The 144,179-nt window shown below is 35.3% G+C and overlaps 5 protein-coding genes across 16 annotated transcripts in view; 3 read left to right on the top strand and 2 right to left on the bottom strand.

The window, feature by feature from the left end:
* The window catches only part of LOC146138146 (filamin-C-like), a 28,013-nt gene extending 25,758 nt beyond the window's left edge, over positions 1–2,255 (top strand). For 8 of the 10 annotated variants that reach the window (XM_083394785.1, XM_083394784.1, XM_083394789.1 and 5 more), the window contains 7 exons: positions 1–166; positions 288–400; positions 469–622; positions 700–837; positions 947–1,044; positions 1,291–1,390; positions 1,613–2,255. The exon at positions 1–166 is cut by the window's left edge and continues 101 nt beyond it. In XM_083394785.1, coding sequence (XP_083250911.1) covers positions 1–166; positions 288–400; positions 469–622; positions 700–837; positions 947–1,044; positions 1,291–1,390; positions 1,613–1,800 — 957 coding nt within the window. In that variant the 3' untranslated portion in view covers positions 1,801–2,255. The remainder of the gene's footprint in view (positions 167–287; positions 401–468; positions 623–699; positions 838–946; positions 1,045–1,290; positions 1,391–1,612) is intronic. The other 2 variants (XM_083394791.1, XM_083394793.1) reach the window with 2 other exon arrangements.
* Positions 2,256–9,115: 6,860 nt separating this feature from the next.
* On the top strand, positions 9,116–27,156 carry LOC146138145 (uncharacterized). 3 transcript variants are annotated; one of them, XM_083393665.1, is made up of 15 exons: positions 9,116–9,530; positions 10,075–10,182; positions 17,890–18,071; positions 19,565–19,774; positions 19,849–20,054; positions 20,570–20,709; positions 20,814–20,979; positions 21,045–21,111; positions 21,321–21,366; positions 21,791–22,056; positions 22,243–22,348; positions 23,183–23,542; positions 23,893–24,048; positions 24,125–24,383; positions 25,679–27,156. In XM_083393665.1, exons 1-15 carry the CDS (start codon positions 9,208–9,210, stop codon positions 25,925–25,927), a joined length of 2,844 nt encoding a protein of 947 aa, XP_083249791.1. In that variant the 5' UTR covers positions 9,116–9,207; the 3' UTR covers positions 25,928–27,156. The 3 variants fall into 3 exon arrangements, with proteins under 3 accessions (XP_083249791.1, XP_083249792.1, XP_083249790.1); XM_083393666.1 differs by having other exon boundaries at positions 10,075–10,185; positions 23,935–24,048; XM_083393664.1 differs by having other exon boundaries at positions 10,075–10,185.
* A 4,116-nt stretch (positions 27,157–31,272) lies between these two features.
* On the top strand, positions 31,273–40,569 carry LOC146138144 (protein Wnt-2b-A-like). The gene is made up of 7 exons (XM_083394158.1): positions 31,273–31,450; positions 31,887–31,979; positions 33,315–33,448; positions 34,146–34,277; positions 34,354–34,499; positions 38,191–38,461; positions 39,696–40,569. Exons 1-7 carry the CDS (start codon positions 31,362–31,364, stop codon positions 40,031–40,033), a joined length of 1,203 nt encoding a protein of 400 aa, XP_083250284.1. The 5' UTR covers positions 31,273–31,361; the 3' UTR covers positions 40,034–40,569.
* Positions 40,570–49,753: 9,184 nt separating this feature from the next.
* LOC146138143 (endosome/lysosome-associated apoptosis and autophagy regulator family member 2-like) lies at positions 49,754–71,312 on the bottom strand. Its single transcript, XM_083393172.1, has 20 exons — positions 71,207–71,312; positions 70,934–71,060; positions 63,115–63,310; positions 62,892–63,039; positions 60,310–60,505; positions 58,632–58,873; positions 57,729–57,906; positions 57,509–57,633; positions 57,270–57,443; positions 57,081–57,206; positions 56,917–57,016; positions 56,581–56,768; positions 56,396–56,518; positions 56,162–56,288; positions 55,963–56,098; positions 52,919–53,023; positions 52,227–52,353; positions 51,942–52,123; positions 50,525–50,693; positions 49,754–50,391 (listed from the first exon to the last, which is right to left on the bottom strand). The coding sequence occupies exons 1-20, from the start codon at positions 71,285–71,287 to the stop codon at positions 50,338–50,340; spliced, it is 2,904 nt and encodes a 967-aa protein (XP_083249298.1). The 5' UTR covers positions 71,288–71,312; the 3' UTR covers positions 49,754–50,337.
* Positions 71,313–75,521: 4,209 nt separating this feature from the next.
* Positions 75,522–129,106, bottom strand: LOC146138142 (uncharacterized). Its single transcript, XM_083394269.1, has 42 exons — positions 128,745–129,106; positions 126,420–126,564; positions 125,687–125,744; positions 125,332–125,458; positions 122,976–123,108; positions 122,770–122,872; positions 119,201–119,234; positions 119,015–119,129; positions 113,603–113,879; positions 110,333–110,444; positions 110,095–110,260; positions 109,776–109,977; positions 107,868–108,098; positions 107,765–107,797; positions 106,207–106,324; positions 106,085–106,133; positions 105,402–105,529; positions 103,311–103,340; positions 102,532–102,662; positions 101,983–102,117; positions 99,741–99,911; positions 96,499–96,571; positions 96,237–96,359; positions 96,045–96,171; positions 95,954–95,984; positions 95,685–95,871; positions 95,422–95,628; positions 95,226–95,348; positions 93,605–93,724; positions 93,225–93,348; positions 89,892–90,160; positions 89,224–89,353; positions 89,031–89,143; positions 88,517–88,621; positions 86,075–86,203; positions 85,675–85,766; positions 83,063–83,217; positions 80,085–80,543; positions 78,861–78,937; positions 77,053–77,142; positions 76,083–76,625; positions 75,522–76,014 (listed from the first exon to the last, which is right to left on the bottom strand). The coding sequence occupies exons 1-41, from the start codon at positions 128,880–128,882 to the stop codon at positions 76,089–76,091; spliced, it is 5,907 nt and encodes a 1,968-aa protein (XP_083250395.1). The 5' UTR covers positions 128,883–129,106; the 3' UTR covers positions 75,522–76,014; positions 76,083–76,088.
* Between the last annotated feature and the right edge of the window lie 15,073 nt (positions 129,107–144,179).

The following is a 144,179-nucleotide window of genomic DNA, read 5'->3' as shown; positions in this document are numbered from 1 at the left end:
CACGGGGGCGCTCATTCACAAACCTACGTGCAGGAAAATTTTGGTACACCCTTGGTGACTTCTTCTTCTGCCATGTCTCATACTTCCTCTTCTTTCTCATTTGTTCCTAAGTTCACTAAAAACGCTCCACAGTTCGGAACGTTCGAGCACCCTTTTTATAGCAAAGGCAAGCGCTGGTATAATCGTACGTGCTACAGTTCAGTTTATGGGTGCCTCATAAACTGATGAGATTCTTAACATTTTCTTATTATTATTTGTGAACTTATTTATAAGGTACTTATAATTAGGTGCCGGGGTTAGTGACCTCACTGCCGACGTTGAGAGTCCAAGTGGTGAGAAGGAAAGAGCCGATATAATTGAAACAGATGAAAACACCTACAGCATTAGATTTGTTCCAAAGGTAATTAGTAGTATAAGTTAAAATAGTATTTTCCAGTAAGATTTACTGTTGTATTCCATTGTTTGTAGGAGATGGGAGTTCATACAGTAAACGTTCGCTACATGAACCAACATGTTCCGGGCAGTCCTTTCCAATTTACTGTTGGCCCGTTAAGTGATGGTGGAGCCCACAAAGTCACAGCTGGCGGTCCAGGTTTGGAAGCGGCAACTGTTAAAGTACCAGGTATATATTTATACAGCTATATGCCCGAACGGAGATGTTTTTTTTAGTTTAACATGCATACATCGCGCATTTTTTAGCTGATTTTAGCATTTGGACAAGAGAGGCTGGCGCCGGTGGTTTATCAATTGCTGTTGAAGGGCCTTCAAAGGCTGAAATTACCTTTGAAGATAGAAAAGATGGATCTTGTGGAGTCTCTTACATTGTCACCGAACCAGGTTAATAAGTTTTGTTGTGAAAAGCGACATTGCCTACGTTAGGCTATAACAATTTTCATACTAAACGCATACTGTTCGAGAAACTAACTTTGGATTATTTATTCTGAAGGCGACTACGAAGTGTCGGTTCGATTTAACGATGAACATATACCAAACAGTCCCTTCCCTGTGCATGTGAGTGGATCGAGATCAAGCAGGACTGATTCGGTAGGCCTTGCTCTGTCTAGCCTTTTTTTGGTGGGATAGAATATAAAAGTCCCTTTAAAAGTTAATTACAACTTTTCGTAAAGCAATGCCTATGTATTGAAGTTGGCAACAGTGTGTCATCAGCGACTATAACATTTCTATAAAGATAATTATTCTAAACAAATAAACATAAAATTAGTCCAAGTCTGGTGTAATTTGATTATGGTCGAAATTATTATTGCTGTTTTTATTTTATTTCAATTTTAGTTTAAATCCGATTCATCAAAAGTGAAATCGTTTGGAAGTGGTCTAAGACGAGCTAAAATTGGAGAAAATAATGCATTCACTGTGGACTGCTGTGACGCAGGTAAGATTTACAATAGGATGATATCTCAATATGTAGAACACTTTATAAAGTCACGATTATTAGCAAACTGGCATCACTCTGTCTTTCGTATTGCGAATAGACGCTTTTTGTAGCAACCCTAATTTTAAGTTAAGCGACAAACATAGTTGCAATATACGCCGAGGCCGACAGGCTTTGTTGAATCTTATCTTATCATTTTCGCAAACTTCTCTATACATGTAGGAAGCAACATGTTACTTGTTGGAGTCCACGGACCTAACACTCCATGCGAAGAGGTACATGTGAAGCATATGGGCCACAAGAGGTACACTGTCACTTATACAGCCAAGGAATCTGGCCAATACTTGCTCATTGTCAAGTGGGGTGACGATCATATCAGTGGAAGTCCTTTCCACGTAACCGTTCCCTGAGAACAGTGCAAAAGAGTCGGACTAAAGACAAAGAAAAGTTATTATATTCTTTGTCGCTTGTACGCTTGTAACTGCCGCTGGCCTGTAACGCTTTCGCCACCGAAACAGAAAATTTACCAATATATATATTGTAAGCTAGATTGTATATATTGCATTACAATTAGACAAACTTGACCGTAAAACTTGCACCTGCCATTTTAGAATACAACAGATACAATTATAATATTTTTCGTCTGCATGTATGTTTGTTTTTGTAGGTGAGGTAATCATGTAGCCTATATAGTGCTTTTATATATCGTATATATAAACAAAACTTTTTATTTTCTTTCGATCCTTGTCTTACCCTTAAGTTTCAACCGCCAACTATTATCGTGGTTGGAAATTTGTGTATAACCGCACACTATTGGCTTTGGCGCAAGCTATTTGCAAAATATCTATAAATTGTGTTAACTGTGTTTTGAAACATCGTGCCTGTAAATGGTTGTTAAAAGTGAAATTGGCTTGTAAATATCGACATTAGGCTTTCGTGTAAACCATCAGTGTCAATTAGTGTAGTAGTGTTATCGAATCATTTCAGTTTGCTTTCACCAGTCTCCGTTGAAGGCATTTAAACCTTGTAGAGAATATATATTAAGTGATTTTTTGCTGATTCCTAAATTTTCGAAAAATAAATGTTTTCGGTGGCGTGAAATCAAAGTTGCAAATGTAGAGAACCAGAAACAAGCAGAAATCCAAAGTTGCCAACATTCAAGTAGCAAAGCAAGCCAAATGCAAGTAGCGATCGAATATTACACGGTACCTTGTTGGATCATAGGTAGTCGTCCAGACAGATAAGGACACTTTATTATTTGACAGTGGATTGGTTTGTTGCAAAACTAAGTTTTGGTGAACGTTGTCTCCCAATGTTTTAGCCCGATTGACTGGTTGGAACTGGCACTAACGTAAGACAATTTAAACCTAAGTTTAATTACAGTTGTGGTTCTCAAACTTATTTTCACTGTTACTCCCATACGGCAATCTTACATCTTCATCACCAACCCCTGGATCAAAATTAATGATTGATATAAAACATTTATTGGTGTGATTGGAAAACCTTAATGCTTGCTGTTCGTAGGTCAGTTATTTTCTTTGACCCTCTCATCGTAAGCTCTACAATGCTGAACAAGCCAGATTCTTTAATTTCCTTCACACCAGTCTCCTTAACATTTTCTGCCATTTCAAAAATTCGTCTCTGCACTGTGTTGTTGGATAATGAAACTTTATCAAGTTTTAGCAGAATTCTCTTCCAATAATTAATTTATTAACTTTGTACAGGGTATGATTAACTCTTCACCATGGGCGCCCGCACGGGGGAGCAAGGGGGGGCCCCCTGGAATTTCAAAATGCGATTATTAGTATTATTTATAAGTGTAATATGTATTACTTATAAAGGTTAAAAATATTGTACATTATCTATTGCCCCCAGTGGCGTATCCAGGGGGGCGGGACTTCTTACCCCCTTTTAGTAAGTGATATTATCGATTTTGTTCGTTTTTGTCATGGTTTAACAAACTGTTCGAAGCGGCGTGCTTTTGAAGTAATTGGGTCACACGTCTTAATCTTATGCGAAACCAAAATCGAGCGCAAAACGCCGTTTTTCGTCTTTTGTTTGGTCGACCGTAAACGCTGGAAGTTTTTCTCTTTCGTTATTTGTTTAGGTTGACTGATTAGCAAGTGTGTATTCGACAATTGACAACACTAAGTCAAATCTTCTTTATTTTTTTCTCGCTAAAAAACATCGCGTTATACGCAGTATCAGTATGTTCCTCGCTGTTCGGTCTCTGCGCTAATATCCGATGTTGGTGTAACATCGACATTTGTTTAACTGAAGCAGATTCCTAAAAGGAGGTATAATGGTGACTGTCGTGCGCGTTTCAAATTCTAGCAAAATTATGCTCTTTAAGCATGCTCTAAGATCACGTGCTAAGTGTTGAATGGACACAACTTATTTCCCCTCAACGGAAGCAGCTTGTAATTTAGCTGACTTGGCACACAGCTCGGCGCAGATGTTGCGATAATCGTGGCGTAACAACACCCGAAAAACACAATCTTCGTTTAGTATTGCAGGTGGTGAAAGACATGCTTGTAATTTAGCGCTCGTTCCGTTCATGGAACTTGAAAACTGCGCTGCTGATAGTCGAATTAGGTGTGATTCTACCACGATTAATCACACATATTTCACGGTCTTGGTTTGTTTTTTTGCCTGAAGTTAACGATTGCACACCGTGATTTCGCAGCTGGCGCCTGACGGATTTTCGACGACGCACGTGGTCGCTTTTGCTGGACGTATTTGGCTGTTTCTGATTAGTTTATTTATCACGTCTTGCAATCACCATTCTATGACGTTATACTGTCACTGTTTTATGACGTCATTATTCATTAACGTCACGAAAAATAGGGGAATTCCCTAATTTGAAAATTCAGGACCCCCCCCTTTTTGATTTTCTGGTTATGCCCCTGATTTCCCCCCCTGGAAAATTTTCTGCGGGCACCCCTGCTCTTCACCTATGTTCAGGGCCGGATTAAGACCATGAGAGGCCCTAGGCTATTCCATTTGTGAGGCCCCTCCCTATTTTTGAGCTCAGAATTTTTCTCTAAACAACATCACATGTCATTGCTTAATGTTAAAAATATGACCTGATTAAACTCTTCGTTCTTTTAATTTTCCACATTTCATGGGTGCAAATTTAAATAAAATAATAAAAAAATTAGTTAAGGCAGGTTTGCTTTTAATTTTAATTTCTTTGATCAAACAACCGTTACAATATTTGTAAAGTTTATTTATGAGGATCAATGAGAAAAAGTTATAGGCTTACAGCCATCAAATAGAGTAAGACTAGGCTACAATTTTTTTTCTAGCTTCCGTCAAAGCAAAATCATACAAAAGTTCATCAAAATTTATCTGTTTAAGTTTGTCACTCTCAATGCACAGAATGCTCAGTGTGGACAACCTTTCTTGAGACATTGTCGATCTCAGTTTATGTTTGATGCTTTTGAGCCTTGAGAAAAATCTCTCTCCTGAAAAGTTAGTGACTATTAATCTTAGAAACAGTCTTAATATTGCTTCCACATTAGGAAAGGCAGTGTTTATTTTTTTTCCTTGTTTCCATGAGACAAAGAAATAGATTGCTCTTCTGTACCGGTAAGCTCTTGGTTTTGTGTTTGTCTCACGTACAAATGAAATTGTAGAAGCTCATCAGTAAGTTTCGGGTCAACATCTTACGGATACGCTTCCTTTAAAAGTTCTGCGCCTCGTACAATTTCTACCATAGTTGCTTTCAGGTAGCAAGAAAGGGGAACATTTGTGCAATGTCACTGTACACATTAGCTCTTCTTCTTAAATTGGCTTCAAGTGCGTCGAGCATAGGGACAAAGGAATTTATTTTAAACATTTCCTTTGCAGAAAGTTCACTTAAAGCGTCAGGCGCATTTCTTTGTCTCCTAGTGACAGCTCTGTAGTTAATATTCGGCAAGGTTGCTTTTGCTTCCTGATCAAACCCATCTCTAATTTCGCTTAGAAAGCCCTACAAGTGAACTGTACAATTCGGCACAAGTACTTAATAACGATTCAGATTTCTGAAGAACTTTGCTAACCCTATGAAAACGACCTAGCACTGCGCCCCCTTATTAATGCAAACGACGTAATAATGACTGTTTACAACAGGGGTCGGCAACCTTTTTCTAGTCGCGGGCTAAAACCAAACTCAGAAAGGTCTCTGTGGGCCCCACAAAATGTTAACTAAGAATTGTGTTTTTGAAATGTTAGAACAACTGTGAATCAGGCGGGCCTTGGATATTTTTTGCACTTAAAGACGTGTTTAATTACATTAACAGAGGCAGTAACGTGTTGCGCAAAGCGCGACAAAAAGCGTTTGTTTAGTTTAAAATTCGAGTTCACACGTCGTCATCCATACTACTAATAAAAAGTGTAATAAAACTACTTTGAGGGAACGCGATAACATTTAAAGTTAATCTAGCTGTGTGTCTGTTAACGAGCGCGTTTTTTTTTGGTATAACATGATATACCAGGGCCAATTTTTATCTTATAACTTCTTCCCGTGCCAATGTTTAGTAACTATTTTTTTTCTAACATTAAAAGCGCTTTTATTGTGGGGGCACTATTTGCACTGGCATGCAAACGATAGGTAGACGTGAGATTTTTTGCACAGATGTTCATTTTGGCGTTTTATTTTGATTTTTCCCCGGACCCGACTTGATTTCGGTGTACTTCCTCCCCGTATGACCCCCTAAATCCCTAAATTTTGGATTAAGCAAAATTGGCTGTGATTGGTATCAAACGAACCAGAATGAAAAATTACTTTTAAAAATATTTTTTTTTTAATTTTATTACGTATAATTTGTTATTGCTATTTAACGTTTTAATGACGTCATCGTTAAAGTCGTAAATACGTCAAATTTGTTTCTTAACCTCCATTTTAGCTTATATAATCACTTTTTAATTGATTTAAATAGCATTTTTGTTTTTCAGAATTAGAAAGATATTCCACACAAGCTATGACGTCATAATGACGTTACAATTTTTTCGTATTTTGCGTATTTAGGAAAAAATGAAATTCATTACAGTGTAGAAATTATAATATAGAATGTCAAAAGCAATAAAATGCAGTATAATTACTTTTATGACGTAACAAATCAATCAATTACGAAACAATTAAAAATGAATTTGACATTCAAGCTTAAGAATTGTTGCGACAGTCCATAACGGGTTACGGGCACCTTTTTTGCAAAAGTTATACCAACAAATATTTTATTTAGCACTATCCAAACCAGTGGCCAATCTAAATAAACTTTTTCCATTTGTATAGTTATCTCTTTCCTTTATTTAATTTAATTTAATTTTGTAAAGGGGTCCTTGTATCGCTAAATAAGTGCCACTTGGTGCACCATGCAAATCATGTAAAAATGTTTCGAACTATAAAGTAGTAGAAAGTCTCAAGGTTAGGGCAACGGTTATAAGGTATACCAGATATTAACTGCCCATAGCCAGAATATGTAACAATGGTGCTATGTGTAGAATTGAACAAAACAAGTAATATTGTTTAAATATGCAGTTGTTCCCAACCGGGGGAACGTGGTACCTCAGGGGCCATCAGGGGTATTTTCGGGTGTCCGGGAGATTTGCATAAATTACCCACATCCACATGAGCAGCGGCTTAGTTTGCAAAATATGACAAGTAAGGCAACTTATTTCGGTAATGGGCATTTCGAAAGTTTCCTCTATCCGGTTTATCTTAATTGTCGTATGTAATTTACTGCTTTTATCGAGTTGAGTCTCTTAAAAGGGCATTTTTTGCCTAAGGGTTCTTGATTAATAACATGTTATGGCTTAGCTTTGTGACGTTATCTTTGAAAATTTTTATGGCTAATCTAGAAAAACCCTATAGGCTTATCCGCCCTTAAAGCTTAACGGATTTTGTGAGGGGGTTCACAGGTTTCAGAGGTCAATCACATTAAAAAGGTTGAAAATCACTGTCCAAGAGGATCACAATTTACTTAAAACATCACCTTTTATTCATAGCTTTATAATTTCCGAGTGAACTCCTATGACCTTAAAGCTCAACCAATTTGGAAGGAATTGCCTTGTCAATACTTCAAAACAATACAAAATATGAAGAATAGACACATATCATGTGTTTTTTGAGCATTATGGCATGTGAAAAAAAATAACATGTATTACTGTTTGGGAATGTAATTTCTGAAAGTAAAAGCTATTTTACTGTGGTGTGGTGCCTACTGCTTAGCATACCGTCCCGTTGCTATGTGTCCATTGTAATCCACAGCCGGGTTTCTCACGAATTTGAAAAAAACGCACGCCTATAGGCCAAAGGTATGTCACATTGTCACAGTGCGTTTTTTTATTTTTGAATTGTTTTCCAGTGTGGCATAGACAATTTTGATGATTATATTTTGGCGTTAACTAAAAAAAAAACTCTTAACATGAAACCTACAAAGCATAAGGCTCCCACAAACGAAAGTCGTAGATTGGCAAGCTCAGCATAGCGTAGTGAGAATTAAGACCTGAAAACGACTTAAAAATATTTCTATAAATTGGTAATTTGGACTAACCAGCTACAAGACACTAACCTGCGCTTAATAATAAAACTAGGATAATGATTGGCGACACGTCCAGCTGCTTAAAATGAGGTGTTGCCTGTTAGCATCTAGCGTTGCTCGATTGTTTCCTGGCATCCTCCGCTCGTATTCAGCCGAAGTCGCATTGCTTTTTCTTTTTCTTCTCCCCATTCGGCTTTCTCGCATTTGGCAAATAGAATGGGTTTGTGCTTAAGGCGGCGACATTTCCGGCGCTCTCGCGCATTGTCGCCGTTCGCCGAAACCACTGCACCTTGCTTCACGAAAGGACGTTTTTAATATACAACTCAGCACTTCAGCAATTTTGTTTCGCTTTTGGTAAATAATCCTGCCCAATTTATCCATCAGGAATGAAATACTTTGTTGACGGAATCTCTGTTATACCTACAGCACACACCTAAATGGTATTGCTCACCACCGAATGATCTGACGCAGTCGGCAAGACTCTAGTAGTACAATTAAATTATCCAATGTACGAAAAAAAATCTGCTTCGAGCGGTTCTGAAACTGATTAAGAGTCCCTCTATATTGTAACTAAATTCGTGGGACGATCCCCGACGGCACAGCACATACACTCGGGCAATCTGTATCGAGGAGGCGCGCCACACACACGCTAAATTCCGCGTTCCGGTCGCGAAGGCGCTTACGAAGGAGGAACAGCAGCGCACACTCATTCGGCCAGTTCGTGAGTCGCAGGGCGACGAGAAGCGCATACAATTTCTACTAGCCTTGCCAGCAGGTTTTAGGTTTTGCGAACACCGACTGTCGTCAGCTCACACTGTCTCAGACGAGACGCGTAGAGGCGCAAAACGTATCCGGAAATGACGTCAGTAATCAGATCTGACGAGATACTCACGACGAAAGCAGTACTGTCAGCTGCAACGTAGAGCGTGAGCTGCGATATGCCCTTTATGAGGAAATGACCAAGCCATGCACAGGCGACGAGATCTGGCCATTGTCGACACAGGCTTTTAGAAGTTTGTGCGTATTTTCCGACTTTAAAATGCATTTGTTAACCATTACTATTGTATAAATTTACGAAAGTGAATGTCATTAAGAATTAGTGCATCCATACAAAATGGTATTACGATATTTGTTGTGCCTAGGCGTATAGAGTAGGGAGCATTGGTTTGCCCAGAAATGAAACGAGAGAATAAGAAAAGAACGTCAAAATCTAAACAGTCACCATTTCTACGGAACTTGCCAGAATTGAATAAAGATGACGTAATAAAACAAAAGGAAGATGGAAACAAACAAATGGTTGAAGAAAGCGACAAAGCAGCAGACGCGGATTGTGGTGAAATGTCAGCGCCCAAGCAAGATTGCGACGCCGTAAACGATGCCAATGGCCCTTCGCACAAACAAGTGTCTTGCGATCTTTCTCTTGATTGCCCGTCGACCACCGGCACAGAAAAGCATGATAATGACGGTTCGTCAAGCAAGCCTTGCGATAACGATGTCGCTATGGCCAGTGAAAACACGGCGGTAGAAAAAAATCGCACGAAAGCAGTGGAATACAATCATTCAAATAACGATGACAGTTCTATTGCACAGAACATGGCCTCAAAATTTTATTCAAGGTAAGAATAATATGGAACTTTACGTTAATGCGATCAAAAATTGCAGCGATCGCAAAAGCCTAGTGTTATGAGTTGCGCCCTGGTCCATTGTTTGTGTATAAGTTGTTGCGTAGAGCTCCGACTGGTTGCACCGGATATGGCGTCAGTCTTTCGCCTTCGCGTTTTCGCTGTGATCCTATGAAGCAAGACACATACATTGGCTTGCTGCCATTGTTTGGCATGTACTAACGCTTAGCATTCTCGCTTTACATTTTCTACCTGGGCCAACGCAAGCTTTAGTCGCCATGTCAGTATTGTTTGGCATAAATGGCAACTTTGTTACATTGACCTTTATGACGATAAACGACCGATATGTCGACGAATTATAAAATCTGTCGATTTTTGCATTAATTCTAACAGAAAAATGCCTTTAGGGCCAGGGCCATGTTTGTCACTTTTTTATCCTACAAATATCCATTATGCAAAATCATGACGCAAAATCTGCAGTTTACATCATACAATTAATTTTAAGCTACAGAGAATAAGGATTTATGTTTTGAAACAGCTTAAACCTTCTGGCAAGTCGGGCGTTTTTCAACGTTAAACTTGAACCAACAGATGTGTCAATTGCTGAACGATACGCACAAAGCTACATGACGTCCTTGGACGCAAGGTGGTTAGTCTGATTGTTTGTCTTATATCGTTAAGTCTTGTTATTTGGGATTGAGTATAAACTTGTTTTTATTGTGATTTTTCTTACGTTTTAAATGTTGGTCATCACTGGCGTGTCTGTTGTAGTAACTTAAGTCAATGACTTGTCTTAAATCCATTTAAGTCACTGTTTTCAAATGGCTTGACTTGACTTGACTTAAGTATTTTGGGCAAATGATTTGACTTGGACTTGAGTCATTGAGTGTTTTCATTTAACATTTTTTTATAAAATTGACGAGTTATTATACCCAAAAATTATCACTGACTTGACTTGCAGTTGCCTTGCACAAAGAATGACTTAACTGAAACTTAGGCAACTAATGACTTGACTTGTTATTTTTTTTAAACTTGACTCTGACTAAGTTTTTTCACAAATGACTGGACGGGGACTTAATTCATTTTTAAACGACTTGTTTACCACACTTGTATCGTGTGCACGTGTGATTGTGTGTGAAGTGTAGGGAAGTCGGTATGGCCCTTGTACGTTTTATCGGGCATCAAAAACGAATATTATTACATACAGCGTCTGTTTTTGACCTGGCGTCCCGATCTCCGTAGGTAGTGATGTTTGGTACGTGACAGATTTTATACCGCTACCCGATATTTTGGACAAAAAAACGCGATCCCATTCGATACCAAATGAGGCAATTTGCAATGCCCGCTGCATATATAAAGTTGCAACATTTAAATGTGATTTTTGCCGAATTATTGGACTCGTTTATTTACTTCCAGTTGTTTTATTAAATATATTTTTTGATAAATTTAAATTCATTTTTTTTAAATTCACCTTTTTAGGTTGAAATTGGTGCATTGGATGATAAATCATGGTTACAATTTTTATATCAATTTTATGTCGAAACGACACCGTTATCACCTTAGTGTGTAATCAGTAATCTACCGATACATCACTTGGAATCGGGCATCAGCCCTGGTGCCGATATTATCGGACATTCCCGGGCCTTTGGTAGTACAAAATAAAAAGTAAACAACGTGTAAATTTTGATATAACAAAGCAAAATATAGTTGCCAACAAGCAAAAACATTGTACATTTGCCATAAATTGCACTAACATTCTTATAATTTAGCTTGCAATCAGTGGTGTAGCCAGACAAAAATGTTTTTTGGGGGCCGAAAAGTTTAAACTTTTTTGTTTAGCTTTTGTCATTGTATTAACTGCCGGAACGAACGTAAATAACAATGCTAGCAAACCGTTGTGAGCAGCAACTGACGGAGTGTTAACGCAATACTCAAAAACCATTCACAAAGATCAAAAACTGTCTAAAAGTAGTAAAACTACATCAGTGTATAGCAGTGTTGTAAACAAGAAGTCCCAGTCAAGTCATCTGCAAAATAACTTAAGTCCAAGTCAAGTATTTTTGAATAAATAACAAGTCAAGTCCCAGTCTAAGTCATCAGTTGCGCAAGTCAAGCCCCAGTTAAGTCATAATTAAAGCAAGTCATCTTCAAGTCACGTCTTTGTTATAAAATAAAACGTTAAATCATTAGAATTTTTAACTAGTAAGATTATGAACAATTACTGAACTAAAAATAAGAAAAACGCAACGTTTAGCAAGCAATTTGTTTTATATGCAAACAATTGAATAAATAGCTCAATCTTATAAAAAAAATACTTAAAAAAACACTTCATTTCGACCCAAGTCATTTGACCAAACGACTTGAGTCAAGTCAAGTCATTTGTCCGAAAGACTTGAGTCAAGTCAAGTCATTTGTCCGAAAGACTTAAGTCAAGTCAAGTCATTTGTCCGAAAGACTTAAGTCAAGTCAAGTCATTTGTCCGAAAGACTTAAGTCAAGTCATTTGAAAACAGTAACTTAAGTGCACTTAAGTCAAGTCATTGACTTAAGTCGTTACAACACTGGTGTATAGCAAACATAACATTACTATAGGCCTACATCGTTTATGACGTAACAGTGCATGACAATTGAAAGTGTGGAATGCCTTTGATCGACAGTTGTGATACTGCTCATAAATGCTAAAAAACAAATTATTACGAGTAAAATATTTATAAATTTTTGGGGGGCCATGGCCCCTGAGGCCGTCCCTTGCTACGCCTATGCCCAACGGTGCCTGAACCACGGGCGGTTATTTGCATGATTTTATGCGGCTCTTTAGTTCATGTTATATTTCTATTTTATATGCAATGAACAGTTTACGTTGCAACTTAGTTAAAGTCACTCCTGTTTTCAGTACACAACTTTTTTCAGTACACAATAAGTAATCGTATTACTTTCTGCAGCATTTACCAACCTAAAAAATAATTTTTTAAGTTTGTGTTGGTTCAACATGTTTAAGTTTGTGTTAGTTTAACACTCGGGTAGGCCTAATATGTCGAAGGCAATATGGTTTGGCATTTTTACACTTCTAATTGGGAACGGTTTCAAAAACCTTACATCCAACGTATTAAAAAAACTACGTTTTATACTACTCATCAATTTTGATTTTAGTTGCCAAATTTAAACAACCAATTCAAAAAAAGAGGTTCAAAAAGATCAAACAGTTTATTAAAAATAAATTGTAATTAATAACAACAAATCATATCAAAGAAGGCAAACTGTTTCTCTTCCCATTTACTCTAAAACGTCCTACTGACCCAGTATTTTTATTAGGGGGCATGACAATTTTTAGGGATGACGTCAAAAAAGTTCCGTCATTAAACAATTAATTCCAAAATACCTGCTGATATCGAGCGAACTCGTGCGCAAATTTGCTTCTGATAAATCATTTTATTTTTTAAACCTAATTCGGAGCCCCTAAAAAGTTGGTTAGGAGCCGCATGCGGCTCTCGGAGCCGCGATTGAGAACCACTGATCTAGATGACAATACTGGAATTAAGATTATTTTATGGAAAAATATTTCACTCTTTTGACTTTTGAGAATGTTAATGTGCATCTTCATATCTCATACGACACTAACAGTAATCGGACATCATATTAACGCTGACCTTGGTGTAGTGAGCCTACTTCTATATGGGATTTGATATTCCTACTACGTCTAACTAAATCCTTCAACCATTATGCCGAAAAGAATTGCTATTGTATTGTATTAATTCCTTTCTTGTTGTGACCGCGTGAGAATTTCGTGTCATTACTTTCCCCGCCGGGGGAGACAGACCTCCTTGGTCAACTTGCCAGAGCAAAAAAGCCAACTTTGATCTTTATCGCTACTCTGTGACCTTTTATTCTGGAATAAACTAAATAACATAAGACACAGCAACCGACTACATGCTCCCTGCATTAGTATTTCTCTATACAGTTTTTTAATCTTGAATCTAAATGTTTACCTTGCTTTTTATTTATTGCTCCTAAATTTTCATCAAAGTAATCGAAATGGCTTGTGCGCAGTTTTACACTCAAATTACAACCTAGTTTTTAAATGCGCAAAGCAAGCACTTAATAAGTTCTTTTGTCTAGTGACTTAAAATGCCCAAAAACTTTGCTCACAACCTTGCTACAAGCCAAACCACATTCTTTCTCATCTTGATTCATGATTTTGACAAATTTCTCGTCTTTTATTATCTTACTTACTTTTTGCCTATCAAATATCCTGAAAAACATCCCACTCGCCCATGCTTATCCAGTATTTTACATACTAATTCATTAGCCCAAGCGAAACATAATTACCTTAAACATCATTTATGGCAGGGGTCGGCAACCTTTTTTGCACTGCGGACAGGTTTTGCAACTTAAATTTGTCGCGGACCGGCCTTAAAAAAAACCCAAATGTTTAGTAAAGGAAATTTATTACAGTTTTTTCAATGAACTAATACAAAAAGAGCGGAGATGTGGGCCAGTTGGTCAGTTTAGACGTTTTTGGATGTGCAGGTTTTATTTGCCTCGTAAAATGGGATTTAAAAGTCTTAACATGAAATGTAATCTATAATCATTCAACATACCACAACATTTAACTCAAAATATAAGCAAAAAAAAGTTGTTTATTTTGCATGCAAAAAATGCTACTCAAGTGAACAATTCGTTTATGGGTTGGCGACCATTGGTTTATATTTTACAACAAAAGAAAAACTCAAGCACCGTCCAATAAAATTGCAATTTTTATCTGCATTATTTGCTAATTATTTTTATTACTTATACATGGTCTTGCAGTTTAATATATATTTCTATCAACAAAAGTATATTGGGAAATTACTATGTCCCTTTATTACTATCGAGTTAATAATTACATGGTGGTCTGTTAATACGTTTAAGGCTACCAGCACTAACTTTAAAGTTTAGAGATCCGTGGAAAAGATGTTAAGAAATTTGCATGCCTCTGTGATTTGTTTACTCGGTAGACGAACAATACTGCTGAATCAGTTAACCACCGGTCCCCATCGGGTTGTGAACCACTGGTCCCCATGGCGGCCATTGGCACCTGGTCGAGTTACAAATTTAGACTAGCTTTTCAGGTGTACTATTTGCCATCACAACTAAAATGCAATAATATTTTTTCCCATTAAACAACGTTTCTAAAACATATGCTTTAGTACAAAATACAATTCTTTAGGAATTAAAAAATTTACTTTTTTGCCTCAAAAATCGTTTTCTGTCTCAAATCTTACACAATTTTCCGTCTTGTTTGAAATCTCGTAGACAAAGATGGCGTTGCATCTAGATACCACCGCCAAAATGCATTTATGGATGTTGTGAACGTGCTATGTAGACCTAACTCTTGAATCTCACGATTCTTATAACTAAATGTGATTTTCTATCATACCAATCGACCATGCATGAGGTATATCTAAATTCTAAACGAAAGTTATTGTGATTTGAATATAAAAATACATTTAATTGTTGTTGACTTTTTGTTGTTTTTTACGAACTGTTTGGGTTTAAATTAAAGTTTTAATTTGGCAACCCTGCTACGGACCGGTAACGAACTCCTCGCGGACCGGCACCGGTCCGCGGACCGGCGGTTGCCGACCACTGATTTATTTAGTCGTAGTACAGTTTAAATCGAAATAAGTCCCAAATCCGTCGGAATGAGATCTAAAAGGACAAAATCCCCTGAGTACATCACTAATTCCCCTAATAATTTAAGATTCTTAAAGGACAAAATCCCCTAAGTACATCGCTAACTCCCCTAATAATTTCAACCGTAACAATATTTTCTAACTCAACCCATTACCCACCAATAACCCCAAACAGGACCAAAAATCCGGTGCGAAATCAGCGGCGCCCTGACGGCTAATTCCGATGAAATACGGACTAATTCCGATGAATATAGATAGACCTTAGAAATTCCGATGAATTTAGAATTTACTGTATATACCTTATTCTGATGAACTTAGGTCTTTTTGCGATGAATTTAGGCCTTATTTCGACAGATTTACGTCTTATTCGGACGATTTTGATCTTATTCTGTACTGAATATTATTGCGTTTTTGGCTGTATTATGTCGTTGGTCTTAAAACTACGTTTTTGGAGACTTTTTTGCTTTAGGTATTGTTGTTGTTTAGGTCTTGTCTACTGCACTTTAGCAAAATTAACATAGACTGGCCTAAAGTTCTATGATATATGGCGGGGGTCGGCAACCTTGGCACGCGAGATGATTTGTCAGGGCACGCGAAATGATTCGGTAGTGTTCGTGTCACAAATTAGTGTCTTAACTGTTGTATTTAACTTTATTTTTTGCGGACGTTAAACTTGTTTTTTACGACTAACCGTTCGTATTATGTCACAATGCCCCAAAATTTGCGATTAAAAGTAAGCACGCGTGTTTTTGTGTGACTGAGAAAACAAGCTAATAGCGAAACGGATAGCTAACACTTCTCGATATCGGCTGAAAAGCGTCGAAAGCGTCGTATATTCCAAGATACCGGGCACAGTATTGCGTTCGTGACAATTCGTTTTTTCAGGTTAGGGTATATATTTACAGAATTAATAGTGTCTCCAAAGATGCGTAAATTAGATGTCAGATCACTTGTAAAATAGATTCAGATCACAGCAGGGCTGCGAAGTTGGAACTCAGGACTCGAGTAAGACTAGGTATAACTATCCTAATAAAAAGTCCGACGTGTGCGCATGGCGCATGTCCAGTACCAAATTTCAAAACTGATAAGGCAGCAAACTGTAAATTGTTAATAGGGTGGAATAGCATATGGTGGTATATTTTTTTTATGGCCCCTATGAGTGGATTGATAAAATTCCAGCTTATTTAATTTACGTAAACTGGTAAAATAGAGGCCTTAGAGTCTGAGCCCGGACTCTATAAAATTTCTCATTTGGCCGCAGTCGGACTCGGGTTGTTTTTAACCGACTCCGCAAGACCTGGTTGTGCGAAACCAAACATAGAAAAAATGTTAGGCATGCGAGTTGTTGATATTTAAAAAGTATTCATAAACTGACACACTGTATACGAAAGGTTGCCGACCAACTCTTTCCTCTTATCGCCAAAATAATGAATCGAGGTTTTAAAAAAAAAATTAATAGAAATAAATCTTAGGCAGTTAAAAACGAATCAGGATAAGTCCTCCTTTTGTAACAGAATAGTGTTTACGTCATGTCAACTGTTTTTGATACGTCTCAATGCTTTATCAAACAACTGAAAATTTTGCAATTTTTTTCAAAAAAAAATTTGGGGTATTTATATTCATTTTGCGCATAAAATAGTTTGCTTGCTATATTTTTTTGTTTTTTTAATTGAGTTTTTGCACATAATTATTTGGACGATTTTACCAATTATAATGGCGTAAAGTTCTACTTGTATGACAAGGACTGCACTTCGACTTGCTCTAATTGTGACTTGTCTGGGACTTGGCCTGTGCAACTGAGGACTTGGGCTGACTTGTTTTTTATTTAAAAACTTCGACAAAAAATATTTTACAAATGACTGGACAAGGACTTAAGTCACTTCAGAACGATTTGTTTACAGCGTTGTAGTATGCTGTTAATGTCCCCTCAATTACAATTGAGTATTCTGTGTCACAATGATATCTTGTTGCTGGGGATAGATTAAAAGATAATTGTACAGTGATCGATAAAAGGGAAAGAACCTTTATTGAAAAGAACAAGAACCTATACAAGTTACGTTCGATCGCAATTAAAAAAACTATTTTTTAACAAACTCAAGTTAATTGCTATTAAAGTAAACTGCGCGTCAATCTTATATACACTAACGGTTTGAAACCTAGAAATGATAGCGGGACCCCGAGGACACAGCATACCTTTTGAAATTAAGTTCAAACAAAATTACCGAGTTTGTTTTCCTAAATGTGTTTTAGGTTTTAATTTTATACTTAAATGTCCTCTGATCTGTCATGGTTAAGGGGTTAGCAGGACTTTGGTGGCTTAGGGGAGTACAAAGAGATACAAGTGTAGAAGACAGAAGTAACAACAATGGAAATTGATTGACTTAGATTTTCTTTAAAGTTAAATTTCTAAGTTACAAATCTCGGTTTTGATCACAAACAAGGCTTAAATTACGTATCAGATTGGTATCGGATCGGCAAATATCGGATCTCGTGGTTCTGTAATGGATCTAAACCGCTATTTTCTCTAATATTGGATATTCTGTACCCTTCCTGATTTCTAAAAAAACTAAAAAAAAAAGTAAAATGAAGTGAAAGGGGCAAATCCAACTAATATTTTGGGTGGTCGAGGCTTTAAATGTTAAGGGATTCAGTCTTTTATAATAAACACGTTCATTCTTTTAGGTTTCCTTGTAGCAATACGGATCCCGCTTTGTACGACAGATCGTGTTCCAGTAGTCCAAGTTGCGATCCACAGCGCCCTCCAGCGGAATTGTCTCCGGATACATTTGCCGAGCATTTGCGACAGAACGATTCAGTGAGCATGGTTGTACGTCGCAATTTGCCAGGAAAAGCAACAAGTCAAGGTACCTATTGACTTGTCTTATCTAATCGACTTTCTTATAAGCAGGATTGCCATCTGCTGAGAAAAAGTAGTTATACCAAAATATAGGCACACTGCTGTGTGACCAGGAGTGATCCAGAATTTTTGTTTGGGCGTGGGCTAAAAAAAGACACCTATAACATCATAAGTTGCGTCATAAGGTGGCGCCATATTTCAAGTCATCTTGAGAATCGTGTCTCTCACGTACCGGTGTGCAATTATGCATAGTTGGTTTTAGTTTGCAAAATTTTCTCCATAGAAGGAAACACATGCGGCACATAAAACGATTAGCACTATTAACGTAGAAGCTCAATGACTGCACAACTCACGAAACAGTCCACATGAAGCGCATAAATACAGGATACGTTTTATTTACGATAGCAATATTGCAAAGACTTTGATTTCGAAGAAATCAGGAGTCCAGGAAGCGCGAGGCTGGTGATGATGTAGTGGTTTACCACTCGTTGTCTTTAATGCATTTCTTAACGTGTTTTCGTGAATCTTATTTTTCTTACTGTTATGTACGACGCGCGGGGGGGGGGGGGGGGGGGTCCACTTTTCAGACTTTCTAAAAGCGCGTCAAATTTTATTGTTTGTCCAGTTTGGCCAAAATTGTACTCTCGATTCTATGTTCATATTTACTTTATAAGAAGGTTCCCCCGAAAAGAACGATAGGGCTTGGCAAAATCTTTAATGGGCATGGATGTTTTTGTAGTGACTAAGCAAAAACCAATTATTTTAACATTATAGTAGTTCTGGTGAGGTGTACCATTAAAGAGAAACAAACAAAAACAAAAGTGTTGCCTGCATGGTTTACAAAGTTTTAGCATTTCGGAGATTGAGAATCCACACATTGTTGTTAGTTCTTACTCGAGCAATTATTTGTTGACTTGTCAAACAAAGTCAAAATTTTGTTAAAATTTACACGTTAGGTCAAATTTTGTCAAAATTAATCAAAGTCAAAATCGTTTACAAAATGCACAAAATTGCCATAAAACTGATTTGGGCTTTTCGAAATTATCATTCTTTATTGAAGTATTCTTTATTGAAGTATTAAAGGATAAGCGATTCGGCAGAATTTACCACACAAGGTTGTTTATCGCATTAGGTGCAGCTCCCAGTCCGAGTCAGATCCGAGTCATTTCACAACATTGACTTGAGTAGATACAACAACTAATAACTAAATACTGTTAATCAGACGTTTTATTTAGAAATTGTGTCTCGAGCCGAAAAATTATCATTAACTATCCTGTATCCAATCTTCATTTGTAAAAACTTAGTGACAGAGGCGCAAGTTTCTAACAATAAAAACAATTAAAACAATAAAAAATAAAACATTTTACAAACGAAAAATTATTCCTAACTTTAAATAGTGTAAAAAAATTTGCCAGGTTGGATTGACCAATTTATTCAGGTTCTCGTTGTGGTGGATTTATATTGCTCACCTTGAAAAACATTTTTGTATGATATGCCCAGAAGTGCTCAACAACGCCTCGTCGCGAACAAACGGTTCGTCCCTGCACCATTTCGTGACGCGTTACACCTTGGAACAACCGGACGACCCTTCTCGACTGGGAGTTGACATTTGCTTGGAAAGCAATCACCAAAGCGAACCGATTATAGAAGTGGAGTGTGGGGGAAACAAAGGTCTTCTTTATGTTTCCAAACTATGCCAAGGAAGTAAAGGTTAGGTTTAAAATATATTTCTTTGGAAAGATGATGCCACTCTGTCCAACAAATAAACACCTTTGAAATTGCAGGGCAATCAATATACTTTAAAGAGGAGTGGTTAACCCCAAACGAATTCCAGTTCATCAGCGGGCGAGAAACAGCGAAGGATTGGAAACGCAGTATTAGACATTGCGGAAAAAGTTTGAAAACGCTCATGACCAAAGGCATTCTACTAGTTCACCCCCCAGTCTGCGAATGTAACTATTGTAGACGACAGGGAGCAAATGATTCGACTGTAAGTTAAAATTTCTGCATGTGTTTTTCAAGCATTTTTTGTACAAATAGTAACAGTGAAAATCGCTCATATTGTTTATGTTTCGTGGTTTAGCCGAGTGCAGTAAACATCTTGGTAGGAATAAAATTTAATTCAGACGCCTGATGCGGCATCGCAGCGGCGAAATTAGGTTCATAGTAGCAGCGTAGCTGGAAACAACTCGTCAGTTGCATGGCAGGAAGGAAGGAACCGTGCCGTTTTGAACACAACCAAGCAGCAGGGGAAGGAAACGATGAAGCACAGTGCGCACTAGTGTGTGCTACTGCTACTGCCAGTCATGATATTTGTGATAGGTCTGGCAATATAGAGACGTAAAGATTATTTTAGACGTATGAATAGGAAGCCATTGAAGTGTGGCAGCGAGAGTATTAAGCTGAAATCAGTCGATTTTATTTTAGACATAACTATTGTTATACTGTAATATATATTTGTTTAACGATTAATCGAAATCAGTTAGTTATGTGCAGTATATTTAGGACAACATGGCAAGGAAACGTTCACAAGGGTCGGAGTTACCGGAAACTGAGAAGTCTGGTTCACCATCGTATGCTAGCAAATCAACAACTCCTTTGTCGTTAGTTGTTGCAGATGCCTCGGGTTCTACACATAGATTGGGGTAAGTAAAATCAGTAACGGACGAGTTCACACTGAACCTAATAAGTTATTTGGCAGATTTTAAAAATAATTTGTACTGAAAAATGCGCATGTTTTTTTTTCAAGGAGGGAAGGAGGCCTCAGTTCAATAATATCACAACTTCACAGTAAAAATGCTAATTGCAACTACGACTCAAGTCCAAACGCGGGAGGAGAATCGTTGGATTTAAGTGTCCATTCCACTTCATCTATTTTTCGCAAGCGCCAAGCTTTAGCTGGTGATGATTTCCAGGTGCGATCAATTTGTATTTTTGCGTAAAGTATACTTCTATTTAACGTGCAAATTTTGTTTTTTAGAGCGACGAGGAAGAACTGCGAAGTTCACAAAACCCAAAGAGGCCCCACTATGAAGAAGATACTGCCGGTATCTTTGCTTGCATGTTTACTTGTTGAAACGGCTGGTAGAGCTCTCTAACAAATTAATATAATACTAATATATTTCCCAGAATCTGAACAGATGTGCTAATATTTTTAGTATAGGCCTAAATATACGCTGATAAGTTATTTAATTGTAGTGATACATCTCAAAAAAATGTTTGGAATTTTTTTATAAAAAGTAACTATATTGTATAGATTGCACACCGAAGTACGATGGAAATATCGAAAAGGCTCACAAAGGGTACGTCACAGGTTTAAATAACCAGTTTAATTAAAATAACTTAGGGAACGCTGTGAACGCTGTGAATCCTGATATCACATCTAATAATAGTAATAATCTAATGATTTTTAATTCATCCAGTTTTTATTTACATTTTATAGACTTGTCCCATTTTACTTTTGTTCCTCTAATAGCTTATAAAAACATACTGCCAATGTTGTAATGACTTAAGTCAACGACCTGTCAATGACTTGACTTAAGTGTCACTGTTTTAACTTGAGTTGTTAAATCAAATAACTGGACTTGGAAAATGACTTGTTTATAATACTACTAAGGACATAATCTAGGTTTCAAGTCATTTTAGACAATTAATGTGCGACTCGAAATTGGGACAAGTACGTAGTCATTTTACTCATTTGTTTCTGGTAATTTCCACAAATAACAGGAATCATGCACCGGAAAGAGATGATACACATCGTGGCAAACAACGAACAGCTCTAAACAGAAGTTGGTTTACCGGCCAACAACTTTCTTCGCACCCCAATCCGCATTTTGACAACTTTGAAAGCAGCTTTCGACAGCATCAAGAAGTTGGGTATAACGAGTATGCTTTGTACGACGCGATGAAACGGGCTGTTCAAACAGTAGTAGCTCATCCGAATGGATATCCGCTACAAACTACATCGATTGCGTCACCATCACAACACGAAGGTTTTTAATATAATAGTTATTTTTTACAGCCACACAGTTGATATTTTAGAAGCATATTTTAAGAAATTATATCGCCTAGTTCTTCCATATAAACATTTATGCTTCTTTCAATTTCGCTAATGGAATTGGATTTCGTTTAAAAACTTATTTATTTAAAAAACTTATTTATTTAAAATTTCATTATAGGTAAAAAGCAGCACTTGGTTGAGTTAACGTCACCCCGTAGTAAACGATCGGAGACTCGAAATATAAGCACAACTTCTGATGAGTACAACCATTTTGCTACAAGCAAGTACGTTATGTCTATAATTGTCATTCTGGTTTTGATTATCGACATAAGTTGGTGTAAGTTATATATAAAGATTCGTATAGATTGTTTTGAAAATAGGCTTTTTTCATATATATCTATGGAGATTAGAATAAAACGTTTTAGTTGAATCTAACTCTCTGGACGGGTATTTGAACCATGACAGGCTCTTGTAACGTTATACCTACCCTACTTTGTTTGTTTTGGAAAATAATACGTTTCTGATTAGTGACTCTGTGCTTTTTACTGTTAACTCAAAAACAGAAAAAAACAGTGTTGTAATGACTTTGTCAGTGACTTGACTTAAGTGCAGTTAAGTCACTGATTTTAAATGACTTTGCTTATAACTTTACTTACAAAGTCTTTTGGGCTCAATTACTTGACTGGACTTAAATCTTTTAGACAAATGGCTTGACTTGGACTAAAGTCCTTCAGTCAAGCGACTTGGGTTGAAATTAAGTGTTTTCAGTTAACAATATTTTTACAAATTGAGTTATTTATCTAAACTTTTGTACTTAAAACGACAATATTGCTATAAGTTGTTTTTAGTTGACATATTGTTGATATAATTTGGAGTAGTTTACCAATTTTAAAAGTTTAACTTTTAATTTTTGTGACAAGGACTTGACTTGCTTTAATTATGACTTGACTGGGTCTTCACTTGTTATTTATCCAATAATAATTGACTTGGGCTTAAGTTCTTTTACAAATTACTTGCCTTTAACGTAAGTTATTTTACAAATGACTGTACTGGGACTCGAGTAATTTCAAATGACTTGTTTACAACATTGCTAAACAATTATTTATTTAATTTGCAAGGCACTATAAAGAACTGAGCTCAAAGCGTAATAAAAGTTCAATGCACTCGTCTACTCACGATGTAAACGACAACTGGATTGGCTTACCCACGATCCAACAAATGGATATTGCCCGTTCCAGTGAGGGATCATGTATGGACCAGAGAAGCAAATTAACAAATGGAGTTCAAGCAGCTAAGCCCAATGCGCCTTCCACTAGGTTCCACGTACCACCAATTTCCTACCAGCGAAACCGCCAGCGCCAAACTTACGGTGCTGGCCAGCAAAGAATGGTCAATCTTAACAACCACGCTATTCCTATGATGTCGCTGACTTACAGGAAACGGCGTGTCAACAAGGAAGGAACTAAAGAAGCTAGAAGGTTTGCACAAAGTTTCTTGCAGAATTCTGATTTTATGCGTTTAACAAAAAAAAACAATAGTTTACAACAAAATAACGGTGTTGTAAACAAATCCTATGTAACATAACTTAAGATAAAGTCATGTCATGTTCAATAAAAAATAAAGTCTCAGTTCAAGTCAATTGCATGACATTTCCAGTTAATGTCAATTTTTTAAAATGTTTTTAAGTAAAACACTTAACATTCATGAAAGTCATTAGAGTAAATGACTGAATTCTTTATAACACTACAAATACTTCAAAATGAGAAACAGATGTCAATATTTAATGTCCTGTTAAAGTGGTATTATTTATACCGCTTCCATTTTACAGCAAAATACAATTGGAAGCCAATTCACCAGTATTTTTTACTAGTGATGACTTAACAGAAGAAATGACAAAACAGGATATACCGAAACCAAACGATGTTTTACGCAGATTAAGTTCTAGCGCTCCTCCCCCACACCGATACACATCACTTCCAAATAGGTAAGACTTATTATGTGGTTTTCTACCTAAATATGTGGAACATTACGTAGGATTAAAGTTTTATACAAATTCCAAGGGCAAAATCAGCCTCGCCGCAAACGAAGAATAACGTCCAACTAAACCCTTTTTACAATGGCTTACACAACCTGGCCACCACAACCCCCATAGGCAGCGATGTCTTGTCTGTTGATAGTTGTACTGGTTCGCCCTGCGGAGAGGGTTTGAGCCACTTGCTTGCAAGGAAACTTTGTGTTGCCATTGAAGAAATGGGTACTTGGTCAGTTGACGACGTTTGTAAGTTTTTGTTGGAAGTCGGCTGCGAACAGTATGAAAAGGTTCGTTTATTTAGTGTTATTCATTATAAAATGTTATATATATATATATGTAATATATATAGAGAGAGAGAGTCTACAGTACATATATGAATCAGGTTTTGTATATCGTTTTGATCAAGTGCTTTCCAACATGGGAGATACCACCCCTCCCCCCACCTATGGGCGTGAAGGAGTTGCCATAGGGGGTGTAATTAGTTTTTTCTTCATTCGGCGGGGGAAGGACGTCAAACCCACATTAAGGGGGGTTCGACACAACCCCGTCGGCGGCAGTGATAAGTAGGACATGTGGTCACCAGTAAAATTTAATATTCTGTGCCAAAAATGAAAGATTCAACTGCCAAATTGATAAAACAAACCAGTGTGTAAATTATGATGATGAATTATAGATTTATGTGCAAAAACAAATCTATTTATTGATAGAATCTCACTGATCTGTGACTACAGAGTGGGTATAAATACTCTTAAAGCTCTTATTGTTTTGAATTCGTTAAAAAGGGGCAAAAAATAATCATTGAAATGCTTTGATAACTGCTTGTATTTAAGCAATTGGTAGGCCTACAATTATTGTAAAACGTCATTTGTTACAGACAACAACAATGCCAAAGGTTGCATACAATCTTTTGATGAACTGTTTCTTGATAAGCCTATAATTTTCCATGTCAAATAGCAAAAAATACATGAACCTTTAGTTAAATTATACTACATTGTTAAGTTAACATGTTTGTCTATTTAAGCTACTAGATAAACGCGCTAACTTAAATTAGCTAAATTTAGTTAAACTAGTTTTAAACTACTTGTTTTATAACGTGATTTTTTAACTGCATATTTTAAAGTTGTTATGCTACCCCCCTTTCAAGCATCCCAACCCCATACCCGGCTGTATTGTAGCAAGTGGCCGTGAGGGGGCGTTACAAGAATCTGCCGAGTCCCAAGAATTGGTTTAGATTATTATACGTATAACACGAAACAACACGTTTTTTTTAAATACATATTCTTGTTTCTTAATATAGTGTAAATTGGTCATTTTAATACTTAAAATTGATTTGCACTTATATATCTTAAAACTATAACGTAGAGACGTAGACCCTTAATAAAACCAAAATTTTTGCGCGTTCTTTCTGAAGGTTCCTGATATAGTCAACTTGTAATAAAAAAATAACGCCGAGATTTCTGTAGCATTGCCTTCAGAAAGGCTAACCGAAATAGGTCGGCCTAATCACAGTTATCGTGCAAGTTGTGTATATGACTATTTTAATGTGTTAATATACTTACGGTCAACTCAATGTTGTTTCAAGGTATTTCGAGAAAACGCAATAGATGGGGATGGTTTGCCTTTGCTGATGGAAAGACATTTGGTTGACATTATGGGAATGAAACTTGGCCATGCTCTCAAGCTGATAGCCAGAGTTCAACGTCGCCTTGGCAACCATAGCGCCCTTGTTCCACCTAAACACCACCCAGTGTTACATTCCGATACCGTGTGTTTAAACCCTATACATTCTCCTCTTAATAACGACGAAAAGCGGAATCCGACTACAACTTAAAATGCAATATGTCAGACGCATTTCTTTCTTTCGGTATTTTTCATATAAATATATTGTTATATCTAGACAGCTTTGTATACGAAAAAGCCGAACTCTAGCGGGTACGGCAAAACCTGATAAGCCTAAAAAATAATTTAGCGATTATTTCAAACAGTTTGTATGTTATATGCCTTTCTGTAGTTTTTTATGTTTTTATTAAGCGCACATCTTTTCTTTTGCTTTATTTGTTCATTTATATACACAAACTTTTTCGTTTTGAACTGCCAGTATAGTCACTCAGTTACGAGTACCTGATGCTCAGTTAAAAGTCGATTCAGCACAATAAGGATATTAAACCCATGTATAAAACGTTAAATATGTTATTGAGCCATAACTTACTTAACCTAAAAAAGTGAACAAAATACTGTTTCTAACTTGGTACGGTTATTGCTGTTCCACCCTAGTATAGGACAAGTTTGTGACTATGAGAACTAGTGTCATATATCTGCTCAAATTTAGATTCATCTGATTTTGAGTCATTGATGCTCATTTGGTTGAGATTTATTGCGGCATACGGATTGAAATAAATCTGGTAATTTAGTTAAATAGTAAGATTGTAACGGCGTTGTTCTATACCAGCGGTTCTCAACCAGTGGGCCATAAGAACATTTCAGGTGGGCCACAGACCAATTTGAAAAAACTTGATTAAGTTTCATTTGTGTCACTATATTTATTTTTTTAGGAATAATGGATTGTTCTGCTGTGTTTTGTTCTAAACCTGTTTTACAGTTTTTTTTCATGCAACTATTGTACCACAAATTTTTTTTTCAGCGTAAATGGGCCACGAAAGAAAAAAGGTTGAGAACCACTGTTCTATACGAATGTCGTAACAACATACAGGCATGTCATATATGTGATACGTGGTCCAAAGCATGATATAGTGGTCAGCTGCTGTTATTTTCTTCTTTTAATTCTGGTAATCAAACTTAAAAAATATTGTCTGCCGACACAAAATATTAATAATGACTTGTCATGATTTGTGTCACCTGATTTCTAGATTCAGAATTAGATAAAGATTCACAAAATATTTATCACTGATCTAATTAGCATGTTGATGCCACGTACAATGCTAAACTATCAAAAAAAAATTGCGCGGAATTAAGTGTTGATTTGTTACATTCTTGTCGCATAGTCACCTGTTTCGTGACAAATTCTTTTTTAACGTGCTGTGCTGTGGAATTTTAAATAAATCACCTACAAAATATCACTTTCTAAAGTATTGGATTGTATTTATTGTTACAAAGTTAGGGCAAATCATAAACAAAAATGCCGATGGAATTTATGTTTAGGACTATATGTACAAATATTTACTTATACGCTGTGAATTTAACTATGGGGTGCTAATTCCTATGGTAAAATATGAGGGTAGGGAGACTATAAAGTTTAGCCTAAAAAGAAAGAATAAATTGGAAATTGTTAACAAAACTAGTAAAAAATCATCGAGAGTCTGAAAGTACGCTTTGAGGCCATTTTCCATAATACGTTCCTATAACTGACGGTGCATAGCCCTGTATTTTTGTTTATTATTCAAAGGCTAGGATCTATTATATCTAAATATAGGCTTGCCATACGTCCCGGTTCAGCCGGGACAGTCCCGGTTTTAAGGCCTTGTCCCGGTGTCCCACCCGGTTAACCAATTTGTCCCGGATTTTTCGATTTGAGGTTTACCAAACAAAAATTAAAAAATGTAAAAACTCTTGAGTTAGACATTTAGCAATTCTTTTTCAAAACTAAGTAATACTTTTTACTTTTCATTTTTCAGTTTTTTTTTTTGTTCTATTTGAGGGCTCAGGTACCTTAGGTGTAGTGGGGTTAGCAATGTGCTAACCTCCCTTTTTTTCTAGATTTTTTTCACGTATGACACAGTTTGGTGCCTGTATTATTTGCTTGAATATTACGCAATTCTAAACAATTGCTGTTAAAGTCTAACGTTTGTTAGTAATTCTATATCGATAAATGTCGCGGGTTTTCAGCATTACAAATCAAATTAAAGTCATAACATACTGATTGCCTTAATAGAAATAAGTTTTAATGTTTCCAACGACTTTTATGTTTAAAAGCTTCCTGATGTCTGTTACCGCGCAAAATTTAGGGAGAGTTCGCAAAATTTCGCATTTAACTCGGCGGTTTTAATCGTAACCAATTTTCAGTTTTAAACGAGATTACGTTGGACGCAGTACGGTACCAGGATTACGTATTTGCTGAACATCACGCAATGCGAACCATGGCTGCTATACAACTTAAGGTTTTACGTTAGTGAGTGGTTTTCTATTGATGTATGTCACTGGTTTTCGTTACCGGTACGTAAAATATTTTCGTTACGTAAAAGATGTTTGATGTGCTTAGCCGTATTTAGTCGTTTCATTTCAAATAAGCACAAATTATTTGCAATTTTGTTTCAACACACTGTAAAATGTTAGTTTGCGAAGACGAACAATTAGATGTTTCACAGTCACGCAGATAAATGTGGTGATTTATAACACGCCATTCGATTAAATGCTGCTTCCACACAAGCTAAAGAATGTGACTCCATTTATGGGGAACCATTTAAAAAAAATTCAGACGATTTTGATCTTATGCTGTACTTCATTTTACTGCTTATTTGGCAGTAGGCCTATTATGTCGTTGCTGGTTTTATAGAATTTTCCTCTTTAGGTATTGTTGCTATTTTGGTCTTATTGTGTGTTCCCGTACCAACCGGGGTGCAACTAAAAACATTATGCAAGTAAAACAAGTTTATCGCGCGGAACGCAAAAAAATAATTGTGTCTATTTGGTTTTAGTTGGCGAATCGCTTAACGCTTAGACGACCAGACGTGTACTAAATGCATAAAAGTTTAACAATATATCATATCCGCAGTAAATTACATTAAATAGATTTATTTTGGTAGGAATTGACTTTAGCAGGGAGTGTAAGTTCACACAGCGTTAGGCTGTTCACATCAAAAACAGGTAAAATATTACACGGCGCCTTGATGCCGAAATACTGCCATGCCATAATGTAAAACATATTATAAATCGAAGAATATACGCGCGAAGAGCGCAAAATTTAGCGTGTACATATTGTTAAAGTTGGCAAAAAATATAGTTCGACAGGCAGTTTTAGGGCTACATCTGGCACACGGGCCTGAACCACGCTGAGCAAATATAAAAATTCCAACTTTTAAAATACAGTTCAATGAATGTACGTCTACCACGCGGCCCACAACTACATGATAACACTAAGCTATTCAAAAGTAACTCGCGGCCCACCAAAAATGGCTCTGCGGCCCACATTTGGGCCGCGGCCCACAGTTTGCCGACCACTGGCCTTAGCTTAGAAGGTGGTATTTCCGCAAAACACACTAAAAATTACTTTACCGAGATATTTTGGAAAAGCCCATAAAACTTTTAAAATGATTGGTAGGATTTAAAATTTTACTTTGTTGTTCTTAAGTTGCAATAGACAAATATATACTTTGTTTTTTTTTACGTAGAAAAAAACTTTTACGTAATGCTATTATGCTCACGGGTCTTACAATATAGTAGCATCTCAAGAGCCGTTGCCGTCCTCGGTCGCTCTTGCAGGCACAAACTATATCATACCGGTACTAAATGTTTATCACCTAATATTCTAATATCATTTTTCATAGTTATTTGTCTACAACTAACTCATCTTAATACAATACCAATACATATTTGTGACATAACAAACAACCTTAAGGAGGTATAGATTCTGATTTAATTAATTATATTTCCAAACTTACGTTTATCTAAAGCAGGGGTCGGCAACCTTGTTCTATTCGCGGGCCAAAACCAAACTCAAAAATGTTTTTGCGGGCCGCACAAAATAATAACTAAGAATTGTGTTATTGAAATGTTAGAACAACTGTGAATCAGTCGGTGCTTGGTTATTTTTTGCATTTAAAAACGTGTTTAGTTACATTTACAGAGGCAGTGAAGTGTTGACGCTAAGCGCGAAAAAAACGTTTGTTTGGTTTAAAATTCACACTCACGCGTTTCGCCATCCATCCATACTACTAATGAAAAGTGTAATAAAACTACTTCGATGGAATTTAAAGTTAATCTAGCTCAGTGTTTGTTAACCGTTTAAGGTGAAGGCGCACCTGGCGAGCGAAGCGAGCGCGATTTTTTGGGGGAGTATACCGGTATTTCTTTTAATTTCTAGCAAGTTTTTATTACATTGCCGAAAATAAAAATTAAAAAAATGTTAAAAATATATGTCCCATATTTTTATTGCGTTTTGTGTTTTTGCGCGACGCACTTGGCAGCCTTCAACGGCGCAAAGGTAAAGAATCGCTGATCTAGTTGAAAAGGCAGCATCGAAACGTAAACAAACCGTACGTGTAATAACGAACAATCATGCGAAGCGTGAAAATTTTTCGCAATTACATTAAATAGTTAAAAAGTTTGTGAAATAGACTAGTGTCTAATTTGTCGAAGAGGCGGCGGGCCGAATGGATTACATCCTGTTTTAGGCAGATCATTCTACATTAAAAAAAAAAACAGTAAAAGTACAGGGGCTTTATGGCTATGAAACATGTTATTTTGGAGAAAGGGGAGCGAGTTTTGATAAATTGTGCCACACTTAAAAATCTCTTGTCACTGCATTTAGCTGCAATAATGCATTATACATAAACTTGTTTTAACTTTACTAATTTACTGAAGATACACAAAAAATGTTTGGTCTTCTGTCAGCTGTGTTTACCGTTTTGCAAAACTACTTTAAAATGCGGATACGTCTTTAGAAGAATTACCGGTAAAGGATATTTGTTGTGCCTAGACAGATTTTGGATAACATTCAAATTATTTGTATCCTGCACTGGAACAACGCAGCCATCAAATAGGTGCAATTTTATATGGATCATGTTTCAATGATAGCCACTCTTCAAGGTGTTAAACGAAACATTTTCGTAGTTCTGTGACATAGGCCCGCTCACAGGTTACAGTTTCCAAAATGATCAGAAGTAGCATTATTAACTATTCCAACATGTGTTACTTCGTGGTATACCGTACTTGCCAAATGCCAGTGTAATTCCATTTGGTTTTTGCTGTGTTATCCCTAAACTACGTTTTCTAATGATCGAATGTCCAGTGCTGAGCCACTTCAAAAAGACGCGATGTAAAATAAAAAAATACTTTCCTTACTCGAAAGGTGTGCCCCTTATAAGATGTTGACAGTGGCCAACTGGTTCAGTTAGAGAAAACAGTCAGTGCGGCTGTCGGAGTTTAGTTTTATTGCGAACAATCTTCGTAAGAATCTGTATAGGCTACTATTTAACGTTTACACTTTTTATTCAGAAAAAACGGTCGAGTTAGAAATGACTTAGTATGGATGGTGGACAGCAAACTCGACTAAGTACGCAGACATGCTTAAATTTTGATATGTCATCATAATGCCACCAAATTTCTGTTTAGCGTTTATCATCGTTGGATTGACTGTAATATTATGTACAGTGGATGCAGGTGATCGAAGCAATAAGCTGTGAGTATTATGAAATGTGTGTGATGGCTTTAGTGTATATGCGTAGGTATGCTTTCGAAAAACAGATAAAATAAATACGGACGACAGTGAAAACATGTTTAACTTAGCCTTGTTTACAATCTAAAGATTGATCGTTGACACCACTTAAAAGTCAAGAATTAAAGCTTAAACTTTTATCCGATCTAATGAGTGTTAAAAACGTATGAGTGTATGCTTTTAAAAGGCATCTTTGGAGAGGATTCCTATATATTTGTTTGATGATACCACGCATCGAACATCAATGCTTAAAGCCTTTACAGTAAAACCTGAACAATTAAAATAAATCAAAATATTGTACATTTATAACCACATGCGCACCTGAATGTTATTTAAATGCTACTTTGGGACAATAAGAAAGTTGGTATTTTTAAAACTCATCAGATTTTAAACATTTCAGTTTAACAAATGAAATTGGAACTATGCCTTCTTCTGAAAGCGAACGGGGTTGTCGTCGATTACTTACAATCAATCAAAAACATTGTTTTTTGCCGTAAGTTAATTTGTGTATACTCAGTGCTTCTAACCTTTTAGTTTTGTTCTCCCCTAGCATCTATCTCCAGATTCCATTCACCCTTGTCTCATGATATGATAAAACTATCTCGTCTATATATAACAGCAGAAAATGAACACCCGGAATATCCGCCATGTTCGCAAGCTATCATCCATTTCTAACGGTTCACCCTTGTTCACCCTTTTTGATAGGTTCACCCCTGAAGAAGTTTTATTCACCCTGGGGTGAACCATTCACCTGATTAAGAAACACTGCTCTAATTACTTAGCTTTGGAACTACGACAATTAGGGCATATCTTATATTTCTATGTGCTTACAAGTCGTTTTGGCTTTGTACATACGCTGGTAGTCACAACTAATGTTTTAAGCCGAAATGACAGGCAAAGCTCATCCAAAAAATTACAAGACCAAACTAAGAAAGACTTTACCTGTCTGTTACTAGAATGCTAAACTCGTTTGTCACTAAGAATGATTTGACATATCCATCTAAATACAAGGTAATGTAATTGAAAAAAAGATCACGATAATATCATGAAAAGTTTTACACTACAATTTATTGCTAACTGGTTAACTTAAGGTTTAAGATTAAAAATATTAAGGTTAATAATTGAAAATTTTACGAAGTAGATTGATTACGAAGAAAACAGCTTTCAGTACGATTAATTGCTTTGGAATTCTGACCACTTTGAACCCAACCTCTCGGCCAAACTACAATCGTTTTGCCGACTCAAGGCGAAAAATGGCGTATTAAGAGCAATCTTTACCTTAATCGAAAATAATCAATGAATATGTAAACGTTTAACAATTAATAGGTTATAAAGTAGAGTTTTGTCGATTTTAATCACAAAATGGCAAACATATTTGTTGATGACGTTGCTCAGTGTTGAATAACTTCAAGTTAAAAATTAAAATGTAGTTCTAAAATCCGGTTGCGCGCTAAAATATTAACCTAAATATACATATATAATATTGTAGATTTTTTTAGACGGGTACATTTCACGTATAAAGTATCTCAGTCTCTGAAAGCTGAAAATCCAGTCATACCGGATAAATGAATTTGCATCATACAACGTATTGAAACATGTTTACTTGTTTGAAAAAAAGCGATTACGTACACATTAAAAACAAAGGATTCTGTTTAGTAATAACAGTAACAGTTTGGTTGCAATATCGGATTTAATCATACCAGTTAACATTACACGGTCTCCCCGTGAACTTTCGTTTCCTCGTAGTTCCTTTGTAACTTATGAAAGAGTGAAAACTAATATAGGCTGTAGCCTACCATTCGAATTAACAACGCTTTATTTTTTTCAGGAGCACTTTTACGGCTATTAAGGAGGGTATGTTGTTGGCGATAAAAGAATGTCAATACCAGTTTCGTTATGAGAGATGGAATTGTTCAACTGTAGGGAACGGTCGTGATCGTTTAACAAACATTTTTAAAAAAGGTGAGCTTAATAATTTGAACACCGCCTCGCACAAGATGTGGCTACATTAGTAAATTTATGCCGTATGTTATGTCCTATCGTTTGTCCCATATGTAAGACATTGTAAAATTCATCTTTTGTTGGCAAAACGACAAATTAACGCAGTCATCATTTTGATTGTACTGAGACAACAAAAAGAACAGACAGCAAACACAATTTCATTCAGGACATAACGCGTGCTAACAATTGAAAGCACGAAGCTTGTTAGCGCATTGTAACTCTAGATACGTATATGCGAAGCAAGCAAGTTTGAGGGAGAAAATCACATTCGAAAACGCAATTGTATATGATTTCTTTAAAATGATCTTATGCGAAGAGTACGTGAAATACCAGTAATGACAAGAAATATAAGTTAAAACATATAAAATAAAAAGCATTCGCAAACACGATAGCGGAAGATAATGACTCTTTCAAACTAAACTTCGATACCCCTTTACCATTCAAGAGTGCTTGTTAAGAACAGGATTGGATATTGGTTATTAATGGTAAGCTGCAAAGTTAAAAATAGATGAACCCTGACAAAACGATTTCATTGTCCTCAGAACTCTTAAAACGAAACAAAGGAACATGAAAGTACCCTCTCGAACCTCCGCGATAGTTTGAAACAAGATGCCAGTCTAATATGTATTTCACTATTAATCGTTTTTTATTAATTTAGCCACGAAAGAAGCTGCTTTCGTTCATGCGATAGACGCAGCGGCAATAAGTTACAAAGTAACACAAGCATGTAGCAGAGGACGACTTTTAGAATGTTCCTGCGCCCGAAATCTGCTCAAAAAGGACCAAGATGGTAAATGTTTGCAAATTGTCTTACTTTAAAAACGTTAAAAATTCTTGTGTTTAAATTGAAATCCAAAATTTGACAGAAAAGGGAAGCTTTTGTTGGAATGGGTGTAGTGATGACGTTTCTTATGGCGAAAACTTTACAAAAATGATTTTGGATGCCGATGACAGCCATAAAGGAGATGCGACAAATCAATTAGTAAAGCACAACAAGATAACTGGTTTGTTGGTACGTTTTTGTATAGTATTAAAGGTGGTAATTATTATTATGTTCTTAAAATATAGCGCAAAAATTAAATAGGTTTACAGTAATTACCCCAAAATATTGCCTTCAATGTCATGCAACAATTTAAACAATATTCAATATTTGAGAACTGTGAGCCAGATAAGTCAAATAAAAGTAGGCGGTAAATCACTTGAAAATTTCGCTATCGTAAATCATTTCACCTTTCTTTACACGGAAGCCAGCTTTCGAATATTGCTTTGATGAGAAAGAGCAAACATGTGAATTTCGCTGTTCGTTAAGCAACGTCAAACAATCATCCATAATAAAATTGTCTTACAGCTAATGGTAAAATCCACGCGTTTTGACACTATACGAAGTTTAATGCGTTTACCCTTAACTGCAAAACCGACATTCCACCCAAGTCGTGTCACCACTTTAGAAATGTTGTTTTGTGTCATAACATGTAATATGTCACTGATTGCTACATTTCAAAACCATAACTGCGCGAAAGTGCGATAGGGTCTGGGTAATTTGAGACGCGAGAAAGTGATTTTGGTGTCAATTGTTGAGAACGAAAGGCATTACCAGTCCGTGTCAGGCTCGCTATTCGTTTTAAAAATGAAAGGATGCTTTATTGCAGTTTTCACAACAAATCAAATTTTCCTTAAACGGATTCCAAGTCTTGTTCGAAGCAGGACATTACTTGCGAGTTATGTACATAAGGGTATTTGATAACGATTAGGTAAACAGTTAAATAGCAATATGGGATGTATTTGTTTGAAAGTGGCTGAATTTTGTATCATGTATTTGAATTACTTTATATTTTAAAAAGACTGCGAGCTTTTTGGGGACAAAATCCATTGACGAAAAAACAATTACTTCTGTTGACGGTAAGAAGTAAGTTTACAGCTAGTCGATACAGGAAATTGTTTTGTCCTGGTCGATAGCACGTTAGAGCCATTATAGACGGTTTACTAAACCCATTACGTGTCCGCCATCCAGCCGTCTGGTTGCACAGAGGCGTTTGCTATTGCACTTTTTAGGCAATAATAGCTCAACGCTTTACAATTGGAAACAGTTTTCGCGCAACGCATGCCATCACACACCGTAACACATAAATGTTGTGCATTGTGCTCGCGTTTTATGCAGATGTACAGACACCTAACAGTAACTGCCATCATTATTTTCTGCCAGCACTACATTTTGCTGCCACCAGACAAACTTGTTCCCATGTTTGCACTAGATCAAATCAGTCTCTTTGAAGTAACACATGTTATGTATAGACGTTTACGTGTACATTGAAGTTAGCCACAAACAGTGGCTAACTATACAGACTTGTACGTAACATTAATATCGGGTTTACATAACATTAATATCACGTAAATCTATTGAAAGTTGGCGACTACCATCCTTATGCAACCACTAATGGCCGGCTGTTGAAGACATCTGATATGGCTCTAATTCCGATTCAAATCGCCCCAAATTAAACAAAGACTTCTTTGATCGCGAAGTTTGCAAACGTCTAGCACCTGAGCAAAAATGGTATCACATCATGGGAAAGTAAATAGCAAGATCAAAACTCTTTAGGGCGTCACACGAAAATGGTGTGACTAATATCACTTGTACGCTTTTTGTTTGGTGTCACAGCCTGCGCTATAATTTTCGTTCTACTAGCTTTCGTGGCATGCCTCTAGAAGAGCTTGTTACCAATATTCTTTATAGTGTTCTGCACTTTTAAACCTTGATAGATTTGGTTTGTATTACAACAATTGTATTACGTTCTCATAGTTTTGATTTAGACTAGAGCCAACAGTGAATTGAAGTGTTTTTTGTTAAATTTATGTTTTTATAAACGATTACTGCATCTTTTAAAATAATTTAACAAAGTATACCACTTTTTTTGACAAAATATACCACTTTTGGAATAAATTTCGCTTCGCAAATGTTTCCGAAAATAGGCCTAACTTTCGCATTAGCCTTTTGTAAGGTCATTTTAGGCTATGTATAGTGAGAACTATTACGGTAATGGAGACCGACATTGTCACTTATTCAACTTTTTAACGAGAAATGTTTCTTTGGCAAACGATAGCAGGGTAAATGTAGATGATCGTCCATAAAATAGCAATAGGCCAGGCCAGGGCTCCATAAACGTTTTAGTTCAAGGCATCTTAAACTTTTTGGGCCGCGCCTTCCCTAACCAACTTATAGAAATTCACGCCCCCTTTTCCGAACAATTTGTTTGGTAGCCATAATAATATAAATAATAAGCAGTGCTTTTTCAGACCAATAGAAACATCTCACAGACATTGCAAAGGGGCTCTTCAACTTTTATAAAAGTTGTTCGATTCACTTAGCTAAATTTTAGTTTGGCATGTCATTTTGTAAATTAACGTATATAGCACAGTATAACTGTTTATTATGTCACAATTACGACTGTTTTAACGTAAGTTACTAAACAATATGATGTCACACTGCAACGTATGCAAGGTGGGCAAGGCTTCCTTTTTGGGATAAAAAGACTCTCTTTAAAGGGTAAAACAATAAAAAAAAACTTATAGTTTGGGACGGCGCGGTGCAATTCCCTGGCAACACTTACAGTGCAGTAGTCGGCAAGCCTTAATAAAAACGCTAAGTCATGCCATTTTTGAAATACAACACAAAGATGTACAGTATTTATTACGCGGCCTACAACCATACATGATAAAGGTGAAATATTAAAAATTAGTCCGCGGCCTACTAAGATTGGCACAAGGGCCCACATTTTGGCCGCGGCCCACAGTTTGGCGACCACTGCTGTACGGTGTTTGTATAGCGAGTATCCTGACACATTCGGTTTAATGTAACTGAATATAAGAAACGGAAAAGACAAAACTAATATTACTGAGAAGAATATTATAAGTTTTTTTAGTTTTGTTCACCCCCTAATATCTATCTCCAGATTTCATTCACCCTTGGCCCATGATATGATAAAATTATCTTGTCTATATACAACAGCACAAAATGACTTAGGTTGTTTCGATATTTGTTAAGATAAATTCAAGCTAAGTTTTACCATTGCAAATGTACAATTTCTCGAGTCCAGAGATATAATGCTACAAAAGCACAAAACACAGTCACCAAATGTTTGTACTTATACACTCAGTGCAAACCAACTTCACCATTACAATAAGCAAAAAAACACCAAAAAACAACAGTTCAGTAGTCGATTTACTGCAGAAAATTGTTTACTAGTGACTATAGGACGGTCCTAATCTTTCGTTCACCATTATTCACCCCTTTTGATTGGTTCATCCCGGCAAAAATTTATTCACCCTTTGGGTGAACCATTCACCTGATTAAGAAACACTGTATGAGGTGATTAGAATAAATAATATGCGTCAGTCACGGCAAATAGTAGTTATACAGATATATTCGTGTAACAAAAACTTGACGTTGAATAAATTAAAACTAAATTGAGGGCCATGCTCCCGCCTTCACTCTTATTATTATATTGACGTAGATAACTACCACACTAGAGATAATTTTTTAACAAAAAGTTTCTTTACAGGTAGATTATTCGGCTCAGATTTTCGCCTGGTGTCGGACAAGTACCGATACAATGTTTTACAAAAGCTAAATATTTTTAACTTTCGTAACATTGCTTGGTGTTTAAGGTGTTACGTACAAGTCATCTAAACGTTTCGTTGTAATCTAGGTTGTTAAAAACAGCACACGAAAAAGGTGCAGATGTCACGGCCCAACCGGAAGTTGTGTGACTAGGTCATGTTGGAAGGAATTGAAGAGTTTCCGAGAGACCGGAATTGTTCTTAAACGAATATACAACTTTAATTCCACGAGAGTTACCTTAAAAAAAGGTGTTTCAAAAGGAAAACTAGAACTAAAAAGATGTTGTGGTAAACAAGGAAAAAGACAGCTTGTATATTTGGATAGATCCCCATCTTATTGTTCAAGAAAGCCAAATAAAGGTAAGATTTTTGGCTACTCAAAAGTATACACACCGACAGGGGCGGATCTAGGTTTTTTGTTTGGGGGAGGTAAGAAGTCCTAAAATTTCCAGAGATTGCGTTAAGACGTGATGTAAAGATACAATAAATCTCAATAAATTTCAATTCCCAGAAAATCAAGCGTAATAATGCTCCTTAAATGTTGTCTAAATATGCACAAGGAGATGGCGGCAATCGGTCAAAATTTTGCGTTCATTTTTTTAAACCAGTGGTTGTCAAACTGGGGTGCTCGTACCCCTGGGAAGTGAGAAATTTCAGGGGTACGCGAGCAAGTTCATTTAATAACATTCTGACCATTTTCCGTTAATAATATATTGGTTCTGTTAAACTTATTAATTAAGAGAAAATTGAAACAAAAAATATATAGAAAATCTTTTACTTGGTTCAGATTGGCAGAAATCGGAATTTGAATAGGGCCATCATACTCTCCATACTAATATGTTCATACTAAAATAAAGTTAACAATTTCGCCGAGATCGCAAAAATGCAATTGTCGTCTAAAAGTACTCCAAAAATTGCAGTCATGTAGGTAAAATTGGCAGGGGCCATGGCCTTGTATCCCACCTAGATCTGCTCCTAAATACGTATACCTGCATATTTGTTACGAAAAGAACACGCGAGAAGAACAACTAAATCGCTTGCATTGTTTTGGCATATGTAGTTCAATAGGCAGAATGGCATAAGTGTACGTCAGGGGTTAATAAACTCTTCTTCACGCAGACCCCTAAAAAAAATTTGGTTCGCGTGAACCATGGCCGGCATAATTTTTTTAGAGGTAACGTCATACGTTAACGTCATGCAACAAGGCAATTTTAATAACTTGCTGTTTTCGTCGAAAAAATGTCAAATTGAAATACATTCGTAACACACAAAAGGATAACATGCCAAAGCGCTTTTTAATTAATATGTTTCCTTTTGTAAATTCTTTCCATGTTTGAAATACGACATTAATATTTTATTGAGGCTTTATGGACCCCCTAAACTAGTCTAGGTGCCCCAAGGGGTCCATAGACTTCAGTTTACGAACCCCTGATCTACGTACAGACATTTTTATTTCGAAACACTACGTTTATGTTTTATGTTACAGCTGATTTGAGAACAACAATTTTCGAATATGTTAAATAGAAACAAAACAGTAATTCATACATAGTAATTAAATGCATACAAAGAAGATAATTATTAGGTTTTTTTTCAGGTTATCTAGGTGTCGCCGGGCGACAGTGCAACAGCACCTCCAGTGGACGGGATGGATGTGATTCGTTATGTTGTGGCTGGGGCTATGATACAAAACAAGTGAAGCAAGTAAAGTCTTGTAACTGCCGGTTCATATGGTGTTGCGACATCGTTTGCGAACAGTGCTCCGAAATGGTCGATGTCAGCACTTGTAAATCCAAGAAACGTAAAACAAAGCGGCGAAAAGGAAAATTAAATAAAAAAAGTTTAAAAAAGAAATGCCGAAAACAATCTAGAAAACGGAAAAAATGTAAACGAAACTCTATAGCAACAACAACTAATTCCCATGGCGTTACATAGCATGGTGAGGAAAAAAACTATAATAAAATGGAACATGTTTACTAACTTTCTGCGAGGAAAGAGATCAAATGCCGACACACACACACGCATACGCACGCGCACGCGCACGCGCACACGCACACACAAACAAACACAGACACACATATTATTTTAATTGTCTCGCCTCCAGAGCAAAACAACTTATTTAAAAGATTCTAGAATATAGAATATAGATAGAGGCCCGCAGGGCTCGGCTCAATATAGATTTAAAGTTACGTCTAGCTTACAAAACATCATGTCATAAGTTTAGTTTGGGTGACGTTTTGAATATCTGGGTGTATATATATATCCAAAACTATTTAAAAAATGATGTGCTTTTTGCTGAAATAGCTTATTCATTCATTTATCTTTTGAAACGCTAAGACAGAACAAGAATGGCTTCTGTAAACACTTTAACAGGTAAAACCATTCATATGTGCCGCTGAATTTCTGGCGGCAGCTTTACACTTTTTGGTGCATGCAGTGGCCTGCGCCGATTTCGAGTCCTGGAGTCGCACACGTTCTGGCAAACAGACTTTACCTAAGTGAATCTATCCTTGCTGCAAAAAAACATGTAACTTTGTTTGTCTTGCTAATACAACATTGATTGCATATCTCGTGTTGTCTTTCCATACTGTTAAAAAAGAAAAATGTTATTAAAAACAAATCTTTATTGGCCTTCCGAAAGAAGAAAAATAAACAAACAGTACAAAATAGAATTATTAGGTTTCATTTTCTTAATACCTGTTAAATGCCCCATTATATATATGTCCTATATATATATGCCGAAAACTCTCGCCTTCGCCCATAGCACCAGTTCCAAAACTCATATTACTGCGGAACTTTGGTTCGCGTAGACCAGGGTCGACAAGATTGTTTTAGAGCTGACGTCATAAATTGACGTTATGAAACAAGTAGACCTATAGAAAACCTTCTGTTGTCGGTACAAAAAATGTCAAATTGAAATGGAGTCTAAATATATTCAGTGCTAAAACTTTTTTTTTAATTTAAAAAAATTCCTTTTCACTCTTTTGAATAACACATTATTATATAAAACGCATAAAACTAGTCAATGAACTCCAATTTAAGAACCCCGAACAATAGCTTAGCCTACAGATGTGAAGAAGTATTTTGGGATATTTTATATTTTCATTGATGTTCTCCTAAAGACCATGTAAAAACATTTATTACTCCTTATCTTAAACTTTCTATGATTTTTGCTTTATTCTAAGTAAAAAAATGCAATATTACTTAATTTCGTTGGAGCGGAGATGGTTAAAGTTAAGCCAGTTGTTCCCAACCTTTTTGACGTCGCAACCCCGTTAACAGATTACACTTCAATATAAGAGTCAATCGGAGTCTAGTTTAAAACTGGCAAAAAAGTTTACATTTCCATGCGGTTTGTATTTATAAAAAATATTGCACACCAACTTCATTTAAGCCTCCATTGGCGTCATTACAACGTTTTTTTTTTTGTTTTTTTTTTTTGTTTACTGATAAAGAAAGAAATACTATTGTACGCTTATGGCGCAACATTGAACGTGAGTGCACGTAGATTTGTAAAAGTTAATCCATAAGTCTAAAAAACTGAACAGATCTAAATTTGGTCCCGGTATGACCGGAGGTCGTGAGTTCGAACCTCACTGCAGGCTAGTTGTTTTTCTAACCTGCCCTGCTTGCAGCATTGATCGACAGATGTGGTGAGTCTGCGATGGCTTTTCGGGGTACAGGAAATATACTTAGTTTTTTTTTTTTTTTTTCCGGCAGGTAATTGCACTTGAAAAAAGTTTTGCGCGGATACGTTAAACTTGGATTATCTTTTACTTACTGCGACAACAAACGCGATATTTTGCGAACTCTGCCTAAATTTGGGATTGTAAAACTTAAATCTTTACTTGGAACGTTGTACACGTTTGTTTCACATAATTTATAACAGTGGATCTCAACGGACCCCTGGAGATCCGCAAAACGTTTTCAGGGGGTCCACAAAAACTTCTAAATATACCTATATTAAATTAACTAACGCTGGGGCCTGGGATACATGCTTAAACCAACGCCTATCTATAAAACCAAAAATAAAACCGCAATATTGGTTTATTCGTTCTGTTGACTGGCATTGGTTTAAAGCCATTACACCACGCCACCAGTCATAGCAATGGTGTTTTTTTTAGTAAGCAGATAAACCCTTGGTTTGGACACAGAACATACCCAAACTAGGTGAAAAAACTGCTGTCTAATTGAGGCAAAATACAGAAAAACTATTCTGTAAAATGGGAGATGTTTCCTGTAGGTGTAGCCTTGCGCTTCAAGGATCGCATGACATTTACAGTGTGCATGCGCTGGCTAAATTCTGGCATATATGGGTTTCTACTGCAATCTCCTTGTTCACGAATATGTCCGAAAAAGGCCTCCAAGACGTCTTGTGAAAGTCGCTTTAGAATGATATATTCTGCACCAAAATTCAACATAATTTTAGTTACACTAACTAAAGAAAGATCTGTAAAAATCAATCCATTGTGAGTGGCATGAGACAACTTCATTTTTTCCTTCTCAATGGATGTAAACATTTCACCATTTTTCTTGTGCCTGTTGTTGACCGTTGCACTCCAGCTATTAAGATGACCAACAAAATCTTCTTTAAGCTAACTTAACCTTGGATCATCGGTGGTGTGGAAGGGAGCCTTAGTAGGATTACTCTGACCAAGTGAAGAATTGCAAATATCAAAAAATGTATTCATCATGGCCAAGAACTCTCCTAAAACTTTGTTACCACTTTGCTTTACTTCGTTAGCAACAGAATTGGACAAAACTTGAGCTGCAAAATTAACCTTCATTTTGTCATATGAATTTGGATAGATGTGTCGAATGGAGAGCTTTGGCAATTTGACAAGACATTGAGGTGTATCACAACGTGATTCATGAAAGATATTGGCAATCGTTGAGCACGTCATGTCTTCACCATTCCATAAGTACTTGCTCCCCCAGGACGGTTGCTCCACAGATTGTTTCTAGTGGTTTTTATCAAGTGACTGGGGTCACGTCATAAAAAACAGCTAAAAATAATTAGTAAAAAAATGTTGGAATATTACTGTATCAAATTTTAATATTCAGATTTTGCACATACTTTATTGAATCTAAAGGATTCGGAGCGAAGTGTGGAATGGCACTTTTTTCTGGAGTAGGAGACAGCAGTTGAAACAGCTGTCTGTTCATTGCACATCCATAACTTGGAAATAGATTCGTTTCTGTGTGTTAGTATCAGTTGATTAAAGGTTTTGAATAAACATCATTACTTAAATTACCAATTAATACAAGGCACCACAAGTTTGCAAGATGGTACAACATACTAATCGCTTTAACAACTAGTGCAACTAGTTCTGGTCCATTTGCTACTGTGGTTGCAAAGTGTCCAATCATGGCGGAAATCTTTGAATTGGTAATACCTGTAAAGCATAAGTAATGAATATATTTTTTAAATAAAAATGGTTGCAAGATGATAAACATGAACGATAGCCCAACCGCTGATAATGGGCTATTTGTATTTTCAATAACAGAGTCAATCAAAACCTTAAACAAAAATATACAGTAAAACTATTGTGCGGTAAAAAATATATCTCGTCTCACTGACCAATTTGGCCACCCCTGATATAAAAAAAAACAATAACACTTTTCATTTGGTGTCAAACTATTGTACCTTTAACATAAATTCCAAGAGCATTTGTAGCAAGGACTCTTTTGCTACTGGTGTCTCCATGATCCACATATCCCATAAATTTATTGGTTGACGATCGAAACACCAACTCCTCTAAATGTTTTATATGATATAAGATTAACGAGATTAATAAACAAAATCTAGTATACAAAAATCACCTCGAATTTTCATTTCATCAACAATAATCATAACTTGATTTTGATGATGAGTAATGTCGCCATCCTGCCGCATTTCCTTCAACAGATTCACATCAAAACCAACATCTGGCTCGTTTGCATTTCTTCAAAGTACAAGCACAAATGACAACAACAAAAATATACCCTGGACTCTTCAGGATTTTCCACATTTAGTCATGTGTAAACAAATTTAATTTGTGCCACAATGCAATGTTAGTTTCCCAAAGGTCAAATACATACAAAGGGAAAGTTACAGATAAATATGTACAACATAGTAATAAATAAGATATATATATATATATATTCAAACCTGTAACGTCGTAAAGTGCGGAGTGAAGGCAAAACAACCACATTCGATTGTTGTAGCATTCGATATGCTTGTGGACCCCTAGAGTACAACAGCAAACAGTACCTAAAAATTAGAGATCGACCGATATCATTTTTTTGGACCGTTACAGATTCCCGATTTTTGATATATACCTGGGAAATGTTCAAAACTTGAACTAATTGAAAATAAAATGCAAATAACGTTTTGGTTTATATACCTTTATTAATTATTAAACTACTATTTTACATATTAACTTGGCATGATGCGAAAACCCTAAATGGGTAAGTTGTTTGTTGTGCAGGAAAAATTAGATCACATTTTGGTACTAAAATATCGGCCAAAGTATCGGCCTACATTTACCAATACCGATATATCTGTAGAAGCCAAATATTGGTCGATATTATCCGTAAACCGATATATCGGTCTATCTCTACTAAAAATATTGTTTTGATTGCAGTAGGGGATTTATTGCATGTGAGTAGTGTATTTACTTGATCAAATCTGGATGATATCGATTATGTATCTGATCTTTCTTGTTTAATTTCAACTGCTCACTCCAAAAGGTTTTGTGGAAGTCATCCATCTGACCTGCCTTTTCAACTGTAGGATAAACAATGTTTAAATTATTTTACTCTAACATTTCGCTTGCTATGCATCTAAAATAACCTTCTTTTAAGCAGTTATCCAGGTCGTTTGCCTCGCTTGGTTCTAAACAAACAAGCTTAGTTTTTTTCTGCAAGCAGAGTTTCAACTGAGCATTGCAGTTCATTTATCCTGCAATTAATTTAATAAGTTAATCTATTTTTCCATTTCACATCTTGAACTGTACAAAAACTAATTTAAACCTAGCACAACCTTTCATTTTTTTTTACAATTGACTGCTTTATTCTTGCAGGCAAAACAGATTGGCCAAAGCGCTGCAGGGGCTGGTCCTTAACTTTGGAACGATACCTTTCTCGTTCAACCTGCCTTCTGTTAACCTGTTTATCTAAGGCTGTACATGCATCACCTTTTAGCTCTCCCGAAACAAAAATGCTGCACTTTTCAGACCTTTGCAAAAATATAGTTAACTATTAACTTATTGTAATGTTATTAAAATTTACTATATATTATTATTAACGTAGAGCCAATCGGTTGACTTTTGGTATTGAACCTTTTTGAAATGGAACAGATAAGGTGGTCACAATATGCGGCTTCACATTTGTCCCATCTTCTGTGGTAGTACCAATACAAGTTTCTAATGAACTTACAAAGTTTAGCAGTTGAAAAAAGGTGTTGTTTGCAACACTAAACTCAGAAACCACAACAGATGATGAGGACCAACCAAAATATTGCACATCCAACTCCAATTCTTTATTCACAAATATTGCATGCTTATCCTGATCGAACAGGTCCGACTGATAAGCCAAATGTACATAATCATCAGATTGACGTTTTATGTACCATGGCTGACAAAGTCGACCTTTGATTGAACTAGTAAACTGTGAGAGAGTGGCATGTTTCGCTTGTTGAGTGAAAATACGAGGAGTTGGAGCCTTTCGCGGAACTTTTGGTGTAGTTAAACTTTGGCATGTTGAGACTGGGTAGTGCACCAACTCTCAAACAAAGCTGATTAGAAGCTGTTTAAACATATGGTAAACATTATTTGAGTAGGGGAAGTGCGGGACCCATGGAATTTTTTTTTTTTTTTTTTTTTATGAATAAAATAGATAGCGAAAAAAAGAACAAGAAAAACAAATCAAAATATTGAAGCTCTCAAGCATCTAACGACCATTTACTTTTGTGTTTTGTCATACTTCCTCTTTTTAAAGCCGAATATCGCTCGGAAGTTCGCACAGAAGATAGCAACAGTAAACTGATATTGCCGTCAATTGCAGTTTGTAACAAGCGGATTAGCATATGGTGGATATTTTCGAACCAGTTATTGTGAGTGGATGAATTATTTTATATGATATCCCTATGAGTGGATTGCTGAACATCCACCGTATTGAGTTACATAATTTGGTGGAAAACAGGCTGTAGAGTCAGAGTCGGGCTCGGGACTCGACGAAATTGTACATTTGACTATTATTATATTTGCAGATATGTTCTCCTAAAAAATAAAAACAATTGATATAATAAACCTGGTTTGCAACTTCTACCAGAAATAAAAAAATGTCATTTCAGCATTTTGTGCTTGTTTCCATGTGTTTTTATTTTATTTCTCAAAATACATTTTCTTGTGCCACTATTAATGCACCATTAAATGAGTAGTTATGCACTTCAGGAATACTCAGCGCAGTCTTTTTAAATTCAGTCATGCTCTGTTCCATAGGTCCCATAGGTCCTGTGGGGTGGGACCGATGGAACAAAAAGTTTTATTTAAAAATAAACTTAGAAGGATATGTCAGATTTCAATTATTTTTTCCATGTAGGTACCTATCGCTGTAAGCTTTCCAAAGAAAATAACCGCGAGTGTTTTTGAGTTGTAATTCGAAAGATATTACGGAAAAAACAAAGCCGTACCATGGGTCCCGCACTTCCCCTACTGTTATTGTGTCACAAGATGGTAATACATACATACTTACATGAAGTAGTAAAATCACTCTCTTTAAAGTGTATACCACAAATTTTCACTAAATCACGTTTAAATAAGTCATGAATAGAGGGATCAGCACGCAAGCCCAAAATAATACATTCCAGGTTATCAGCCCACTGCAATTTTTCCCCGAAACAAAATTTCTTCGCAGGAACCTTGTATAGTGGGGTTGGGCGTTTGCTTGGGCAACCAGGAATGCAGCAAATTTTCGACATTTTTTAGGAAACTATTCGTCAACAAACTGACAAATTTACAACGTTCTGCAATATATAATGACATGACGTATTATGGAAATCTATGGTATGACCGTCAGTTATAAAATTGGGCGCTAGTCTAGAATCCCACCACAATTATTAAATCAACCTACAATATTTGGATTAGGGTGCGAGTTAGCGTTTGGGTGTGGCTGGGTCAAGTATTATTATATTTATTATTTAATAATAATACTTGACCCACCCAAAGAGATTATCTCTTTGACCCACCCTAACCCAAATAATGTGCTTTGTGGTACGATTCTAGACCAGCGCCTAAAATTGTCAACAGCAGAATTTATCACCAAAACATTTTAAAATTCCGCCTCGTATCAGACTGTCGGTGACTAAAAAACATACCCTGTTATAATACAAAAATGATTAGTTTTATCTTTGTAATAAACAGTTCTGAGAGATGTGAAAACAACTCATTTACATTTTGCCACATAAGTCTTGGTCTTAGCGACTAAAATTTAACAAACACCTAAATTTTGCCCTCTAAAACGTACTTGCTTATTCCTTTTCCCGCCATTCACCGACGATTCTAGGTAATACGACCAAGCGTGAAGCAGCAAGGGCTATTTGTCACGTGACATATCTAAACGTATGGGAGACAATCGCCGTGTCCAAGCGTGTTGTAGATAGGCGTTGCTTAAATTAAGTGTGACGTAACATTTCCATAGTGATGCAACACAAATATATTGTAAATTGAAAGTCAGCGCTACAACAGTTTTCCACCAGTGAGGATTCACACGACTCCTAGACCAGTTCTCTACAACTGAGGTATAGCGGCGCAACGTCAGTGCTGCTCGATTTTCATATTATAATAACTTGCATCACCGAATGGGCGAACATGTTGCCACACACACATCTCACACACTTTCTCTTTTATTATGTAGATTAACAGAAATTGGAGGTTGTGAGGAGGGGGTCGAACCGTTTGACTTTTCCGGTTCAGGTTCGGTTCGGGTTCAATGATTTTTTCGGAATCCGGTTCAGTTCCGGTTTCGGTTCAAAGGAATTTAAAAGTTCCGGTTCAGCTCCGGTTCAACCATCGTTATTTCAAAACCGGTTCATAAAGTTCCGGTGCAGATACAATATATGTTACATCGTATTTGCCAGTAATTACCGATTTCTATGAGACATTGGTGCTGTACCGTTGTGAACTAACTTTTGATACATGCGGTCTTCCATTTTCGCCCGACTGTCGTGGCGCAAGTTTGTATTGCTGTTTTTTTGTGTAGCAGGACGAATTTGTCACTCGGAAGATTATCCTTGGTGAGTTGCGTTTTGAATAATATGGGTTTGCAGCCCTGGTAATATGTCTATATGATGTAAATGTAACCTTTGCTAAAGTTTCTACGATGACACAAGTAGTCAGCTCGCCCAGCATTATTTGCCTTGTGTATATAATAACATCCTTTATGTAGTATTTACGCTGCTCTTGTTTTGCAGTGCCTTTACTTGTGAACTTTAAAAGAGTGTAAATTTGCTCTTTGTTGACTGCATTTGCCTTAACTCTTGGTAAGTTTATGTTTATGCGTGTGACGTCATAATGAAGCATTGTTTGTTAAATTAATTGTTTTATTTAGGCGTTTGAAATGTTATTTACTGACGCTGATTGCTTCACATTCTCCCGGTTACCCAAATAGTGGGCGAGCATAATATTTGAAATTGTACCACGAGTTAATTGTTTGACACATTGCCTTTTGTATAGAAACCGTCTCCCTGCTGTATTGCGCCAGCTTCTTTGATTCTTTCTTCAGTTCAACAACAAGTTTCAAATTCAAACTGTGTGTGGTTGTTTAACAGGCTGAAATAGGAGACGCGTTTCGCTACAAGAATTTAGCCTCATATAGCGTTCTGCGCATAGACCGGGGCGCATATAACGAACGTTATAATACAATTTGCGTTAATTCTCAAAATGTGTGTCGATAAATGTAGAGAATAATCTTTGAATTGTAAGTCATTTAATCTAAGTTACGTGACTGATTAAAAAAACAGTAACTCAATATTGAAATATCTAAAGAATAAAAAATCAACGATTTTTTCATTCAATATTCATATTTTTTTCATAAAATTTCGAGCATGGCGTAACTTGACTCTGTAAAATAGAAGTTGTGACGTCATGCAGGAGCGAACCGCTTTTATTTACAGGTTCGGTTAAGGTTGAGGTACTTTCAAATTATTCGGTTCAGTTCCTTAAAATCTTATACAAACCGGTTCATAAAGTTGCGGTTCAACTCCCTGGTTGTGAGTCACACGGCACAACACGGATAAAACTTCAATAAAATTGTATTCGTATAGCTAAACATCCATAAAACGAAATCCTACTTTATGGAGTCGTGTGATGAAACAATCATTTAAAATAAAAAAACTTGTGGCCACACCAACTTAAATTAAAAGTACAACGAATGTGTACGGCTATCGCGCGGCGCACAACTGCTGATAAAAGTGAAAGGATATTAACTAGCTTGTTGCCCACTAAAAATTGCAAAAGGAAAATCTTTATTTTCGCAAAAAAGAAATTAGTTCGCAACCCAGCAAATTTAGGTGGAGAGCGTAGGTTGCCAATTTAAAAATAAAACAATATCGTCAAGCAATACTTAAGGGGATTTAGTTCTGAACTAGCAACAAACAATCCACAACAATTCCTCAAATTTGATTTTATTTAATGTAAAACAGATCACAAACAATATGACACTGTAACTAAAATGCATCAAACGCTGATTGCAGTAAATAGGTGTGAAATTGATTTTACAACGAAGGAAAACAAGGTAATGCATTTAGTATGTTGGCATGTATAGATAGAAACAGAGTTACTGCATGGATTTAAACAAATTAAAAGTAATTTTAAGCACAATAAGAACGTATAAGCTTAAAACAAGATTTAACATATGGTTCAACAGTTTGCAAAATCTAAAAATAAAACTACTGCAAACGATATAAATTTTTTTACAGTGGTCTGTTAAAGCACCAATGTGCAAGTTTTACTGTATTATGGCAGTAACAAACGAAACGGTGCAAAATAAAATCTTTATTGGAATGCAACATTATTTGGTAATATGTTAATGACTAATCTACCCATGGCAACAAACTTACAAATATGTGCAAATGTATATTGTTAATTGAAGGAAACACATAGAGCACCCAACTTTCGAGTAATGAAGACGGTAGGACATTGAAGCTGAACAACTAAGTTAGGAGGAATGAAGAATATGGTATCAAACGTTACTTCTTTCTAAACGCCACTTGTCATCGGCTTAAGGTGCACACTTTCGTAGTTTGGTTGCTTCTAGAAATGTGAAAAGATTGTGGTCAAGTTTTTATCAATGATAATTTACATTTAATCGATTATCTACATGGTACATAACTTAATGTAATACATATATACCAAACGTGTTTTATTATTTTTTTGACAAACAAACCTTTCCAAGAAATTTAGATTTCTTTTTTTGAAAAATGACCTCGTCACTCTGACCATCATCATTATCAGATTCAGTGTCACTGATAGCACAGCTATCTACAGCGGGTAATTCTCCACCATTTTGATCACTTTTTGAATTTATAACAAGGCGGTGGTACTTATACTCCAATCTGTTGAAAGATAACTAATTAGTTATTCTAATTCAGAGGGGTCTTATGGTGCATAAATGAATATTTAGGCCTATTTTGGTCGGATGTTGCTGGGATAAAAATTTACGATGTTACAGATATTAAATGTTGAATATGAAATATTTTAAACTTTAATATTTTCAATTTTTTTCTTTCTATGGCATTATAAGGTTTGTAGAACTGTCGTGTTAAAATTTAGTTTTCTGAATTGGACAAGTCACATGTGTTTAATAATTACCGCGATCGGTTATGAATATTAACATAAACGCGTCGCCTCAATATTTACTGCGTCATGTGTGGCATCGTTGGAGAAGTTTGATCAAGAGCTACATGAATTTGTTAGTCTCTTGACGCGTAAATGATTTTTTGGAAATAATGGCAAATATTCATATTTTATTTAATTGGGAAAATATAGACCATTCTGAGGCGAAATTTTTTTGAAAAAATTTAATACAAAATTTTGTATTTGCCAAATTTTTTTCTGAAAGCTTGTGCTTGTTAGCTTCTGGTGGCTAGCGGAACCTAGCTTTGTTACATCAAAACACTAAGCTGAGCTTGTAAAAAAACCCAATAGAATTTGTTCTCACTTATAATACCACATTACCAGTATTGTTTTTGTTATAATTATGCGTTACAGGGAACTTTCAAATAAAACCAATGTAGCCCTTTGTTTTCAACCTTTATATTCTAATTTAGCCGCCAATATTAACTGTTGCATGCCCATGTTCCATACAAAATACTCTATTATTTCCAAAAAAGCGTTATAAGAATGAACATTAATATGACTTTTACTGCCCCTAAACGTATTATTTATTGTAGGTTAAGCAGTACTTTTAAAGTAACCACAACTAAAAAGCAAACATTTTTTATTTTAGACTGACAATATATTTTACAACCTACTAAATTTGTTTTTTTGTGTGAACTGTTATTTCAACCGGTTTATATTTACCAGATTGAGAATTTAATTACATGGAAAAACTTTTTTAAACAAACTATAGATAGATTCCTAATGGTTATTTACAATGAACTATGCTACTTTTGTTTGTGGTGGTCTTGAATTTAACTGATGTCATATGTCTCAGAAATGAAACTTCTCCATAAATGAAATAATAATACCTTTTAGCTAAATGAATTACTTAGTCTGTCTGCAACTGTTTTTACTTGTTTTAGCCACAAACTTTAATAGCTATAAATTTAGTAAATATGTATAAAAAATGTATGCCTATTTACTTTTTGCTCTTTTTCCAAAGTCGGCAAGATACAAAAGCTAAAATCAAAAGCAAGATAATGGCGACAAAACTTCCAAGTTCAATATAGATCTTAATATCTCTACAAGGCTCTTCACTTCGTGTTGGTAACTGAACACCTCCTGTGCATCTTTTTGGATATTTTTTCCAAACGTACTTGGTCACCTAACAAAAAAATTTCATACTTGGATATTTTAAATCTTAATTAACCGGTGGTTTGGAACAATCTTTCACTACAAAACAAACATAACCAAAAATATTTATTCACCTGTTTTCCCCCTGTACAAGCTCCTTTAATAGCATCATAATCCCATTCAGTGCAGATTGGACATGCATTAAGACTTTTCCAAAGAAAGTGAAAACTGCAACCATCACAAGTTCCATCAGGACATTCACTGCAACAAACCGGACATTTAAATGTGTAAAGACAAAAAACCCTAATAACACTATTGTGAACTGTCACAAGAGTGCACTGCTAAGTGGTCACCCAGGTGTTACAGAGTAAGAAAAGCCTCAGTAATGATAATTGTTTACTTATTAGATTTGTAATCGATCATTCCTTTATCTTTGTGGTCATACAGTTTAGTTAAGTATCATGTGGTATCCAAGGAGCTATGCTTTGCAGTACTACAGTTTGCTGGTGTTTTATTTAGGTTACTTCTTACTTACATATATTACTATGTTTATCATGTCATTTGGCATAATATGTTTGTTATACTTATTAACATTATTCTTTTGATTGGACTATGGTATAAGTTACTTTACTCAAAGCAAAGTAAGTAAAGTAATACTTTGTTTATGAATAAACTGGATAACAAGTTATAGGGATAAGGTTTATGGGCATAATTAAGTTGTGTCAATTTGCAATACTATGTGGTACTCACTAAATTGATGTTAGCTTTAATTTGTGACTATATCTTTGCAAACCCCAAAGACATATATACAAGAAAACTATTATACCTGGGCATTTCAATTTTCCCTGAAAAATCTAAGGTGGTTGGATCACAACGAAGATATACATAAGTATGTTGACCATTTGGGCACTCTGGGACGTCTTCAGAGTTTCTACAACAATACAAAATGTAATATGCAAAATCTTATAATATAGTGAGGATATAAATACCTGGGCATACTGATAGAAGTTTGTACCAGTCTATATATTATTTAAGGCAGCATTGTCGAAACTAAGACCAGCTGATCAATTAGAGTATTTGAAGAAGAGTAAGAGATCTTCAGATGCTTTAACATTAGGAAATATTCTTAATCTATAGCCAGAGTATCGAATTTGAAGTTCACAGGCTGATTGTTTTATATGGTCAAATACAACATGAAGCAACTTTTTATATGTCCAGGAATGTATTATGTGATCATTCAATACTTAAGCATATCAGATAAATAGGTACCCAAGTTATTTTAAGGCTCTTTCATCCTTATTTTATTTTTTTTATTTATCAGATTGTATTCACAATAAAAGAAAATGTCTCATTAAATATAAAATGTTGGAAAAAAAATAATACTATCTTTTCAATATGTTTAACCACTATGTGAAATAGAGGGGTTTTTAATTTCTTGTTTTCACTGTGAAGGCATTATATTGCAGCAAAAGCCTTTGGAAAATAATATTTCACTGCTTTGTAGGGTTCTGGTTTAAAAAAATGCTTTAAATAGTATGTGGGGTTTATTTTACATGGAAATTGTATTTTAAATTTTATTAATTTCATAAAAAAGCACTTTGCATATTATTGCAAAATAATTGTAAGACAGTAGTGTTTTGAATTTCTCAAGTGGTTCTTGGTATTTTGCAATTAGTATTTGTTATTCAGTCACAAAGAAATCACAAAAAAATTACAAAATAAGTACTTACAAGTTAAGCATTTCTAGGTGTTCAGCAATGCCTGTATTAGCCTATTGATTGACGTCACATTCTTTTAAACAAGAAAACCTAACATTTTTTTGACATAATATTGCTTCTGCATAGACTGGGAAATGTCATACTTTTGCATTTGTAATGCAAAGTGTTGCAACATCTGCAAATTAACTCATAGGCTTTGCTATGGTCATCAACAAAATTATTTTAAATTTCTCGTTTAAAAACTCACTGAGTGGTTTATATAATCCAGGGACGGCAAACACCTTAATCCTTACAAAATGCACAAGTGGACCATAATATAAATATATGCTAATTTTACGCGAAACTTTGCTGCTGCGTCATTTTAAGTGTTATTGTCTGGGTTGGTAATTCAAGGTTTTTGTACGATTTCTAAATTTGTATTCCATGAATATTAATAACGTATGGGAATACAGGAATTCAGCAAAAAGCTTTTTAGCATGGTTTAACCAGGGTTCTGCGAGCTCTTAATTTCCTATAAAGGATAGCCCCTTTACGTTTTACAGGGATGAACAAACAGATTTTATTTGTCTGCTTTTCTGCACACATTTATTGAAGTCCAGTTAAGGTAGACCTACTCTTCAACACTAAAACACTTTTGCACGACCCATAGTTGGGCAGCCTATCTAGCAAAAAATTGTTTTTTACATTTATTATTACCTGAAAATGATTGATAACACTTCTGAATTTCTAGAGAGACAAGAGGGTCATTAAAATTTGTGGTGGGTCACTTTGTGGTTAGTGAAAACGGGTTCAGGTTCGCCATCCCTGATATAGTCATACAGTTTAGCAGCATTTTTTAAAACCGATATTTTCCGAAGGCTAAAAAGCAATCTACCACTAACATGTTTAGCTTGAATAGGTTGTTGCTGCCAGGTATTGTTTAAATTGGTAAATTTTTCTTACAGGAAAATTTTATAAAGTACCAAAGTTTCAATCGCCTATTCAGGCAATCTTTTTCAGAGCGATATAATTGCAATTGCAACTATAGGCGAAAAATATATGTATACTAGACAAACAATAAAGGAAAAAGAACAATGGACTACATATTAAATCATGAGGCGCAAAAAAAGATGAACACCTGATAACCGGACAATGCTAAAATCATGGCTTCAGCTTTCTAAAGTGCGCTACTACACAGAAAACGCCATAAAGGTACAAGAAAAGTGTCTTGCTTAAGGCTGGTTCACACTAGACACGTCTAGCGTTAACGTAAAACGTTTTTAAAAAACGCTTTCAGTTAGAAGCGAGGAAATTTGCTGTTAACGCTGGCAACGCGTTATGTGTGAACTGGACGATGTTAGATGCCAGACGCTAGACGTTAACGCGTCTAGTGTGAACCAGCCTTTATGTATCGCCCATGATTCTAGAAAGGCCCTGGCGATGGTAGTCTAAGGCTCGGGTGGCTTGCCGTGCTTTATCAACTTAAAAATCCTCTGTTTTAACCTATTATACACAGGCATAATTTTCAGCATTGAATATATTGTTGATTTTGAATATTTTAAGATGATACGTTTCTAAACTTTGTGTTATACTTGTATCTGTTAGTGACTTTATAGAGAATCAGCAGGAAAAATGTACTGATGACTTCTAATTAAACATGCATATTACTAAACAACAGGATTAAAACTTTCTACCTATTTTTTTGCTGGCACGCTCTTAATTTATTGCAATTTTATCGGATGCCATATCCAACAGGGTGGGCAGAGGGAGTCTGGAGGTATCAGGTTATACCTTATTAATTTGTTTTAAAGAGGTTTTATAACCTGCAAAATACCAAAAACCACTTGATTTCCGGAACTCAAGAAAAAATGTAATTCACATTCCGAAAGACAACATTTTTTATACCAGCACCCTTAAAATTGGGATATTACTGCACAATAGTCTCATTGTGATAAAAGATCAATTCTGCTTTTCAATTAATTTTTGAGTTTTTGTTGTTGTTATAAGTATGAAGGCAATCTAAGAACATTCTGGCCTCTTAAGCAATGACCCTTTATTGGTGGAGAATGTCAGCTAAAATAAATACAGGAAATAATGTGTTTTGTTTTAAAAAAAATAAAGACCTGCTTTATTAATATACATGTAGGCTTTGATCTAGAAAAGCTAAACTTACACCATATGATATATAACATCATCCAAGTCCTGATTTGTTTCAAATGGCAAAGATCTATTCATGAGGGAAGTCTGTGTAACCTCAAGTAAAATGTCTGCAACAACTGTAGGTTTTGAGTGGACATTCACCTTATCACCTAATCACAAATATTAGTGGCAACTTTGTTAAAAAAAAACACAGAAAAGCATATGATACAAACCTGTATTACTTAAAACATCACTGGCTGTGGATTGACAAACCATTGCTTTGACATTATGGGAATGTTCTTTTCCCAAAACTGAGTTCACTGATGAAATATTTTGTAAACATTCTGCCACACCTATTCCCTAAAATGTAACATAACTTTTCCTCAAACTTTCTCTATTTGTAATGTACAACGTCTGTAAATATTGTTTTTTTGTTACATATACACACAACATGAAACAGATCAAACCTGGTTGTTGCAAATGTTAAACTTAAAAACATGATTATATCTCCTTCCCGAACTTGTAAAACTTGGCAAAGAATGGGCAACTTTAGGGGTTGATAAATTGGCAAAGTTGTAACGATGATTGTTCTGTTAAAAAAAATATTAAGTACAAAATAACATTTTTGATAAACAAATTTCAGAACACATACTATTATTGATGAATATAAGCAATCACTTTCACATTGACTTTGTTTTAAATTGCTTTTAGTGCCATTTCCACAAACTTTACAACCCAGTCTGTCTTCTTGTAGTATTGTATTTTCTGGGCATTTTTTGCAGCTATGAGTTGATGTTTCAACAAAAGAGCCAACTGGACAAGGTATGCAATTTTCTTCAACTGCAAAAAACTTAAGGTAACTTTATGATTTCAATATAATACTCAATTAGAAGTTATAACTGAAGTTCAGCACAAAGTCATATATGTTCTCAAACTTGATATCACAATTTCAATATTTTTGGTTTATATTTGCTAAGTGTTTTTAAACCGTTTGCTTGTTCAGCAGAACATGGCAAGCAAGTGTCAGCATAACCATCAACAGTATTTGTGACATTGACAATATAAATCCGGGCAACATCATTTTCTCCCTGCAAAACTTTCACTAATTAGAACTACATCAAAGTGTGACATCTAATACACAAATATAAATACCATTCGACTTTGCTGAAATGCCCATGTATAGGAAACCTTTGTTGGATCTGTGTTAGTGTGTATATATGTTTGTTTCGGTTGTGAACCTCTCCAACTTTCTATTACTGTTGTTCCTGTATTCTGATCCTAATCAGACACCATTTTGTAATATTAAATATACACATTCCATGCATATTATAATGGACATACCTTCATGAAGTAGAATTGACAGTCACCTTTACATTCTAACTGAAATGCAAATGTAACTTTTCCCCATTGTCCTGAAGATTGATAAAATCCATTTACATGAAGAACCAATATAAGATAGGCATCTTCTGCTTTTGACCTTCTTGTTTGAATCTCATCACCAGCCGGAAACCATCCCTTTAAATAACAGTCAAAGCTATAGTGTAAAAATGTAGTACAAAATAATTAAAATTCAAAGATACCTGATTGGTTGTACAGTGCTTGTTGAAACTAATGCAAGATGTCTTCATGTTAGAAGGCAAATTGTCCCACCAAACATACCAAAACCCATATCGTGGTGAAGTGTTAGCCATACATTGTGTACAATCTGCAAATTACAAGAAGCATATCTGGTAAATGATTTAATATATCTTTGCTTTAAAGCGATTGTTGCATCCAAGACATATTGCCTTGCAGGCTTACTTGATGAACCATCAGAATAGAAGTTTTTAGGACAAGCAACACATCCATTAGTTGAAGAAGAATAGCCGGGATTGCATGGAGCACAAGCCTTTTTCTTGCCAGACTCAGGAAGTTTAACAGAACCATCTAGAGTATCCAGGCAAACTTTTGGTTCAATCCACTCAAACATAACTTTAGTCTAAATAAAAAACAAACATATATACAAATTACACCAGCATAAAAATAATTAACATAGACAAAGTTCACATAAATCAAAAAAATTCCTACATGTGGTTATTTATTTAATTAACATTCATTTCAAAATTTAACATGGAATTACTAATTACAAAATTTTGCCAACACTGTTGTAAACCAAGTGGAGTGTGAAAGATTTCAGAAAAATGTGAGAAATTAAATTATATAAAATTTTGTCTTTTTTTATCAAAATGGTTATGGGGTCATAAAAAGTCGTCACTACAGCCAGGGCTAGGGAGCCAGAGCCTCAAAACTTTAAATTCCTTAATTAAAACCTACTAAACAGTTTAGTGTGGTAAATAGAACGTAGCCGGTGCTGAAGCAACTTGTATAAAAATTAACGCTACAGAGCCGGAGCTAGAGCCATTGGATATAAGTTTAGTGACTGGGGATCTGAAGCCCATGCTATTGCATGTGTTTGGTGGCTCCGGAGCTCCGGAGCCAATGGTGTTTTATTGTGGCTCCCCAGCCAATGGTGTTTTACTGTGGCTCCCATAAGATGAAATCATAGTAAGGAGTGCGCTCAACACTTTCTCCATGTAATTGTTAAATATACTGTCACTACATAACAAAAACCAAAAAAACGGATTTTTATTGTGCTTTTCATATCATAGATAATGTAATTATTATTTTTAATACTTGGCAAAGAATAGCATACTTATAAATTACCATAAAGCTGTCATCGCAAGGAGAATGAGTAGCAAAATAATCCTTGTCTGTGCAGGCAGGACGTTCAAGACAGGTGCTTGCTGCTTGCAGAGAGTATTGAGTTTCTTTGTCACATGGAGTGCATGACACTGCCCCAGTGTTGCTTATTGTATTCACTGGACAAACATCACACCAGTGAGAAGCATTTGAGGGAGCATGAAACCCAGGGCGGCATTTGTGACATTCCGTTGTATAAGAGACACCTAAAAAGTCCAATGTCAGCAACACATGCTAAGAATTGGAATGTTTTTAGACAAAGTGCTGACATTCCACTCAAAAAACAATATTGTTGTATCTTGGGTCAGCTTTTTTCATGGATATGCATGTCAAATTTATTTTTAAAAACTTGATATCGAAATGATGTTGCAACCCAGTCTAAACAGCATTTTAAAGTATAAATTATGTACTCTAGTTTTCAATAGACAATAGACATGCTTTAATTCAAACTTGCCATTTGCATAGTACAAATAAGCGTAACCTTAGACCAGCGGTTCTTAACAGGGGGGCGTGCCACTAGGGGAGCAATTCTAAGTGGGGCGCGAGCTCGACTTCAATATTTTAACTTTTTGCAGTGATTTTAATGGTTTCGTTTTGGTTAGGAATAATTCCTACATACAAACTCTGTTTTTTGCCAACTTTAACATTAAAACTGCAAAATTTTTTTTACAAATTCCATGCTATCACCGCCCTATTAAATTAACTTATAGACAAACGATAAAAGCTATCGCCCTTTCGGACTATTTTTCATCCATATTTTATATATGATAACAGGCTATAGCAACAGGGGGAGTCGAACTTTTTTGGTGCGAAACTATATTGTTTTTGCAATATTGCCGTTGTATTGTGTGTTGTTACATCTTTTGAAACACGATAACGCAATGTTTAATATTTGCGCTTGACATTTTTTGCGCTCGACATCATACAACTCTTACAACTGTGGAGTCAATGCCCTCGCAACACGTTTGTCAAAATCAGCTCGATAAAATCAATGTGTCGAGCTCGCGCAATTTGTTGTGTGCCCAATGCGAAACGCCTCTTCGGTTGCAGTTTAGCCAATTCGACCAAATAAAACTCAAATTTTTTCGCGCTTCACGCGACCAACAACACCCTTCACTATTTTCCTGTTTTCTCAGTGATATTTAATTGCAAAATGTCGAAATATTTTCATAGGGGGGCGCAAGGCATGAGAAAATTACCAAAGGGGGCGCGGCTGAAAAAAGGTTAATAACCACTGCCTTAGACAGTAAAGTGGAGAAAACTAGCGGTTCCCATTACCGAATATAAACAGGAGAATTAGATACCTTGCAAGGATCCAATACTCTACTTTGAGCTTTTCACTTCAAACACATGTGCCTGACTTTATACCTACATATTCTGAACTTTCCAGTTGTATTCAACTAAACTAGGAACATTTATTTTATATATAACTGAAACAAAAGCCAATAAAAGTTTAATACGAAAAAATCATTACCTAACAATGTTACTGGGATACAAAAATTAAAAAAAAGTTTTAGCTTATTTTCTTATCTTGCCTACATCCAACACTTGTTTCCATTTGTACACTTTTGCACAAAAAATATCTTGGCTGAAACATCACCCAGTGACCATTTTTCTGCCACAATGTATATGCAAGAAATACCTGTAATTTCAATTTCTTTTAGTTTTGCAGGATTAACTTGTTTCCTGGTGCCCATCATGATACCAGTTGTCTTCCATATCAAAACATGTGTTCCTGCATCTAATGACACCTTCCAAGATTCCCAGCCAGTTCCGGAAGCATTTAAAAAGGTGTTTTTTCTGGTTTCATGTGATGTCTGACATAAACTGCTTTGCACCTGTTATGAAACAATTTCAAGCTTTCAAACAGGTAGTATTCTTATAAAGTGTTATACTTGGGGGGAAATATCAAACACACATTAGCGGCAAACAGTCAAAGGACAACAGGATCTTTGCAGTTTTGTAATTAAGGCTACATATTTCCGAACACCAAAAGTGCAAAAAAACATAGCACATTTGATGAAATTTATATATACCAAATGTGTAACACCACATAGTTCAATGCCTAGGCATAAGTAAAACTATTATGCCATTTGAAAAAGTATGTTCGCGCTATTTAGCCCTCTGGCAAAGATGTTACGATTTCTGTAACTTTACATTGTGGTTATATGTTAATTGCTTCATTCATTTTTCATAATTATGGGACATATCAAGAGGCTAGCAAATTCACACAGACACACGGATGCCAAGTTTGGGGTGCTTAGGGTGCTGCAAGGCCCCTTAGCACAGGGTTTCTCAACCGTGGCCCTCGGCCCCCCTGGGGGGCCACAGAGCGGTGATTGGGGGGCCACATAACTGTCAAGCTAGGTCATGGTATTACAAAACTTCTGCAGTTTATCTCAGGTAATTAGAACCGATATAATTTATTCGTTTTATCGTGGAAGTTTGGATTAACGCCACCTATCGCTGGGGCGAAACAATTACAGTGCTGCTTTGAATGCAGACGGATAACCTTTCGCCTTTTTTTAGGTGTCTGTCAAATAGTTTCAAAACTCATTAGGATTTGCAATTCTGGATTCGTTACTCTAGATTTAAAACCTATTATTGTAATATATCTTTGGATTCAAGGCCTACTTAGCAGATCCCTACTCGTCAGTTTAACATTCTAGAATTATTGCTAGAAGTATAATGGGTAGTTTATCGCGGAAAAGTTCAAACCTTTGATTGGCGTGAAAACGTCAGGCGTTATAAAACACATACTTTCACTTTCATGACTGCAATGAAGCTGCAACATAATAACAAAAGTAATAGCTCCAGTTTTTTGTGTCTATTGGAGAAACTTAAGTGAAATAACAGATTTGTCAATTTATTAGAAAGTATAAGTAAGTTTATTTGTTTGACTTCGTTTAATCGTTGTTTGATACTGACGTGGAGAAGAAAAACAAGTGAAAACACGTAAATGCAATGCTGGGTATTTTTTATAAGCAGGGGGCCATGATGGTTGAGAGCCTATTAAAGGGGGCCACAAAGCATAAAAGGTTGAGAACCACTGCCTTGGCATATACTTGGGATGCTCAGCATACCTGAATTAATGTGAAATACTGAATATTTGTTCAATGTATGCAGATTGCAACTCTGACAATTAGTAAAAGCTATTTAGTATTTGTTTCATGATGCCATTCAGCGAACTACCTGCCTAGCAAATAGACTATTACTTCTAAAGAGTTTAGGAAATTAATATGAACCTTCACAATTATATCATAAAGACCTTTGTTCAATAAAACGAAGCAGATTGGACCATTTACAAGCATTCCCCAAAATGTGAAACACAATATTTTTCGCATTTATTACCCAACAAAAGTATTGAATACCAAAACTTCTCTAATATCACCCACATATAAAATCATTTTTAGCAGGCATTTAGTTCTGTTATGCTTAATGCAAAATTTTGAGCAACCCTGCGAAAAACAAGTCAGAGTCTATGCACGGCCATATATAGTAGATATAACATAATATGCAATAGTGATAAAGAGCCCACAGCATGATGGATTGTTTCAGTTTGTTTAATCATGCAATATTCAGGTAGCCTTTAGGAATTATTGCACAAGTTTATTGAAGTTATAACTGATTTACATTGCCATTACAAGACTATAAGTCCTTACTGGTTAGAGTTAAATGGGAAAATACTTTGTTTAACCAGGGCATTGCCGATATTGCGCTTTATACAGCTTTTAAAAACGTTTAAATATAAGGTGCATGGAAATTTTGTCAATTTAACTTGTGAGTTCCATAAAAGTTAACAGATGCCAAACATATAGTTAATATAGTTGACCTTCTGTTTTTAAGGACACTTTCTGTTTAAAAATAATGAAATACAATATAAAAACACATACACGAATAGAAGAACTAAAACCAGTGGTGAAGCCAGGAGGTGTTTGGAACCTCCCCTTTTTGTAAGTGATATTATCATTTTTTTGTTCGTTTTTGTTAGGGTTTAAGCACTGTCGAAAGCGGCAACTTTTTTAATGTAATTGTGTAACACATCTTAAGCTAATGTAAAACCAAACAAACGCAAAACTATATTTTTCGTCTCTTGTTTGTTTTGGTCACTAAGCATGCTGTAAAAACACCTGGGGATACTCAAAATCAACCAGCAAACATCTGGCATAGTATAATTGTATAGGACACCTTACTTTAGTAAAATAATAAAGACACCTTACTTACATAAAAGTGAAACATCATATTGTTGTCCGAAAGTTGATATTTGAATGAGACATACCCATCTTTCTTCAAATTAACTGAGTAGCTTAAAGAACTTGTACAATCGTCATCATTGGAAATAATATATTGACCAGATGGCTTCCACAAGGAACTAATATATTCAAAATCAAGGATGAAAAATATTTGTGTATTATATCAAAAATTTCAGAACAGACTGGCCACTTACGAACTACAATTGTTGACTTTTGACAAATAACCATATTGTGAAAAAGTTATAGATTCTGAATTAAGCATGAATCCTTCTGGTAGGTTAGTCCAATCGTCAAATCTAATACCACTGCCTAAAGAATATGTTCCTGGTGGACAGACTTCACAATACTGTGTTTCCAAATCCAGATAAGAACCAGCAGGGCAAGCAAAACCTTAAAATAAATGTCACGATTTGAAAACAAGTAAATGGCAATGTTTTCCTATACAATTTGCAAACATTTTTATAGGTCCCTTAAAAAAAATAGAAAAAATACATTAATCGGTTAGTTTAGATAGGAATAATAAAATATCTAGGATGTATCACAGGCAATAAGACCAAAATAGGACTAATACCTAATATTATAACGTATAAATCAGAATAAGTCCTAATTCCATGGAAATAAGACTCAAATAGCAAGAATCAGCCTATACAACCTTTTACCTAACCCCAACCCCCACCCTTATTTACATCATTAACTCCCATAAAAAATTGAACTCAACCCATTTTCTAACCCCATCCATTTAGGGATGTTCAAAGTAGATATCTGATCCTTAGATTCGAATCCTATTTTGCTGTTTATATAGGGTAATTGGAACCGATACAATTATTCTTTTTATTGAAACAAGTTTCTATAACCACACAGATAACATGTTTTGAATTAAACTTTGTAGTGGGGCCAGAACAATCATAGTATTTAATTTAAAAGTATCCATGTAGTGCAGTGGTTCTCAACCTTTTTGTACTCGTGGCCCCTTTTTGATGCTTTTAGATAGTCGCAGACCCTTACAAAATTCTGGTGTATTATCTGCAGTTAGTTGTTTTTAATAGTTCCATGTATCTGCCTAGTGCACCCTTGTGTTGAGTGAAGTAACACACAACACCAAATTACTTTATGACACGTTTATTTCAATGTGAATTCTGCTAGTGCATTTCCGTAGCAAGTCTTGAAATGCGTGTTTGTGTTTTTGACAAATGCTAGACTGGTCAAAAAGGTCTGACCAATGTAATTTTTGCTTACGATAGTAACACTCAATGCGATTTACAACATTGTGATCTTATCACTTATCACGATTGTGAATAAGCAATAAGCATATTTTCCAAGTGTTAATTGATTTAATAAAGGTATATTTAGAAGGTTATGCGGACCCCCTAAAAACGGAACCACTGATGTAGTGCAATCATCAGTTTTTTGGAAAGCTGCCAGTTACTTCCCAAAAACCTTTGCCTTATTATCAAGTGTCAATCAAATGTTATTGGGTGAGCGGCTAACATGTAACGCCAGGTGCAGGTGCAGAGATTTTGCAATTTCGTTTTGCAATAATCAATTGTAAAATGTGTGAAGTACGCTACAGGGTTGCTACAGGGTTACTCAAGGTCAACTTTACGTCAATAATCAGTGAGGTTCCTAATTGTGCCTAATTGGTCACGCTAACGCATTACTTGCAGTAGTAACTTTGTATTCTTTGCTGCATAAGGTTTGTGACAGATCAGTTTGTAGTAGTAAACTAAAGCACTTCAATGTCATATATAACTCACTGAATTTGCAAGCATCATTGGTCAACAGATTCAGTTGGTCAACAGATTCAGTTAGTCAGCAATGGCTTCTGGCGAGGGTTTAAAATTGTTATAATTTCAAATTAAGAAAAAATAATGGATCTCAATCCACCAAACATTACAACGTTTAAAAAACTTTTTTTGGAAAAAAACAAACAAACAATTTCACACCTTATGAGGATTAAGTTTGGTGTTGTTTTCACACATTTTGTGGTGTTTAACAAACTTTCTATTAGCAAACTTTCTACTTATAAGTCTCACTACATAAGCGGTGAGCGCGTTAAAAAGCGAGCCAAAGTGGATAGATACACACATGAGCGTAGGGTGGCATTTTAAAGGGGGGTGTCACACAATCAACCAGGCAATACCGACAAGTAGGGGGCTGTCAGTGGGGTTAAAACACTGCACAATCCCCAAAATTTTTTTGCGTTTTGTGTATTGCAGACGCTTAAAACATTGATTATTAGGTGCGGTGCAGTGTTCCCGCTAAGCGCATTTTTTTGCAAAAATTTTTTATTTTGCGCAAAATTTTGGGCACTCTTTTATTTTTTATTTTTGCTTGCACAATTCTGTGAAAAAAAAGTGCGCAAGCAAAAATAAAAAATAAAAGTTGTTCTCTTACTTGAATTCGACCTCCATTCGTCTCCTGAAGTCCACATTACCACTATTTTGCAAAGATTATTACATATAATACCTTATGTACCCCATTTTTGCTTCACGAAAGTTTCAAAAAAGCGCCCAAATTAGTTTTATTCGAGCTTCATATGGAACAAAAAGTGCCCAAATTAGTTTTATTCGAGCTCCGTACGGAACAAAAACTGTCCAAATTAGTTTTATTGGAACTACATACGGACAAAAAAGTGCCCAAATTAGTTTTATTTGAGCTTCGTATGGAACAAAAAGTGCCCAAATTAGTTTTATTCAAGCTACGTACGACCAAAAAAGTGCCCAAATTAATTTTATTCGAGCTACATACGACCAAAAAATGCCCAAATTAGTTGTATTCAAGCTTCGAATGGAACAAAAATTGCCCACATTAGTTTTATTCGAGCTACGTACAACCAAAAAAGTGCCCAAATTAGTTTTATTCCAGCTACGTACAATCAAAAAAAGTGCCCAAATTTATTTTATTTGAGCTACCTACGACCAAAAAAGTGCCCAAAATAGTTTTATTCGAGCTACGTACGATTAAAAAAGTGCACAAATTTATTTTATTTGAGCTACGTACGACCAAAAAAGTACCCAAATTAGTTTTATTCGAGCTACGTACGGACTCCAAAGTGCCCAAATTATAGTTTTATTCGAGCTACGTACGATCAAAAAAGTGCCCAAATTTATTTTATTTGAGCTACCTACAACCAATAAAGTGCTCAAAATAGTATTATTCAAGCCACGTACGACCAAAAAAGGGGCCAAAATAGTATTATTGGAGCTATGTACGAATAAAAAGTGTCCTAATTAGTTTGCTTTGAAATATACGTGCGAAAAAAGTGGTTCTTAACTAGGGGAGGTGCTCCCACTAAATTAGAGCGCCGGCAAATTCTCAAGGCGTCGCAAATACTGCTATAAATATTTTATGCTTTGTGTAGTAATATCTATGGTTACATGTTACACCTTCTGCCTATATTCGGTGTCTTATGCTTTACTTTGAAATTACACACATGTGTAGTTTCACCTGATCCGTAAGAAATTAGTGCAGTTCTAAGCAAAAACGTCTACGACAATTGGGGCATCCAAGGGAAGGAGAGTCTGACTTTTAAACCTTGAGGTAGCGGCAATTTACACTAATTGGATCTTTAGGTAAACTTCCAGCAGAGATAAATAAAAATTATTGGCTGAAAACTCATACAAAACACTATGAGATACATTTAATATAACTTGACTCACCCGAACCCAACGATAACGCAACTCAAATAATGTGCGTTGATTTAATAATTATTTAAACGCTGGGAAAAAGCCCAAACTCGGGTGGGCATAAGATAATTTCTCGCCCAAGTTATATAGGATTGTTACGTCACATATTGATGTATTGGGACCGAAAGCGTTTATGTAATTTATTAAATCAACGCACATTATTTGGGTTAACGCGCGAATCTTTCATTTTAGAAGTTTATTTTGTCCTAATTTTGAGATATATTTTAGCTCAAGATATCTGTGGTTAGCACAGTATGTTTTGTGTTATAAGAAAGTACTTGCTTTATATTAAAAACTTGCGTCGTAATTAGGGATGTTCAAAGTAGAATCCCAAGGTATTCTAGAATAATAGGTTTCGAATCTAGAATAACGAATCCAGAATAGCGAATCCTAGTATATTTTTATTAAATTATTTAACCTCGATTTTGTTTGGGGAAGGAATTAATCTTAATTTACCCAAAAGGGCCCACAATCACAGCAATAAATCGCCCAAACAATTTTCTAACATGTGTATATTATAATAAAAAAAATCTCCCATATGTTTAACATTCTTAACAACTGTCATTTGAAGCAGTTGTGTAAACTGTAATATGTCAACTGTCCAGGTTGTTGCCAAAACTTATATTTTTGCCAATAGTGAGTACAATGCAACACTGCACACAGAAGTCTTAAGCAATTCGGTCCTGTTTTTTCAAGCATTGTTGGGTATTAGGGCTTATTTTTTTACTAACGTGATCTGTAATGCAGTCAAATAATGTACTGCAAAGAAATACAAAGTTACTATTGACTTAACGAATTGTTGACAATTACACTGCGCATAACTGCATAACCTCGCTGAACATTGGCCTAAAGTTGACCTTAAGTAACCCTATAGCGCATTTTGTGGACGGCCAGAACGTTGTACAACGGAATGTTACTTTTGCAACTTATCGGCTTTAGGAAAATTGCGCACTCCACACCAGACGTTACACGTTAGCCCAATAATGCTTGATTGACACTTAATTATTAGACGAACGTTATCGCCAGACGCGGTAACTGGTCGCCTGAAAAAACGCTGACACTGCACTACCAGGTTACATTTAAAGCAAGCTCTGTAAATTGGTCGCCGCAGCGACAGGCCAACTTACCACACGCGTTTGTACAATTAGGCGCAACGATCGGCGGTAAAACATTAAATTATATCGGTTCCAATTACCCGAAATAAATGGCAGAATTGGATTCGATATTCTACTTTGAGCATCCCTAGTCGTAATAGCTTTAAACTTTTTCAAACAAAATTATTACAATAATCTGCGATATGCTTTTATTTGCAAAAAATAACTTTTCATGCTTTTTGAATGCTTAAAAGGTTAGGACTTTCCGTAGATAAAACTTTCAGGCTCATTGTTTTGGCAAAACAGTGTACAATGCAAATTATAATATACCCCCAAAAAGCAAAGTTGCATGTTGTGTCAACTAAAGGAGTAGGTTAAATTTATGTCAATATAAACAGGAAAGACGCGAAGGCAATTTTTTTTTATTTAAAGTTATCAACTTAAGAAACATGCGTAACCCGTTTAAAAGTTAAAAATGCTTACTTCTAAAACCGCTGCACTACGCGCGATAATTACGTTTACCATTGGGCGAATACACCGCGCTACGCTTAACTAAGTCTGCCACACAAACTACCAAGCGAAATCGCGTCTCAAGCGAGCGCAATAACTGCAAATTGAGAGAAATTTTTTTATGTCTGGGAGAAATTAATTAAGATTATTCGACGCCTCTCGTGCTCTCCCGCGCATATTGCTCCTCTCTATTGCAACAAAAACATCCGTCCGACAAAGCAAGCAAAAAAGAATTACAGATTATATTAAAGTTCCAAACTTATTATTAGGACTTGAAATTCGCGGATATTAACAGACTAAAAATAGTGAAGACCAAAAAAAAAGGTCTTCCGAGTATCTAATTTGGGCACTTTTTCGTTGAAATTTTTTGGCAATGTGCGCACTTCTTTTCGGCTTGTGCGCAAAATTTTGGGCACCTGCGCACATGGTAAAAAATTAGAGGGAAGACTGGGTGCGTGAGACTCAGCAAAATTGTCTCCTCGACACGAGAAAAATGCACATGATTTCAATTGCGCATGAAACACTATGATTTACGGTGTCACAATAGCCAATTTTATGTTTGAATCACATTTAAAAGTCGTTAAACTGACGTCAATTTGCTGTTTGTGAAACAAACAATGTTTGGACGAATTGCTGATTGTATGAAGCGTAACTTCAAAATCGCAGATTTTTATAAAACTATCCCATGAGATGCTATACAAAAAAAATATAGATATAGTGCTACAAATAAATTGTATATCTCAACAAAATGAAACAAATAGTGCTGCTGAGTTCAAGATTATAATGGATTAAGCTTGACTGAATTTTAGCCATTAGGTGCACATTAAGTAGGTCATATGAATCCATCCGTTTTGGCTTGCTCATGTAAAGAGGCCTAACTTTAATGAAAATTTTGTTAGTGCTAGTGTTTTCAGAATGATGTAGCGAATTTTTTTTCGGTAAATCTGTTGATGTCAAAAAAACTTTTGTATTCCAAAAATCTAGCAACTTAGTAGCTGGTTGCACCTAAGTTAAAAATTACTAAATTGTTAGTGCATCGTTTAATGAAGACACAACTGACCACAAATTGCTCGCATTTTTACCCATTCGAAAAAAATACTTTGTAAATAGAAAGTTATCTAGTGATAATGTTTCCAGGAAGACAAAGCGACTTTTTTAGTATTTCAACATATTAATTAACCAAAAATGTTAGTGCCTTGTTTCATGAAGACACAAATGACCATCAATTGGTCACATTTTACCAACTCGAAAATTGAAGTTAATCCAAGACAGACCTGTCGTCGATAAATCATGCAGGATTACTGCTGTACGAAAATGTATGTTCGCTTCTTTCAAGCTACCATTTTTTCCCTTATCTGACGATTTACTGTTGTAGATGGAATGATATTGCCCGTTACAACAAAGACGGCCTTATGTTTTTTTTAGACTGAGGCTAATTAAAACGTTTAACCAAGCGACCTGCTTCGAAGAGCGCTTGACGCTAATAAATGTGGACCGGATATTAAATTATACCAAAAAAATTGAGAACGATATATTAATTTTGTATATAATTACATGGTTTCTATTGTTGACAGGTCATTTCACCAATTAATGTTTTTTTCTATATCTTGCTTTGATATTACTTGGCTCAATGACAAGCAAACATTTTAAGAAAATTACCATAACGGCAGTGATTAGGAGGTGGCAGAAAAAAAAACAGCAACGGGTTTTCAATGCCACTATGTCGGCTGAAAAATGAGCCAGAAAACCAAGGAAATTTGTGCAAAAAAAATTTAAAAAAAAATTAATTTTTTAATGTGAGGATTTCGAATTAAGCACTAGTTAGTGTTGAGCACATAAGTACATTTTATTTGTTCATCCATACAGGCAAATAAACATGCAGATTTGTCGGACAAAAACAGTGTAACACTCAGAAATAGTAAGGCAGGTTAAATTGTCAAAAAACACTTTTTATGACGGAAATACGCAGAAATGGTGTTGGTATTTTTGGTGAGTGTTATTTCCTCCAGGCGATTGTTGATTATGTAAATACTCGCCCAACAGGCAAAGACGAATTATAATTCAAAGGCGATCTAGCTATAATTGCAATAATTTAAAAAATTATGAGAAATCGGTGCGTAATGTATCACATCGTTTTTAATTGAAATAACTTAAAAAATTAACCAAATATTAATGCTATTATTTGACGCTAATAATAATCCTGGTTTGAGCTTTCATATTCGCTTGACTTATCTACAGATGCAATAGTGTGAGGGTAAAAAAACATGTACATCGAGACGAGCAGAGCAATTAACACTAAAGGTTTAAAAGAAAACCCAAAGAATTTGGCCAAAAAATGCACCAGAAGTCTGATATTATTTTGCCGGCCTAAACTATACAACCAATTTTTACCAAAATCATGGGCAAAAATGTTCATGCTTTACATCACGATTAACCAGCGTATTTCTCCAAGTAATTACTAGCCCAGATTTTGATTGTTTTTATATACAACTGGGTGAGTGCGTGCGTCGGCGCTTGCGTGTGTGCCACACCATTTATACTAAAAATGCCTTTCGGAGTTTTTATTTTTAGTTCTATAGCTTCCATGTAAATAACTTCATACATTACAGTCTAAGCACAACTTTCCCCAATGTGACAGCATTTTGACATGTGTGTTATCTTAGCAAGATTCGTGTAAAAATGCTTTTATAAACAATGTTAGTCAATAGAATTTAAAGACATACCACAATCTTTTCCTCTTTTGGGGGCGATTGGATTGACAATTTTACATGTATTTGGGGATTTTGGTACTTGAACTCTCCATCTTCCTTCTTCGGCGTCACATTCAGTGTAAGTAAAACCAATTTCTTTCTAAAAATAGGAACAAATAGTTCACCAAATATTGGTCAAGTTTCTAAAAGCATAAATGCATGTAACAGAATATTACAACCCAAAATTATTTAGTGAAAGTTTTAAAACAACATGAAGTCACATTATTGCAAATATTGAATTTTTACCTGGGTACATTCAGGAAGATCACATAATGTTGTATGAAACATGCATAAACTTGTCAGGAAATACACAACATATAGTGTCATAACTTATTTGCTACACGAAAACCCTAGAAACAAACAACAGAGTTCATAAGGGCTGTACATGTTTTTTGTTTATTCTAATTATTCAATTTGTAGTTTGATTGAGACTATAAAAAAAGCACTTTGAAAATATATTAAACTAACATTCCGACAATATTTACGTTAAAATGCTGAGGCAGTTTGTTTTTTTACAATATAATGTAGTCTAGCAGCACAGTAGTCACTGGTCGGTATCCACTTTTTTAATTACAGGTATTATTTTGTTGTGGATATTAGTAATTCTTTTGGGGCGCTGGTCTATATCCTAACACATTTTTTTACAGTAACAAAACGAGTTGTCAAAATTAAAATTGCAATAAATAAATAAATATGGGAGGTTACAAATATTATAATAATACACAACCCACCCGCCCAAACGCTAACTAGCACCCTAACCCAAAAATGTTAGCAAAATAACCCCCTGGACGAAAATGTGTGATAGGATCCTAGAATCTAGACCAGCGCCCCGAATTTAATATACAGCCATATTAACACCTAATTGTTGAGCTTTCTCGCTGATTTTTTCAGTATAAACTATAAAGCATACTCTTTAAAATGAGCTATCGCTTGTAGTTAAAACAGTGGGGCTATGCTTTTAAGATCCAATCAAAAATTCACCCGATTCATCAGAAATTAGTGCACTGCTAAGCAAAAAGGTCTATGGCAATTAGGGCATTCAGTGGCAGAAAAGTCTGACTTTTAGACCTTAAGGTATTGGACAATGCACTAATTGGACCTTTAGATAAACCCCCGGCGTAGCGCAGATAAGTTGAAAATAATCGGTGAAAATTCACTAAAGATAACAAGAAGTGTGAGATAGAATTAATAGCACTTGACCCACCCTAACACAAACCCGAGCCCAAATAATGTGCGTTAATGTAATAATTATTTGAACGCTTGGGAAAAAGCCCAAACTCGGGTGGGCGTAAGATAATTTGCATCAAAGTTATATAGGATTTTTACGTCACGAATTGGTGTATTGGGACCAAAAGCGTTTATATAATTATTAAATCAACCCATATTATTTAGGTTAGGGTGCTGGTGAAGGGTACGTATTGTTATTTGTTGGTATTATTCGAACTTAATGTTTTATAACAACTTATTGACGTGGCCAAACCGCAGACCTCTCACCATTAAACATTTGACCGTGTCTATAAACAAATAACACGGAGATGCTTCGATGTGTACAAAAGCTGTGGGCATTAAGCCAAGCGATGCTAACAAAACTTAACCAACTGAAATAATGTAACGGACAGAAAGTACTATGCTGGATTGTTAGTACTGTACCATGGACCTTAAGCTATTCCTGCCAGTTGATTGCCGTTCTGATGTTTTTCAATAAACTCAGATCCGTTTAATACCTTGCTGTGGCTAAGCTGTTAAAACACGCAACCTTTCAAGCAACCTTCGATCAACCTTAACAAACGGAGCCAGACTCAATCATAGCAGAAACTAGGGCGCTGGTCTAGAATCCTACCACAGTTCTAAAATCAACGCACAAAATTTGAGTTAGGGTGCGGGTTAGCGTTCGGGTGTGGGTGGGTCAAGTATTATTATATTCTTTGTTTAATAATAATACTTGACCCACCTTAACCCAAACGCTAACCCGCACCCTAACCCAAATGGTGTTTCGTTGTGGTAGGATTCTAGACCAGCGCCGAAACTAGCACCAGCTTCAAATTCAATCAGTTCTAGCCCTGCACTGGTTAGCATTTGGGCTCGGGTTACAAGTATTATTAAATTTAATCTTCTTAAGCAGATTTGTTAAGTCAAATTAGTGCATTGTCCAAGAAGTCTAAAAGTCAGTCTGTTTGATCCTTTGGATGCACCAATGGCCGTAGACCTTTTTGCTTAGAACTGCACTAATTTCTGACGGATCGGGTGAAAAATTCATAACTGCTGAAGCTCGACATATGGTCTTTTGATTTTCAAGTCCCCAAAGAGCATTTTCATAAACATCAATATAAATATTTTTTAATATTATTTTTTAAAAGTATGATTGCTGGATTGCTAAAGCCAAAACAAGGTTTGTTTAAAAAAATCAGCTTTTTAGCGCCACAACTTTCGGAGATATCGCTCTATTAAAATATCGGCTTTCGGAGATATTGCTCTATTAAAATATCGTACTCAATTCGCTCAGGTACGTCAGCCCAAAGAGATGAAAATCTCTTTGGTCAGCCCCGTTTTTTTCATTGTATGAACATCCTAAATACCCCCATAGTTGCCATTTTTTTCTCACAGTAATCATCTAGATTTACCAAAAAAATAATCTAAAAACATCTAGATTTTTATGGAGAAATCTAAAAAATAATCTAAAAATGATTTTTGAAAATATTCAACACTTTTGGACAAAAAAATCAACATTAAAAGCTTAATGCCCAATAAAGTTGCATAAAGGGACTTGCTTGATGCTTTAGATTTAAGATTTTCTGCTTTATAAAACATTTTACTGAACATGACGAGTTACTGAAATTTCGATTTTATATCTCATCATTTTTTTTTCAATTTGCAAAAAAAAAACTTTTGAAATTACTGAAATATTTATCGTCAATAGCGAATCTGTCACTAATTTAGATTATACAATATATTTTTATAATAATCTAAAAAAACATCTAACATCTAGATGGTATAATCCTACATTTAGATTCAAACCAAAACATCTAAATCTAGATTAAAATAATCTAGAATGGCAACTATGAATACCCCCTAAGCAAGATGCGACGTCCAGCGAAATTTATTACCGTAAAACCACGAAATAAAACTAAAACACACATCGCCTAAAAAGTATTCTTCACTTTGAATGGTGCCTCCATATTGCGGGGCTTTTGGGCGTTGCAGAGAGGTCATCGTTACCCAGTGCGATTTCCAAAATGGCCTATCCTAATCATATAGGCTTGTAGCCTAAGATTACATTTCGCTCATTTAAAATATTGCTTTCGTGCAGCGTTTCTAAACCGGTGCGCCATGGAAGGCTGCTAGGTGCGCCGCGAGCGAAAGAAACAAACATGCCAAAATAAGTTCAAAATTAATCGGAATAATTTAAATCGGAAGACTTTAATGGACAAAATAACGTTTTTAGTCTCAAAAGCTCGAAGTTATTTTAAAGATATGCAACTATAAGACCCATATAATAAAAAATGCAGGCAAGTGAAGAGAAATACCGGTAGCCTACACCTGAAAAAAACGTAATATATTTAAAATATATCTCGCTTCGCTCGTAAGGTGCGCCGCCACGTTTTCATACGTCTTTAGGTGCGCCCCCAAGTAAAAAACGTTAAGAAACACTGCTTTAGTGTATGACATTTGTATCTTCTGTAATTGTAAGACTGAAATTTGTTAAACGTAGGCCCACGTGGTCGAACATTTTTGAGCATGGACCTTAGTTTGGCAGCAGTTGTGGTGAATCAGGTCGAATATAAAAATGAGTTCAGCCAACGGTCGAAACCAGGTAGGTTACGCATGTGACCAGTTGAATGGTCCGCATATAAAAATTTAGGCCGTCGGTTTGAAGCAGTGTTTCCCAAGCTTTTTTACACTAGTGGTCTTCGCCATCTTTTTCTTGTTTTACAGTACAGTTTAAAGGACAACTTTTCAATCCAAAGGCGTCGGGTCTTGATTAATAATCTAAAATATTTATTATTAATAATCTAAAATACTGCCTGTATAAAGCTGATCATTGTGACTTTGAAACATATTATTCGCATTGGGGGCGTGAGTTTCTATAAATTATAAATTGTGTAGGCTAAAGGGGCGCAGAAAGAAGCCCGGAGATATATAAGATTTGACGCACTGTTAAATTGATACTTTTGTTAAACGTTTTTGTGGGTTGAACCTTCATTGCTTAAATTAGTCCTGATAAAATAAATAACTTCTCAAATCTTACGGAATGAGAGTAATACGTTGAACAGGCCTGGGTTTATTTGAAGTTAAATTAATTATTATTGACGTTAACTTGAAACATAAAAAAATCTTATCGGGACGTCTGCTGACAGATCGGGTTACGGACTACGCCTTAACGTTTAATTAAACAAGATTTTTTACATGTGTGCTTTTATTTTCTGGATTAGTAATATACAGTACAATTATGGGAAAAGCTTTTACTACAAATCTGTAATTCAACATGGGGCGTAAATTAAAATTGAGAAGTCTGTAATAACCACCATTTAGTTACAATCATCAAATTTACAGTTCGATTTACAGTTCGATTTACAGTTACAAAAAAGTAATATATACACAACAAAGTTTCCACAACACGATGATAAATTAGTTGTTTTATAGCTTTTTTTCTTCCAAACTAGTTAAACAACAGATCAGGTTTGCAAGTCAGAATCCTAAATAAGGATTTAATAAACTCTAATTGTTGTGCCTGCATACAAACAAAATTTTACTTAATTTATTGTAAACAAATGAACTGCTCCAGTGCAGTTAAGTTTGCTTTCAAAATGTTTCGCAAAAAATCATAAAAACTGCACAGCGCAGTAATTCCCTTCAATTGAATGTACTGTATTACACAACTGCCCAGCGCAGCTCGACAAACTCTGAACAACAAAGTCAACTGTAAAACTGCCCAGCGCAGTTGATTAAGTTGTAAACTGCTCAGCGCAGTAGCAAGTCTAAATCTGCCCAGCGCAGAACTATTGTTTGGTCATTGTGATCAAATAAATGTACGTTTCTTCTTTATTGAACATTGCCTGTAACACAATATACATATATTGTAATTTTTTTAATAGTGTTTTAGGTGTAGCCTACGACAAACTACCTAAAATTAGTATGGTCTTCTTAAAAATCTTTCATCGGGATTTCTCTCTCTTGCAAAGGAAGGACGATTTCTGTAAAGATCTTGTGACATTTGTTGTGGAGGCAAGTATGGGCTCTGGTCGAATTTATGTCGGGATGCTGGGGGCTGATTTCCATGTGGCATTGGAATACCTTGCTGAAAGCCGTAGTGGTCCGAAATTGCAGCGTGGTGGTGATGTATATCGACTTCTCTTCTTGGTGCCTGATTGATTTGGTCATGTGACATATGAAACCCGTCATGCGAGGCAGAGTTACGATTTGCTAACGATGGAATGGGTTGCGGTTGAATTCCGCCGATTACCGGTATCCCTTGTGGTTGTTCTATTCCTGGAGGCACCGTCTGACTTGTTTTTGGAATACTTGGATGAACGGTTGAGATTGGTTGCGACTGAAATTGCTCTGGCCCCCTCGCACCAGTTTCCCATTGCTTTTTTGCGAGTAAGTTGTCAAAATCTTTGTCTGAACCCCAACCAGAACTATCACCACTTTCACTGTAGTAATAAACCTGAATAAGATATATAAGTTTACAAACCTTTACCCAGTTTATCTTTTATACACGACCAAGCCCTGCCCTGCTTTTTTGAAATTATCTATAAATGCGGTTTTAAAACGTGTGCAGTAACATACGACATTGCCTGGTGAGAATTCCAAGTGCACAGTGTAAGTTTTTGTAAATCGAGAAATAACCCATCGTATAACAAATGTCCATTCTGCTTACATTAGAAGAGTTTAATGTAGATTTGGACAATTTAAGATTCATTATATTAATTAGAATTAGACAACCGAGAATAATATTATGTCTTGCCGGGCCTGATTTTTTTATGTATGTATTATGGAAAGTGTGTCGAATGTCGATTTTAATATGTTCGTAGTAGGTTGCATTCTACTATATATATTATAAGTTGCAAAAATGTTTAACAAATCATTCAGACCAGTCCGTCATCGGGAGGCTGGTCCCAGTCATGGTAATTTTGTTGTTGATTTCGTTTTCGTTTTCTTCCACGACCTTTTCCAAATGGCGCCTTGGAAATAAATGGATATTAAAAATAGACAAAACTATATTCATAAAGGTAAGGGGGTATCCCGAAAATCAAGGCAGTTTTATTACTGTAACGAACAACCTGAAATTAAGTAAAACTTGTACATATAATAAAGCCTTTGTAACAAAGTCATCGAGGTAGACTAAACACAGAAGTAAAACCATGCAATGAAATTTACTTTGAAGTATATATATCATCCCTAATGAAGAAGACCCTGGAAAATCAGGGAACAGTTAAGACTCCACCCTATTACAAAAAAGTAGATCTACGCAGTCCAGTGGCGTATCCAGGGGGGTACGAAAGGGGGGTTGGGGGTTCGCGTCTTAAGCTAATGCGAAACCAAAATCAAACGCAAAACGCCGTTTTTCGTCTTTTGTTTGGTCGACCGTAAACGCTAGATAGTTTTTCTCTTTCGCCTTTCCTTATTCGTTCGGGTTGGCTGATCAGCAAGTGTGTGTTCGACAATCAATAATATAAATCGAGCGGTTTCCGCTTTTTTCTCTTTGAAAACGTCGAGTTAGACGGTGCTGATGTTTCATGCTGTTTGTTGTCTGCGTTAATATCAGATGTTGGTGTAAGATTGGGGTCGGCAACCAACTGTAATTCATCGGGCCCGTCGCCTCTATGACAAACTATATACGAGTTCATTTCAAATACTTTTTGACTATTTTAACTATGTAAGTGCGAAAAATTTTCGCGCTTCGCACGAATAATCTTACTGCTTCCGGTTTGTTAACGTTTTGATGCTGTATTTTTAACTAGATCAGCGCTTCTTTATCGCTGCGCCGTGGAAAGCTGCTAAGTGCGTCGCGGACAAACCGAAAACGTATTCAAAAATACTTGACATACATTTTTTAACATTTTTTTATTTTCGGAAATGTAATAAAAAAGAAATGCCGTTATACCAAAAAAAAATCGCGCTCGCTTCGCTCGCCAGGTGCTCCCCAACTTATAACGGTTATCAAACGCTGAACTAGATTAAATAACTATTAAAGCTATACCGTTTCTTCCGTAGTTTTATATGTAGTTTTATATGTCGCGCTAATCGAAAAACACCCGGAACGATCTCCGTTTAGTATTGCAGGTGGCGACAGACGTGCTTGTAATTTAGCCTAGTCCCGCACAAGGATCTACCAAAATCAATCACACGTATTTCACGGTCTTGGTTTAGTTTTTCGCCTGAAGTTAACGATTGCACACTAAGCGGTTTCGCAGCTGGCGCCTGTCAGGATTGTCGATAACGCACGTGCTCGCTTTGCGTCTAAATGTTCGCTTTTGCTGGACGTTAATTGGCTGTTTCAGATGATTTTATCTTGTTTATGACGTCATTACCATCGCTATTTTATGACGTCATATCCGTCACTATTTTATGACGTCATTAACGTCAGACGAAAAACAACGGGGAATCCCCTAAGTTGAAAATTCGGAACCCCCCCTTTTTTGAATTTCTGGATACGCCCCTGTACGCAGTACTACCCTGGTAATTTTAAGCACTGCGATTTGCCCAATGGCAGAATATAGAACAAATGCATCCCAATCAACTAACAGTTTAAAAAATAATTCAAGATCGCTGTACAAGTTTTGACTTCCTAAATTGCAAACAATCATATATTGCACTAACATGTAAGTAAGTTAAATGGCCAATTTATATGTTGCTTAACGTTATTTTATATACAAAAACCATGATTAAAAAAACTAACTTCTCTTTTTCTAATCATTTTAGGATGGAACTGATCTTTCCCCAAAGATTTTCGACCTTGTATTTCTCCACCAAAATCTGTATTAATAAAAGTTCGTTAAACAGGAAACAAGCAAATATAGACTAAAATAATGTAGATGCAACACACATGATATCAAATCAATAAAATAGTACATTTAGTATTAACACAATTAAATCAATTATATTTTGCTCGTATAAAACAACCTAACAAATTTTGTTCAAATGTAATATTTATACCATGACTATTCACTTTTAAACTGTAAAACAGGTTTATTTATAGCTATTCCATGCAAGCAATGAAAAAAAGTATAAAAAAAATTTAGGGGGGATAAAACAAAAACTTTAACCTAAATCTGAATTTTTAATTGACCCAGCACGATTAATGCTGAACCTAACGTGCTTAGATTTGGTTTATGGGGCTTTTAGGTACAACATAACAATTTCAGGAGTCCTCACTAAAATTATACAAAAAAAGTGTTGTTTCAAACAACCCTACTATTTAGTAATGTTTAATAGGTCAAGGCAGGATTAATAAAAAAAAGTTTGAATGATTTTGCAAACAACAAGATAAAACATTAATCAGCATACATCAGTGATAATGCACAAAAACATGCTAGCCTTCTGTCAGTCTTTGAAAGCATTGGCGCCTGCAGGATTTTTTTAGGTTTTGATTTTTTCCCATTTAATTGCTTCTTTGTTTTATATGCCATATTTAAAAATATTTGTTTGGAAAAACCACTGGGTTCTATTTCTAAGCATTACAGTAATTTTGCAAAAATCAATTTAGGGGAATTCCTGAAAATTTAGGATTTTATCAAAAAATTTTAGGCATAATGAGCATAACAAAATAATAGCACTTGAGGGAATGACGAAGTTGACTTGCTCTAATTATGACTTGGCTGGGACTTGACTTGCGCAGCTGTATACTTGGACTGGGCTTGGTATTTATTGGAAGATGTGACTTGGACTTATCAAAATGAAAGGGTTTAGGACTTTAGGGGGTGGTTAAAGCTGAAGGATAATCTCAATAGCATTCAAAATTCATAGTGCACTACTAGAAACCCTTTTTTGGGCAAGCATCCTAACATTTGCCAAGCTCTAAAAAATATCCCAAAACAACAGAATAAAAACAAAATAAGTTATATCTCATAGATTCGTAAGTGGCAAGCATCGTTTGACAAAAAAATATAGAAAATAGGATTACTTTGGCCTGTTTCCAATTGGATACTGGTGTTGTGTGGATGCAATGAACTTGGTTCTTTGATCTTGGTAGAACCTTGATAACGGTTTCCAATTTGACGAGTCCATGTTTCTATTTCATTAGGATCAGTTGGCATAATTATAGGTAATGGAGATGAGGGTTGTCTATTCAGATAAACAGAACTCTTATTGTCACCAGAAGGACCAACATATTCTTTGAATAAATCATGGCGAGGAGGTCCAGATACAAATGGAATTGTTTCAACTAGTCTTCCTGGTTCGCCAGAACCATATTTATCCACATGAATTGAAGCTAGCTGATGTGGAAAGTTTGGCTGTACAGGATTGCGACGTGTGTCAAACAGATTTTGTTGAAAACCCTGATTGTCCACAGAAATAGGTCTTGGTGCTTGAGCAAATGATTGTGGCACTTCTTTGGTATGTTCATGTAGTGATTTAAACTCTACAAAACGAAACAAGAACAAATATATTGACCTGTAAATAAGGGCATGTTATTTAAAGTTAGACAACTTTTTTAAAAAAAAATTCAAGAATAATATATGTCAGTCAAAGAAAAATACTTATTGTGTGCATTCTACAACATTCATACTTAAATTCAAAATATCAAATTTGAGCATATATATATTTAAGTGTTTATTTAAAAACATACTTGGTCACACAATAAAGCAAGAATTAAAGTAGCATGACAAACATTATTGCTATTGTACATATATATGTAGTTTTACTTGGATCGAGACAAAAAATGAGCATACAACAGTTTTGTAATAAACCTACAATACATGAATACCAAATATTAAACAATAATTCAAATTATTTAAAGTGTACATTGAGTTTTTTTTTAATATTGTGGCAGATGAAGGATTGTTACTTTTAAACAGGTTGCTGTTATCTTAAGTTGGATGCTCTTGCATTTTTAGTCAACAGAAATATTTTTCTAAATAACACTGCTAGTAATGAAAGACTGCTTAAACAAAGGATACCCTCTCGCCTTGGGATTGACATATATATTTTTTCCAGTTTGTACATTTAAGAATGTTTTTATTTGTTTTTTTAGGCATTATTATTATTTTGGAAAGTAACACTGGAATTTAGGACATCTGCTAATTAGTATTGATATACATCAGGGGTGGCCAACTTATGTTTTATTACGATCAACTGACTGAAATAGTTTTAAAAGACTTGTGATTAACCAGTTTGGTTGTAAAGTCATAGTAATAAACGTCACAATGACCCTTTTTTCGGTGAATATTTTACTATGTTTCAATGTTTGTTATGTTTACACTTATTAAATATCATAAGCTGTAATTTCTAATAGACTTTATTTTTCAGTTTGTAAAAATGCTAAAATACTTTTGTTCAATTACTTTTATTTGGCAAAAACAACAAACTGCTGCTAGTCTTCATTCCAAGACAGCATAAAGTTCAATTGTTAAGTCATAGTATGTTTAATAGGTTTGGCTGGACTCAACAGTAGGTCATTTATTGCTTATGTGACAAGTATTTTTCCACATCAGAAACCTGTGAGGCAACCGGTATGATGAAAGATATTGATAAGCTGGTAGCCTACGGACCCACAACTACACTACCTTGTTGCTTAAGTTTATCCTATCTTTTGGACTGTTTTTGGTTATATTCATTTAAATATTGCTTAAAGAATGCTCTTTTTCAACACAACGAGGGTATGTAGAATGTTTTTAGACGCCCTGGATTTCTTGTTGCAGCGAAACTACAATCGACATTGGAATACAACATAGATGAAATAGTGATTTAATGCAACAGCATGATTTGATTGATCTGGCCAAAGCATTTATGTTCCTAAAAATTGTGAGATACAGTATTACATTGTACCAAGCCTGGTATTTCATGCCATAATTTGGGTATAATCCTCTCTACAAGTACAACAAAAACAATAATATTATCTTGCAAATGTGATTGATCAACCCACCATAGTACTTCAATAAAAAAAGTACTCAATTTAGTTTTTCTGTGCAATTAGAGACCACGTATAATAATGGCTTCTTTAAACCACATAAAATATAACTAAAGTTATTAAAAAAGCATAAAAAAGATATTAAAAAAGCAAATGCTTTAGTAGGCAACGCAATTAAGTTAAATTGGAAAGTTTTTTGATGCAAACTTTGGAAAAACTCAACAGTACCAAACATAAAAAAATATTCTATTTAACCTGGGTATAACCAGGTATTTTATCTAGTAAAGTTTTTTAAACTAGTTTTTGAGGACTACCAATGGTCTGTGAGAGAGAAAATTGATCTTAACAATAATTTAAGATTTTTTTTTAGAAATAAGTTTTAAGGAACTGATTTGAAAGTTAATAATAACTGGTAAACTGTTTTTTTTTATTTTGCTTGTTTCAAAATTAATGGACTCGTCCAACACATTTTGAAAAGGTAAATGGGTTTGCCAGGTAAACAAGTTCAGGAACCACTGGTATAGTAGAACAGTGATCCGCAACCTTTTTTTATTTCTGAAACACTAACAGAGATAATCAAGTCGACGCCACACCCACAAAACATAATGTAAATAAACAAAGGACACATAAGCAAATATTGGAGCATTTAATAGTCAAATAAAATTTGACAAATTAAATTCCTTTTATCTTTCAATTTTAGGGTATACGACCTTTCTAAAATATATTTGTAATCAATTACAATAGCCGATCATTGGGTGCTTTTGAAAAAAAACTGACAAATTATGCTCTGTACTGTTATGCTAAAATATCTCAACTACAGTCAAGATCAAGACGTTCATAAAGTTAAACCTGGATGATTGTTTAAGGTCAAATTGCCTGCTATTGTGAGTTTTTTTGTGTTGATAGTACTGATTATAAAAATGTACTTTTGAACAAAATAAAGTAATAAGCCACTGCAAACACCGTGGCAAAACTGGCATGCTCTCGGAATACTGTTCGATATTAAATACAACATCTTCTTCATGGCTTACCTTCTTTATCTGGAAAAGTCATGGACATCTGGTGACTTTGAGAACTTAAATCATGAAAAAATGGAGGAGGTCTAATGATGTTTAAATTGGTTTCTGGTAGTTGGTCAGAATTCACCAGTGGTTGTGGGGATCGTACATTATGATCTTGAAAACCCCTAAAAGAAACAAACTTTTTGTACATTTAATGTGAACATGTTATAATGAATGAAAGACACACACAAACATATGTGTTTAATAACATCTGTGATCTAGCCCCTCAGGAGTTGCTTTATGACCAACGATTACGGCTTCCGTATCAATAGTACACCGAAAATCCATCGCAGACTCGCCGAATCTGTCGATCTATGATGCAAGCAGAGCAAGCCAGAAAAACAACTGGCCTGCAGTGAGGTTCGAACTCACGACTGAGCTATGCAGGCTCAGAGAGGAGCGAGTAGAGAAACAACCATGCGCCAATACTTGCACATTTTTTTAGTACAAGCAACTTCACACTGGGGGATCATCAGTCCGTATCAATCAATGAAAGACACACACAAGCATATGTGTTTAATTATAATGAACAAACACAAATACACAAATTAAAAATAAATTATTTATGCTGATTTTTTTTTTTTTTTACAAAGACAATTCCAGAAAGAACAAAACGCAACATTTCACCACATTTAAAATCTCCATTTTTATAGGTATCAGATGGACAGCAAAACAATGCTAGCATTGTAATGCATTGGTTTATTGACTTGACATGCTTTATTATCAGATATCCCCAGTTAAAATCACCAATATTTTGACCTATAACAAAACTACCTTTTGCTTAGTAGGTTAAATGCTTTAAGAGCTAGAGCTATGACCACTTGGCACAGCCAATCTTCTTGGTTAACACACATTATTTACACAAACTAACCCGATAGAAAACAGTAAGAATAATGTTAAACTAGACAGGGTTGTATTTTTATTTTATTTTTTTATTTATATTTTGAATTGGATATTTTTTATTTTATTTTCCTTACCTAGTTTCTGAAACCAAAAACAGATATCGGCCGAAACTTTCTCCACTTTACTTGCCGCTTTAATGCGAAAGGGGTTCAAATATGGCGTATTTGAGGAATGATCGAAATATATATATTTGATAAATATAATTTACGTAGATAATGCGTACGGTCATCATATTACATTTTGGCCAGCTAGCATGTTTAAAAAGCAAATATTATCATTCTCTTTAAATGATTTAACGTCTATGGTTTGCTATACTTTTGCCAACTTTTACTCAGTAAATTTTTAGCATGCCTTGGTCCGAGCAATCACTGTTGAAACAGAGTTAAAATCTGTAGTTTTGAGCAATATACATAACATGTTTATGTGCCTAATAAGCCACCTTTCATATTGATAGTTTTGCCAATTTAAATCCAATAAACGCAGCGTTCTTAATATTTAATTATTTATGACGCCATGTTATGACATAGCTTTGTAACGTCGTCGCTAAAAATGCGCTAAACTTAAGCTTTTTGCTGTTGCGGCCCTTGTATAATTATATTGGTTTAGGCCTGGTGTTGATACATTTAAATTTGCGGTGGTAAAATATGTTGTGTTGTAAGAGCAATAAGTTTTTTTACTTAGAGAGGCCTTTTTATAAAAGGCAAGTCGCATGCGCCTAGTTTTACTAGTCAAGCCACTTCGAACAAAAACGTTGCACGCACGGGACAATAAGGCGCAGCAGGGATGCCAGCAGCCGCCTCGTCGCGACGCGAGCTGAATAAAGCAAGTGATATGAAAGCATTCTGTATTGAAGTTTTTCTGCCACTAGATAGGAGTAGATAGCTGTTATGAACTAAAACGATGACGTCACACTTTTGTTTCTTGACCCCCAATTGAAGGCGCCTAGGGGTGCAGCCTCATAAACCTCTACGTACCACCTACATACCACTCTACGTCATGTCTGAAAATTTGAAAGTTCTACGATGTACACTTTTTCTATAATGCTCGAAGTCTAGACAAAAATCGGTCTGAAACATACCATATCAAACCAAAAAAGAATAGCAAAAACAAGATATGTCCCGAAAATAAATTTTCGGCCCATATAATACGAGGAAAAACAAGATATGTCCCGAAAACAAATTTTCAGCCCATATAATTAGTTGCGGAACTGACAAGGGTTTGTTGATGTCATTTAGAAAAAAATGCAGTGCCAGTTTGTTATAAATAAAACTAAAAATGATGTAATCTATTGTAACCAGGGGCATATCCAATAGGGATTCAGGGATCTGGTCTAGACTCCACCCATTTTGCAAGTTGTAATGCCTTGCAAAAAAGTTTTTTTGTTTGCTTTTGCAGATTCAACTCACTGTCTGAAGCGGCAATGTTTTTCAATGTAATTGGGTCAAGCATCGTAAGTTAATACAAAATCAAACACAGAACGCTATCTTTGGTCTCTTGTTTGCATCTGGGTCGACTGTAGATACATGACAATTACCGCAAAAATCTTCCCCATAAGCATATTTTAATATCACATGATTATTGTACAATTAACGCAATGTTAATTTGTTGTTTTTGATTAGAACATTTTCCCATTTACTCAGTAGAGATTATGAACCAAACTAAATCCAAATAGAACTTACTTGGCATCTTCTACAAATTTTGAAGGAGAATCTTTATGAGCTTTCTTTTTCTTTTTATCTCTCTTGTGTTTTTTTTTCTTTTTCATATTGATCTACCAAATAACATACCAATTCTCAAAATTAGCATAATTATATAAAACAGTTTTAACTGGTTGAAAAATCTACGAAATGCAAAAACTAAAGAGGATCAACATATATTGAAACCAAACACTTGCCGAGTTTAAGGTTGCATAAATGCAACAGGCAAAGTAAAGGTAATGGCCAATAAAATAACAAAAACTGGGTAACAAAAATTTTGATATAAATCTGTAAACAATAAATGTGCACAGAATGTTTAAAACCCTCTTAAAATAAATATATATTTTATTGGTTTTGCCGGAACAATGAGACTTAACCTTACATTCAATAAAGCTGTAGTGAGAGATTCAAAAGTGGAAAGTTTTGTTTCATTGTCACTCTGGACTTCACCATCTTCAACTTCATTTGAAGCAATATCTGCTGATTTAGCCTGTAATGCGGCAAGCTGCTCCTGTAATTATAAGTGGCGTTCTTAAATAACAGAACAAATCAACCAGTATGTATATTGTTAAAAAGGTTTTTCAATATTGTAATAGTTCTCATAAATCATAAAAAAATATAAAAGAACATAAAAGAAATGACCGTTTAGATAAGCCTAAAAAACAGAAGTGTCAAAAGTAATGTCTAATAAAAAAACTTTCTTGTTTTGGCATTGAAATTACCAAAACCTAGACCTCCAAATCGATACAATTAGTTTGGCAATAATTTTACTTTCGTTAAAATTCCTTAAAATTGTTAAGAAATTCAAGGATGGGGTCAAAAAATCGTTGGTCAAGATTTTTTAGATGGTTAAACAATTACGATTGTGGGTAGCCTAATCATTACTATGCGTCAATCAAATATGGCATAGACACTAAACAATTTCCTTAAGCATTTATGAAATATTCTATCACAACATTCGTAGTTTATAAACAAAATGTGCTGTGAGATTACTTAGGTCAAACACGACACAATTAAGCAAGGCTATACATTAGGGAGGGTAATTAAATCATTGTTTAAATACACCTGCCTCATATAGAGTTTGATAGATCACCTAAAACCAGTGTATACAAATTTTAAGTTCATTTCAACATGTATTGGTGTGAGGTATTTGAGTTGAATTTTTGCCAAAAATTGCAAATTCAGGTAAAAATGCAAAATTGTAGGTTATTTACTTTTAGGTTATGTTGAGGAATTTTATTATTTATTGAATTAATATAAGACATTGAATTTTTGCAGAAAATTTCAAGAAATGCAAAATTTTGGATTATGTTCAATATTTAATTTTCTCAAGTGAAATGCATTTGCTGCGGGTCTTATACTTGTTTAAAATGGTATAAATGGAAATGCTGAAAAGTTTGACATATTGTCGAACCATGTAAGCCACATCCACTGGCTGAACTGGCTGAACTGCCTAAACTAAAAGATGTTTTTTATTACCTAAATTTTTTGAAAGAGAGATGTAAATTTTAATGAGATAAAAGGAAATTCAAATGTTATTCAATCCATGAAGAATATGTTTACCAAGGCTGGGTGCAGTGTTATGGGTGTGATGGTTGCAAATACAAAGCTCACACAAGATGCAAATGTGCAACAGATGTTAAACTCCCATTAATAGACATTCATTTTGTTATGGATCAAAGAATAAAAAACTATGATAGACCTAGCGGTTATCAGATAGAGAATATTCACTGTGCTTAAACGCAGCATATATATGAAAAAAGCTTTATGGTGAAGCTGTGCAGTAAACGTTCTGTTGCCTACAAGGCCACTCATTCCTGGGAAATTATTTTGCCCTTATGGCCTTAGTTTAAATTGTTTTAACTTATTTGGTTGGGTATTCGAAAGACAGTTAGCACAGAAAATTAAGCTGTTTATGCATAATGCAATATAGTCTAACTGGCACTAGACCAGTGCTCCGCAACCTTTTTCCACTTGCGGCACACCAATAGAGCTAAAACAATTCGGCGGCCAACTGCGAAATAAATGTCAATCAACAATATACAACATCAGTAAATATTCTAAGCAACCAGGAGAAAAAGAAGCGATTTATGATAATATGGGAAGGTGCCAAACATTTTACGTATTACATTCTTTTATCTCCTTATTTTGCAGTTTTGCAGACTTCCTAAAATTTCTAAAGCCGGTCAAAGTATTGAAAATTGTATCCCCTTGCAATAGCTGATTAGAGAACAGGGGTTTTTAAGATCATTCGAAAAATGAAACCTGACCTTGGTGCTTTGTACTTTTTTGCTTAATTTATTTTTTGAAACAGCTGTCAATATTAATTTCCAATCACAAAATGCCAATGATATTTTATGGGTTTTGGGTGCATGGTTAATCTCCCTTTCTGTTTGGTGCAAAGTTTGAAAACAATTGTTGTATGTTTAATTGTTTATACTCCTGGTAGAATGTTTAATTGTTTATACTCCTGGTAGAAGGTAACATAGGCTTTAAAAAAGTTTTAAGTATTATGAAAAGTTTACAAGAGTACACCTAGAATATTGCATAAGGTCAAATAACTGCCTTAATGAGACACATAATTCAAGTGATTTTATTAAAAGTACCCTTAAAAATGCAAGTAAAACACCCCGAGAATGTCGCGGCACACCTGGCATGGTCTCGCTGCACACTATGCAGCACACTGCATAAGACAGTCATCTGTTGTATTGCATATGTAGGGTAAATCGTCACATATTTTAAACCACTAGCTTATTTTCTTTTACATTATAAGCGATGTGACAGAACCATAATTTTATTCAAAAAGTGTTTAGGCCTTTTTTACCATAATTTTTTCACGTTTTTCTTCTTCCTCATCATCTTCAGAGGAACTTGAATGTTCTTTTTTCTTTTTGTGCTTTCTGTGTTTTTTCTTTTTCTTTTTTGAAACCTATGTTAAAATACACAGTTAAAACACATTTTATTCCTTTTGAAGGCGCCTTAGGCAGTAATTCTTAATTATTTAACCTAACAGGCCCATTTTCATTTCTTAAAATAAGAGAAAATTTAAAAAAAGAATTACAATATTTATTACTATTCAAATCAGCACTCTGTCAAATGAGTATTACCATGCAATTCATCAGCTAATGAATTTGAAAAACGTTACATTGCCTCCTCTTAAACTTTCTAGCAGACCCCCCAAGGGTCCTTGGGGGCCAGGGTGAGAACCACTGATCTAAAGGTGTGTGAATTTTAACAACATTTTTACAGATCTAATTGGGAAAAATTGTGATTTAGGAAAAGACAAAAAAAACATTCTTATATGGAATGTCATATATGGGGAAGAGGAAACTCATTACTGATGTAGAAGTAGCAGCCGGGGGGGTGTTCGGATTTTCCGTGCTGTTAGGTACTGTAGAGACCGGAACAATTTGTGTCAAATTTGTAGCATCTGTGGCTGACTGATCAGTTCCTAAAAAAACACAATTTTAAGTGTTAACCAAATAAAAATGTTAGGATGTTAACCAAAATAAATATGTAGGGCTTTTAAACCTGGTGGTGGAGTAGTTCCAGGTGCTCTGTCTTCATGAGAACTTCCCATTGCTACAGGAGGGGGAAATTGAACAGCCGGATTAGGCCTGGATTGGATTGGTCCACCGTGTGACATATTTCCAAATTGGTTCTAAAAAAGGTGCAGGTTGGTTAATGCATTGAAGGAATCTTTTTACCACTACAAGACAGTTTAAAAGGGCCAATAGAAAACGAGGCACCTATGGTTTATCTAAAAACGTATTGGACCCACATGTAATGCTTTAAAGCGCATCTGCTTTTTTTCCAGAAGTTAGTAAGATCAACAAATAAAAGGTAACAGTGTATAAAATATTTTAAAGGGCTTGTTCAATATATCGGGCATTGAAATATAATGCATTGGACATTCATAATTACAATCAATAAAACATCAACTATACAGACTGGTACAGCCATGTAGATCAGTGGTGTGACAACTACTGATTAAACAAACTGTTAAAAACACAAACATTGTGTTTTAGGTACCACATAATGAATATATGTAAAAAGTTATAAAATCCTAGCAAATTTCCATCAGTAAATCACTGATTAGAGTAACCTAATGTTGATATATTTGTTATTAAAATATATAACCTTAAATTCACAATTAACCCATGTCACTGTCAGTGTTATAAGTATATTTATTAACTCACATGTACAAATCTTGGTTGGCTGAAGGCAGTTTGTAGCTGAGGCTCAACACTTTTATCTCCAACATGACGGTCAATGTTATGAACAGAGCCGTGTTGTGTAGGATTGTTCATGTTTTGCACCATTGGTCGACCAACATTGTGTGAGCCAGCATAAACTATACTTTGAGTGGCAGCAGAACTCAAGTTCTGTGCAGGCGGATGCCTTACATTTGTTCCTGGGTGCCTCATTGCGGAAGCTACAGGGTGCCTTACATTTGAATAAACTGAATCTAAAAAAAAAAGATTTATTTACACACCTTCTATTTCAACATAAAGTATCTTTGTGTTCGACAAAGTAATAAATAATGTAAATGTACCACTATGACTTGTACAGTTACAATAAAACAATCTTTATAACTTGGACGTGTGTTGTGTACAGTGTTCCTGCTAAGCACATTTTTTTTGCGTCAAATTTTGGTCACTTCCGCACTTTTTTCACAGGGCGCGCAAGCCAAAAAAATAAAAAGTTGTTTATTTTTACTAAAATTTGATCTCCAGCCGTCTCCTGACACCCACATTATCAGTATATTGCAAAGATTATTACATATAATACCTTAGGTAACCCATTTTTACTTCATGAAAGTTTCCAAAAAGTGCCCAAATTAGTTTTATCCAAGCTACATACGACCAAAAAAGTGGCCAAATTAGTTTTGTTTGAGCTATGTTACGAGCAAAAAAGTGGCCAAATTAGTTTTATCCAAGCTCTGTACGAAACATAAAGTGCCCAAATTTCTTAGAGCTACGTACGGCAAAAAAGTGCCGAAAACTCATAAACAAAACCTATGGGATAGAATTAATAATACTTAACACACCCAAACCCAAACGCTACCTAGCACCCTAACTCAAATAACGTGCCTTGATTTAATAATTATTTGAATGCTGGTAAAAAGCCCAAACTCGGGTGGACATAAGTTAATTTCTTGTTCAGGTTATATAGGATTGTTACCTCATACATTAATGCAGTGTTTCTCAACCTTTTTCACCCCAGGGCGCACTTGTAAACCTTTCAAAACGTGGCGGCGGACCTGACAAGCGAGTCAACTGCTAACTTTGTTTGGATACTTTGTTTTTTGCTGGCAGTTTTTATTACATCAGGCTCCCAATTCTATTATCTATAAAGCAGCTTAAAAATAACCCGACTCCAACTCCGGCCATATGTGTGATTTAGTCAAATTCTGAGTCCGTCTGCAACCCTGCAGCATTTATTTTTCCCATTTACGTAACTAAATAAAAGTGGATTTTCAACAATCCCCTCATAGGGACCATTCACACGTGTGTTAATAGCTGAGATCTGGCCCTTCGAAGCTGCTTTTTGACCAACGACTACGGCTTACGTATAATTAGTACACCGAAAGCCATCGCAGACTCACTGAATCTGTTGATCTATGATGCAAGCAGAGCAGACTAGAAAAACAACTAGCCTGCAGTGAGGTTCGAACTCATGACCTCCGGTCAAGCCGGGACCATCGCTCTTCCAACTGAGCTATGCAGGCTCAGAAGGGAAAGAGTCGAGAAACAACCATACGCCAATGCTTGCTCAATAATGTCCCTCATAGGGGTGTCATATATCTCATCCAACCACAATACATTGCTGGAAAATATCCACCATATGCTATTTCGCCTTTTTAATTTGTATTTGGCGGCATTATTAGTTTTAAAATTGGTACTGCGCACGTCGTACTCGGGACCCATCAGTCCGATTTCAGCAAAATAAATCGATTACGGTACGTAGAGTCCCAAATATGACTCCAGACTCCACAGCCCTGCTATAAAATACAGTGTGCTCTATAAGACATGCTTACAGAGAAACAAACTAAATGAAATAGGCCTTTCATGTTCTAAATTATGAAAACACACAGTATGTTAGTTAAAGTTCGATGGAAACACAGAATAAGCCCCCAAAACAACAACATCTAACTCAGAATAAATCCAAAATGTAACGGAAAAAAACAAAATAACGCCCAAAACTGTAAAAAACAGGGCATGGGACGATTAAAGGACATATTCTTGGCATCGGCCGTTTTGGTGTCGACGTTCGGGTGCCATAGTGTTTTAGCACAAGATTGTTTGCCTCTGTTTGGGGTGAGGCGAGTAATGGGTAGAATTAGAATTTGGGTTATGGTTAAAATTATTAAGGGAGTTTGTGTTGAAGTTATGGGCGGGTTTTGGGGTTAAGTAAAAGGTAGCAAAGGCCTTACTCTTGTCATTTAGGCCTTATTCGGACGAATTTAGGTATTATTTTGATTTAAACGCGAGTATTAGATATCATTCCTATTTTGGTCTTACTCCGAACTGTTTTTATGCCGAAGTTGCTGTTGTTTTAATTGCGGTCTTATGGCGGGAGCCCCGCTAGATATGTTGCAATAGTTCCTCTTTCTTTGTTAGCGAAGAGCCAACATCAACCATTGAGACTTCAATAAGGGCTACGAATCCAGTCATATTGCTCAGTGTTTATTCACAGAAAAAAACAGTGACTAGAGTTTATTCTAAAATTATTCGCAAATTCTACAAATAATACAGAATTTATGTAACACTTTTTCCCCATTTTCTCGCGGTGCACCTTGCCACCTTCCATGGCGCACCGGTTGAGAAACGCTGCATTAATGTATTAGGGCCAAAAGCATTTTATATAATTATCAAATCAACGCACATTATTTGGGGTAGCGTGCTGGTTAGCGTTTGGGTTCTGGTGGGCAAGTATTATTAATTTAATCTTCTTAACATATTTGTTAAGTCAAATTAGTGCATTGTCAAAGACTTCAAGTCTAAAATCTTTGGTTTAACAACTTTCTTTTGTCCTATTTTGGAAATATATGATAGCTTAAAGTATGAAAAACCTTGTGTTGTATCATGCCGGCAATATTGTCCAGTGATATTTTTCCAAGTGAATTGGAAAATTTTAATTCAATGTCAATCCTAAACTACCTTGTTTGTTAAGGTATAATTGTATGGTTTTGTAAAAATGAGCCACAGAGTTGTATATATTTTTTGTTGTGCTACAGGCTGAAAATGTTTGAGAACCACTGCATTAAACAAATGGAAATATACAGGCTAAGGAATTGCTAACGCCATGTACTAAGCAATTTTATGTAAGCTGCAACATATCCAACAGAATTAGTGCCATTATTTTTAGTAGATTTGCAGATAAAGAGTTTGACAAATAGACTGTGTGATTAACATTTCTTTATTCAATATTATATGTTGATTAATTTAATTTTAATTAGGAGAACCTGAATTAAAGGACACAAGCATTTTAAAAGTGAGAGAATACTTTGTTTTCAGAAAGCTACAAACCAGATATTGGATAATGTGAATGATCCATAGTACTGCTGCTTGCTGGGATTCGATAACGCATTTGTTGGGAATGTGATGGTTGATACATTCTGTGTGTGCTAGATGGTGGGCGAATTGCATTCTGCTAGGATAAAAACACCAAATCAACATTTAAAATCTTTACCTTTCATTGGTAAATGTAAAAGATACACATGTAAAAGATACAAACTTTTTTAATATAAAATGAAACATATGGAGACGCTAATTTCTAAAAATCAAATTAAAAAAAAAATTAAGAAATGGATGATGGTTGCTTTTAGTCAATTACGGCACAGTTAAACACAAACAGAATGTGGTAAAATGTAGAAAAAATAGTATTTCAAAGAAAACAAATAACTTACATGTTGCGAAGTTGATACAGGCATTCTGTGAGTTGGCTGGTTGAACAGTTCAGTTTTTTGGTGAATCGTCTGATGTTGCTTGTAATGGTTTTGTTGGTGCCAATACCACTGCATATAAGACTGCAAAAACATGTTTTTAAAGTAATTTATGGTTTATAGGTCAAAGTGAAAATTAGGTCTTCAAATGTTTGATGGGTATGCAGATTTCAGTATACAGTTGTTCAGAAAGTATACCAGCGTTGATATGGGCAACAAAACCAAAGTTGCTTAACTTTTAGAAGAGCACAAAATCGAATAACAAACATATTATCAGAAAACAAGTTTGCCATTTAGTAAGATTGGAAACATCTAAAAACTCATACAATAATTAACTCTTGGGTCTTGAAGCCAAATTTTATGATTGCAATTTCAAAGGAATGGCCAGTATTAAATAGGAATTAAGATTAGGCAATCATTTTAAACTGGCAAAACAATCAACAAGCCATAAGATTGATTAGTATTGTTATTAGTTGGGCCAACAAACTTTGCCTGGTGGCTTGATTTAACTCCCTTAAACATGGCAAGTAGCCTGTATTATTTTTTTTAAGTAACTGGAATTTTCAGAAGTGTGGCCTTATACCTGGCAAGAGTGTCGACGACGCACATGCTTTCTTTGTGTCTAAAGGTTTGCTTTAGCTCAGCGTTAATTGGAATTTTTTAAATATTTTTTTCCCTATTCATGATGTCTCTACAGTCACTATATATTTGATGTCATACCTGTCGCTATTTTTTAAATTCTTTATTCATTTACATCAGACAGAAAATAGGAAATTTTCCTGAGTTAAATTTTGGGATTTTTTAATACACATCTGATTGTATGAATATATTATTGTAATCAGAAGCAAGTAAGCCATGTAGATGAAGACACAAGTTGCACATAGCAGGACACTTCTTTTCCAACAAGATGCCTGACATAGTTTGAATACTGCACAATCATCACTTTTTTAACTGGCTTGTTTTTAAATGGAGCACACATTTGTTATGATTTTACGTTGTTTGTTTTAATGTGTTTTCTAATTATATTCAGATGTAGACTGCTGTGTTTGGAAGCTTAACATGGAAAAAGTACCTATATTTATTAGGTTTTGAAGTGACATGGATACTAACCTGGTATCTTACCTAACTCACAAGAGATTTACTTAACCAAAGCTCTATTAAACTGCAAAATATGGCTTAAATTATTTAGCTTACCAAACCAAAAACCTAATCGAGAAATAATTTTAAACGGATGATCTTTATTACAGAGTATTATAATTTACCAGGCCCCTTGGTTTACAACATTAATGTTGATGTAGTTAAAATATTTGTAGATTAAGTTGCATATCTGAGTGGCCTGCTTAAAAAATGTTCTTAATGCTTTTACACTAGTTTCCCAGTCAAATAACTACAAAAACAGTTGGTACAGAGTTAAATTATTAATGTTTGGTTGGATTAACATGTTAGGCCTATTTGCAATCCACTGCCACAGCTCTGCAGGGTACTAAACAATGGACATAGACTTCTGTCTAACTTAATATTGGTAAAAACGCAATTGAAATATTTTAATTGTTTTACATTAAACTAGAAATAAAGTTTTGTTTACCTGCTGCTGTTGTTGACTCCAATGGTGCAACTGCTGCATATATATAACTTGCATTTTTCTCATTTCATCAACATTCATTTCAGATGCTTTTTTTCCATGTTGTTGCAACCACATATTCATTTCCTACAAAAAATAATTTAGAAGGTTTTATAGCTGATTAATACAACATTTTATGCAAAATGTCATTCTAAGATACCTGTTTGTGTTTGTCCTGCTGTGACAAAAAGTCATCTTTAGACTTAAAAAGTGAAAATTCCTTTTCAGAGGTTGCATGTGACTCAGCCTTCGTTTTTTTTAATGTTTCAAGTTCCATAATTTGACTTTTAAGCTCCGGATCTGTGAGGACTTCTTTTCTTTGTTTTGCTATTTCTTCTTGAATTTCTTTTTTTATTTGTTCTCTTACCTAAAAATCAACAGAATAAAAAAGAGAACATAGAAAAGTATGACACTGTATCCCACTTCTTCACGAATTCTCATGATTTCCTGTTGCCGCTCTTGTTCAAGCAATTCTTCCTTCATTTTTTCTTTTTTAGCCCTTTCCGCTCTTTCAATTTCCTCCCTCATTTTTCGTTTTACTTCTTCTTTTAAAATCTTTTGCTCATCTGACCAAACTTCCAACTTTCCTCTGTGCTCTTGAGCTTTTCCCCTTTGTTAAATAAAATTGAAATTGAGCAACAAACAAAAATCATGGTAAAATTAATCATTCAGTTAAGCACAAATGTAATTACCTTTGCTGTAGTGCAGTTCCATCATTTTCATCTATCAAAACATAAATACTTAACCGCAATGAAAAAACAAGATGGATAAAAAAATTCTTACCCGTGTGTGATGGTGACTGCTCTTCACTCTTTGGTAAGATTTTGCTTCCATCTATAGAAATAGCAATTTTTCGACTCTTTAAATTTCCAGATCCAGAAAATATCTTCTCAGGACCAGTTGCATCAACCTGAAAAAATTATTGCGATCAGACAAAAGAGGTTTTTTATTGTAATCCATAGAACCAAAGCTAACCGCTGAATTTCTTCCAAAAAATGTGGGAGATAATTCTTCGTCATTGGTATTTTTCTTTCCCTTCATACGCTGCAAAACTTTGCGGGTAAGGTCATCTTTAGTTTTGTGTTTCATCAACGCCTCCTGCCAAAACAAATATATATTGACATGGCAATTCATACACTGTAAAACTAAACGTTTTAATTACTGTTCATTCCATATTAAAACAAAAAGAACTGATATTGTGTAAAAAATTGGTTTAATTATTTTTGTGTTTATTTACCATATCTTTGTCCCACTTAGTACTTGCTGCATCAACAGTTGTTCCACCAAGCACAGATTCAGGAATGATAAAACTAAATAAAATATGTAGTTAAAACACTATAAACAAATACCTAAAATACCTTGAAGGAGAAACTAAACATTTGTTCGACACAAAATTTAGAGGGATTGCAAAATCTTATACCGAGAACTGCATTTATTACAAAAGACAGTTTATTGATCATTCCTGATTCCTGATTAACCAATATTATAACTAAATAAACAAAAAGGATTAGCTGGTTATGAATATTGCGATGCTGCTGTAGCCAAAACCACGGCTGATAAACAGCATATTGATTGACAGCGCAGTTTTGCACCAGATTACTCAGACATGTCACAGCTTATTGTATAGTTTAGAAACGTCTAGACTTATTGTTTATCTACTATGCCTTCGTTTTAATCATTTACACTGATGAGGTCAGGTGGTATCTGTTGTCAAAAGGTCAATTTATAACTTCATTTACACCACAAAAGCGATTTACATCTATTGATAAATATCAAAATGTAAAGTTAAATTTTAAGTGTGAGTTATATGCTTTTACCAAAGCAAGTTTGGTGGGCTTTAACCAAGCAAACTTAAGGTTGGACTTGCAACAACTGAATACTTTTACATAGTCAGATAAGTATTTACCAGTTTAATTCTAACCAAATGGGGTCGTACCGGTGCCGTAAATCAATTGCAATTGCAATTAGCACAATGATTTGCAAAATCTACCTGAATATTACAGGGTTAAATAGTGTAAGAATCTTCATTACTATTACATATAAAGTTATAAGATGTACCGGTTAATTTGCTAGCAGCGATTCATAGCCAATGATTGTCAAAATGAAACCTAATAGCAATTTTACAGACAGCATAACATCCTTGTCAGAGGGCTTAATAAAGTGTAAATATTTTTTTCAAAGGGCATATAATTTTTATTTATTATTGAACTCTGCCTGTTATGATTGAACTCTGCCTGTAAAATTTAAATAATCTTTTGCCTTTCACAGTGATAGGAAAACAAGTAGCCTACATTGCAGACCAGCAAAGGCGCTAATCATCCTTTAGACCAGGGGTTCTTAAACTTTTTTTACCGCGGCCCCCTAAAATTTTTTTTTGATTTGCATGGACCCCGGTAGACAAGAAATGCTCCAAAAAGACGTCATAAATTGACGTCACAATACAAATATAGACTTCATGATTCTGTTATTTCGGTCCGAGAAATGTGAAAGTTAAATGGAGTCTAACTAAACATTCAGTGCAAAACCATTTAATTTTTTATTAATGTGTTTTCTTTTAAAAATTAATAACAAGTATACACTAGTTCTTTAATTAGGCCTTCATGGACCCCCTAAAACTAGTTCACGGACCCCCAAGGGGTCCATGGACCCCAGTTTAAGAACCCCTGCTTTAGACTGTTTGCCGCTGATTGTGTCTGATATGGGTTAACTAAATGCTTCCCACAATAGGTGTGCAGATTAATATTCTAAAAAGCAATGTTCTGTGTTATGTCTAAAATAGTTTGATTAAATAACCAGCCTGAATTTATGTCATTGTTAGGGCGATTATTTTTTTACTTGTCAAAAAAAAGTCTTTTGTCAAAAGATTTTGTCAAAATTTACATGTTATGTCAAAATCGATTAAAAATGTACATAAATAATTTACAAAATTAAAAACACTGTAGTCAGCTTTTTGAAATATTGTTAAGTTTAAATTTTATCTAAAAAGGTTAGGTGTGAGTTATATTCACAGACATTTTAATTAGATTAAATCTTAATTAGAGCAATATACGGTATATTCAAGCTGGCAGAATTAACCATCCAGGTTCTGCTCGAACTTCGTTTAAATTTGCATAATATAGTTTTGTATTTCCGATTTTGACAAATGTATCCTATTTCCAATTATGATAACGAGATTTTTGTTAATTTTCTGCAATTATTTTTAGGTTGCATTTCAACTGTATACAGTTTCACAATAACCAGCGTTTTGTTTTTCTTTGGCATTTTTATAGTTGTTCGACTAAGTCATTTCATGATTTGCATTATTTCGGAAAAATAAACGGTTTCGCGTTCAACAGGTAGTCAGAAAAAAACATCAAAAAAGTGTGGTTGACAACGGCAAGACACGAATGCAGTACTAATATGTTGTTTAAATTATTGTATTTGTAATTGGTAAAAATTTTATCAAAACATATATTGCTAGGTCAAAATTTGTCAACATTTTAATTTTTTAGATCAAAAAATAATTAATCGCCCTAGTTATAATAAACAGGGAAGACAAGCACTCGCATACTGTAACGTTAATAAAAGGCATTAGGCTGTGGCCATTTAATCACTAATATGTGTTGTACCATTCTTGTGTTAGTTTGCTTAAACCAAATGTTATAGCCTATGATTTCAAAAACATTGTGACAATTTTATATGTACCCAAACTGCAATAGGATGTGTTGACTGTGTTGTGTTTGAAATTAAAATACCAAAATACTTGGCTAATCATGTGACAATTTTTTTATGTAACGCAAACCCCCTACATATATCGATCGGGAATCACTAAAAACAGATTAACTTTGTTGTAGCTGCTTAGCAATTGTTAGACTTGCGTCTTGTGTAATTTAGCTGAAGTACATGCTAATGATGATTACGGCAATTCAATCTGTTGTTGATATGGCGTTTTCAATAAAAAACAGTCATTGCGGAATTTTAAAAACAACAATTGACTATAAGCCTTAAAGTGAATAAATTGGTATAAACATTATATTTTGTTCTAAAAATCACATCATACATTTTTTGTATGTAATATGTTTTTGTTTTTGTGGTTTTACAAAAACTTGTACTCTGCATTGTAAAACAATTAAAATAAAAAATGCTAGGTAAATGTATTTTACTCTGGTCTGGTTAAAAGGTATTCTCTATTAACAGTAAGTGCTGTTGGCTTTGGGCCTGTTTTAAAACTACTTAAAATATATTTAAAACTAAAGTACTGAAAATGTAAGTAAATATATTTCATAGCACGCTTTAATATAAAATAAGCAGATATGTTGGTGTAACCATGATAAACTGTATTGATAAAACAATATTTAAATCCATGAGCTGCTTTTGCCTTTTTATTTTTATGGCTGGCTGTTTGCTTAGTTTTCCGACTTTCTGATTAATAAATTTGACTACCCTTTGTACTAAATAAAAACAAAAAAAATTAGGTACTAATTTAAATTTTAAAATTACCTGGCTGGCAAAATTCCAGCAGCCTGCAATTGTTTTTGTTGCACTATTAACATTTGCTGAGCTTGTTGCAAACTTTGTTGTTGCTCGGATGTTAGATTGACAACAGGTTTCTTTCGGTCAGTGTTTGAAGAGGCAGAGCTTGATCTACTTCGTGAATACCTTTTCTTTTTTCTTCAATGTAAAGACATTAAGTATATACTGGATGATAAAACGTGACAAAATAAATAAATAGGGCATGGTCAGACAACTCTTATTATTATAGTAAAAAAATGGAGTTGAGGCTAAATAGAGTATTTATAGCAGGGGTGTCCAACTCAATCATGCCGGCATGCCAATTTTTATCCTTTAACTTCTTCCCGCCAAAGTTTAGTAACTAATTGTTTCTAATAATAAAAGCGCATTTTTAAAAATAATAAAGACGTATAGCAGTGCGTATTACTGCAGCTAACTCTCAGTCGGTGAGCTGAATTTTGCTTCTTGTCCCTCACACCAAACTTTATAGTTATGTAAATGCTAGCCTCCACTACAATATATTGTTATAGTATTAGAAGTATTTTACTGTATAAAAAATTAGCAATTTACTGTAAAAAATAAAGCATTTTTTGACAATTGGGTGAATAACAAATTAAGTAGCCTATTTTAGGAGGGCTTGCATGCCATTTTTTATTAGGTCGCGTGCCACATTTGGCATGCGTGCCGCTTGTTGGACACCCCTGATTTATAGCATAAAAAATGTCTGAAAGTCACTTATTTTATTCTGAGCTTGTTTAAAAGCTGTAGCATGGTTTGGCAGTCAAAAGTGTTTTTTCTATGCCCTTTACTTTGGCCAAAAAGCTAAAATAATAGGCTTGTTATGTTGTATATATGTAAGAAAATCTTTCTTTGTGTCAAAGTATGACAGGATTAACTTATATGACATAAAACTTCAATAAAAATATTAAAGTCATTAATCTTGATAAAATCAACACTTTGCTGTTACAAACGTTTCGGTAATACCTCATGCCATCAACAGTGTAAAAATACAAGGTCTGTTTGTAGGACCTTTTTTGCATCACATAAGACGAAAAAACTCCAACGTTTTATACAACGAAGCACAAAAGACAAAGCTAAGTTAAGGTTTGTTTATGAAACTACAAAGCTGGTCTCTAGGTTTCCTTAAAAGATCCACCATCGCTACTACACAAAACCAACGTGGTGTACCGAGTGTGATACAGCTGCAACCAGACCTATATCGGCCAAACGCAACGTAACCCTAAGACGAGTATAAGAAAACATCAGTCGTCGCCAAACTTCGGAGGTTTGTGCTGATCTGCTCGCCAATCTCATCCATAAGGTTAATTTTAGCCAACCAGAAATATTGGGTTCACGGCATTACAGATACCGTATATATTTACTGGAATCTCTTGATGATTCACAACATTCCAGACCATAGCCTAACATTAATACCACCTTTGTAACTTTTTAACATTTAGTGCTACTTACTGACCTATACATTGCCTTATATTCCTGTTATATTTTGTCATTTTTTCTTTTGTGCATGTTTTAGCGTTTTTATCTTCACTTGTGTTTTTACACTGATGATGGCATGAAGTATTGCCGAAACGTGTGTGAACAGCAAAATGTCGATTTTATCGAATATAATGGCTTTAACATTTTTTTAAATTACTAAAAAAAACTGCTTATTGTGTTCCAAAATGACATCAAACATTTTCAAAAAATAAGGCTTAAATTAGTACATTATTTAAGCCATTAAAGGCATCAACATAAGACATTTATTTTACCATGTTAATTGTAACTTTGATAGCGGTACAAAAAAGTTGATTTTTACATTGATTTTCCAATTTTTTAATTTCATGGTACTTTTAAAAACTGGACTTAAGCAATGACATACGGAACCCATTGCCAAAGCAATAGCCAGCCTTTTCTTTTAGTAGTCCTTGTCGGATTTTAATATAAAATAAACACATATATAAAAAGTAACCCAATAAAAAAAAATGCCTAACAGTGTACATTTTGTAGAACTGAATTAAAAAAAGTTGGTTATTAGCATAGACCAATGTTGGTAACAATAGCGAAGCCGGAGAAAAAATATCTGCAGTTGAGAAACGTTAAATAAACAAAAGATAACGCAGTAATTTGCTAAATCAGATATTTTTATAAGCACATTGTACCACCAGTTTAAGAACCACTGAGCTAGGAAAGTTGTTAACAGAGATGAGTAAATAAGGCATAAAAAAATTACCTTCCAGTTCTGTGATACTGATTCTTGTTTACACTTTGGTCTTTCGCTCTAAGGTTTTGCATGGTTTTAGCTTGATTAGCATCTATGCTCATCTTTTGTGACATCAGTGTGGCTTTTCCATACCACTCTGAAAGTCTATGTAAAATAGATATGTAGGTTAAGTTTATCTATGTTAAAGTTAGTTATTTTTAAAACTAATATATGCAAATGCAGGACCCTGTTTATTTTTGCTTTCTCTTAACAAATCTTGTTTACAGGATTTCATTGCTACATTGATTAGCACAATTTTCCCAATATTTTGTGTCCGAGTTGGACAGCCAGGTTTGCAAATCAAAGGGGTAAACTGCCATGAGCTTTGTATTAGAACCAGGGATTCAGTTTCAAAGTCCAGAATAATAAAGTCTCTTTATACATTTTAAAAATGTAGCTACAAAGGGCTAGTCTTTTAAAATAATACTAAACAACATTAACCAAAACCAACAAGTCACTATTTTTCAATTCAACAGATATATATATTGGTCTTTCTTTTAAAAAGAACGAAGTACTAACTCCCTGGTTTTCGCCGTTGATTGCACAGGAACAGTTTTGTAAATATCTTGAGAAGCAAGTGATTCAACCTCATAGTTCAATGAAACCTTTTCTAGAAGTGTATTCAAACATTCATGTATATCATGATTTTCCTGTGGAAATTCAAGGCATTTTTCTTGGTTATTCGCAAACTAATAGGAAGAGATTTTTAGCTGGTGCTTCTACTTGCATTTTCAGCACAGTAAGATCAGTTCAGGCTATTAAATCTAGGTGAAATTTTTTTAGGAATTTTGAGAAATATGAGCCACAGGCCATATTGAATTGCTTAGCGGAGCAGACTTGGCCTGGAGTGTTTTCAGTTAAATATGTTCCTGCTGTGTTCTACCAGATTATAGTGCTCATACCTTATGAATACAGTATGATACCTTACATTGAATCTCTGCTGAAGAAGTGCAACATATTACTACACCATAGCAGTTCCAACAAAATCCCAAATACTTGCAAAAATAACTTTACAACAGATAACAAAATACCTTTACAACATATATAACTTAACTTAGATAGAATATATAACTTTTTAAACTAGTTATAAAGATATATTATTATTGACCTATTAAAGGAGTACCATCAACCTTTGCCATATTTTTTTGAAATCCTGGATATCAAAAATGCCCCACAAACCCACATGAAGAAGTGTCTATATTTAGATTTATTTAATATGAACATTATTGTAGCATTATAAGGTAAACTATTTGTAGTTGCAACAAAACAATCTATTTTAATTAGTTTGAATTACATACCAAAGAAGTCTTGCTTTCATTGACACAGACCTAAGCAAAGAAAGAATGGTAAGCAAAAAAAATAAATAATAACAACAAATCTAAAATCACTATTTGATGTACAAGCAGTGGCGTATCCAGGGGGGGGGGTTTGGGGGTTCGGACCCCCCCCCCCCTTTTTGTAAGTGACATTATCGTTTTTTGTCGGAGTTTTACTCACCGTCCGAAGCTGCGTGTTTTTAAATGTAATTGGGTCACGCGTCTTGAGCTAATGCGAAACCAAAAGCAAAAGCAAAACGCCGTTTTTCGTCTTTTGTTTGGTCGACCGTAAACGCTAGATAGTTTTTCTCTTGCACCTTTCCTTATTCGTTCGGGTTGGCTAATCAGCAAGTGTGTGTTCGACAATTAATAATATAAATCAAGCGGTTTCCGCTTTTTTCTCTCTGAAAACGTCGAGTTACACAGTGCTGATGTTTCTCGCTGCTTGTTATCTGCGTTAATATCAGATGTAGGTGTAAGACTGGGGTCGGCAACCTCCTGTATCGGGCCCATCGCCTCTTTGACAAACTATACACGAGTTTATTTCAAATACTTTTTGACTATTTTAACTACGCAAGTGCGAAAATTTTTGATCTTACAACGTCCCATTTGTTAAAGTTTTGATGCTGCATTTTGAACTAGATCAGCGCTTCTTTACCGTTGCGCCGTGGAAAGCTGCCAATTGCGTCGCGGACAAACCGAAAACGTATTCAAAAATATTTGACATATATTTTTTAACATTTTTCATTTTCGGCAATGTAATAAAAACTTGCAAGAAATTTGAAAGAAACGCCGTTATACCAAAAAAAAAAAACGCGCTCGCTTCGCTCGCCAGTTGCGCCCAATCTTAAAACGCTTATCAAACGCTGAACTAAATTAACTAACTATTAAAGTTAGACCGTTTTTTCGAAATAGTTTTATATGTCGCGCTAATCGGAAAAACGATCTCCGTTTAGTATTGCAGGTGGCGAAAGACGTGCTTGTAATTTAGCCTAGTCCCGTACATGGATCTACCAAAATCAATCACACATATTTCACGGTCTTGGTTTAGTTTTTTTTTATTGTCGATAACGCACGTGTTCGCTTTCCGTCTAAATGTTCGTTTCGGATGATTTTTTTTCTTGTTTATGACGTCATTACCATCGCTATTTTGTGACGTCCTATCCGTCACTATTTTATGACGTCATTAACGTCAGACGAAAAAACAACGGGGAATTCCCTAAGTTGAAAATACGTAACCCCCCCCCCCTTTTTGAATTTCTGGATACGCCCCTGTGTACAAGGTCTGAAAAAACATACTTACAATACAATACACAATCTGAAAATGTGTTTAAATCTTAGGTTGGGGGAGGGGGCAAAAAGTTCTTAACCATGGCAAACTTTCAGGTTTCAAGATGAATTAAGAATTTATGTGAGAAATCACATTTTTTTAATCTTTAGTGTTTGTATTAGTAGTGGTCTAAATAGTTGCCTTTTTGTTAAATACTTTAGGAAACAAGATCAATTCTTTGGGCTTTTGTGTAAAAAAATTACATAAGATTGTCGTACAATTTGTCTAAAAGCATCTTAATGTTTTGCTCAAATTATCCATTATGCCAAAAAACGGCTAATAATTTTAGCTCCATACATTATGTAACCTACTAAATTAGTTCAACTAAACTTTGATGAACCATATATTGATACAGGTAAAAAACATTTTGCTTGTGCTTTTGAGGGTATAATTAATAAATGCAATGTCACAAATAGATATTGTATAAAATACAAATGTTTTTGTATATAATACAAATGTTAACCATACATTGTAACAGGTAAAAAAAATTTTGATTGTGCTTTTTAGAATATAATTAATAAATGCACTGTCGCTGCATTTTTATAAAATATATGTCAAAACAACAAAATTATTATTAAACAATTACCAGTGTTAAAGCAAACTTTTCTTAAAAATGGCCATAGATTTAACCTCTTGCCTATTGGTTTGCGACTTAATTTGAAATTCACTTTAGGGGTCTGTCTCTAATGTTGTACAATTAGAGCAAGCCAAAATATTAAATATTTCATCGGCTGCACACTTACTTTGGTAATGAGATTCTCAACACAATATTTAGCAGCATTTTCTGGAGACTCAAGATTATGAGATGTTGTGTCTACCATATGAAGCACACAGCGAACAATATCAACAACTGTATCAAGGGATCCTGAGGCTATTATCAAAACAAAATAACACATTTTAGTGTAACTACACAGCAATAGTTTGTAGGTTTTTTTTATTAAGCCAAATAATCAGTTTTTGGTTGAAAAAAGCGATCTGGGTCACATTATAAGAGGACATTATAAGGAAATTTAGTAGAGAACAGAAAGTGATTAAGCACATTTATTACTGTCTTTAAAATAACATTGAACCAACTTCTGCTGTTAAAATTAAAATGGAATATCTGAGTATTTAAGCTAATGATTTCTTGACTTAAAACACAGGTCTGTTAAAAAAACAAAAAAATCACCAAAACACAAAACTATTTAAAAAAAAATGGCAGATTTAAATTGTGTATAGCAACGCAAAAATGATTCACTCACGTTGCTTTATTTTATCTTTAAACATATATAAAAAAGTAAAACAAATAAATAACAGATGCAGCAAAACTTGGAGTATGACAAACTATTAAATTATTGGTATTATAAAGATTTTAATGTATTTTGACGGCCTTTCAACAAATTACAATTTTCAATTAATGGTAATCCCATAAAAAAATGATAGTTACCTTCACTTGAATCTTCCTTGTTCTTTATATTTATTGAAACTGCTTCACCCTAAACATATTCGATAGATTTACCTTTTAAATTATTACTAACAATTTAGTTCGTTTTTGCTTTCAGCGTTTACCTTTGCCATAGCTTTTTTTTGATTTTCATATGTTTTATCAAATTCTGCCCACCAAGGAACTTCTTCTTCCTTTGTAGTGGAATTCTGATTTGCACCAAGAGAATAAATGTCAGAAAACCTAAACATATTGAAGGTATATGAAATTAAGCAGTGAATTCAGGAATTTGGTTGTTTATGTTGTGCACATGTCTTGTATGGCCCTGGAAGTATCTTCCAAGTATTTATTTAAGGAATCAATAGAAATAAAATAATGTGTATTCCGTTTTGACACCATTTGAACAAAATGACTGACTTAATACCATGTGACGCACCAACTGCAAAGTTTTTGGCTGCAGGGTTGGCCTGAAGTAAAATTTACACTCATCAGTCGGGCGAGCGTCTACAAATCAGCGTGTGTTTTTTTGCAAATAAAAAAATGGAATGTAGTTATATGTCCAAAACTACCTACCTTTTTTGGAAATCCTTAGGCCCACAAGTAAAAATATTAACTAAATTAACAGTACTTTAAATTATAATAATCAATAGCTATTAACCAATCCTTGGATCAGATTTATAGATTACAGTAATTACAACTGGCCAGGACAAAGTTTTAAAGTTTTGATTTTTTCCTTAACAGTTAATGCTAACATAATACCAAAAACAATTTAAACGGCAACTTTTAAATCGTTCTTCACGAGTCAATAGGTAGTTTGCTAAAAAAAAATTGTCCCCTATTACTACAGGTATCATGCAATTTATACTCTCATTTAAAAAAAAAAAATTGATACATAAAGTGATTTTACCAACAATATGTATGTAATAATGGCAGAGAGTGTGTTTTTGGCATGTTGCAGCCTATAACATGCTGGTAGGTTTATATGCACTTTAATCAGTCTTTATAAACCATTATTAATTAGTGAGCTTTGGTTATATAATTTTCACAGCGCTAAATCTCTTCTGAGAAGTATTATTAAACAGATCAGATGCTAAGCAAAATAACTATTTCCTATACCACAAGACCGTTTTAACTGTTTATTGAAATGTTGAATACATAAGACTTTTTGCCAATTGCGATATGTTTGGTAAATTTTTTGTTGTAGTTGAGCAAGAGTTCATCGAAAGGCATTTAACAAAATATTGGGAGGCGAGTGGGTGCCAGTCGGCACTCGCTCAGAGCGAATTGCACTCTCATTGGCATGCAAGTGCAAAATCCCAACCATTGATTGGGCAAATTTACACTTGACAAACTGTTGGTGGGCATCTGTAAACCACATAAGGGGTGAGATTTTGCACACGCCCGCTCATCAATGCGAGCGCAAACCGCTCAATGTGAGAAAAGAAAATTTATTTTTTTATTTTTATCGCGTTGTCTTAATTTGTTTATCTGCGACAAATTATATATAAACGCCGGCCATTAAAGTAAATATAGAATAATTCATTATATGACACTATTATTCTTCAAAAATATCACAGATATTCTTCATTAGAATTTGCTTATGCATAGCTAAGCTATGCCTTTCATTATGTTTAGTTTGAATAACCGATAAATTATTTAAAATTCGTAAAAAAAATTACTTACTTATCACCATGGCTTGGACTTAAACTTGCTTTTCTGTTAAAACATAAAGTAAAACAATTAAAGGAGCTATTGATTATCAATAAGTTAGTACTTATTTACAAACCTAGACCGAGAGCGACTTGATGATGACCAAGACCTTGAACGAGAGCGGCTATCAGAGTAAGACCTTGAACGAGAGTATGACCTTGAATAGGACCTACTTGTTGAATAAGATCTTGTGTAGGATCGAGAGTAAGAGCGACTGTAAGAGGAGTAGGAATCACTACTTGATCTATGCCTATGTCTTCTTCTTCGCCTTGAACGAGATCTTGATGAATATGAAGATGAATAAGATCTGTTAAGAAAAGAAATATAATAGGCTAAAATCAAAAGTAAAGACATAAAACAATTAACAGATAAAATGATGTTACATTATGCAAAAAGGGTTTTTTTAATGCCTAAACTGAACAAAAAAGTTTTTAGCAAGATAGCATGTGCAAAGCGTATATAGGGTTCAGATCCTCCTTTTTAAGTGATATTATTGTGTTTTGTTATGGTTTAACTCACTTGTCTAAAGTGGAAATGTTTTTTAATGTAATTGGGTCATAAGTCTCGAAAAAAAAAACAATGCGAAATGACGATTTTTGTCTCTTATTTGCAAGGGTCAACCATAAAAAACACAGAATTTTTTTCTCTTTCGCCTTTCATTCTTTGTTCAGGTTGGCTGTTTAGCAAGTGTCAATTTGACATTTAACAGTGCAAACCAAAGATTTTTTTCTTGCCAGAAACAACAGTGAGTTAGGTGCATTTAATATTTCAGCTGTATGCTGTCTGCGCTAATATCCCATGTTGGTGTAACAACAGCATCTTTTTTATCTAACTGTAACTCTCGTCCACGTTTCAATGTCACCAGTTTTACGAAATGATATAAGCATATTCTAAGACCACATGCTTGGTGTGTAATTGATGCAGATCGTATTTTAGCTGACTTGGCATACAGCTCAATGTAGATGTGGCGCTAATGATGACATAATAACACCCAGGAAAAACGTCTTCGTTCGGTATTCCAGGTGACAAAGGACAGGCTTGTAATTTAGCGGAGTCCTGTACATGGAGCTTAGGAAACTGCGCTGATAATTGAGACATGCTTCTACCAAAATCAATCACCTATATTTCAATATCTTGGTTTACTTTTTTTTCTGAAGTTAACAATTGCACACTAAGCGGTTTTGCAGCCGGCCCCAGGCAAAAGTTTTGACGATGCACATGTTTGCTTTGCATATAAAAGTTTACTTTTGCTAGATTTTTTTGGCTGTTTCTGATTATTTCTTTTCCTATTTATGACAGTGAACAGCGAACAGCGAGGAACATTAGCTGTGACAGATAAGTGTTTAAAAACCTGAAAGGAGGGCCTTTAGGGTAAAAAGATTGGAATACCACTGGTCCATCCTATTGTAGAAAAGCCTAATTAATACAGCAAGAAAAAAATAAGATTTCCTACAATAAACTAGTATCAGTAAATTTTTAGCAAATTTAATTCTGCTAATAAACCTTATAAAAAGGTGTTTGTCAAACATGAAAACAAGAACTAAAGAAAATATATAGGTTTGTCCAGCTTTTCAGCCTAAAGCTGTTCTAATATCTAAAAGTGGTTATAAAAACTATACTTAATAATTAGGGTGTATCTTTATAGAATCCAAAACCATCGGCGCCAGGTATTAGCCAGTCGATCACTGCTCCGCTGACACGTATATTAACAAGTAAAACTCATAGTTAACTTAAGTAACTGACGATGCCACTTAGCGAAATATATTTTCCTTCTAAACAAAACATCTGATCCTGTTTTTCCTCATGATTTTAATTATGAGTTTTACTTGTTAATACTTAATAATTAGTTTGCACATGTGCTAATCATTTATTCTGTGTTTTTACTGGTTAGCCTTTGAAAAGTCAGTTTTAGCAATATAATGTAATGTTGATGTTATTTCTTCCTTTAAGAACAACTTTGAATAGGAATACAAAAAAAACTTACCTTGAAGAATCGGAACGTCGCGACTTTTTGCCATCATCACTATCATCTTCTACATAAATTCCAATTCCACCTTCTTCGCCATTATTGAATCCTCTTCCCCAACCTGGAGGTCCAGGAAACCATGCATTACCACGCCAAACTCCACGACCTCTCATCATTCCTGTGACCATCCCTGTGGCGGGGTCAACATACCCTGCCATGTCTGTGATTACAGGTAAACAGCTCATTTCAGTTTACACTTTTTTTTGAGAATTGAATTAAAGAGTTACAAATATCCTTTGCCACAGGAGTACTGTTCCATCTTCAAAATAACACCAACCTGCTCCCATGCCCCAACCTCTTCCTCGAAAGTTTCCTCTCTGTCTTCCACGACCTCTTGAATTTGGATAACCACGAAAACCTCTCCCACCTCGGAAGAATGGATCGTAACTTCCTCTACCACGAATAGGAAATATACCTCTCATGCGTTGATATTCACCAAGTGCCTGTATTGCATGACAAGAAAAAAAATTAAATTAACAGTTTAAACAGGTTGTAAATATAAAAACTATACTTACATTGTCAAAGTTCTCTCCAGAAGGTGGTTTAAAATCCCCCTCAGCAAAATCAAAGGAATCACTAAATGCCGAAGAAATTGATGACAATGACATAGTTGAAAGGCTGTTTGATCTAAACCAAAAAAAAAAAAAAAGGCTGTTTGATCTAAACCAGAAAATAAATTTTCAGCCGATATGAAAAGCGTATTAAAATGATGACTCCAGGGACAACATATATTGAAGATCTACTCTGCTCATAATAAAGAAAAAGTGCTGACTATCAATGAAAGTATATTACTTCAGCGAAACATGATTATTTATTCACAATACTCGATTCTAACAGCTTTTAATTAGTACTTGCTGACGAAGTCCTAGCACACATAAAGCCCCAACAAACAACGCAAGTGATCAATATTTTGCCATTTGTTTTTACATAGGTGTCATCGTTAGGTTATAACAGGGGTAACCAACAGGTCGCGCCCCTAAACTTATATGATGTGTTCGCCTAAGACAGGGGTTCCCAAACTTTTTACGATCTCTTACCACTTAACCGCTCTGTACTGCAATGCGTACCACTTCTTTTAAAACAGTGGTTCTTAATGTTTTTTTCTACAGGGACCTCCCTCTGGTAATTTTTCTGTGTCTTGCGCCCCCTTAGATATTAAACAATAATACTAGAAGAGAAGCGGTATTTTTCAAATACATATCAATCCGACAGCATGAAAATAGAAAGGTCAACTCTTCGTGGCACGAAGCGCAAAAAATTGCGTTTTTGTGATTTGTATTGGATAAACTTTAATTTGTGAGACACACAAAAGTTGCTCACATGCTCGATATATTGTTTTACATCGAGCTGATTTTGACAGACATGTTGTAAAAAATTAAAACATTGAGGTAACCGTGTTTGAACAAGTGCGATGACACACAATGCAAAGGCTATTTACTGCAAATATTATTAAAAATTGGCGAAAAAAATCTGAGTTCCTCTCAATTAGTGATGCGCAAAAAAGAGTAGTTCATAGTTTGCGCATAGCGCAAAATGTTTTCGTAGTTTTGTTGTTAAAATTGACAAAACACAGTTTGTGGATAGGGTGGCATGGTGCACAACTTAGATCTTCTTCAAACATATCATACTGTTGCGACTAAACACAGTCCCAATTGGCCGTAATAAGTAGCATTGTCCCAAAATTCAGGAAACTGTATTAAAACATAAGTAGCGTCAAAGTTTGCAAATCGCAAAACTATGAATCATTTTTCTTTAATTACTTTTCTAAACGTGTGTAATTTTGATGTTATACTTAGGGCGGCGTATAAGCAGATTAAATAACAACATAACATGGAACTGATAAAATCATAATAAAAAGGTAAATATTTGGGTAGAGCTTGCACCCACTTAAGAAATGCTTGGCATTGCTTTTTCAATTGCCTTTTTAACTCAATATAGCAGTACTTGCCAAGTCAAACTAAAACTGACAAACACAAAACAATTCTATGATCAAAGCTTCTTAAAATATTAAACAATCTGTATGCTGAACACTGACTTTTCCTCACTAGAAAATGTGGAGTCGCACATCCAGACTTTTTTTAAATGGCACAACACAATTAATTCTGGTCTACTGTGTAATGTTCCTACATATAGAAGGGTGTATCTTTATGGAATACAAAACATTGGCAGCAGGTTTCTGCTCTGATTTTTAAACTTTGAGTTTAATTATCCTACATATTCAGCCTTTCAAAAATATGATTGAATAGTGTAGAAAAAATCACAAGATATTTTTGAGACTCTGGCTGATTCACCGGCTGACAAGTCGCCAGTATTCTGACATAATGATCCGATGTTCGTACATATGAACTGAATTTTTTGTAACTTACACAGATTCTCTTAAAAGGTGGTCTAACAGTGACTGTTCAATGTAATGATAGTTACCGCAGAATTTTTCTATATAAGCATATCCTAAGACTACGCGTTTAGTGTGCGCCCCTGGTTCCCACAGGGTGCATTTTTTCTTTGAAGTGTGCAAGCAAAAAAATGAATTGTTGTTTTTTTACAATTCAGGCTCCAGGGGCCCACATAATCACTATTTATTAATAAAGGTAATAGCTTGTGTGCTATAAGTGGTTTATGAGAGCTACGTGCAGACAAAAAAGTGCCCAAAATGAGTTTTATTCGAGCTATGTATGGACAAAAAAATGGGCCAAACAAATTTTATCCTAGCTATGTGCAAAAACGTGCCAAAAATACTATTATTATGCAAGTGTTTGCATTTTATTTTTTATTAGAACAAATTTGCGGCATTGCCAAGGTTAAATAGAGTATTCCCCATAATAATTTTAATTGGCCAACTACCATATTCACATTGTACCAGCGATGTAAATAAATTACCTTGCATGAAATTCAAGAAAACCTGTAATGCTTGTACCAAACCCAAAGAAAAAAAAAACTTAAAACAAAAACTGCTTACTGTTTAAACCGATGCAACAAAAGTGACGTTTTACATATTCTGCAAAATATTTGGGGTGGTTAAACACACAGCACAACACTATTAAGATTTGGCCTAAATCACTATAAGATTATTCTTGGGTAGGTTAAACGTAAGAAAAATGCTTAACCCATTTTTAAAGTAAAAATTGCTTACTGGTATAGCCACTGCTACAAGCGCGATAGTTGTTGTCTAATGGCAGGACACTTAGCTGAGTACACCACACAAACTACTGAGCGAAATTGCATCTCAAACGAGCACAATACTCTTAACAAACAGAGTAATTTTCTGATGACTTGCTCACTAAAAATAGTACACAAAAATTGCATTTTTTGTGTCTGGCAAAATTTTTTATAGAAATTACAAGTTAAGGTAATTTCCATCATTTTCATGATGTCAAAGGAAAGACATGAAAGACTAGGCGTTGAATGGTTAGTAAGCAATAATTAGGTGTTCTGTTGCAATGCTTCAGGTGAATGATACTACTGTCGCAAATATTGACATCAGAAGCAAAAAAACTAAATCCTAAAAAACATTTTGCCAGCCTTATTTAGCCACTTCGCTCAATGATTTTTTCTGCACTTGTGCAAAATTTTGAGCACCTGTGCACTGGTAAAAAATTATAGGCAACACGGCTACAGAGTAAAAGCTAACGTTTCTCAAGACGAAAGAGTAGAAACTCAACAATGACAAAACTGGTCTAGAAAAAGATTTGCTCTGCATATATATCAATTAATGTGCAATGAGGTAACAATGCACAATGGAACCCCACATGTTCTTTACAAAATATATAAGATAACTTTATTCTTACCTACTACGCTGCTTCCAAGCAAGTTCATCCTCCGCATAATTTTGAACAGGGCTTAATTGGGATGATTCCTTTTCAAGACTTGTAACATCTGACTCCACTTTAGACTGCTTCAACTTTTTCCTTTTCTTCTTTTGCTTGTGTTTTTTCTTCTTTTTTCTTTGTTTGTCACTTTCAATATCTTCCTGATTATCATCTTTCAAATCTGTTTCTTTATTTTCTGTCTCCATAGCAATGGTCTCTTCCTCCTTCAATTGGTCATTCTTAATTGTATGCTTACCTACATACAGAAAATGTCGCATTAATTAGGGGTTAGCCCGATCAAATATTATTGCAAAGTGGCATGAATCATTGGCAAGGATACCATTACTGGTCTACTTCAAATGTTTGTCTACAGTTTTTAGGTACATTATACATCATTGATTCATTTATTATATTAATTTATTTATTCAGATGAAAGTATGGTAGACTGGTAGTATATGTTCAGACTGATAGCTTTTGCCTTCTCATTAGGTAAATTTCAGCTTGATGCTGTACTTCAGTACGAATATTGCACGTTTGTATCTTCATGTAAGGCAGGGTGGGCAACATACGGCCCGCGGGTCGGACCCGGCCTGCAACGGGATTTTGAGCGGCCCGCATCCAGCTTCCGGTTTTACATGATAATGTGGCCCCCGGAATAGGAACATGCACCAAGTAAATCATACTGTGCCATGCTAAAAATATTCTCTAATACTTAGAGTGTGTTTTAAGCATGGCACAAGTAGTTTTTTTTATAGACTTTTATCAGTGCTAATAAATCACTCAATATCAATTGATTTTTTTAATTTTCTACTGCAAGTGGATACTGTCTTGATTGTTTATTGCAATGTTAAAAGCATATCATTTTTACCATGTAGAACAGTGGTTCCCAAACTGTGGTACGCAAGAGTCTTTCAGATGGTACGTGACTACGTATAAATTTTGCGAAAACTTTTTAAAGCATCTATATAAATTGCCGAAAACTTTCAACTTTTAAAACTTTCAGATTGGGTAATTTGCAATGTTTTTATTTAGTTACCTTTAATTTGAGGTATCACATGTTTATGACGTAACACTTATCTTGTTCAAAATAATAAAACGTTAATTGTTAGCCGCTGGTGGAAAAAAAAAAACTTCATCCATCGCATTAAAACTATTTGCTGTGTTTTGTTTAATTTATGGCGTTTATGTCTTCTTGGAATGGCATTTGTTGAACTTTAATACAGCTACATGCTCATTTTCTTATCTATATACCAAAATGGTTATAGTTTAAGATATTCTAGGCCACTGGTTCTCAACCGGGGTTCCACGGACTCCTAGGGGTCCGCAAAACGATTTCAGGGGGTCTGCAAAAACTTCTAAATATACCATTATTAAATTAAATACCTTTGGGCAGACTTGGACAACTAGATAATTCTAGATTTCTAATTCATTGAATTAGAGCAAAATGCGGCTAATTCTAATTCTAATCTAATTTATGAATTGCCTGTGTGCTCTAATTTTAGTTCTAATCTAATTCGGATTTTGCCAAAAATGCTACTTTGTCCAACGGCATTTTTAGTTACTCGGTTAAAGAGAATTTAAATTAAACTCTTTGGTTGGAACCACTTGTAGGCAATTTTCACAGTCTAAAAAGCATAAAAAGGCTTAAAAATTAGCACACACATATTTACCATTCGCATTCTTATAAGAATACTTAATTAAATGTGATTCTAGTTAAAATTTGTTTTTTTAGGAATTCGGTAATTCTAATTCTAATCTAATTTGAAAAAACTTAAAACAATCTAATTCTAATTTTAATCTAATTTAGAAAAACCAAAATGCTCTAATTTTAATTCTAATCTAATTTTAAAAAGCTAAAATAAATCTAGTTGTCCAAGTCTGCCATTTGGACACATGCTTATCGCAATTTTGGTAAGTGATAAAATCACATTGTAACAAGTTGTAAATCGCATTGAGTGTGACATAACAGTCCCATTGTGATGTAACACAAAGAGATTGTAAAATGGAAGGCAGCATTACATGTACTGGATTTTGGTATATGCTGTAGTTCAAAATAACGACATGCGCCTAGCATTGCTAAAAAAACACAACCACGCATTTCAAGACTTGCTTCGGAGATGCAGAAGCAGAAATCACAATTAAACAAACATGCCATAAAGTAATTTAGTGTTGTCTGTTACTTTACTCAACATAAGTTGCACTAGGCAGATATACTGAATTATTAAAAAAAACTAAACTCAGATATTACACCAGAAAAATGTAAGGGGTCTGCGACTATTTTAAAGCATGAAAAATGGGCCACAGGTACAAAAAGGTTGAGAACCATTAGTTTTATTCGAGTTAGGTACAACGAAAAAAGTGCCCAAATTAGTTTTATCCGAGCTACGTACGACTAAAAAAGTGCCCAAATTAGTTTTATTTGAGCTACGTACGACTAAAAAAGTGCCCAAATTAGTTTTATTTGACCTACGTTCAACAACAAAAAGTGCCCAAATTAAGGTACGTACGACAAAAAAAGTGCCAAAATTAGTTTCATTTGAGCTACGTACGACAAAAAAATGCCCAAATTAGATTTATTTGAGCTACATACGACTAAAAAAGTGTCCAAATTTGTTTTATTTGAGCTAGGTACGACTAAAAAACTGCCCAAATCAGTTTTCCCCCCTAAATAGAGCGCCAGCAAATTCTTAGGGCGTCGCAAGTACTGCTATAAATATTTTCTATTATGTGCAGTAATTTTCATGGTTACACGTTACGTCTGGTGTGATTTCTGACTATATTCGGTGTCTTATGCTTTACTTTGAAATTATACGCATGTGTAATTTCACCCGATCCGTCAGGAATTATTGCAGTTCTGAGCTGTTTTTAATGCTTAAACGCTGTTTTTCACGCTTAAAACCGGGGTCGGCAACCTACGGCCTGCGGGCCAGATCCGCCAATATAATTCATCCGGCCCGCCGCCTCTTTGACAAACTATTCACGAAAAATTTTTCGCATACGCTTCGCGTGAATAATCCTTGTATGTCCGATTTGTTACGTTTTGATGCTGTCTTTTAAACTCCATCAGCGCCTCCTTACAGTTGTGCCGTGGAAGGATGCCGAGTGCGTCAAGGACAAACGAAAAACGTATTAACAAATATTGGACATATATTTTCTAACATTTTTTTTATTTTCGGCAAAGTAATAAAAACTTGAAATTTAAAAGAAATGCCAGTATACCAAAAAATAGCGTAGTATGGATGACGACATGTGGACTCGAATGAAAACCAAACAAGCGCTATTTTCCGCGCTTTGCGCCAACAATTTACTGCCTCCTCGAATGTAATTAAACACTTTTTAAGTGCCAAAAAAGATCCAAGGCCCGTCTGATTCACAGTGTTGTTCTAACAGTTTAATAACACATTTTCTCATTTCGTGCGGCCCGCATAGACCTTGCTGGATTTGGTTTTGGCCCGCGACTAAAAAAAAGTTGCCGACCCCTGGATTAAAAGGTTAGGACTTCCCGAAGATAAAACTTTTACGCTCATTGTAGTCTACAATGCAAATTATAATATACCCCACAAAAGCAAAGTTGTATGTTGTGTCAACTAAAAGGAGTAGGTTAAATTTATGTCAATATAAACACGAAAGACGCGAAGGCGAAATTTTTTTTAAATTAAAGTTATCAACTTAAGAAAAATGAAAAAAAAAGCTTACTGACAAAACCGCTGCACTACGCGCGATAATTACCTTGACCATTAGGCGGTTACACCGCGCTACGCTTGATTAAGTCCAAGCGAAATCACGTCTCAAGCGAGCGCAGTTCTCCAAATAAAGAGACATGTATGGGAGAAATTAATTAAGATTATTGCGACGCCTCTCATGCACTCTCGCGCATATTGCTCCTCTCCATTTCAATAAAAACATCCGTTCGATGGACAAAGCAAGCAAAAAATAATTATAAAATCGCAGTTAGGATAACAGACTAAGGTCTACCGCATATCCAATTTGGGCAATTTGTTTGTTGGAAATTTTGGGCAACTGCGCACATGGTAAAAAATTAGAGGGAATACTGGTGCCTTGTATTTTTAATATTTTTTTACAAAATAAATGGCTTTTCAGTCAAAAAAAAATTTTAGACCAAGGGTGACCACTAACCAACTTGTCTATCCTTATCGCCACGTCTCAGCTGGTCGATTATATTGATCATAAAAAAGAGTTTTCCTCAATAGTTGTAAGAATAGAAAGAAAAACAGTCCCATAAACTTGGATAAACTCAGACAGCACAAGTAATGTAGTTATCAAAAGTGTTAAGTCTGTAGGCTACCAGCTTGTATCAATGTCTTTTATCATATCGGTTACATCACAGATTATTTGTGGAAAATACTGGTCACATCATTTCAGTAAGTGTCACACACATGTGGAACATACTTTCATTAAAACCACCAATAACTATGTCTGGTGAAATATGTGTGATTGATTTTGACAGATCCATGTACGGGAGTATGTATAACTAAAAGCACGTCTTTCGCCACCTGCAGTACTAAACGAAGATCGTTTTCCCGGGTGTTATTTGATTAGAGCAACATCTGCGCCGAGCTGTGTGCCAAGTTAAAATACAATCACGTCTTGCAGACTTATACCAACATCGGATATTAGCGCAGACAGAGAACAGCAAGGAACATCAGCTGCGCCGAACTTAACGTTTTAGCGAGAAAAAACGGAAACCGCTTGATTTATTGTTTTTAATTGTCAAACACACTTGCTGATCAGCCAACCCGAACGAATAACGATAGAGAAAAACTCCTGCGTTTACGGTCGACCAGACAAGAAACCAAAAACGGAGTTTTGCGTTTAATTTTGGTTTCGCATTAGCTTAATATGCGTGACCTAATTACATTAAAAACATTGCCGCTTGGGACGGTGAGTAAAACCCTGACAAAAACGATAATATGACTCACAAAAAGGGGGGGGGGTCCGGACACCCAAAGGACTTCATCGCAGGCTTAAATGTAGACTTACAGCAGTTTGCTGTTTTACGAAATCACCACGTTTAACAAGTGGAAATAAAACTTAATTTACAGGACAAGAGTAAAAGCAAAAAAGGTGCATTGTGACGTTTGTTCCTCTGATTTTCATACTGAACTGGTTGAGTCTCAAAAAATATTTCAGTATATCGCAATGAAACATAAGTCGGCCACACCTGATTTATACTAACCTAGGAGTTAATTAAGGCATCCATTAATAAATAAACAATGTATACAGTTACATGACTGAAATTTTCAAATTACCATGGGCACACATATGGAAGCACAAAGTCGCCCGCAAACTGAAGCACCAATAGGCCTGCTCGCAAATGCTCCAAAAGAGAAAAAAAAAACATAAATACGTTGCATAAAGCAATAAAAGTACCTTTGTTTGAAGAAATGTATAAACTCCTGGCAAGTAATTCAGCCTCTTCCAAAGGATGCAATTCCTGATCATCAAAGTTGGAATCAGGAAAATCTTGAGAAACTTTTGGAATATTCTGTTAAACCAAGTACTATTATTTAGTTGTTTTTGTTTCCTTTTTAATCAGGTTTCAAAAAATAAATTTACCTTTTTTTGACTACCTTTCTTTTCGTGTCTCCTCCTTAAAATAATAAATATAATAAAATAGTTATTTTCACTTAAAAACAAGACTTTAAAGAAAAAAACATGTTTAGTAAGGTGAATACCCGCAATTTCCAATGTTCATACCCGCAATTTCCAATGTTCTTTACATTTATTTTTCCCAATGAAACCTTTCAAAGGAATATTCACTTACACAACACTCTGACATATTCATGCATATGTATGTACATAGGTGCCGAACTTTCAAAATCCCAGGGCGCTTTTTTGAACCAGTCCTTAAAAAGGGGGTTCCCAAATTTTCAACTTCGGGAATTCCCCTATTTTCTGTCTGACAGTAATGAAGAATGACGTCATAAAATAGTGACGGAATCACGTCATAAATATATAACCAGACACAGCCAATTAACGTCCAGCAAAAGCAAACCTGACGCAAAGCGAACTGGTGCTTTGAAACCGCTTGGTGTGCAATCGTTAATTTCAGGCGAAAAACTAAACCAAGATGGTGAATATGTGTGATTGATTTTGATAAAATCAAGTTTCGACTATCAGTATCGCAGTTTCCCAAGTTTCATGTACGGGACCACGTTAAATTACAAGCACATCTTTCGCCACCCGGAAAACGAAGATCGTTTTTCCAGGTGTTATTATGCCACGATTTGCACATCATCTGCGCCAGCAGTGCGTAAAGTCAGCTAAAATACAAGCTGCGGTTTACAGAAAATAAGTTGTGTCAATTGCACACTTAACATGTGGTCTTTGGATATTAAATAATTTGCGGTAACTATCATTACATAAAAAGATGAATTTGCACAGTCACAGTTAGGCCACCTTTTCAAGAGAATCTGCGTTAGTTACAAAAATTCGAACTCAAATACACCACCGCTCATTACCAACAAAACGTAGCAGATCTCCCTCACCGATTTTGCGATGCTGTTTATTATGTTTAAATTATGTCTACTGTAATTTCATCAGAATTAATTGTACTTAAAGCTAATACGTGCTTTGTCCTGTATTAAAATGATGAAGGACGAAGGTGAGTGCCAATCTACTTTGAGCAGTGTTCTTAACTTAACATCAGCAATAGCATATGTGCAGAAGAAGCGAGGGAGAATTTTTTGGGCTATACCGATATTAAAAATTAAAGAGACTTGTGCGAGAGGAGTCGGCATTATTTAACAAGGATTTTTATGTGTTTGGCGTTTAAAAGCTTATGTTCAGAATATTAAGGTTATTTATCGATTTGAGTGACCAAACGTCTCAGCATATTAAACATTAGAAATTGTGACGGTAGACAAAGCACTGAGTTATACGGCGTTTAAAAGTTAGGAAATAGGTTAACACTTGTCTACTTTAGCCTCTGTAATTGGCTTGACGCATCTTTATCACAGAAAATTTTTCACTAAAGACAAATTTCTCATCAGCTTAAGCATGACCTACTTTAGCGCGACCTGGTATTTCGTATTATTAGCGCCGCTTCGGTTTATTGATAGGTGCGAATCAACACTTTTGCAGAAGGTACTTCTCCCCATGTAATTCAGGAAAGTCGCGCATACTGTTAGTGGACCACGATTGTGCTACATGCGGTGTACATTGCGCTAGCTGTAATATAGTGTTCACAGAAGTGAAGTTGCACACTAATTGCACAGCGAATTCAAGGGCGTTTTGACGCCCTGCAAGAAATCCAGGGTGTCAAAAAATGCTCTGCACACCCACGTTAGGCGCCTATGTGTATGTACAATGCTTTTAAATCATATTATTATCCATGGGTCTTTTTAGATCATGTATGCACAACTCTCAACAAATTTGTATAGTCACACATCATAGCACAACAATACTCCAGCGTACCAAAGTATGGGGGATAAATTATGATTTTCAGGCAAGCAAGACTAGGATAAAAAAAATCTACAATCAGTAAGGTGATCATCCCTACATGCCGGAGGTCATGAATCAAACGTTGCCACAGGCTACATAAATTTGCAATGTTAAATACAAAGATGTATGACATAAAGGGTTATTAAACTTGTATTATTAAGTTTTGAAGTTGTCCAAGAAATGTACATATGTTTAGTATTTATTGTTTTATACAGGGGACGTAATAAACAGCTTTTCATATTAGTGCAGAATGTCATTTTACAGCTTTAAATTGAACAAATACAGATTTAATGCTAAATAACTTTACCAATAAAATCAAACTAGCTGTAAACTCAAAAGAAATTAGCCAAGATCGACAGTATCTTGGATCACAATTACATTTGAGTATATATGTAAGCTCATATTAGGTGATGATTTCATATCAAATCACCAAATTTAAATGACATTTCTGAACTGACCCAAAATCAAATAAATTTACACAGCAACTTAAGGATAAGAAAATAACCCAAAAATTTATAACAAAAAATACTTTTTGAGATATCATGTGTTGTAATTGGCATGAACTTGCTACTAGGCAGTAATATATCACCATTTGCTATTTTATTTTTGCAATGTTAAGCTCATTTTGAAAGTAAGGCAAGGTGGCTAGCTGATAAAATCTTATAAACAAAAAAGCAAACAAAACTTTATTGTAAGCTAGACATTTAACATTAGGCTTCTCTACATGCGCTTCTCTACAATGTGGGGCTCAATCGGGATTTGGGCTTTATGTCACACTACACATCATAGCAGGCTGTACTACACCCATCGTACCTTGAAGCGCAGGCATCGTAGCATAATTGTTTTTGCGTCAGTAACACGCTTTTGCGAGCATGTGCCTGTGGATATGTTAGACGTCACCATTCTTATCGCCTTTTACTTGCGCCTGTGCTTTTACGTGCATTTTAATTGTTTTCATTTATACTTTGACCTGATGAAGCACAGTTGTGCGAAAGCTTGTCGAGAATCAAATACAATTTGTCTTTATACAGTGCCACCTGATTTCTCTACATGCACGTGTTAGCTAACTCGTGATAGAAAGTGCACAAAAGCGTTGGAAAAAGATCAATCTACATGACATACTCTATGCGCACTGGGATTTTGCCAGCCTGGCCTTCACTAATGATTAGATGGCAATAAAGTGTTATTGTGTGAGCGACTTATAGGTAATGCCAGATGGTGATTTGCAATTTCCTTATCTTATATATATGCGTTTAGTTGCAAAAGTAACATTCCATTGTAAAACACGCTGGTGCTAAATTGGCAATATTCAGCAGTTATGCACAGTGTAATTATTAAGTTTAGGTTATCATTACTGGCAGTAGTAACTTTGTATTATTTGCAGCACAATATTTGGTTGCAGATCATGCTGTAGTAGAGCTGACACACAACAATTTCAAAAATATATAAGTTGCTTAAGAGTTCAATGTGTTGTCCTACATATAGGCAAACTATTAAGTTTTGACAACACAGTGGTATTTGTTCTTTTACAAGTAGTACATTGCATGTCGAGTTGTGGATTGTTGACCATGCTATTCCCAAAAGAAAAAAAATTAGCACCGAAACACTGTTAGTTTCTCGACACAACTAACGACTGAAGGACAAATGTTCAAATATAAAAGATGGATATATTTATAATATACCGATGCTTTTCTCTGCGTTTGTGAGTTTCCTCTTCTTCAATTGGATCAACATTTGTTCCCATATCACGATAGTCGGTATCTTCACCAAAACCAGCATCATTATCTGAAAAGGAGTAAAACAACAAATCAGCCTTATAAATTTATTGTTCCTAAAAGCATTCTTGACAACACAGTACAATAAAAAAAATAATTGTAATAAAAAATACCTGCATTTTCATCAGTTGGTGACATTTTGGAAAAGGTACTAGCAACAAGGCCACGTTTGCGAGGTTTAGGTTCTCGTTGCCTCTTAGACTTCATTATGGTAATTAGGGTGCTTTCCAAACTTTCATCGCCGTCCTGTTAAAGAATGTTTTAAATTAGAAATTAGGCCAATATACAGTGGTTACAAAATCTAGTCTGCCACTTATCCAAGATAAAATAATAATATTAGTATTATATTCGGATCTAAGCCTACTGCTAATTTCTTGTTTATGTTATTTTTTTGTCAATTATGAATTTAGCAAATACCAACAGCGAACCTACAGACAACCCCTTGCGATCCCCTTAGGGGTCGCGATCCCCAAGTTGAGAACCAATGACATAGGGTATAAAAAAAAATAAAACAACTTTATTCAAAAAGAGAATAACACTATAGTTACGCAAAATGCATCATCAGTTCTGCCTAAAACTGCAAACACAGTGAGATACAAAAAAGTTTATTAAAATTATCTACAACTATAAAATACTAAAACCAGAATTACTATATATATAGCAGGGTTGAGATTATGTACTCGCATTGCAAGAAATTTAATTAGTTGGTGTAGGACAACTTGTGTAAAACACCTAAGCGAAATATTACTTAGCGCCAGTTATTTCCCTCAAATACATTCAACACTACACAAATAATATGGTAATCGAAGTCGCATTAGAAGCTTGTAATAAACACTCTTTGTCCAGTTTAAAAAAAATCCCTTTACGTCATTGCTACAGTGATAAATAGTTATAAGGTTTATTGTTTAATTTAACTTAAACGTTGTTAATTTTGAAATGTATAACTCGGTCTTTGACGCCTTTGGAAAACAGACAGGCCGTGGCTACTAAATTGTTAGTGTATTATTTTCAGCAAAGATTGTAATATTTCAGCTAAAAAACATTTTTTAAGCGTAAACTGCTTAATGGGTCATAAATTTGTTTATCCATGCATGGAAATAAACGACCAAACTTTTATAAAAAAATTATAAAAAAAACATATTTGTTTCTACACAATTCACATATAAGTACCCACTACTATAAGTATAAAAACGTGCAAACACTTTGATTAATTCTTACAAATTTTTGGCTTTTAGCATTTAATAGCCAAAACAATAATGATGCAAAGTCAAGCCATGTGGAATATGTTCTTTGTGTGGCAATTTTGGAAAACATAAAATTACAATGGTAAACTCTTCTAAACAGTTCTACACCCCACAAAGTAATATCACACTTCATTGCAATCTATCATGCGCAAACTACGTAATTTATGTCATGGCATGTGAAATATGTAGAAACCAGTATGTCAGTCAAACAAAAAATAAATGTTCAGACAGAAACCATTGGAAAACGTTTGACATTTCAGGCAATAATGACCAAGCTGCCCTCTTATGACATTACACAAAACATCATAGTAGTGTACTAGAAAGGAAACCCTCAATACAAAAATGTACATGTAACATTTCTTGCACAGCCCGAAATGGCCATCTGGATTTCCAGGAGGATATTTGGTTAAACAAAATATGCCCAAAATTAGTTTGCTTCCAGCAATATGTTTAAATAAAAAAGTGCTTAAATGAGTTTTAGTTGAAATACATACAGAATTAATAAGTGTTGAACTGGAGTTTTATGAGCTCAGTGCGAATACAGTAAGTGTACAAATGATTTTTATTTCAGCTGCGCACTACCAAAGGCCTTAAAATTAAGTGTCAATCAAGTGTTATAGGGCGAGCAGCTAACGTGTAATAATGCCAATGCGGAGAATTCGCAATTTGCCTAAAAGCAGTAAGTTGCAAAAGTACCAATCCATCATTAATTAATTATTTGGTCGGCTTATTAACTGATAATGTTTGTAATAAATTAAAACTAAAATACAACAATATCTCATAAAACAACTAAATTTGTGAAGAGTTTATTGTGTTGCATTTCACTAACTATATGGGCAAAAAATTAAATTGGGGCAACAAGTTAACAACCTGGTTTTTATATCGTGTTTTATGTGTTTTTTATAAGTAGTTGTGCACAAATATTGAAATAGGTGCTTAGAATGTAATTCATTTGCAATTTACTTTTTTGATTACCATATATATGCTAAAAAAAAAAAAACCTCCATAAATGTTTAAAAAGCTGTAAGTTAATAAGTATCCACGTTTTTAAGAAAGTAAAGGCCTACTACAACATTTAACACTAACAGTTACGAAAATTGTTTGCGAATTTTTTTTTTGCTTAAATAAAAACTTTTGCATGACAAGACATAAACAAAAGCTACTGCTGCCAAAAAAAGTTTTAAAGAAATGCTTTTAAAAACCATTATGTTAGGGTCTCAATTACTTTGCCAGTTTCTTTCAATTTTGCAGATTTGACTTTAGGAGCAGATTCAATAAGATCCTTTTCGTGGGCAAGAAGATCATCAATGCTGGAGATATTGACTGGAACACTAGGTCCAATGTCTGAGCGTCTATAGTCATATAAATACAAGCATATTTTGTGTTAAATTTAATGCCTAGACCAGATTTGGAGTTTAAGTTGCTTTAAAATGCTATATTGTTACTACCCTATAAGCAATTGTTTACAATAATTTTAACTGTTATTCCCTATGGGGATAAACTAGTTCTTTAAGTACGCACATTATTTTAATTTCTCAACACTTAGTTGTGAATTCAAGCATTTTTTTTGCATCTTTTACCTGCTGGTGACATTTTTTGAAGGAGATTCAGAGTTTGACGGCGGTATTTTCTTTAACCCTGTAAAAATATAGTCAGAATTTAAGCGAACATCCAAACATCTCTACAGAGGAAATGTTCAAAGTGGAATATCAGACTATTAGACTTGGAATCCCTAGGTATTATGTATTTACTTCTGTTTGTCTTAAGCAATTTAAACCATTTGTTAAAGTTTATTTCAAAACACATTGTTTACCAATGGAAGGTTGTGTTTATTTAGAAATTTCAATGAAGACTGTTCGCTGTAGCAAACATTTATAGTATTTGTTTTAAGTGACCAATTACTTTCCAATAACCTTTGTCTAATTTAGTGTCAAAGTATTTTTGGCTAACATCTAAGGTGTAATGCTGTGTGTGTATCGTAAAATGCACTGGCTTTAAACAATTATGCTACTTGGTTAGTTAGGCCATCTTTAAATATTTATAGGGTTATGCCACAGTGGAATTGCCAAGTAACGGTAACGCGGTACTAGCAGTACATTCTTTAAATTGTTTGTAGCGTTTTACGTAATTATGTTTTTTACGTATTTTTTTTATCAACAGTATATTTGAGAAGTTAAACAATAGCAAAATATACTAGGATTTGAAACCTGCTATTTCTAGAATACCCTACTTCAAACATCCCTAGTGAAATATAAATGATTTTACAACTCTTTTTTACAATTAAATAGTAGTATCAATACAGGTTAAAGTTACCAGATGCTAAAGATGTTCCAAAACTTGGAACAGGTGTTCCAGCAGGATAGGCAGTAACTGTGCTTTCGCCATTGCTGTCTATTCTTACAATTTCTGTTTTAATGATTTCCCCAGTTTTAGCATTTTTTACTAATCTTCGTATTACCTAAATAATAAATGATGGTTAAAAATTGCAAACCGGGTGATTTCTACCGATCCACTGTTTTTCAAACTTTTTACACTTCAAGTAAAATTAGCGGCATCCTTTCAAAGATTACTATTATGACAATCTTACCAAAACAATGTTTTTAATATAAGTTTTCTCAACAGTTTTTCTGTTGTAAACTACATAATGCTTTTGTTATAATTACACAATCAAAACAACCAACCACAAAAACATTTCGTACAGTTGAATGCCAAAAGGCATCAATTCTTTATTTTTACTTATTTTATGAAGTATATAAAATATAAAAATTGTATATTATACTTTTGTATTTAAATTACCGTATTTTAATGAAAGCAAATTTGGATTACTTGAAAAGTAATTTACCTATACATGAGTGTGTTTTAGTTTGATTTAATACTGAATATTCATAGCACACAGCTATAGCGCTTAACCAAAAAGTGCAAGCCCAACCAAAACTGTTATTTAAAAAAAGCATTACAGAGTTGGCCTTATAATAAAATTTACACTCACCCAGTGGCGTATCCAGTGGGAGGTTTTGGGGGTTCGGACCCCCCCCCCCCCTTTTCGGAAGTGACATTAACGTTTATTGTTCGTTTTTGTCAGGGTTTACCTCACCGTCCGAAGCTGCGTGTTTTTTCAGTGTAATTGGGTCACACGTCTTGCTAATGCGAAACCAAAATCAAAGGCAAAACGCCTTTTTCGTTTCTTGTTTGGTCGACCGTAAACGCAGGATATTTTTTTGTCTTTCGCCTTTCGTTATTCGTTCGGGTTGGCTGATGAACAAGTGGGTGTTCGACAATTAATAACAGTCAATCAAGCGGTCGCTGTAATTAATCGGGCCTGCTGCCTCTTTAACAAACTATACACGAGTCCATTTTAAATACTTTTGAGTATTTTAACTACGCAAGTGCGAAAAATTTTCACGCTTGGCGCGAATGTTCTTTTTACGTCCGGTTTTGACGTTTTGATGCTGTCTATTGAACTAGATTAGCGCTTCTCTACCATTGCGCCGTAGAAGGCTGCCAAGAGTTTTTGCAGATGTTGCGCTAATGAAATAACACCGGGGAAAAGCAATCTCTGTTTAGTATTGCAGGTGGCGAAAGACGTGCTTTTAATTTAGCGTAGTCCCGTAAATGGATTTACCAAAATCGATCACATATATTTCACGGACTTGTTTTCGTTTTTCTCCTGAAGTTAACGATTGTATACTAAGCGGTTTCGCAGCTGGCGCCTGGCAGGAGTGTCAACGATGTACGTGTGACGTTGTGTTTTGCGTCTAAAAGTTTGCTTTTGCTGGACGTTAATTGGCTGTTTCTGATGATTTTTTTATTATTTATGACGTCATTACAATCGCTGTTTTATGACGTCATATCTGTCAATATTTTATGACATCATTAATGTCAGACGGGGAATTCCCGAAGTTGAAAATTCGGGACCCCCCCCCCCCTTTTTTTGGATTTCTGGATACGCGCCCCTGCACTCACCGGTGTCTACCAATTAAGCACTCGCCCGGACCAAATGCCATTTGCCCAAAGTGCCGAATTAGATTGAATTATAATAATAATTAATAGCTATTGATCAATCCTTGGACCCAACTCAAAGATTTATAGTCATTACACACATACTCAACAACTTTAATTTGTGTAATACCAAAAACAGGGCACCAACAATATGTAAGCTGTTAAAACTTTGTCTTGCCATGTTGCGGGTAGGTTTTTTATCCACTTTAATCAGTCGTTGAACCCATTTTTAATTAATTCATTGAAATATTAAAAAGAAGGATTTTTCCCACATTCGATGCGTTTGGTTAATTACTTGTTGTAGTTGTACAAAACTGTATCGTAAGCCATTCAACAAAAAAATTGGTCTTTAGTCATTGAAGATGAACATAATTTGTTCCGATTAGTAGGACCCTCAGTAGGTTTGAAACAACAAACCAATTTTTGCTAAAGGAATTGTACCACTCCTGCATTATGCCTTATGAAGTAACATCGCTAAACACCTACAATGGTCTCTTCGGAACACTGGTTGAGGAGACCTTGGCAATCATGGGGATGTAGTTTTATATCACAGTTAATTCAATTGGAGCACACACATGTTTGCCAAAATTTAGTTAAAATGGAAACTTCATACATTTAAAACAAAAAATAAGGACAAACCTTCTTCTTTCCTGTTGGAGGATTGTTCATCTTCCACACCTGATTTATACATATACTAGAAACAAACCCTATATTAATAAATATATAAACAAAAACATACAAATTACAGTTAAACAATTGAGGCAGAAGCATATGCATTACATTAGACCAGCCTTTCTTAACCTGGGGTAAATTTCCTCACTTTAGGGGGTAAATTATAGCTATCAATCAAAATATTCACATCAGCTGACGAGACAGAAAAATAGTGCCAGCTGTAGGTATTGGCAGCATAGTTTCCTAGAACTGCTTTTTGGAAGCTAGCCTATAGTACCCTATTGATTTTTTATCGCCTTGTATGGATAACGTTATGCTTCGCTAATTGATCATGTTATTAGTTTCTTGGCAATATCTTTATCTCTTAGTTATTTCATTAATACGTCATTTACTGTTTGAATAAATCAGGTTCTTCGGCAGTCACGGCATATATTAAAGCAGTGGTCTCCAACCTGTGGGTCGCGACCCCGAGTGAGGTCACCTAAAATTTTTGTGGGGTCGCCATAACTCCATATTCGTAATGTTTTAGTACGATTTATGTATTTAGTTTTCTTTAAAAAAAGGTCCCACTAATAAACGTGACTTAATGCATCTTCTACAATACATAAAAATTGCTGTTTTTAGCTCTTAAGAGCTGCCATATCAGTTAACGTACATTTGACAAAATTTGTGTTTTTTGATTTTGCACAGCAAATGTCACACTTTTGCTAAAACCACACCAAGTTACATGTACAAGTGTGTCAAACGTAGACGGAGATGTTTAAAATCGTCCCTCATTTGTAACATCATAAAAAATGCTGTTGCGTTTTCTGAGGTTGCATTCCACAGGCCAAATATAAAGCATATTCACTTAGAAACACAAACAGGCAAAGAGGCTTGTCGCCAGTGGCGTATCCAGCGGGGGGGTTGGGGGTTCGGACCCCCTCCCCCCCCCACCTTTTCGTAAGTGACATTATCGTTTTTTGTTCGTTTTTGTCGGAGTTTTACTCACCGTCCGAAGCTGCGTGTTTTTAAATGAAATTGGGTCACGTGTCTTGAGCTAATGCGAAACCAAAATCAAAAGCAAAACGCTGTTTTTCGTCTTTTGTTTGGTCGACCGTAAACGCTAGATAGTTTTTCTCTTTCGCCTTTCGTTATTCGTTCGGGTTGGTAATCAGCAAGTGTGTGTTCGACAATTAATAATATAAATCAAGCGGTTTCCGCTTTTTTCTCTCTGAAAACGTCGAGTTAGACGGTGCTGATGTTTCTCGCTGTTTGTTGTCTGGGTTAATATCAGATGTTGGTGTAAAACTGGGGTCTGCAACCTACTGTATCGGGCCCGTCGCCCTCTTTGACAAACTATACACGAGTTCATTTCAAATACTTTTTGACTATTTTAACTACGCAAGTCCGAAAAATTTTTAACGTCCCATTTGTTAACGTTTTGATGCTGTATTTTGAACTAGATCAGCGCTTCTTTACGTTGTGCCGTGGAAAGCTGCCAATTGCGTCGCGGACAAACCGAAAACGTATTCAAAAATATTTGACATATATTTTTTAACATTTTTTTCAAAAAACACCCGGGAAAAACGATCTCCGTTTAGTATTACAGATGGCGAAAGACGTGCTTGTAATATAGCCTAGTCCTGTACATGGATCTACCAAAATCAATCACACATATTTTACGGTCTTGGTTTAGTTTTTCGCCTGAAGTTAACGATTGCACACTAAGCGGTTTCGCAGCTGGCGCCTGGTAGGATTGTCGATAACGCATGTGTTCGCTTTCCGTCTAAATGTTCGCTTTTGCTGGACGTTAATTGGCTGTTTCGGATGATTTTTTTTCTTGTTTATGACGTCATTACCATCGCTATTTTATGACGTTCTATCCGTCACTATTTTATGACGTCATTAACGTCAGACGAAAAAACAACGGGGAATTCCCTAAGTTGAAAATTCATAACATCCCCCCCCCCCTTTTTGAATTTCTGGATATGCCCCTGCTTATCGCTAAAAATATTTCTTACTTGTCATTATGAATACATTCCCCGGCGAAGTAGGTGCCTGTTCTGATGCATTCTAGCACTTGTTTCAACATTGCCTATAATTGTCTCCAAAATGGGGTCGCAATATAAATTCTGATTACATCTTATTTAAATTGGGGTCGCTTATTTAAAAGATTTGAGACCACTGGATTAAGGTAACGTATCTGTGAGCAGTTTTGAAAGTTCCGATACACTTTTTAAAATGTCAGTGCTGGTTATACATGTGATTGCCTAATTTTGTCACTGGGTACGGCTTAACTGGCCAAGTTAGTTCATTGTTGATCTTTTTAGTCCAATGTTTAAGGCGTTAAACAACTCATTGACTGATTATTATAGTCTCTAAAAGTAATAAAAAATGTAATCTTAAAAATGGTGTGTCCCAAAAGAAGAGAAAGTACGAGAAAAATTATTTTAATTTTAGATTTACATATTTTATTGAGAATGGTCTTTAAGTTCCTCACTGTGTCTCGTGCGTGGAAACATTTTTAAACAGTACCATGAAACCGGCTCCTTTAAAAAGGCACCTAGCAAATTCTCATCCATATATGATGAGCAAAAACTGGCGTTTTTTAGTCAAAACTGTCCAGTCTGAAATGAAAAAAATAGACCAAACTGGAATGTTTTAACAACAACTTGTAGCCAAAAGCAAGGGAACCCGTCGCATTGATTATACCTGATGTAATTTGTTACTTTCCTTTTTTTAATAGATGAGAACTATTTTATATAATGGGGGGTAAATCTGATATTTCTCTTTGTTAAAGGGGTAAAACATACAAAAAAGGTTAAGAACCCCTGCATTAGACAGAAGGAATTTAACTTCTAGTTTCTAGTATATTACACAAACACTGAAACAACCAGAGAAGCAAATAATAGAATAGGTGAATACCTACTGATGAAACAGCTTGTTAGATTATATATTACACAGATTTACAAGAGATGTACAGCTTAAACAAAAGGCACCAAACTTTTAAATTTAAAGGGTGTTTTTTAAACAGTACAAAATGTTTACTAAACACCAAAAAAATGTTACGTCTATCGGCAAACTGATTTTCCAATGTTTCGCTTTTACATTTTTACAAGCGTTGTGTCTCTTGTAATTTCGTCCTAACAAGTTGTTCTTTAGCAAAGTGCTCTATTGCAATAAAACAACAAACATATAGTGGCAAACTCTATACATGATTATTTATTCACAATACCCAATTGTGACGACTAGGGATGTTCAAAGTAGAATCCCAGGGGATTCTAGAACTTTAGGTTTGAATGTACAATAACAAATCCAGAATATCGAATCCTAATATATTTTATTTAAATTATTTAACTTCAATTTTGTTTGGGGGACGGATTAATCTTAATATACCCCACAGGGCCCACAGTCACAGCAATAAACCGCAAAACAATGCGCTAAAATCTGTAAATTATATTTAAAAAATATCTCCCAATGTTTAACATTCTGAACAACTGTTATTTGAAGCAATTGTGTAAACTGTAATACATGTCCAGGTTGTTGCCTAAACTTATTTTTTTCCCAATGCAACACTCCACAATGAACTCTTTTCAGCTCTTCAGAAATTCGGTCCTGGTTTTTAAAACATTGTTGCGTGGCAGTTCTAATTTTTTGACTAACTTGATTTTTTATGCAGTCAAATAATGTACTGCAAAGAATAAAACATTACTATAGCCATAACCAATACTTCGTGATTACGCTGTGCATAACAACTCTGAATATTGGCTGAAAGTTGACCTGAAGTAATCCTGTAGCGCATTTTGTCCAAGTCAAGGTGGATTGTTACTTTTGCAACTTAAGGCACTTTAGGATATTGCGAACTCTGCATCTGTTATTACACATTAGTAAGTCGCTCGCCCAATAACGGTTGATTGACACTTAATTATTAGTCGAAGGTTATCGACGAAGACTCAAAATAATTGGTCGTACGAAAAAAGCTGACACTGCACTACAAGGCTACATTTGAAACAAGCACTATATATGTTGCGTATGGACAATTAGGCGCAACAACATAAGCAGTAAAACAATAAATTATATATGTTCCAATTACCCAAAATAAACGACAGAATTGGATGCGGATCCCATTTGTATTCTGGATTTTTTTCCTTTGTGACATGCTTGAAAACTGGGTGACGGTGAATTTGGTTATACAGGTACAGGCGCGTAGCGTGACCGTTTCAAAGGGGGGGTGTCCCGAATTTTCAACTTAGGAATTCCCCTATTTTTCGTCTGACGTTAATGAATAATGACGTCATAAAAACAGTGACAGGTGTGACGTCTTAAAATAGTGATTGTAATGACGTCATAAAACAATCTAATCAGAAACAACTAACGTCCAGCAAATGCAAACACGTGCGTCATCGACAACCTCTGCCAGGCGAAAAACTAAACCAAGACTGTAAAATATTGTGTGATTGATTTTGGGAGAATCATAAACTATCAGCAGCGCAGTTACACAAGTTCCATGTATGGGACTAGCGCTAGATTACAAGAACGCCTTTCGCCACCTGCAATACTAAACGAAGATCGTTTTTCCGGGGTGTTGTTACGCCACGATTAGCGCAACATCTACACCGAGCTGTGTGCCAAAGTCAGCTAAAATACAAGCTGCGGTTCAATAAGTTGTGTCAACTGCATACTAAACATGTGGTTATAGAATATGCTTATAGAGAATAATTTTGCGTTAACTATCATAACTTAAAAAAGGGCGACTTTGAAATGCGCACGACAGTCATCAATATAACACCTTTTAAGAATCTGTTTCAGTTAAAAAAATTCCGTTGTTAACCAATATCGAATATTTAGAGCAGACAGCGAACAGCAAGGGACATTAGCTGCTCATAACTTCGACATTTTAGCGAAAAAAAAGAAAGACGTTATTAATTGTCGAATTCACACTTGATAATATAAGCACCCAACCTCAACAAAAGAGTAAAAATATACTGGGTTTTACGGTCGACCAAAACGGTGTTTTGCGTTAGATTTTGGTTACGCATTAGCTTAAGACGCGTGACCCAGTTACATTAAAAACATTGCCGCTTCGGACGGTTTGCTATACCTTGACCAAAACGAACTAGGGTGTGCGTTATGAACACCCTTAGCGGGTACAGGCGGAGCCCGAAAAATTTTACGTTTTGTGTATTCTAGATGCTAAAAACGGCAATTTGTTATTATGAGCTTACCATAGAAAATCTGCAACACCTCGTATTCAAGTCTGATTGTCTTATTTACTTCTGATTGTCAAGTGATTTTAATTCCGCGCGAAACGCTATGAAATTGCCGTGTCAGAACAGCCTTTGTGACGTATCAATCACAAACTGCACTTCGTTGTCAGCAAAAATAACGATGCTTATCAACGAATTTGGTGATATTTGTAGTTTAATTCGCCGATGGTATGAAGCGTGGCTTCATCATCGCCCCTTTTGAACTCTGTATAATTAGTAAACTATCCAGCTGAAACTGTGCAAAAAAAATACAAACATGGCTTATTACTGAGGTTAAGGCATCCATTAATCATCAGTTTAGCGGGAAGTTATAGTTCGCCGACGTTTTAATCTATGTTTCAAAATGCGACGGCCAAGTGCTTCTTTTCGAGAATGAGGCTAATAAAAACATTTAATAGAGCGACCTGCGGCGAAAACAATTGCTGTAGCTTACACGCCCGTTTTCTACGTTGTTGAGAATGTTAGTTTCAACATTAAAATATATTTTCGTTATCAGGCTTGTTTGAGACTTTGAGATTACTTGTGTCGGTGACAGGCGACTGCTAAATAAAACAACGATAACGAGCGGTGATTAGGCGTTGGCAGCGATAAGCACCGATGACTAACGTGTTTTAGATACCAGGTGCAATGTTTCCGATGTAACATTGCAGCAATCAGTTTTAGTTTTTTGATCATTGTTTACTGAGATTCAAAGGGGGGTGTCAAGACTCCTAGACACCCCCGCCCCCCAAAATTAAATGGAGCAACAGTGCGCTGCAGCACATCATTTTAAATGGTCTTGAAGCATTGGCATCGGTTGATCCATTGTAAAAAAGGTAATCATGTTGGATTAGTTTATTACATTTTCTTACATCATTGAGCAACCTACGCTATATCATATTTAACATTTAGGAATTGTATGTCACACAGAGCAGTGCATTATACACCTTTGCAAAGTTAAGAAAATAGGTATCGCTTGATGCATATTTAACACAGAAGCTTAAACTTAAATGTAAAAATTCTTATCAGTAGAAGTTTGTCTACATTACCGCAGCTTTGTATTTTGTGATTTTAGCGCTTATGTTTGTATATTTGTTAAGGTTGGACAAACTTTTTTGAAGATGCTACTCTCCCATGCTATCATTCAGTAAAGTTACCAAAACTGTTAGTAAACCTAAACTGTTTTACTGTCACCATATAATGTGCTGTCAAAGATAGTTTTCTCAGTAATGGAATTTGCACAGCAAATGAATGAGTAACTTGGTCAAATTCATAGCGTTTCAATGCCTTACCAAAATCTAGGGTGCTTAAAAATGCTCTACACACCCAAGTTTGACACCTTAGGCAAAACATTTCTAGTGCTTGTTACAAATTTAGCCGTTTAGTGCAACATCAACATTTTTTTGTGTGTGACTCATCAACCTTACGATAACTTTCACCTCATTTTAAATAGTTAATCAAGTGTTACTAACATGTAATGCCAAGTGCGGAGATCGCAATTTTCTTGAATGTGTATCACAAGGTAACATTTCATTAAATTGTGAAAGTAATATTTCACTAAATTTTAAGTGCTGGCGTTGGAAGAATGCGCTGCTGGGATAATAAAAAGCAACTTTAGGACAACAATTTGATTACGTCCCGGCAGTGTTAATTTTGAATTTCTTGCTGCACAATATTTGCATAACAGATCATGTTTGAAGAGAAGTATAACTGACACACACTCTCTATATGGAAAAAATTTTGTATACCTGATGTGTTAATGCATTGAAGTTTAAACAACTGCTCCAATTGGAAGCTGTTAAAAATGTTAAACATTTCAAGATTACTTTTGATTACAATATGCTTATGTTAGCAAAGTGTTTTGCGAATAATTATTTTCACAGCAGAATACTCTAGCAAAGCAATCAATTAAGGCCAGACAGTAAATTCAAAGATCTTAAAAGAAACGCAGATATATATATTTCACCAGCAAAGGCATCGTCAGTATATCTAACTAAACAAACGCTTTAGGGTCACGGTGATTTTCATTACCGGTACCACATATTCGATGTTAAAATAAAGGGATGAATGTAAAAAAAAAAATTCTTGGTTAAATAGCACTATACTGTTTAAATCAGGACTGACTAATCTGTGGGTCATGCAAAAGTGTTTTAGGGGCGACGAGTGGGCCTACATTTACGGCACTTCAACAAATGAGTGCAGAAAATGAAACAACTAGAAGTATTTTGGGCGCTGGTCTAGAATCCTACCACAACGAAACACCATTTGGGTTAGGGTACAGGTTAGCGTTTGGGTTAAGGCAAGTCAATTATTATTATTAAATTTGGAATATAATAATACTTGACCCACCCACACCCAAACGCTAACCCGCATGCTAACTCAAATTTTGTGCGTTGATTTTAGAACTGTGGTAGGATTCTAGACCAGCGCCGTATTTTGTTTAGTGATGTAAAGCGTAAAGGCTGGTGTTCCTTTAATAAAGGGAATTTCAGAGCTCGCAAAACCTGGCCCAAATCCATATAGACTTTATATTTCAAGCAAATGTCGATCGCAATAGTCTACCAACATCTATTCTTGAGTTTAAATATGGAAAGCGTTTGATAGCAGGGCGAATACTCACTTTACCCAATACAGTAATTCTTTATGTTGCTGATCTAAAAGAACTCAAGAACATATTACAAAACTGGAGCGAACAAGCATGATCATCGGTGATCAATGATCAACGATCACGTGATTTCTGGCTTGTAATCACTGATCTCTATGAAACCTGGATAGCGCAACCAGTGGTTGAAAATTGAACCCAATTAGAAGGCTTCTACGCCATCTTGAAAGCTTCCAAAAGTGCGTAAATTTTGCATTACGGCTTATGGGAGAGGCATCTTAAAATTGTCTTTATGGCAATATTTGGTGATTATTTTACCGAATTTTAAGGGATTAGTGATGTATTGGTATGCTTGGTACTATACACAATACTAATAAAGCAGAATAATTTGATTTTAGCTCCTGCTGATAGAAATATACTTCGTTTTTACTGGCACCAGAAAATATTTTTTTTTATTGCAACAAGGCAACGTCAAGTTAGGTAATCAGGGAGTCGAACCGTTTGACTTTTCCGGTTCAGGTTCGGTTCGGGATCAAGGATTTTTTCGGAATCCGGTTCAGTTCCGGTTTCGGTTCGGAGGAATTTAAAAGTTCCGGTTCAGCTCCGGTTCGACCATCGCTATTTCAAAACCGGTTCATAAAGTTCCGGTTCAGATACAATATAATTTGCGTTAAATCTCAAAATGTGGGTCGATAAATGTAGAAAATAATCTTTGAATTGTAAGTCATTTACTCTGAGTTACGTGAAGTATTAAAAACACAGTAACTCATTATTGAAATATTCAAAAAAAAAAAACCTTTGTTTTATTTATTCAATATTCATATTTTTTCATAAAATTTCGAGCATGGCGTAAGTTGACTCTGTAAAATAGAAGTTGTGGCGTCATGCAGGATCGAACCGCTTTTATTTACAGGTTTGGGTTCGGTTAAGGTTCAGGTACTTTCTAATTATTCGGTTCAGTTCCGGTTCGGCTCTTTAAAATCTTATAAAAACCGGTTCAGGTTCGGTTACGGTTCGGAAAAAATTGACCCAAAACCGGTTCATAAAGTTCCGGTTCGGTTCCGGTTCGACTCCCTGGGTAAAATCAACTTATATGATATACAAATCTTTGGAATGGCCTTTTTGATCAGTCTAGTTAATGTATTTATTATGTACATTTAACTATGCTGGTTGGTAACGCTGTTCTGACAACAACATTTCTTAGAATTTATTTTCGTATAATAGTAACAGCAGCAGGTAGTAGTAAGGTTTAATTGAAGCTATATGCATAAGTAGAATCAGGTATTTTATTTAATTGCTTTTAATATCTCATGGATGTCCTGAATTAGTTGCTGTGTTTTATATGGTGTTTGTCTGTGTCATCCACTAACAAACATTGGCCACCAGATTGTCACGAAATTGGTGACAGGTGTCATGGATTTGGTGACACAGACAGGGTGTCAATAAAAAGTCACGACCCCTGTTGAAAATTTACGCACTTTTGGAACCTTTCAAGATGGCGTAGAAGCCTTCTCATTGGCTTCAAAAACCGCTCACGCGTGCCGCAAGTTGCGCTATCCAGGTTTCATAGAGATCAGTGCTTGTAATATATTAACATAAAATCCCCAAACTAAAAGTTGTAATAGATATTAAAATTGAAAGGCTTTAAAAGGCCAATCTAAAAAAAAATAAAGCGTGTTTGACATTTGATTTGGTGCCATCCATTCATCAAAGAAAGTTCCAGCTAATCTGACCTGGGGAAAGCCGACATTTTGTTTTTCAAAATGGTCGAAAGGATGGTTTTGGATTTTAATAAATTTTGTCTCACATCTGAGGGCTAAGAAGACAGTTAAATTTGCTGTCAGGTCAGTTTCTTGCATTCTCCCTATAATTTTTACTAGTTGTTTGTTGTCTAACGAAGTGGTTCGCAACCGGGTCGTTTTATATTATTACGGGTGTCGCGATATATTTCAAGTTTTTCTGAATTTCTATTTTTGGTATTATTATTAGACTTATTGATAAATGATTTTGTGTACGATTGGAGTGTGTAGCGAATTCCTTGGAACTCTGTGACCCCGTCAACTCTGTCCACAGCCTTCCGGCTGAATCGCTCATGCTGTCACTCTAATTTCCCGTCGCGTTGTGTATAATTTGTTCTGTCGAATGGCCGATTTCCTAAGTCGTGTTATGTGTCGCGTTTTCTAACGAATTGGTAATTATTCACATCTGTCCGATGTAGGCTGTATAAGAAATGTTGTAAATCGTTAATTTAGCAGTTCCACTGTTCACTTAGCTGGGGTCAGATCGCTACGTACCGTACACGGAGGTAATTTATTGTATGTATCGTAAGTACCTGTGTAAGTACTGTTTGTCATTCGTTGGTTTATTTGCAATAAATATTCTTTCATTGTGGCTGCGCCCCACAAGTGCAACAAATGTCGAATATTTTCCTACATTATGGATTATGCACACCGATATGTGTCACATCGTTTTTGTCAGCAATTACCGATTTCTATAAGACTATGTAATCGTTGTGAACTAACTTACAAGACATGCGGCCTTTGTTGCTTATTTGTCGTGGTGCACGTTGTATTGCTGTTTTATGTTTTAAAGGGAATATTTATTACACGAAATATTTTTTTGGTGACTTTCGTTGTGTAAAATATGGTTTTGCAGCCCTAATAAAAAATTGTCAATATGTAAAATGTAACCTTTGCCAAATTTACTGCGATGACATAAGTCGTCAGTTTGCCTAGCATTAACGGCAGTGTTGATATCTTCTTTGCCGGGTCCTTGAACTACCTTCTCAGGCCAGCCTCTCCCTTGAATATCTCGTCACTGTGGATACAACAGGATCTTATAATGAATCTCCCATCGTAACGCCAGGATCTACTGGGTTTAGTTAAAAGCTGACCACTTTTATTGCCTTTAACACATACTGCATATTCACCCGATCCGTTAGATATTAGTGCATTTCTAAGCAAAAAGGTCTACGACAATTAGTGCATCCAAATGATCAAAAAGTCCGACTTTTAGACTTTGAGGTCTCGGACAATGCACTAATTTGACTTAACAATGTGCTTAAAAAGATTAAGTTTAATAATACTTGACCCACCTAAACCCAAACGCAAACCAGCGCCCGAACTCAAATAATGTGCGTTGAATTAATAATTACATAAACGTTTTAGGCCCCAATATCTCATTTTGTGACGTAACAATCCTATATACCATGGACGAGAAACTATCTTATGCCCACCGAAAGTTTGTTTTTTTCCCCAGCATTCAAATTATTATTACATTAACGCACTTTATTTAGGTTAGGGTTAGGGTGGGCCAAGTGTGATTAATGCCATCTCACACTTTTTGTAATCTTTTGTGTGTGTTCAGCGAATATTTTCAATTTATCTACGCCGGGAGTTTACCTAAAGGTCCAAATTAATCGGGTGGGATATTCCTCCTCTTCTTTGTCCAGATCCAGTCCAACAGTCATTCTACTGAGTACATCAGCATCTCAATTAGGTAATAGAATAGTTATATTGGGCAAGCAAATTAAATGGCGTAGGCTACACTGAAAAATTTTACTGGCGAAGTACAACAACAAAAAAGTTCACAGCAGCATTACATCGATTGAACGACAAAACAACAATTTGTTTTGCTGTACTAAACGAACGTTCGCGATCTGTGTTCGTTTGTGTGATTTTTGCTTTTCTATCTCTTTGAACTACTTACTGTATTAAATATTTCGTCTGAATGCTTTCGGGGCAAACGAACGTAGCTGTAGACTAGAGTGACTGTCAGGGACGCCGGAGAGGGGGGCGCGGGGGGGCAAGCGCCCCTCCTGCCCTTTGCTAAGGGGGGCAAAAGTGCCCTTTTCATGAAAAATGATATATTGCTTTCTAAGGAAAGTTACGGAAAAACGCAAAACAATCCGTAAAATGACATGGTTGACATTTGTTAAAACATTTTTGGTACCATTTTAAGCCAAACTAGAGGGCGTGGCCGCAAAAATGTTTACGGGGGAGCAACCCCCGACACCCCAATATTTCGGCTCGCCTGCGGTCTATGTTGCCCTTACAAAAAAGTCTCCCCCCTTGCCCTGAAATCGCTCCGGCGTCCCTTGTGACTGTATACCCCTCTCTAGCGCTATAGCTGTATTTGCCAAACTTATTTTGTTATATTTTATTAGGTGCCCTTCTTCCGATGAAAATCTAACAACCAGAGTATAACAATTATGTACATTTTTTATTTTGTGTGTGCGCAATGCGTCACGTTGTCTTGTAAATAAAAATATTTGCCAATTTAAACCGAACAAACGCAATTTTCTTCGCGCTTCACGCGTTGCTATTTTTTAAGTATAAATTAGATTTAGGCTACTTGCAATTGCATAAAATATTTAGATCCGAAGCTGATTATAAGAGCTTAAAAGCACCACGTTTCTGTTTTGTTTTTTTAATTTTGACGGCCGCCTTAGAACTTTATTTGGTTTGTCCCGGGCCTAGGAAAAGGTTGCCTATCCCTTACTTAAAATAATAAGACCTAAAAAGCAACAATACCTGAAGCAGAAAAATCCATAAAACTATAGTGTTAGGACCAACGTCATAATAATGCCAAATACGCAGTAAAATCCAGTACAGCTTAAGATCAAAATCGTCTGAATAAGACCTAAATCTGTCGGAATAAGAACTAATTTCATCGGAATAAGGCCTAAATTCACCGGAATAGGGCCAAAATTAAACAAAATAAGGCCTAAATTCACCGGAAGTAGGCCTAAATGGCCAAAATAACGCCCGAACCTGTGGGTATAGGGTATGAGACGATCGGGGGCCATCGGCCGTTATGGTGACTACGTTTGGACGCCCTAGTCTGACCGGCGCCGCTGTTTTGGCACCGTATTTTTGTTCCTGTTTGGGGTTATTGGGGGGGGGTTAGGAAATGGGTTAGTGTTGAACTTACTAGGGGAGTTAGTGATGCACTTAGGGGTGGGGTTTTTCGGTTAGTTAAAGTGTTGTTTAGGCCTGGTTTTGACTTTTTAGACTTATTCTGATTTAGACCGTACGAATACCGTTAGGTATTAGTGCTATTTTGGCCTTATTCTGAAGTGTGTTTTATTCTGACGTTGGTGTGGTTCTTATCTCGGTCTTATGGCTGGAGTCTGTAGCGTAAGGGTCATTTTTAAGACGTTTTATTGATTTAAAATTCTTAGTGTGTATTCTTCATTGAATTTGTATAACCAAAAATGTTGCTACTTTTTCACGCCTTTTGCCAAACACTCGCTGTCATTCTGGGAACAAAGCATTTGGCTGTTTCACATATGATTAATGTATATCGTGACACATTCCGTTACAGATAAAAGTATTTCATCTGTGTGAACGCGTAAGTTCCCGGCTGCCAAAAGGGCTTCGGGATATGAAACATTTCCGCTTTTCTGTGTCGCCTTTGTTTTTGTTCATGCAAATTATCACCTTTTATAAGCAGCAGCATTATATTAATATATCCCAGACCAGTCTTGTCTAGTTAATAAACAGAATGATTGCTGCTACAAGGTTGAATGGTTGTTTTCTGAGCTAAGGCTTAATACGAAGCAGAAGATGAACAACTCCATTTGAATAAGTATCTACCTTGAAGTAATAGTGAGGTTGATTCATCGGGCAAAAGACACTAATGAGACTTGTAATTACTCGTATACTTCAAGTCCATTACAAAATTTACTCGTATGCTTCAAGGCCACAGCAAAATTGATATCGTAAATGTTTCCTTCTTATTGTCAATATAATGTTAAGTTTTTTTTTTAAATGACCTGATTAAAAAAATATGAAGCCATTAAGTATTATTTTTTAAACAGCATAGCAAAAAAATTGTGGACCCTGTCGTTTTACAAGTTGGCAAAAATCGGTATACAAGTAAAGGCCGTTATATTTTGATATTATGCGTATTTTCAAACGATAAAAAAACAGCAGGAGACTTGGAACTAAAAAGTTGCCTGTAAAACAAGACCAATCTAGAAACTGAGATTTATCACCTGCACCAGAATAGTATTTTTAGAAAAGCCCAAATTCGTAGTAGATAAGGAACAAATACAAATCAAAAATAACCCTAATCCAAAAAAGCTTTTGAAATTAGTAACCTGTCCTTTAGTTACTTAATTATTACACATGCGAATTTCCCAGCAAGTGGACAGGACAAGGTCAATAAAATCATAATAAAAAATGCTATATACTTTTAAACTTGCGCTCTTCCCCTGTGAATTAATTTTTTCTAGCTGCAGGTTAGTTTTTTTGTTTAGTCTGCTAGAAACAGTTATATTGCACATAAGGTGCGGCGTCGGTGGAAATTAGAAAAGCGGACATGGGTGGTGAATAAAGGCTAAAGATTGGTATTTGTGCGATGAAGATGTGCGGGTCGCTGTGGCAAGTTAATACATTTATGAGTACGTTCGTTGTCGTCTTTTAGTTGTATCTAAGTTTAAAAATCGTTTCTGTTGTGTAGAGCAGCGGTACCCAAACATTTCTCCCTGGTGGACCCTGCAATTATTTTGATATTTCGCGGCCTAGAAAAATCCAAGGGTCACTGTAGCGCACGGCTATTTACCGACTAAGAGATTTTGTGTTTATTGTGCAATTTACGCTGTAACGGCTTATGCCCCAGATTTATTGTTTACTCGCACCAAAGCACCCGATCCGTTAGAAATCAGTGCATTTCTAAGCAAAAAGGTCTACGACAATCAGGGCATCCAATGGCAGAAAAGTCTAGACTTTTAGACCTTGAGGTCCTGGCAATGCACTGATTTGGACCTTTAGGTAAACTCCCGGCGAAGATAAATTAAAAATATTCATTAAAAGTTCAGAAAAGATAACAAAAAATGTGAGATAGGATTAATAACACTTGACCCACGCTAACCCGAATCCTAAACCAAATAATGTGCGTTATTTTAATAATTCTTTAAATGCTGGGGAAAAAAGCCCAAACTCGGATGGTTTCTCGTCCATTGTATTTAAGATTATTACGTCACAAATTGAGGTATTGGGGCCTGAAGCGTTATAATTATTAAATTATCGCACATTATTTGGGTTAGGGCGCTGGTTAGCGTTTGGGTTTGATTGGGTCAAGTATTGTTAAACTTAATCTTCTTATGCACATTTGTTAATGCAAATTAGTGCATTGTCCAAGACCTCAAAGTCTAAAAGTCGGACTTTTTGATCCTTTGAATGCACTGATTGTCGTAGACCTTTTTGCTTAGAACTGCACTGATTTCTGACGGATCGGGTGCACCAAAGTGTAAATGCTAAATGTGCTGTTCCGCGATTATCTCGGCGGTCGGCAGTTGGATTGTCGGTGGCTACTTAAGCCGCTGTCCGCTTGTAAATGGGACCTCTTCTGAGTTAACGTGTTGTGCGGTTAACAGTGTTGATTGTCCGCCTTCTATAGTTTCAACTGGGTGTTTCGCTTATCAGATAATACAATTAATAATCACCAGAGGTATTGTGGTTGGCTAACGAGTTATACGCACGCAACCTTCAAACGAGAGTCAGAAACTTCAATTAAACAATTAATCTCGTGCCCAACATCATCCACGTTTCTTGCAGTATACTAGTG

The sequence above is a fragment of the Ascidiella aspersa genome, chromosome 7 (assembly GCF_963924565.1).
Source record: "Ascidiella aspersa chromosome 7, kaAscAspe10.2, whole genome shotgun sequence".
Taxonomy (NCBI): Eukaryota; Metazoa; Chordata; class Ascidiacea; order Phlebobranchia; family Ascidiidae; genus Ascidiella; species Ascidiella aspersa.
Note: the sequence above shows the minus strand (reverse complement) of the source record. Positions and strands in the feature narration are given on the sequence as shown.

Bases quoted from the DNA above. Each gene is read 5' to 3' on its own strand.
- LOC146138145 (XM_083393664.1), top strand. From the start codon at position 9,208: ATGGTTGAAGAAAGCGACAAAGCAGCAGACGCGGATTGTGGTGAAATG. The intron at 18,072-19,564 runs GTACCTATTGAC...TGATATGCCCAG, and splicing joins AGGAAAAGCAACAAGTCAAG to AAGTGCTCAACAACGCCTCG. The intron at 22,057-22,242 runs GTTTTTAATATA...ATTTCATTATAG, and splicing joins GTCACCATCACAACACGAAG to GTAAAAAGCAGCACTTGGTT.
- LOC146138144 (XM_083394158.1), top strand. From the start codon at position 31,362: ATGCCACCAAATTTCTGTTTAGCGTTTATCATCGTTGGATTGACTGTA. The intron at 34,278-34,353 runs GTAAATGTTTGC...AAAATTTGACAG, and splicing joins GCTCAAAAAGGACCAAGATG to AAAAGGGAAGCTTTTGTTGG. The intron at 34,500-38,190 runs GTACGTTTTTGT...GTTGTAATCTAG, and splicing joins ACAAGATAACTGGTTTGTTG to GTTGTTAAAAACAGCACACG.
- LOC146138142 (XM_083394269.1), bottom strand. From the start codon at position 128,882: ATGCATATGCTTCTGCCTCAATTGTTTAACTGTAATTTGTATGTTTTT. The intron at 96,172-96,236 runs GTTAGCTTTGGT...TAATTTTTTCAG, and splicing joins TTTTTGGAAGAAATTCAGCG to GTTGATGCAACTGGTCCTGA. The intron at 95,349-95,421 runs GTATCTTAGAAT...TATTTTTTGTAG, and splicing joins AGCAGGACAAACACAAACAG to GAAATGAATATGTGGTTGCA.
- LOC146138143 (XM_083393172.1), bottom strand. From the start codon at position 71,287: ATGACACTATATGTTGTGTATTTCCTGACAAGTTTATGCATGTTTCAT. The intron at 56,769-56,916 runs GTTTAAAAACAC...AGTTTTTTGCAG, and splicing joins TTCTGCTGAACAAGCAAACG to TTGAAGAAAATTGCATACCT. The intron at 56,519-56,580 runs GTATGTGTTCTG...TTTTTTTAACAG, and splicing joins GCTTATATTCATCAATAATA to AACAATCATCGTTACAACTT.